General features: G+C 40.0%; 2 protein-coding genes across 3 annotated transcripts; one reads left to right on the plus strand and one right to left on the minus strand.

The window, feature by feature from the left end:
• The first annotated feature begins 17,852 nt into the window (after positions 1 to 17,852).
• UGT8 (UDP glycosyltransferase 8) lies at positions 17,853 to 89,499 on the plus strand. 2 transcript variants are annotated; one of them, XM_073340974.1, is made up of 6 exons: positions 17,853 to 18,441; positions 42,749 to 43,572; positions 72,127 to 72,269; positions 80,181 to 80,257; positions 84,189 to 84,408; positions 87,217 to 89,499. In XM_073340974.1, the coding sequence occupies exons 2-6, from the start codon at positions 42,751 to 42,753 to the stop codon at positions 87,578 to 87,580; spliced, it is 1,626 nt and encodes a 541-aa protein (XP_073197075.1). In that variant the 5' UTR covers positions 17,853 to 18,441; positions 42,749 to 42,750; the 3' UTR covers positions 87,581 to 89,499. The 2 variants fall into 2 exon arrangements, with proteins under 2 accessions (XP_073197075.1, XP_073197076.1); XM_073340975.1 differs by lacking the exon at positions 17,853 to 18,441 and adding an exon at positions 32,946 to 33,031.
• A 4,723-nt stretch (positions 89,500 to 94,222) lies between these two features.
• Positions 94,223 to 117,244, minus strand: LOC140910322 (uncharacterized). Its single transcript, XM_078852410.1, has 7 exons — positions 117,203 to 117,244; positions 117,008 to 117,109; positions 105,224 to 105,313; positions 100,771 to 100,948; positions 99,387 to 99,503; positions 97,237 to 97,413; positions 94,223 to 94,307 (listed from the first exon to the last, which is right to left on the minus strand). Exons 1-7 carry the CDS (start codon positions 117,242 to 117,244, stop codon positions 94,303 to 94,305), a joined length of 711 nt encoding a protein of 236 aa, XP_078708536.1. The 3' UTR covers positions 94,223 to 94,302.
• Positions 117,245 to 144,179: the final 26,935 nt, after the last annotated feature.

A 144,179-nucleotide genomic window follows, 5' to 3' on the forward strand; every position in this document is an offset into this window, starting at 1 on the left:
TGTGTAATTGTGTCATGAAGCAGTTAGCAACCGTCTCACAGATGATGTGTCTCTTCACATATATGAACCAATGAGGAATTTCAGCACAAGCATCATATCTTACTCGAACAACGACAGGATACCTATGTTCATTTCCATGCCATTTCACATCTGCAACCAGCTGTGTCATAGGTATGGCCAATGTAATCTCACAGCACAGATGGGAAAACTCATTGAAGTTCCTTGCGCTAACAATGACTAGCTGTGCTAAAAATGAATAGTTTCCACATCCCATGTCTATATGGACAGAGGAAGGTTTATATATTTTTTCATAATGTGATGCCTTTCCTGAAACAAAAAGCTTTGACACTTGTATCCACAACGACATTTTTTTCTGTACAATGAATGTTTATGACTTCCTCCCTTTTAGATCCTTTATGCATGGCATGATGATCAGACTGACATGTCTGATTACCATTTGGGCAATGGTGACCATTTGGATACAACAAAACAGCCATCACAATCCTTGTCCTGGGTATGCAGTTTAGTGGGATGATTATATAAGCCTTTTATCTGGTCCTCTGACCACTTTTGTCCCCTTTCTTAGTTAATACCCAGCACATAACATCTTCCTCAATTGCTCCTTACTTTCCTACTTCCATGAGCCATCTTCTCCCTGGTCTTTCACTTCTTGCATTTCCCCACTTTCAGCTTCCTGATAGGAATCTTCCTGCTCCTCTCCCTCCTCTGCTTCTATTGTGTTTGTTACTTGTCACCACTAGTCTCTAAGAGCCGCCTTCCCTCTTCCTGCCTTCCTTATCCTCATTTCACCTTCTGCTTCTCTATAGTGTATGCAACAGAAAGTGTTTGTGTCAGTGGGGGATGTCTGTGTTGTACGGAGAGCAGCCTCCTATTGACAGTGTTTCTCTTGTCTTTGCTGACACGCTCTCCTTGTCCAGAATGAGCAAATAAGGTGCATGTCAGAGATCTGTTTCACCCAAAAATATTTTTCTAGGGCACTACGATCTCTGTATGTCCAGGTGGGAAGGGTGACCTTGCCCATCTACCTCTGATACTGTTATTCCTCTAATTCATGGTACCACTGGCTGCTGCAACACCTTGTTACCTAATTACGATGTAACTTTTTTTAAGTAGACTCACTCTTCTCCTTAGCTACTGCTCCTTTTAAGATTATGCACAAGGCAGCAATAATGAAGAACACAGAGGGAAGATGTGAGGCAGCTCTGCTCAATGCAAACATGCATTAGATGTGGAAATGCATCCTGTAAAGCCTTCTTGCACTCCATGAGGGGAATGCAATTCCAAATGGGTATACATAACTCTGTACAGGAATAGATCTAAATGTCCTCCTACTTCTTCCCTCCCCAAAAAGCAAAATTCACATGAGCTATGTCCTTTAGGTCTGTTTCTTTAATAAATAAATCCTTCAGCTGCTGAAAAATAAACATAATATTGCTTTGCAACCTTATGTGCACTTAATTCATGACCTTAAATTGTTCCATAAATTATTCATTAAATAAAACAAAACCCCTCATTATGTCTATTTTAATAAGGAGAAATTGGGGCACAGAGTGAGCAAGGCCCTGATCTACAAAGTGATTTTAAGCATTGCAATGCTGAGTGTTGCGAAGCTTAATTTTTAGAAACTTGGCAAGTCAACAACAATGGGATCCACAACGCCTGAGTTAGGCACATAGGCTTCCTACACAAGGAATGGGGAAAGATGAGTGATGGGGGAATGGGGAAAGATGAGCCTTAACATATGATCCACAAAAGCCAGTGGACTAAAGGTTCTGAGGGTGGTGGCACCAACGTCTCTTTCTCCTCCAAATTTTGAATTGGAGCCTGATCTGGTAGGCAGCTTCTGAGCATGCCTACTGGATCAGACCCCACAGGCAAGGTAGGCAAGTGAGCATGTATCTTCCCCATGTTTGTGGATCATGCTGGGTTTTAGGTGTGAGACAGGTATCTGGATACTTTGAATGAGACAGCAGTGCACATGCCCAGAGGCAGAATGTCAGGCACCCGGGGAACTTTTACAACAAAAATTTAGACACCAAGTGAACTGATGCATCTACAGTTTGGCGGCATCCAAAGTGGGGGTTTTGTGGATTGCAGTGGTCTCTAAAACTGGGAATTAGGTGCCTCAGTACCTCTGTGGAGCTGGGTCTAAGTGACTTGCCCAAGTTCATACAGAGAGAAAGTAGTAGAGCTAGGAACAGAACCCTGCTCCCCTACGTCCCAGAACATTCCAATGACTGAACTTGCTTGTTTTTTTTTTTTAAACAAATTAGAAAAAGAAAAACCCAGCACCTATTTTTGTGGGGATAATCCAAGATCAACTTGCAGCAGCAACAGTTGTCTAATAGCAAAAACTAATTCAGATGTGCGCTGCCCCTATGACATCCAAATGGGGCCGGTGTAAAAAGAAGGAAGTAAAAAACAAAAACTAACATAGAATCTTGTCTTATGCCTGATTAAAAGGATAGAGTCTAATTATCAGTTACACTAAGGAATCTTTACAATTCTGTAGCAGTGAATAGGAGCTTAAAGTGGGCAGAAACAGCCTTCTGTGAATATCCCTTCTCAGAAGGTCTCTACAACTGGTGTATAGCATAGATGACAGACTGGCAGCACATTGGGGCATTGTACTATAGTGCATTGTACTATAGCCTTTCTCTGTATTTTCACCTATTTTTGCTTCTGAGAGCCCAAATGGGGCTATGAGAAGCCAAATGGATGGCCAGGATCCCCTGGGGGACTAACTTGAAGGGGAAAGGAGTCCAGGAGAGCTGGCTGTATTTCAAGGAATCCCTGTTGAGGTTACAGGGACAAACCATCCCGATGAGTCGAAAAAATAGTAAATATGGCAGGCGACCAGCTTGTCTTAATGGTGAAATCCTAGCGGATCTTAAACATAAAAAAGAAGCTTACAAGAAGTGGAAGGTTGGACATATGACCAGGGAAGAGTATAAAAATATTGCTCGGGCATGTAGGAATGAAATCAGGAGGGCCAAATCGCACCTGGAGCTGCAGCTAGCCAGAGATGTCAAGAGTAACAAGAAGGGTTTCTTCAGGTATGTTGGCAACAAGAAGAAAGCCAAGGAATGTGTGGGCCCCTTACTGAATGAGGGAGGCAACCTAGTGACAGAGGATGTGGAAAAAGCTAATGTACTCAATGCTTTTTTTGCCTCTGTTTTCACTAACAAGGTCAGCTCCCAGACTGCTGCGCTGGGCATCACAAAATGCGGAAGAGATGGCCAGCCCTCTGTGGAGATAGAGGCGGTTAGGGACTATTTAGAAAAGCTGGACGTGCACAAGTCCATGGGGCCGGACGAGTTGCATCCGAGAGTGCTGAAGGAATTGGCGGCTGTGATTGCAGAGCCACTGGCCATTATCTTTGAAAACTCGTGGCGAACCGGGGAAGTCCCGGATGACTGGAAAAAGGCTAATGTAGTGCCAATCTTTAAAAAAGGGAAGAAGGAAGATCCTGGGAACTACAGGCCAGTCAGCCTCACCTCAGTCCCTGGAAAAATCATGGAGCAGGTCCTCAAAGAATCAATCCTGAAGCACTTGCATGAGAGGAAAGTGATCAGGAACAGCCAGCATGGATTCACCAAGGGAAGGTCATGCCTGACTAATCTAATCGCCTTTTATGATGAGATTACTGGTTCTGTGGATGAAGGGAAAGCAGTGGATGTATTGTTTCTTGACTTTAGCAAAGCTTTTGACACGGTCTCCCATAGTATTCTTGTCAGCAAGTTAAGGAAGTATGGGCTGGATGAATGCACTATAAGGTGGGTAGAAAGCTGGCTAAATTGTCGGGCTCAACGGGTAGTGATCAATGGCTCCATGTCTAGTTGGCAGCCGGTATCAAGTGGAGTGCCCCAAGGGTCGGTCCTGGGGCCGGTTTTATTCAATATCTTCATAAATGATCTGGAGGATGGTGTGGATTGCACTCTCAGCAAATTTGCGGATGATACTAAACTGGGAGGAGTGGTAGATACGCTGGAGGGGAGGGATAGGATACAGAAGGACCTAGACCAATTGGAAGATTGGGCCAAAAGGAATCTGATGAGGTTCAATAAGGATAAGTGCAGGGTCCTGCACTTAGGACGGAAGAACCCAATGCACAGCTACAGACTAGGGACCGAATGGCTAGGCAGCAGTTCTGCAGAAAAGGACCTAGGGGTGACAGTGGACGAGAAGCTGGATATGAGTCAGCAGTGTGCCCTTGTTGCCAAGAAGGCCAATGGCATTTTGGGATGTATAAGTAGGGGCATAGCGAGCAGATCGAGGGACGTGATCGTTCCCCTCTATTCGACATTGGTGAGGCCTCATCTGGAGTACTGTGTCCAGTTTTGGGCCCCACACTTCAAGAAGGATGTGGATAAATTGGAGAGAGTCCAGCGAAGGGCAACAAAAATGATTAGGGGACTGGAACACATGAGTTATGAGGAGAGGCTGAGGGAGCTGGGATTGTTTAGCCTGCAGAAGAGAAGAATGAGGGGGGATTTGATAGCTGCTTTCAACTACCTGAAAGGGGGTTCCAAAGAGGATGGCTCTAGACTGTTCTCAATGGTAGCAGATGACAGAACGAGGAGTAACGGTCTCAAGTTGCAGTGGGGGAGGTTTAGATTGGATATTAGGAAAAACTTTTTCACTAAGAGGGTGGTGAAACACTGGAATGCGTTACCTAGGGAGGTGGTAGAATCTCCTTCCTTAGAGGTTTTTAAGGTCAGGCTTGACAAAGCCCTGGCTGGGATGATTTAACTGGGAATTGGTCCTGCTTTGAGCAGGGGGTTGGACTAGATGACCTTCTGGGGTCCCTTCCAACCCTGATATTCTATGATTCTATGATTCTATGAAATGTAAATCAGTGCAGCTACAGGCTGGATAGGCACATGAATGGTCCCAGAACATGGAGACTGCAAAGGCGATCTAAATCTACCTTTGGTCCCCACTTTCATGCCTATCCCAAGCATAGGAACTGAGTAAATTATAGTTCGATTCATAGGACAGAAGGAGAAGAGTAGAAACTGATTTTATTTGCCTATGTAAATAGGTAATATCAGGGAAACCATTTTTATTTTTTAAGCTCCCAGGCTATAACAAACAAAAAGGATTTAAACAAAATAGAAAGAAAAAGATTAGCAGTTTCCTTCTCAATGGTGTTTATAAAAATGCATTGTACTTTGTTGTAAAATCTCTTAATGTTGTTGTATACACATATTGATACCAGTCTGGAGAGAAGTTTAAACTGTATACTTTTGGCTTTAGTCAGGTAATGAATAGAACATTGCACAAAAAAAAATATATACATTTTAATTTTCGTCTTTGTATAGTCCCATTGTTTATTTCAGCCTTCCCTACTGAGACTCCTTGCACTACACGCCTCTGGTTGCATTCCACTCGAGACAAAGGCTTATTTTAGGGATTGTACCTCTCACAAAGAGATATTGATGGATCAGGAGTCAGAGTTTGGACAAATGACTATTTTATTATAACACAGCCTAATTGTTTAAGCTTTTCATTATTCATCACTGTGGCTCAGCAGTGAATGACTCCTCCCCCTGCCATCAATAAAAATGCAACTTCAGAGAAATGTAGATTGTGTTTCTACTTTCCTGACTCTCTTCTTGCAATGTTTACTATTCATTTACTTTTACTTTTCAGCTTGCCTCCAAGTAACCAGGAAAAAAAGAAAGAAGAGTCATTCCTGCTCTTCAGAACTTGGTTCATTAGAAGCCTAATTCCAGGGAAAGTCAGCTAGTAGATGGCATGGCCAATTGTCTACCATTCAGTTGGTTTCATGGTCATCTTCTTAACTGCCACACTCTGCCCTGCACTTTACTCCTTTATCATGCCCTGCCCCTCCTTCATAATTAACAAACTCCCTCATTCATACTAACCCTGGCTCTCCTTTCACATCCATTTCCTCATGCCCTGTGAAGGTTGCCTGTTGCATAATCCAGAACAGCTACAAAGAAGAAACAAAAAAGGGCCAGTGCCAGGACACCATCAAACAGTCAAACCTATGAGGAAAGGTTAAAAAAACCTGGGTATGGGGAAGAGGAGACTTGTGAGTGACATAATAACAGTCTTCAAATATGTGAAAGATTGTTACAAAGAGGACAGTGATCAATTGTTCTCCATGACCGCTGAGGGTAGAATGAGAAATAATAAGCTTAATCTGCAGCAAGGGAGATTTAGATTAGATATTAGGAAAAACTTTCTAGCTATAAGGATAGTTAAGTATGAATATAGGTTACAAATGGAGGTTACCTGCCTGACTTTGGAGATTTTTAAGATCAGGTTGGACAAACACCTGTCAAAGATGGTCTAGGTTTACTTGGTCCATTGGGGCTGGACTAGATGACCTCTCAAGGTTCCTTCCAGCCCTACATTTTTATGATTCTGTGCTACTACCTTGCTGAATATGAATGCCCACAAGAAGGATCATTAAGAGAACACCACAGCAGATATAATGAAATATGGAGATCTTGCCCAACATTACTTCATGGTTTGGTAGAATACAGGACTCTGTGGTGATGGGAAAGCTATTATTCAAAACTTGTTTCCATGTCTGGAATCTGAGAATAAGGCTATCTCTAGGTAGATATCCAAACCAGACAAAACATCTCCAAACAACATGGTAATTAAGCTAGACCTAAAGAACATACATTTATAGATTTTAAGGCCAGAAGGGACCATTGTGAACATCTAGTCTGACCTCCTTTAGGCCATAAGACTTCCCTCAATTAATTGTTGCTTCAAGTCCACTAGCTTTGTTTGAATTACAGCATATCTTTGAGGAAAAAGATCCAGTCTCGGTTTAAACATTTCCAGTGATGAAGACAGCCTTTGGTAAGTAGTTCCAGTGATTATTGTTGTCTGTGTTAAAAATGTGCCATATTCCTAGCCTGAATTTGCTAGTTTCAGCTTCCAGCCATTGATCTGGTTATACCTTTGTCTGCTAGACTGAAGAGACCTCTATCATCAAATTTCTGTTCCCCATGTAGGTACTTATAGAGTGTGATCAAGCCACCCATTAACCTTCTGTTTGATCAGATAAAAAGATAGAACTCCTAGAGTCTTTCACTTTAAAGCATAAGGTAGAAGATAAGAAGGAAACCGCTACAGGTCAAAAGAACTCTTAAGTTGAAATGACAACGAAGGAAAAACAGGAACCAAAATTGTTTATCTAAAGCAATGATATAATCCTGAATGGATTTGGGACACAAACAAACACTAGACTAAAGACTAGAGACTAATTTTCTACTTAGGAGAATACATCTGGATAAATACATTTATGAATATATGGGGTGGGGGAATGCAGACAAAGTAATCTGAAAGGGTTAATGCAGGAACCCCAAGAAGGAAGAGAGTGAGAGAGGAAGGATGACATGAGACACCTGAGACCAGAGGCCATACTTCTGACATGATGCCTGTCTAGAAGGTTGAAGAAAAGGGATAATATATATTTGGGTCATGTAAAATACTGGTTATTTTTCTGTATCGACAAAAAAGTGGAACTATCTGGGTTAGCTTATGCAGAGAATCAGACCCTTTGGTACACATGCTATTGATTTTATTTTAATAGGACTGAATCTGCCAGATTTTGAATGAGACTCAAACCAATAGCCTCTAAGAACTGGACTGGGCCCCAATTCTCCCGCCAATCTCACCTATCACCCCCTGATTTATGAATGACACTGCGGCTTAGGCATCTGGATTTTAGGCACATCCAGGGTTAGGTTGCAGCTGAGTAAAGATGTTGTGAATGCAAGTGGTGCCTAAATATTGGATTTAGGTGCCTAATTGCTACTTTAGGTACCAAAGTTCCTTTATGAATCTAGTGCAGAGAGACTGGCCCAAGGTCACACAGTAGGTCAGTGGCAAAGGCAAGAATAGAACCCAGTCTCTTGTGTCCCATTCCAGTCCCCAATCCTATCCACTAGGCAACACTGCCTTACAACTCCTTGATGTGATCTATAAGGAAACCACAACAGCAAAGCTGTGAAGCATTCACCCATCTTGTTGCACTTATTTTTCCTTTTATCTTATTTGTGTTTACATTTTAAACTATGGCTCAATGTGTGGTCCATAAACCAGCTAAAAGAAGTAACTTAGAGCAGTTTGGCTTGGGATTTAATGCTTCCATTTCATGTTTCCAAAAGGACTTCCTTTTTGCTTCTAAGTCTGATTCCTGTCTTTCACAGTAGGATCTTGTGTCCTATTCTTTTTGTGTAAGAGACATAGGATAGTTTGTGTGGTGTATTGAGGACGGTGTTGGAATTGCAAGCTATTGCTTTAAGAGCAGGAGTTGAGGGTTTGGTTCAGGGGTCTCTTAGAAGAGTCTGTTTGAAAAGAACCAGTTTAAAGGAAGGTGGGGTGAGTTGTGACTTCCTGCCTTAGGGAGCAGCCTGTTTTTCTCTTTCCTTTGTAGGTGTTAGGTACTATCATTCCGAATTCCACAAAATAAAGTAGTGTTGCATTGCAACCTTACAGTAAGAATATTTATATTTTTATCTAAAAGTATATGTGTATGTCCAATAAGAACAACAGTTTGCTTGGTGTCATCACTGTCAAAAGGATGACAGAGGAAAGCTGATTGTGCAGCAACAGCCCTAGAGTCCTTGGGAATTCACAATGTAATTGAATATTTGTAAGTGACAAGAGACCACCATCATAATGCAAAAAGATAAACCCATCTCCTGATGTCATATAGCTCTGCATTAGACTGTGAGTTCTGAGCTACAGGGGTGGTTCTTACTTCATCCTAATAACAAAGGTTGCTGGAAGAGTCACTTTGTTGTAAACACTGGAAATTGGTCAGTTGTTTTTGTAAATGATGATCATGATAATTATTATTAAAAACACTTCTACAAAAATAAATTGCATACAAAAATATATCATAAGGCCCCAATGCTGTAATCATGTTCCTTGGAGAAAATCTATTGGCCCATGTGAATCCCCACTGAAATAAAGTCTTGTTTGACGATATGCCTGCACTTGAATTTGTAAGCTTTTGTAGCCTTTTATTTTATTTAAAGTTAATGCAGTGATGTTGTATTACACCACCATGGGTTCCGCTCTCGTTGCTACAGTTTCAGGCTCAACAGAATGAAAGTGCCTCTGGTGCTTTTCTCAAATTGGAGGCTCACACAAAGTCTAAGGACAATGACCACAGACACAATCACAAGTAGAAAGTCTTATCTGCAATGACAAGTTTTATTAAAGCAATAAGTACGGTTACAATTACCCATGCATATAGAAATCCTACAAAAACCTATGTAATAATTTAACTGTGGTCATATTCATATCCTCAAAGATATTTTTGGGTCTGAAGGACTTCTCACCAACTGATCATCATTAGATGGATATTCCTGCTGGTTTTTTTCCCCATGGGTATTCCCGCTTTTAGCCAACCAGGGAACACTTTATATATTGTAATTCTAACTACGCCTAACACCTCATGCATATGGCATGAAGATGTCAGCCCTCTGTCCCCTATCTGTACTTTCATGCTCCATAAATCTTAGGGTGCCCCATTTTTATAGGTTGTTTGTAGTTCCTCCTATTCTCATGAGCATCAACACATGACAGGTACTCTGCAGTCAAGACAGACATTTAAAGATGTCACAAGCAGGTGTCTCGTGGTTTCGGAAAATACATTGCCATCTACTGCAATCACCTATTGGCACATCTTTACAGTAATCTTGTGACCTGTGGGGCATAGGGTTATTCCTAGGTCACCCACTCATGTCAAGCATTTGTAAGCCTATGGCCTAGTATGGCTAAGTTAAAATCTTAAAGGTCTCAGTCTATAGGCCTTGTTTTACAGCCATGCTTTACTTACACACCTAATATACACTCATCACTCCTAAATACTGATCAATTCTATATTTCTATGATCCCACAATTTAAATCTATTTAGCATACATGTATATGAAAGATCATATAAATTGACCATAACATCACATAGTACAATGATAAATGGATGATAAAGTTAATTAATTGGCTACAGTTCCCCCCCACCTTTGACAGGTTGAAAAAAACCCCAAAACCCTTTTACACCAGTTATATAACAAACACTGTAATTCATAACTTAACACTTATATGTACTTGAAACCTATATGTAACTTAAATCTAGGTGTATACATGTAACTTAATTCTATACTTATTAAGGGTTAGCTATTTCTTCAGGTATCACCTCAAGTGGTGGATCTACTGTTCTCCTGGACTTCGGTACAGAAGCATATGGAGATTCTGGAACTTGATGTGGGTTTATGCTATGCATCACTCCATAAATACCTCCTTCTCTAACATCAGCTATAGATGCTACTGGTGAGGTAACAGTAGCTAAAAAGGGAATGGAAATAGTCCTAATTTTCCTTGACTATTCTTGTTTCCTGTTGTTCTGGAACAGTCTGTTGTTATTCTGTTTGAAGTGCAGTGTTAAGGCAATAATATAGAATCTGTGTTGTCAAACATGCATTTTTTTTCCCTGATAAAAATGGCTGGCTGTATCTGGTCCTCCACTTCCTCTTTTGTGGTCAACATCGCTGGTTCCTCTGTTTATGGAGAAATATTTATTTTCTGGTACAGCTTTAAGCAATTGGCAGGGTAGAATTTATCTACCTTTCCTTTTCCTCTAATGCTAATTTTGTAACAGAGGAACTGTATCCATAATATAGTGTGGACCACTCCATCAGTTACATAAATTGTATTCTTGTACCACCTATGTTAGGAGCATAACCTGATCTCCAATTTCCCAAGCATTCTCTCTATGGCCTTTATCAAAATAGGCTTTTACCTTCCATTTAGACTTTCCCAATTCAACAGCTACCTGCAAATGAACTTGGTTAAGATGTTTCTTTAATGCTTGCAGATAGGTCTCTAGTTTGACTCCTTCTTGCTGCATGCCACTGATATGCCACAAAAGGTGTTCTGGCATTCGTCAGTCATCACTTCAAAGGATGTACGATCTGTGAAGGCAGCTGGAGTTGCCCTGAGTGCCATTAAAATGCTTGGAATCATGGTATCCCAACTGCATCCACCAGCGTCCTCAGAATTAATTTGATGGTGCAATTTGTTCACTATACCCTTCCCAATAATTAAGATCTATATGGAAAATGCAATTTTTGTTCCATTCCCAACAACTGTAAACACCTTTGAAACACTTGCCCATTGTCAGTCTGTTCCTCTGTCTAGCGTACCAGGGAGTCCCCAACAAGAGAAGACTTGTTCTACCAAGATCTTTGCTTTGGCTAAAGCAGTGTTTAAAGGGAAATGCTTCCACACATTTAGAGAATAGATCAATAACAACAGGAAGGTATTGGTTTCCCCTGATCATAGTAGCTGGACCAATCTATGAAAAAGCAATATGCTTCTGTGATTTTTATTTGGGGATGCATTAATGTGAAAAACTGGGTCAAAGGTTTCCCTTGATCAACATCTGGGTACACATGATGGTTCCCAGAATACAACAGGGCACCTAATAACAGAGCTAAGGTCTGTACTGGGGACACCGTTATATCCTTGCCCTGCAACAACAAGGTCCAGTGTGCCAGTTGAGCACTAGACACCTGTCCATCATTGATTGGATTAGAGAGCAAAAACTGGAGCTGTGTATGTGTGGAATGCAGCATTATTGGGTTTAAACCAATTAAAAATGCAACATGCTTGATTTCCCAGATGGTGGCCAATAAATATTTTTCACAGATGAAATATTTGAGTTCCACTGGACTCATTTTTCTAGGGGCATAGGCTACTGGCCTGATTTCCCCACGCCTCTCTTGAGAAGCTACTGGCCTGATTTTCCCACGCCTCTCTTGAGAAGCTACTGCTGCAAGTGCAGTTGTACTTGTAGAGATCTCTAAGTGATACCGTTTGTTGGGTTCTGGAGTGATTAGCACAGGTGCTTGCATTACTGCTTGCTGCAGTTCTACAAATGTATTCACATGCTGATCAGTCCAGGCCCAACCAATCCCTTTCTTCAGAAGTTTATACAGTGGACTTGTAATGGAAGCCCTTCTGTTGGACTGGTGTTCTATCCCCTCAAGGCAAGATAATAGCTAAAAAAGAAACTTCTGTGGGGGAAAATTTCCTCCTGTGATTACAATAGTCACTGCCATTCTTCCACACTCATGCTTATGCTTAGCAAAAGCATCTATATGTTTATCCACTAATGGCTTCACATGTGATCTTCCCTCTGCAATGTTTTCCCTTGCCGGGGGGCGAGGAAGGGGGGGGAACCTGAACAGGACCTGTTCGATTCATGCTTTTTGTCCTTGTGGATCCTCATTCTCCTCCCCTTCTTGGCTCCCATGCTCTGAAGTGAAGTCAATGTCCAGGATAATGTACTAGCTACTACAATGGGTTGGTGTGGCTTGGCAATCCAAATTCATAGATTGAAATTCTCTGTCTTTTTCATATCCTGTTACAATCATTCAACATCCAACTCCTTATCTGACCTTTCACTGACACTGCCTGTCTGTTTTCCTTTTTCCCCTTCTTTAGTCCTGACAACCTCTTCAAATCCACCCTGTGCTCCCCTGAAATCATCTGTGCCTAGCTGTTCCTCTTTTTCTGACTCTCCAGAGTGTTCACAAGTCCCTTTCTGTTCTCTTCCTGTCTGTATCTAGTCCTGGACCAGGTAAGTGGGAGTGAGGGTCTATGTCCTAATGCTGGCTGGTCTTTCCAAGGTCCCACCATGGCTCCTGGAGTATAGGAAGTTGGATTGGTACTACATTAACAAAATATACATGGGGGCAGCTGCATATCTGTACACATATCTTCCTCACTCTCCATCTCACTCTCCATCTCTTGGACATCTTGGGCTTCCTTTCCAGTCTCACCATCTATTTTTACTACCTGAAAATATATGCCCTCCAGAGTATCACAGGTTTGTTCTAACTCTTCAATTCTCAGAACTAGTTCTGCAATTTTCACTTCTTGCCCAAACAAACATTCCTGGCCCACTGTTGCTTGATTTCTCCACACTGTAATCTCATAAACAGCTCTTTGTAATTGCTGCTTGCAGCAAGTCAGTTCTTTTGCAAGACCATCTCTCTGATAAATAAGAATAGAATTCTTATTCCATTGTCTGAATAAGCTGCTCTCTCAATGCCTCATTAATCCTTTTCTCCTGGGATAAGGCTTGTTGTGCCCGATTCAACTGGTCTGTTTTCCTTCCTAAAATGTTACATGCAATATGGTCACAACCTATTGATATTCCCTTCACCTTCTGAGGTTTTCTCTTTAATGTTTCTTTCTTAAAAATGGAACAACTTAAGTTCCATGGATCTGGGTGGTCTGTGAGGGTTTGATTATTCAGAATTTTTGCTAACCCTCCACGATAGGTTTCAATGTAGTCCCGCACAGAGGCCTCAAGGGGTGTCTGTGGGGCCACTGCAGCAACTACCTGAACTGGCACCTGACCTTGTTCAATGATTCTCTTAGGAGTTCTCAGTGAGCTGTAGCCCACGAAAGCTCATGCTCAAATAAATTGGTTAGTCTCTAAGGTGCCACAAGTCCTGCTTTTCTTTTTGCGAATACAGACTAACACGGCTGCTACTCTGAAACCTCTATTAGGAAGGCGTCCCTCCCTCCCTTTCTCCATATTATCACTAAATATTCTCTGGCATATTAGCCAGGCTGAGAAGCGCTTGTGGGGCTTTCTTCCCCTTCAGCTGCTAGCAGCCGCAGTACAGAATACACGGAGAGGAGGGGCGGAGATGAAGGTAACCCCACAAAGTTTTCCTTGATCCATCATTGGTGGTGCAATCCAGAGGAGCCTAATGGTTTGGGGAGCTTATTAGGAAATTTTGCGGAGATTACCAGTGGCAACTGACCATCGAACTCACTCTGCCATGCTTGATAAGGCCTTCTTCCCATATGCAAGTGCTGGCTCTCTCACACACAAGAGCTATTTATCTATTTGGTACCACTATATGATAATCTCCCCCTTAAACATTAATCATCAATAAGACAGCTTAATCAATTTCAATAACTGCAGTATCAGTGAGAGGATACTTCCTCTTTACATTTTTCCTTGGGAGCTCAGATTTTACAATATCATATAGACAGATAAACAAAACCACATAATAATGCAATAGATAGCACACAAAACCCAGGAACAAGCAAAACAGTTACTGTGAGCATGACATGATTCTCCTACCTGCATGAAATGATTTTTATCAATTGATTTTCTCAAGTAGGGGTACACAAACCATTCCCCTATTATCAAAGGTGGTCTTTTCTCTCCTTTTTCTTCCCTGTAGTCACTAGAATCTCATCAGGATTACCATTCTGTAGCCTTTTAATTTATTTAAAGTAAATTTAGTGATGTTATATTACACCACTCTAGGTTTGGCTCCGGTTTCTACAGTTTCAAGCTTAACAGAGTGAAACTGCCCTTGGTGCTTTTCTCAAATTTGGAGGTTCTAAGAACACACGAAGTCTAAGGACAATGACGACAGAAACAATCACAAGTACAAAGTCTTATCTGTAATGACAAGTTTTATTAAAGCAGTTGTAAATACAGTTACAATTATCTATACATATAGAAATCCTACAAAAACCTATGCAATAATTATAACTGTGGTCATACTCACATCCTCAAAGATATTCTAGGGTCTGAAGAACCTCTCACCAATTCATCATCTGTAGAAGGACAGTTCCTGCTGGGGTTTTTCCTGTGGGTATTCCCACTTTTACTCAACCAGGGAACCCTTTATATATTGTAATTCTAACTATACCTAACACCTAATGCATATTCAAGGAAGTGTCAACCCTCTGTCCCTTATCTGTACTTTTACATCCCATGAATATTGGGGTGCCCCATTTTTATAGGTTGTGTGTAGTTCCTCTTATTCTCATTAGCATCTATGCATGATAGGTATTCTGCAGTCAAGACAGACGTTCAAAGCTGTTATAATCAGGTGTCTCATGGTCTCAGACAATACATTGTGGTGCATTGCAATCACCTATTGGCACATCTTTACAGTAATCTTATGACTTTTGGTGCATGGAGTTATTCCTAGGTGACCCATGCATGTCAAGCATTCTTAAGCCTATGGCCTAGTAAGACTAAGTTAAAAATCTTACAAGCCTATAGGCCTTGTGTTACAAGGTAATTTTTGGTAATTTTTGTTCTCTTCTGGACCATTATAGAACTTTTATTTAAAACATAAAGGAAAAGAGATCTCGTGAATTAAAAAATTAATATTTTTAAAATCTTGTAATTTTAAAACATTTTGGGTTATGATTTTTATGAGGTTTGCTACAAAAATAGTTTTGAAACAGCATAAACATTTTCAAATGCTGTTGCTGTCTCTGCACTTGCTAATCTAAAACAAATCAAAAAGTATTCACTGCAGATGATTGAGAAGATGTGAGGAACTCTTTACAAAAGGAATGACTAAGTATTTATTTAGACTTTTACTGCTCTACAATTAATGAGCTCCATCCAAAGCTATGGATGTCCCTGAAAATCATTTAGAATACACAAAAATAAAACACATGCTGACAGTTACCCAATATCAAATAACCAGTTAGCAATAGTGTGACGGGTTGGACCCCCTGTCCGGGATGCCATCTGATGTATTGGGATTTCACTGAGCCTGCCTGCTCCACTAGCCTGGGCTCCCTCTCCCTGTTTTGCTGAATTAGGCTATCTAGCCTCTGGCAAAACACACACACAGGTAGGGACGCACCAGCTGTAGAATCACACAGAATCTTCAAACAGCTTTCTATGAGAAGACTCAGCTAGGAAATCACCCAGCACTCAAGTGCAGCTCCCCTCTGGAAAGTACACCTAAAATAGTATTGTCTTGCGCTCTAGAGAAATCTATACAATGTAAGCTCATAAATTCACCCCCTCCCGCAATGCAGAGGAAGATATACAGATTTTAAATGATTATATTTTAAAGTGATTATAAAGGATAGCAAACAGAACAAAGCAGATTACCAAGCAAATAAAACAAAACATGCATACTAAGCTTAAGATCTTAAAGAGACTGGTTTCAAGAAATAATATCTCACCCTAAATATTGTTTTAGGCAAGTTGCAGAGTTCCTGTAGTTTAGAATTCCACTTATTTATCTTTACAGACTAGACTTCTGTCTTAGCCTCAGTTCAGCCCTTGCCTTTCCCACTGCTCAGTTCCTTTGTCTCTTTAGGTACTTTCTTCTTGGGCAGGAAGACAATGGAGAAGAGACCTGTTTGCCTTTCTCCCCAGCCTGAAATAGAATTTATATAAGGTGCAAACCTTTTGTTTCCTAGTCTTGACCTCCCCCACCCCTTTTAGTGGAAAATTACTAAAAGTCCAAGATGGTGTTTAGTACCAGGTGACCTAGTAGTGTCACAGCTACATCCCAGGACGTCTCTCTGGAAGGAGAGAGATTAGTATCTTCAAAGTCTTATTGTTTCTTCCTAATGGCCCATCAAGGCTGATGGCCTGTTGTCTGGTGGGTGTCTCCCAAACACACTCACAGTTTTAATTGTTACATAGTCAATATTCCTAATTTTATATACAGAAACAATACATGTATACACATTGGATAATCACATTCATGCATCCGATGAAGCGAGCTGTAGCTCACGAAAGCTTATGCTCAAATAAATTTGTTAGTCTCTAAGGCGCCACAAGTACTCCTTTTTTTTTTTTTGCAAATTCAGACTAACACGGCTGCTACTCTGAAACCATTCAGTAAACTATAACCTTTCTGATGATACCTTACAAGACCCATACTGCATAAAGTATATCTCAGTTATGCCATATCCATATCATATCTATCCTTCCCATTAGGATAGTTTGGTGTTTCGCCTTTAATATTGTCTCTTTGAGAAACTGCCAACTATCCTGAACTCCTTTTTCCCTTTGATTTTCTTCCCATGGTACCATACCGTACCAGTTCTCTTAGTTTTTTAAAGTCCATTATCCTTATTCTGCTGCGCTCACTTCTTCCTTAGTTAAAGTCCCTCATTACTACCAGGTTTTGTGTTTTGGATATTTCTGTTATTTTTTTCTGGAAATGTCTCATCCACCTCATTATCCTTATCTTGAAAATATCCACAGCTAAATCAGATGTATAAAAATTGAGTCTAATAAATGCTTCAGGACATAAGCCACCCACTAACTCAAGATGCTCTCAAGAAACTTCCTCTACATCCATTCTTCCATGATTGTTCACTATAGGGTTTCTTGCATCTTCTTCTGCAGAATCTGATACTAGCCAAGACAAGTACTGGACTAGATGGACTACTGTTCTGATTCAGAATAGTAATTCCTCTGTTCCTATCTACATTCCTAACTTTTAAAAAATCTTACATGTATAACCATCAGGAGTTTGGAGCACAATGCAACCAGCACAACAGGGACATGAAACACCATGGTCCAGCAGCCAATTGGTTCTGTATCCTAGAATTCAGATAATTCTGGTGCACTAGGACTTGGAATTTTGAGGTGTGGGAGCTGAGGAGGGGAGGATTCAAAAATTGTCTGGCTCCATCAGGATGGAGGTGAAGGAGCCCTGTTTTTTCAGCACTGCTGCACCAGGGGGAATGGGGGGGGGTCTAGGTTTTTTTGATACACTAATTGGTTAGGCTTGTTCATTTAAGAAGTGGAATTTTGGGGACTGGACTTTATCCTAGAGTAGCAACAGAAAGTCCAGCAGCAATTCTACTCTCCCTTTCAAATCTTGTTTTCCTAACATAGAAGTTTCCTCCATGTACCTGATACCTACCTCTTTTCTCTCCAGAGGGCTGCTGGGGGAACGGGACAGGCTGATTGGAGAGCAGGAGAGACGGTCCCGCCTGCTGGAGGCGGAGATAAGGGGCTGCCCCGTTGAGAGATCCCTGCTGTAGTGGGAGTCTGGGCAGTGTATGGAACTAGAAGGCGCTTGATTTGGAGAGCAGATCTCAGAGTGGGGGGGAGGGTAAAACATACTCGATTTGGCTGACAGACCGACCTGGAAGCTGCATCAGCACCGTGGAGAGTGTGGACATAGGCTCTGGACATATGTGAATATCAGTCCATGTGCACAGCGTGTGTTAGGGTGTCTGGGGCACAGCGCTGAAGGGAGAGGCGTGGAGGAGGTAGAAGGACGTGATGAGGCGTTGAGGGGTGGCTGAGTTTGTGTCCCCTTGCCGATCCCCAGATTTCAGAGACAGCAGAGTCCCGCAGGAGACTGAGAGGAGGCGGGCAGCCGGGCTCTGCCTGTCCTGGCGAGCAGCAACGGGCTTTTGCAAGAAGTCCCCCATTTGTATCAGACACGGAAGTGGCCTGGGAAGAGTCACACAACCTACCTCCCCGAGCCCGTTGTTTCTCCGTGTGACAACAGCGGCCAGTGAAACCTGGGCAGCAGGGAACAAAGCCCCGCTGTCTCCCGCCCAGTCCAGCGGCAGCGGCCAGAGGAACAGTCCTGAAGCAAGGTGAGGGACGGAGAGGCAGGGCTGCAAAAAGACCTGGATTATGCTGGACATCCATTCGGAGGGGAGGGGTTTGCGGGGTGTCAGCGGGGCATGGTGGGCTGGAGAGGAGCAGAAGGGGGGATACGGGAGGGAATAGGGGGTGGGGTTGGGACGTGCCGGGAATGGCTCGGACGGGGTGTGGGTGGGCCTGAGGGACAGGTACGAGGTGGGGAAGGGGTAGACCAGGGGAGCTTCTTCTGATGCTTCTCCACAGCCCGCACAACTTCGCTCCAAAGTCCAGCCCTAGCAATGGAGCAGGGGTGTCCTCCGTGCGTAAGTGCGCGCCGGTGTTGCGCTCGGCCTTGCAGCCGCGGCCGGTCACCAAGGTGCGGCGATTTACTGCAGGTTCAGCGCCGGGTATTGGTCCCGAAGCGGGCTGGGGAGGGGGGGGGGGGAGGCTCTTATCCCTCCTTGTGGAAGTGTGACCACCCTCAGGGATCATATGCTACCGGAGGGGGGCCAGGGGCACGGGAAGAAGGTGACTGGGCTGGGGCCAGTGCCCAAGTGGCCCATTGGCGCTGGCAGGCAGAGGAGAGGGGCACAGTGGCTGGGGGAGGCATGCAAGTCTGAAATGGGGATTGTCCTGCTGCTGGGTGACTTGTCTCAGCAGAATAAGCAGGATGGGGGTAGGAAGGAAATTGAAACTGACTTTATTGGCACCAGTGGAATCCCCACTGGAGGACAGGGGGCTGCACTGGGTGTCTGCCCTGGACTCTTCTGTAGATGGACTAGATGCTGGTGGATGCATCTGTGCTGGTCTGGAGGAACCCTCGGCAGTGTTAATACAAAGGCAGGTGCCCGCTTGCTCCATTTCTCAGCCAAGGGTGGCTAGGCCTGGAGAGCTTGGGGAATAAATCCCGGGCTAGAAGTAGCTGAGGGGAAAGAAAGTTTTTGGGTCTGTCCCTGACTATCCCTGTTCTATGGCTGCCTTCATCCTAGCTTTACTCACTAAGGAACAATGTGCATTAGATGAGATTGTGCAGTAGGTCTAGGTTTATAGGCGCTTCAGTTTTATATGATAAAATGTCCCTGAATGAGACAATCATGCTCGGTTGGAATTTTAAATTAACATTTGCAGGGGTGGTTTGGCCAGTTGCTTTGACAGTACTAAATATTCCAGCTTGATTACATAAAATTAGGCAGCTAAATCCTTGTTTGGGGGCCTACCACAAATATTTAAATGCCTAAACAGATTTAGGTGCCTTTAAGTACTTACAGTTGAACATTTGGCCCTCAGAGAACATCTCCTATGTGTGCTGCACTTTCACTGAATGATAAATTCAATTTAATCAAAAATGCCTTGCTATGTAATAGAGATGGAAATGGCTTGTCTCGTTTTTGTAAAGTCCAGCCACATGGAAGGTGGAAGGTTGGTTTTGTATGAGAGTCTCCAGTTTTGAGAGCTCATTCTTGATATTCTCCTGTCTCCTGTACAGGATGCTGATCAGGTGGTTCCTCAGTTTCTTTGAGAGTGTGTGGCACAGTCTCTCACCATAGTCAGAGTAGTATGTCGATTGCAATGGATTTTTTACCTTCAGTCCATTTGGTATGATGTCCATCTGTTTGCACTTGGAGAGGAAGATGATGTCTGTCTGTATCCGTGCGAGGCCACTGTGCGAAGCTTGCACAGGCCACTCCAGCAGGCTGTAGCCAGGAGTTTGGAATTGGGACTGAAATGGCAGTAAAATATTGGGTGGTCATCGCCAATCTGCTTCAGAAATTATTCAAGGACCTCAGGGATTTGTGCAGTTCTTGCTTCTGGGATGTCCTGTTCGCCTCTGGAATCTCTTTGTACAGATTTGAAAGTAGCTATACTCGAAGAGAAAAACTTCAGAAACAGACTTCAAAGAGAAACAGCAGAACTAAAATTCATTTGCAAATTTAACACCATTAATTTGGGCTTGAATAGGGACTGGGAGTGGCTGGCTCATTACAAAAGCAGCTTTGCCTCTCCTGGAATTGACACCTCCTCATTTATTATTGGGAGTGGACTACATCCACCCTGATCGAATTGGCCCTGTTAGCACTGGTTCTCCACTTGTGAGGTAACTCCCTTCTCCTCATGTGTCAGTATATTTATGGCTGCATCTGTAATTTTCACTCCATGCATCTGAAGAAGTGGGGTTTTTACCCACAAAAGCTTATGCTCAAATAAATCTGTTATTCTTTAAGGTGCCACCGGACTCCTTGTTGTTTTTGTGGATACAGACTAACACGGCTACCCCCTGATACTTGAGTGCGTCATTAGTTTTCAGAAAAGACATCACTCTGTATACCCATATAATACGGTAATATTATATATGATCAGTTGATTCAATTGCTTATCACCTGAGGTTCAACTTCCTGTATTTATAGACTGGTAAACCTTTGAAAGGGATTCTTTTGAAAAGTAAACCCAGACCAAGCTTCTCTCTGCTGCTGGGTGTAACCTTGCTGTTTCTTCCCCGCACCTGTTAGCTTGATAGCTTTATTTATCTCTCTGGCATGCCAATATGCCTTCATTGTCTTTACCTGATGACAAAGCTGGTCCAGACAAGCCACCTATCTCTGCTTCCAGTCCATCCATTTCCTAGATATGTCCCTGTTGAAGAGTGGCACATGCCCTCTCATGGCTGGGCATGTGAGCAGATGTTTTCTTATCTAGTAGCATATGCTGAGGGCTCCTCCAGCAGTCTCTCTTCTCATGGTTCAGACAAGTCCCTTGAAAGTCTCTCCCCTACTGAGGTATCAGTGTCTCAAACAGACAGCAACCTACATGACTCTAGTCACTAATATGATGCCTTCTGCCCCTCCAGGGCTCCTTTTCTGGCAGAATTGTGGCCCAAGGGCTTTCCCTGGAAGTTTTTTAATGAGTTTCAAAAGTGAAACTGGAACTACTACAAAAACAACTTTGTTCTCCTTCCTCAGGCTTAAACCTTTAATCTATCCAGGGCCCTCCATTTCTGTAGTCTTCTACAGGGTTAACTTGTTGGAGTCTTGCCTCTACTCTATCTATTCTAAGGCTGTTGGTTGGCTTTTTCTCAGGGCTACTCCAGGAGTTTCCTTCACTTCTGCTGAACTATCTTATCAGGGCCCATCCCAAGATGTAAACTCCCTCCTAAAGCTCCTCTTCAGTTGATAGCCTGACTGGGCTTCTTTCCATGAGGCCCAGGTCCTGGCCTTTTATCAGGCTCATCCCTGGAGCATGTTCCACCCCAGTAGCTTCTTTGTATGTCTCTGGCTTCCCATTGCTATACTCTGAGTACAATTAGTGAGTTCTTCCTTCTTTCTGCAGCTCCCTTCTACTTTGGGCTTCCTCTCTTTACAGGAACCACTCAGCTGCTTCCCCAGCGGACTCCTCTTTAATTAGGCCTTCCCCACCTTCCAGGTCCAGTCAGGTTTATTAATGGACCTCCGGCCCACGCTAACCTTTTCACCACCAGTGCAGGGTAAACACACCAGGACAGTCCCCTTCTGTGCTCCTCATATCATTCCCATTTTCCCACTTGTTTCTCTTGAATTCACTTCCCATCCACACAAGCATACCACGCATAGTCCCCACTGTGGACCTGGAGCACTGGGAGGGTAGACGGTTCTGATACGGCCATTTGGTTACCATGTGATCCCCATTTTCTCTTCTTTCCTCTTATGAATTCACTTACCCTCTTAGTCTCTTGTCATTGTTAAAAGGAAAGGGGGAAGCCAGCATGAGGGAAAATTCTTCCTGTACCAGAGAAGAAATGATCAGGAGACTCCCTGATGGGATATCTTCTCTCTCAGCATGTGCGGCTGTTCATCTGTCTACTGTTGGGAAGGCATGGCACCCACCCACTTCAGATTCTCCTGCCTGATGAGGCCTCATTTAAATCGGCCATGGTGGAGAGAGAAGGAACTCTGGAGAAGCACAGTACCCTCACCCTCGAAGAAAAAAGAAGAAAAGATGGGGGCTGAGGCAGTGGTGAGCTGGAGCCGGTGCGAACCAGTTATTAAATGTTGAAGCCGGTTTAGAACCGGTTGTTAAAGGGGTGGGCAAACTCCGGCCCACGGGCCACATTCGGCCTGCCTGAGCTCTCGACTGGGGAGGCTGATGTGCAATCTGTATTTCAGAAGGGTACTGTTGGGGCTCCTACTTTATATGTCATTCTGATGTGGGAGCTGAGTCTCCTGGACCAAGTGCCCATGGGGTTTACAGTTGCTTAGTCTAGAATGGGTGAGCAGTAATTAGTAATATTACTGTGGCACCCAGTAATTGTCTATACTAATTGTATAGGCCAACTATGAACATGAGTTCAATACTAAAATTTGCAAGACAAGGACCCAGGTTCAAAATGACATGTTAACAACAAAAGTCTTCAATTTTTTGAAAACAATATGCTTCTGTGCTCACTAATTTTTTCCAGAACCCAATTGTCCTTTCAGAAAAGAAATATTTCAAAAGTCACACAGCCTTAGTCAGCACTGCATCAATATAGATGTCTCTAAAGTCTGCTCTCTTGTCATGAAAACCTACTCAAGCTTGATATTTCTATATTACTGTTTGCACATTCATGTTAATTATTATAAACCATAACATGTTATATATTTCAGATAACAAGTACTAACTTTTAGGTACTTCATGCCCATTCGTTTTCATATTTAAAAAATAAGTATTTTTAAATATGGAAGGCTTAGTTGAAAAATAATGGACATAGTGTACCTTAAAGTTAGTACTTGTTATATGAAATATATAAAACACTGAGAAGCAATATTTAAAAAGGCAGGAAAGCAAGTTTATTCTGAGAAAGGGGCAGTTTCAAATCCAAGCTCTGATAATCTGAAGTAAAACTGATGGGAGTCATTCTAATTACTTTTACTTTGTCATAGGAAAGTGAGAAGGAGTATGGTACTAAACTAGTTCTGCTGATTTTTATCCTTCATGCTAAGAAAAATACCTTTAAGGGTATAAATTCTAAAACAAAGACAAATCAAGTATGACCAAGCTATAAGAGACATCATTTTGAAATGACCTACAGGATCAGTGATTTAAGGGTTGTGTAAACCAATGCATTTCAAAAATGGTCTTCTGGAAAAAAGTAACCTACGCAGCATATCTTAAGAAATAAAGTTACTTTAATTGATCTGAATTGAACAAGCTTGCCAGCAAGCGTAATTAAAACATGTATTTTAATATAGTTTTATTTCCACTGCACTATTTGACATACTTGATATATCTTACTTTGCAATTTTAATAATATGATTTATTACAGTTGGTCACTTGTAGGATGAAGCAGAACAAAAGAATTCTTTATTGCCCTTTTAATCCTTCTAGATGCTTGGCTGTCATACGATGGCGTGGCGTGAAATGGGGATAGCTTGTACAATGCTGGAGCTAGCTATATTAGAAGCAAAATATCAGGGCATCACTCTTCCCCCAAATTAAACCCCAGTCTGAGTAAAATAAAATTATTATTGTTTTTTACCAAAACATTGCTTTTTCAAACTCTGACACTGATCCTTTTGGTCAGATTCTGCACTATGGCCTGTAGAATCCTACTGAAGTATCCAGGAGCACATAGCCTGCATTCTTTTCAGCCCTCTCAAAGACATAATCAAGCCTTTTAAAATACATCCACTGTTCATCATACTGCACTGTAACTTCTCTCCTCTGCCACTCCCCACAGAGCAGTGCTGCCGTGGAAAGACCTATCATTGAAGGAAATGTTTTAAATGAACTGCATCTTTTGATACTTAAGAAAAAGTTCCTTGTTTTATACTGTCTTCTTATGCTAGTCTACAGGCATGAGACATGTTTCCTCCCTCCCTCCAGAGGGAGACAAAACACTGAGGCTTCAATATGGTATCATCTTCATTACATGTGCCACTTTGGTTGTCAGCCTCCGGCGGATGAAGGTCCGTTTAATGCCTGTGACCCTTGGGAGCTGAGGTAGGCCTTGTACCCTCTAAGGCTCTGGGGTTTGCCATCTACCCTTGGATGTCCCTATGCTCCCCTTGCGCCTACAGCACAGGCTGCTGGTTCTTTACTTCGCTCCGTGTTTCTGCCTGCGTGGGCCAGGAGTGACAGGGAGTGAGCTGGTTCTGTGTACCCCCCCCGCCCCTGCCCCCCGGCCCCCGCCCACACCCCCACGCCAGGAGTGGCTCAGAGATCTTTGGCGAGAAGTCTCTTCTCTCACCGTCTCCTGATACGGTACCGAGCGCAATACACTCTCTCTCTCTCCCTGCAGGTAAAAGGCTTTCCTCTCGTCCCCCTCACTTACTCTCATTCCTCCACTTTACCCTGGTGTCTGATAAGCAAATGGTGGTTAATGGTGACTGACTTGTGTGCTCTGTTCGGTTGTTAAATTATATTGGTTGTATTTTTGGTGGAAGTGCAGTATAGCAATGGGAGCAGGGCCACTATTCTCAAGTGTTTGTTATTAAACACGGATAGTGCTGTAGACTATGTGCCTATCCATATTTTATATCTTTTTTTCCCCCTTGTGTTTGATAGGACAAGATTATAGCTTGGGGTTACTTTTGTGCAAGATGGCTGAGCAGTGTGAGAAATGTAGCCGGTAGCTTTGTCAAGAAGCTTCCCCAGAAGGGGAATGGGCACTGCCAAGATATAACATAAGAGTGTGTGATATCCTCCATTCCCTACATGATTTTTATGACTCCACAGTACATTGAAGTAAGAATTGTTCAGTTTGCAAACATTCTCATGTTTTATATGGTGAAGACTCCAATATGTTACAACACCTTATATCAAGATTTCCTATCTCAGTTACCAAACTATGTAGCAAAACTTAACAGGAGTCTCTCCCTTCTCTGCGATACCACATCTGCACATTGTTGGTGTGATTACAGTTGAATTCTTCAGTTATTTTGAATCATTCTGAGTAACTTTTGCTGGCAGGCTCTGTGAGAATGCAGCTTTCCTGTCAATATTTCATTTAGGTTGTACACCTTTGCTTGAATCCCTATTTTGACCCAACCTCTTAGACTGTACCTTGATACTTAACGGTGTTTAAATTTAGTAAAAGAAAGTCCAATTTAAACGGAAGATAAGTTGTATTTGTTTGGTAGTAGTGAAGCTTCACAAGAAAAATATTTTGAATGAAGGTGAATATGTTTTGGCATTATTAAGACATTGGACACCTGATGTTATAATAAACTCATTAGCCTGAACCCCTGAACCTGTGATCCTCAGTTTCATAAATCTTCCATTGACTTGATTATTAGTTTTACCGTGTGTGTACAGATCCACTGAAACTATAGCAGAACACACCTTTAATCTTTTTGATAGCAGTAGTAGCCCACTTAGGCTGTTCCAACATTGTCTTCAGTCCCTATAATTCTAGAGCATGAAGTCTCATTTTAAGCATCTGTTTCGGAGAGTCATTGGTGTAATGATAGCAGAAATTATGTATCTCAATTACTATTAAACATTTATATATTAGGACTATCTCATGCTTCAGAAAATTTTGATTCTAAAGTATGTTTAAGAACTTTTCTTAAAACAGTGTTTTAGATAATACCAGCACTTTTGGATGCAGTTATCCAAGAGGGTTGCATGTTACAAGTAAGCCTGACAGTTTTGGAAGAGAAAGATAAATTTGTTCTCTAAGAAGAGTAATGTCACCACTGGCATGCCCCATCATGGCTGGACATGTTTTAACAGGCTCTCCTTGACTACAGCACCCTGTTGCAGCTGCTCTAGTCCTTCAGTGATCTGCTTCATCTCATGACTTGGCCCTCCAGCCAATCCACTTTTTACCCATTGCAAGATAATAGAGTCCAATGCCATTGCATCAGGTCTTCAGCCACAGCTCTAAGCCCCAACATCTTTACACTCATGCATCTCAGGGTTTTCTAGTGTCCTTATCCCTATCTGTGTGTGCGGGGGGTGGAAAAGGGGGGGCCTCACGCCATCTTCTCACAAGGCTGATAGAGAAACCTAGGTTTTCCCACTATATTGTATCCCAGCCTAAGGACCCTTTGGTAGGCAAGTAAGGTCTATCTACTCAGACCTGCTCCCTGTCACTTATACCTGTTATCAGGCATCCCCCACAGCCTCTCTATATTCACCCCTCTGTCAGGGGTGGGATTCGTGTTTCTCCCTTGGACTCCCTCAACAAATCCCAAACCCAAAATACAAACAAATGAACTCTGCCCTCCTTGAGGTTGACCTTTCATCTCTGTTAAGTGTTCCCTGTTCTGTTCCAGGTCTCTGTCTCTTTAGAAGTCCAGATTCTTTCCTTTTACCTAGGCTCCCATTCTCAAGGGACTACAGAGTTTCTTCCTATTGTCCATTTATTCTGTGCTTCGTCTCTTTATTCTACCCACACACCTCCTTACCCAGCTGGGACTCCTCTTTATTTGGCTCTGGCCCACCTCCCAGGTGCAATCAGGTGCCTGAATTGACTCTCCAGTTCCAGTTAACCTTTTAATTACCTATGAATGCCACATACTCCATTACAGCCCCTTTTAAGAAAGGTGCATTTAATACTGATTCTTCTTCATTATTTTCTTCTTGAATGTAAAAGGTTGTTTAATCTACCTCTAAATTTGTACTAGATGAAGTCAGGTAAAATCGGTTATATAAACAACTGTCTACCCCCCAAAACTGCCATAAATTGTCCTGCAGGCATCTCAAATCCTTATACAAAATCAACTGACTCCCTTAGTAAACCCCCTTGGCAGTCAGAACAAACCACTCAGTGCTTTGACTGAAGCCATCAGATCTGTTCTCCACTTCCCACCCAGCAGATGTAATATTTTTTATATCATGCTCTCAAATGCAGTATGCTGCTTCCATGGATGGATTTGGGGTGCAGCTGTTATTATTAAAAATGAGACGAATAAAGAGTAAATGCAATATTCTGTCTTCAGCTGTACGTGCAGGGCTCCCATTGACTTCATAAAAGGCTCATTCAGTGACTTGAATAGGAACCCATAGCTGCAGTCAAGGCCAAAGTTTGTACCTATTCATTTTCGTACCTAAAAAATTACAAGACGGAATAATACACTGTTTCAATAATCCCAAACAAGATACATGAAATGAAAACCTTAATATAAATCCAGATGTCTGCTGTAGTTGCTTTAGGATCTTCCTCCCCCACACTGGACAGTGTATTATTTCTACACACCGAGGTTTTGTGGGTCTGTAGACCTTTGGTACCGTCATCCCTGTTAGAACTTCACTGGCTGCTGTAGAATGACACCAGGCATGAGTGTGACCCATTTTCTTTACACTTCTGTAGCAAGTTTGTTTCTTACCCCAAACTGCGGATTTAAAACTTTCTCTTTAAAGCCTACTCTCAGTGATTCTGACTGAATTTAGTGCTCACAAAAAATACTGGAGTGACTAAAGTGATTTACCTATAGAACATGTAGAACACAGACAACATCATTACAGGCATAGGTTCCAAACCTGCAGATGGTAGCTTGCAGGTGCAGCAGTCCAGCTGCACTTATTCAGTTGCAATATCAGAACCTTCCCAGGCCTTTCCTCATATCTGACCTGGTGGGACCACCTGTAATGGCAGGACAGTACGTCATTCTCCCTGTTCATTCAGTCATTTTCCTTTCTTCTAAGACTGGTGATATATGGTCTAATTAATGCTAATTTGGTGGCTTTGTGGCATTGCCTTGTAACACTCCCAATATGAATGCTGCATGACTGACATTGAAACTAACCCTCCCACCCAAACATACTTTACAATTCTTTGATTTTTTTTCAAAGGTATTTTGTTTGGAATCAAAATGGAGAGTAAGTCTTTTCTTTCTTTTCCGTTCATTTCCCCCTTTTTGATGTCCTCTGCATGAGGTATATGACTTGTAACCTTTTGAATTGTCACCTGCTTTCTGTTTGACTGCTGCACCTAACCTTTGGGTTGGAATGTAGGCATATGATTCCCTTAAGTGCCTCTATAAAGCTATTCTACCAGTAACATAGCAGAGAATTAAGCGTGTGTCAGAATCATTGTCCAATAAAATATACACCATACAAACTCTTTAGATCAGATTCAAGCCAGGCTATAAGTGGGTGCACTTCTGCTGAAGTCAGTGGAATTGGGCCAAGTCTAAACTTGGCTCCTCACCCACAATTCTAAGGTATTTGAGGTACGATAAAATGACTGGCATCCTGCCCTTACTTCAGTTCAGCAGTTTTAACTACAGTAATGACCTTCATTAGTGACCTTCAAGTTGTTTCTGATGTTTAAAAATATGAAAAGAAAACACATTTTTAAAACATGTAAGTCCATAAAGACCTGACCTGTATTTCCTTAATAAAGTGGTGCTTAATGAGAGTTTAGCCTAATTTGCTTTATTCAGCCAAAATTCCTCTTGACCTCTCTGAGAGTTTGACCAGAGTAGAGAGAGTACAGTATTGGGCCTTTGACAAAACTTGTGATATTGAAATCCATTTCAGCTTTTTAATCTTTTTTTTGTTCTACTGCTCTGTTTAAAACTGATTTCTGTTTTCACCTCCCTGTTTCTCTGTCATTTATGAATTCATTGATAGGTCCTACCTCTGTTTTGTTTCCATTTCTTTTTCTGTGAGTCTTTTTCAAATATAAACTCTAGCAGTATAAATATTTTTAGTAGTAGTCACAATAACGAGAATAATACCTAGCTCTTATATAGCACTTTTCATCAGTAGATCTCACAGTGCTTTACAAAAGAGGTCAATAGCATTATCATCAACATTATTAGCAACTTTCTGAACATTTTACCTATGATCTGTTTTACAGAGTGATGTGTATATCCTCTAGTACAGGGGTCGGCAACCTATGGCATGCGTGCCAAAGATGGCACGCGAGCCCATTTTTAATGGCACGCTGCTGCCTGCTGGGGCAGCAGCAGCGTGCCATTAAAAATCCTGTCCTGCCCATCCTGGCCCGGCCCAGCCTGCTCTTCTCTGCCCCCCGCCCCACCTGCGGGGACAGGGGGCAGAAGTTTGGTCCTGCTGGCTCCCCTGCCACTTCCTGCAGTGTCCTGGGTTCCTGCCCCTCCTCCTCCTCTCCGTCCCTCCCTGCTGGCCGATCAGCTGATGGCCCTTGCCAAGGGGTGCGGGAGGAGCCGGGTCAGCGTGCTCGCTGCTCTCGGCGGAGGCAGAGAAGAAGCAGGGGCAGGGCCTTGGAGGGGGGTGGTGGAAGCGGGGCATAACCCCTCCAGCCCCCTGCCGTGAGCACCCCACGACCGCAGCCAACACCCCCAGCCCTCTGCCCTGACCCCCCCTCACACACACCCAGCCCTCTGCCCTGAGCCCTGCAGTCCCGCACACCCCCCAGGCCCCTGCCCTGAGCCCTGTAGCCCCCTCACACACACCCAGCCCCCGCCCTGACTCTTGCACCGCCCCCCCACACCCCATGCACCCTCCACATCCCCACCCCCACACTGAGCACCAAACGGGAGCGCCTGCACCCCCCACCCCACATTCCCACCTGCACCCCTCCCACCAAATGGGAGCTGCCCAGCTAAGCTCTCCACACCCAAACCTCCTGCCCCAACCCTGAGCCCCCTCCCTCATTCTAGCTCCTGGCCACCCTACACCCCAATCCCCAGCCTGCTCCTTCATCCCCAGCCCTGTGCTCAGTGCACTCCCACCCTCAGCTCAGTGCAGAGAGGAAGAGAATGGGCCAGAACCAATGAGAAGGTAGGTACCCACTGTATGTGGGCAGGGCTGGGACCCCAGACCGGCAGGGGGCTGAGCGGGTCCAGCAGTCGGGATCCCGGCTGGCAGGAGCCGGAGGATGGAACCTCTGAGTGGCAGCGGCCTGAGCCGCTCAGCCCACTGCCGGTCTGGGGTCCCGGCTGCCGGCCCCACACAGCCTGCTGCCGGTCTGGGCTGAGCAGGCTGGTGGCATAAGATCAACATTTTAATTTAATTTTAAATGAAGCTTCTTAAACATTTTGAAAACCTTGTTTATTTTACAGTACAACAATAGTTTAGTTATATAATATATAGACTTTTATAGAGAGAGAGACCTTCTAAAAAACATTAAAATGTATTACCGGCACGTGAAACCTTAAATTAAAGTGAATAAATGAAGACTCGGCACACCACTTCTGAAAGGTTGCCAACCCCTGCTCTAGTATATAGTACTTCCCTAAGCAGCATTTGCGGTCACTGGCCATAGAAAGTGTGTCTACCAGCAGGGATGACATTGTACTGCTTACAGTTTTGTTTTTTGTAGCATGAAGGGTGACCTCTGATGGCAGCACTAGCAGACATATTTACTGATGTTGATTCTGATTGTGTGTGCCCATTGGGTAATACAAAACAGTCTGATCTGCAGTACTCCAGCCCTGGGCCAGTCTTAAGCAAATGTTATAACACACACCAAATGATATGATGAAGATCCACTCTCCATGTTTGGAAATTACAGATTTACAGTCTTGTAATGATATGTATATATGTGGCTGAGAAAAACATAAGTCTAATAAACACATTAATGATTTCCCCAGTTGCCCATCAATACTATTTCCCCCTTCTGATCTGCTGCAAATCAGGGAATATAATTTGATTTCATTCCAATTTAATATTTTAAATAAAAAATACCCAAAAGATTTTAACAGCTCCACAAACACAATTTATATTTCTCGTTCTGAAGTTTTGATTTTATTTAGGCGATTATAGGGTAATGAGAAAAAACAACATTGCGGGTGGGTGGAAAGATTCAAATAGTTAATCTCAGTGGCTGTAATTTGCAACCTACCTAAATCTCAATTTTTTCTGTTTTGTAATTGAATAGTATCTTGTGATACATGTCCAGTAGCTTTAAGAAGAGCCTAATAAATTCATTGTTAATTAGGATTTGAATCCAGATCTCTAGAGGTGAAAATCTAGTTTATTAATCTGCTGCTTTGCTGAGCTCCCTTATGTGCTCTGGTATTTGTTAAGTTGTAGCAAGTAACTCAATATCTCTTTGTAGGTTGACAAGACATCTCTGGCTAGAAAGATCGCTCTTTTGCTGCCATTGCATCCCTACTGCTTAATATGAAGGGCACCTTTTTATCCATGGTTTCACTTCTTACTGACTAGATTTAAGAAATAAACAAAAAAATTAATGTGTTTGAAGAGTGAATATGCGTGGATAGAAGGTAATAGTATTAATATTAACAATGCTTTCCCTGGTTTGCCTGCTGGTAATATTTACAAGTAGGCCACTTTTAGTTCATGAAAGACACTTCTTTTTTTGCCCTATCGATTTCTCTGGGGGGTTTTACCTGAAGTGTAAGAACAGGATCTAAAGTCCAGATTTTGCAAGATGGTCTACAGAGCTGGACCTCTGTGATATGTAAAGCCGCACTGATTTCAGTGGGGCTCTATACAGGTGAAAGGGGCCTGTGTGGATCAAGCTGTAAGTCTGGAGGTTGAGTTTGATTTCAAGTGGATTGAAGAACAGTGAAATTGTTATTGCAATTCTAGCTCTTGCTTTATCAGTTTGGGGAGGGGGAGAGGTGTGGAGTAATGTTTTTGTTTGTTTGTTTGTTTTTTATAATTTCAAAAAGTCATTGTTTTTAGCATGTTGTTATAAAGGAAATGTATTCAGAAATCCAGGAATTCTTCTGGTCTACAGAAAAAATGTGTTCATCTACAGGTCATCTATGCTTGTGCTTAGTTTGCTTTAGCAGATCATTAAGATCTTCACATTTTCTTCCATTTAAAAGTCCGCATGTAGTTCATTTACTTTATGTGCAGTTGTTAGAACGGGTTTAATGTTTAACCTTTTGATTTTTGCAATATTTAACTTTCTCTTTCCGCACCCCCTTATGCAAGCCACTTAATTATAAGTACTACTCCAAGTTTAAAAAAACCTATTGGTTTCTTGCTTCCTTTTGGCTGCGGGCAGTAAGCGTTTAAATTCAATGCTAGGTTTCTGAATAACTTTAATTTAAAAAAAACCTATCAATCTTCTGGTTTACAGGGATATTGACAATCTGTTTAGGCTCACAAATTTTCCTTATTTTATTGAAGGGAAATTCTCGACAAAATCTTGGAAAGAAATCTTTTATTTTAAATAATTATAAAAATTAATTTGAAGAAAAATGTGTGTGCTTTCATGGAGTCTTTTAATTAAGAGCAGAAATATCGGTGACTTGTTTGCGGTTTTTTGTTTTGCCTATTTTCTGCTGTATTCAGCAACCTGGCATAACAGCCTGTTGACATTTAGATCAAATCTGCTTTGTTGATTAGATAAATTATCTTTTGAGAAAGAGGCATAGGCTGATGGCCTGAGGATGATAGGGTTGCCAGGCATCTGGTTTTTGACTGGAATGCCTGGTCGAAAAGGAATCCTGGTAGTTCCAGTCACCACAGCTAACCGAGCCACTAAAAATCTGATTGGCTACAGTGGCTGGTATCGTGTGGCTCCTGGAAGTGACCAGCCTGTCCCTCCAGCTCCTAGGTGCTGGTCAGCCCACAGCACAGGCACCACACTGAACGCCAGCTCTACAGCTCGCATTGGCTGGGAACCGGAGCCAATGGGAGCTGTGGGAGTGGCACCTGTGGATGGGGACAGCTTGCGGAGCCCCCTGCGCCTAGGAAATAGAGGGAAATGCCATCCACTTCCGGGAGCCACCTGAGGTAAGTGCCGACTGGAGCCCGCACCCCAACCCCGCACTCTAAACCCCTCTGCCCAAGCCAAGAGCCACCTCCTGCACCCCAAACCCCTCATTCCTGGCCCTACCCCAGAGCTCACACTCCAGCTGGAGCCCTCATACCCCCGCACCCCACCCGCTTGCCCCAGCCCAGAGCCACACTCCAAACTCCTTGGCCCGACCCCCCCCAGTCCAGAGCCCCCTCCTGCACCCCAAACCAGTCATCCCCACCCCAGAGCCTGCACCCTCAGCTGGAACCCTCACCCCCTACTGCACCTCAACCCCCTGCTCCAGCCCGGTGAAAATGAGTGAGTGAGCGAAGGTAGGGAGAGAGCGTGCGTCGGAGGGAGGGGAAATGGAGTGAGTGGGGGTGGGGCCTCAGAGAACGGGCAGGGAAAGAGTGTTTGGTTTTCTGAAATCAGAAAGTTGGCAACCCTAGAGTTGGCGCTAGAAGCTCCTAGATTCTGTTTCTAATTCTACTACTGACTAGCTAACTTTGAACATGTCCTGATGGAACCTCTGCAGCAAACACAACTACGATTAGCCTTTGGGCTACTGTAAGTTACATCAGAGGATAGAATTCTGCCTTCATGTACACCTGTGGAAACCCAGTGTCTATCCTTAGGTCCTGGCCCTGGCAGATACCGAACATCTCCTGTTAGGTGCTGAAACCCCTCAAAGACTCCCATCAAAGTCAACGAGTATTGAGGGCTCTGTGGAACTTGCTGGAAATGCCCAGCATGTTCCAAAACTGGTTTCTCACGGAACACTAATGATACAAGTAGCTTGAAGAGAAGCAGCATGATCTAATGGATTAAGCATGGGACAAAAAGCTGGGTTTAACTCAGTCTTATCAATGGTTTGTTTTGTTGCCTTAAATAAATCACTTAACCCCCTCTGTCTCAATTTCTCCCATCTGTAAAATGGGAATAATAATATTTAATAGTGATGTTGTGAGGATTGATTAGTATGCAAACTGCTAAGTGTTATTACATGTCTTGGGGCAGCTCCTTAGCTGTGCCAGAGTGTAATCCTTTCAAGTCCCCTAATCCTGAGCTGGCTATGGACTGAAATGGCCTCTACTGTAATTTAGGGAAGCCAAGAGCTGATATTAGTAGTGTTTGCTGTAACAGTCTTCTTGGGACATCTATGCTCTCAGAGGATCAGGCAGAACCCTTTGTGATCTGACATGGTTCTGGTACACTCTGTGCTCTGTGCTACCTGATAATTCCCCTCTGTTGGGGGAAATCATCACCAACCTCAGTAAGGCATCTCTCTGAGATCAAGACTATAGCCCTTTATGTATAATATTAATGTTTCTGTTAGGGATTATGTATGTATTGTTGTTAGCATACAAAACTCATCAATTGCAACGGGAGTTTTTGTAATACATTTTGAAACATTGTATAGGTGCTGAAAAGAAGCATTACACTAATAGTAAAAGTATTGTGTTTCTTCTGCATTTGTATTGACTGGATTATGGTTTCAAAGGAGGAATATCATGTCATTGCTGCAATATTAATGTGTATTGCTCAAAAATGTGAATGAGCAACCTGTGGACATTTATTACGTTTTATTTTATTTTTCATTGATTCTTTTTATGCTGCAAAAGAAATATAACACTATTTGTAGTAAACAAAACATTATAAGAATTAAGGTACTCTACACTGCATATATTAATACTGCAGTTTAATTGAGGAGTTCTGGTGACATTGTGTTACCATAACCCTCAGATGGAATTACAGCCTTAATTTATGTAGCTTTTGGGGGTAAAGTAATACAATGAAAAATATTCCCTTTGGCTACGTAGTATACTTACCTCTTCACTGAGATTAGAGGGGATCTCTTTAGAACACTCCTACCTTGTACCAGCCCTTCAGCTTTTGTTACATTTCTTTTGTATTGATGTTAAGAATGTAAATACCGTTTATTTCTCAACAAGAATAGTATGCTGTCATGTATTATGTGTAATATCATATTTGTTAACCGAGGTTGTAATTTATTACTATAAGAATGTTTATAGCCTGAGGAGATGTAGTTGCTAAATGTTTATAATAATTTTATTAGATGCAGTTCAGTTAATCACTGATTTTATTATTGGCTATTTTATGGAAGAATTGATTAACAGATTTCTAGATTCCAAGACCAGAAGGGACCATTGTGATCATCTAGTCTGACCTCCTGTATATCACAGGCCACAGAACTTCCCCTCCCACCCAAAATTCCTAGAGCAGATATTTTTAGAAAAAAACATCCAATCTTGATTTTAAAATCATCAGTGATGGAGAATCCACCATGACCCTTGGTAAATTGTTCCAAGGGTTAATTATTCTCACCGTTAAAATTTTTAGCCCTATTTCCTATCTGAATTTGTCTGTGTTCAACTTCCAGCCCTAGCATCATGTTAAACCTTTCTCTGCTAGACTGAAGACTCTATTATTAAATATTTGTACTTACAGACTGTAATCAAGTTACCCCTTAATCTTCTCTTTGTTAAACTATATAGATTGATCTCCTTGAGTCCATCCCTATAAGACAGGTGTTCTAATCCTTTATTCATTCTTGTGGCCCTTCTCTGAATCCGCTCTAATTTATCAGCATCCTTTTTGAATTGTGGACAACAGACCTGGACACAGTGCAATTGCAAGACCAGGGTAGGCACATGTACCCATTCCTAAACTACATCTTTGTCCTGGATTGCACCTGAGCAGCCACAAAAGTTTTGACATATCTGTCTGTTCACACTGCAATTACATAGGTTTATCATCAGCACTGACAAACACAACCTCTCTTATACAGTCATATGCTGATCTTGCAGTTAACAGAGGACACAGTAACCCTGTCAGCAGAGTGATTTTTTGAGATTCAGTCAGTGATCTCCCAAGTGATATCCAGTACCTTCTGCAGACCTTGGTATTATTTTTAGTCAAGATTGGGGCTCCAGAGAAAGTGAAATAATTCATAGTGTGATAAGCAGAGAAACTGAGGTTGAAAGAAGAGATTCCTCTACCTGTAGCCCAAAATATTGCAGATTTATTCACAAGCAGAATTTGTGTGCAGCTGTTTATAGAAGATCAGCTAATGATATGTTTAACAACTCAGTTTGTGCAGGCAAATTCACATTTGCAAGCATATGTAAAGGTGCTGTATGTCAGCTTTTAACAAAAACAAATAGTTTCTTTCAGTTTATGTATATTATTCATTTTGAAAAATGTTATCTGTTTATCTCCAGAGGAACAAAAAGGCAATGTGCATGACATTTGAATTAGATTGACTTTGACTCACCTTTGTGTGTGTAGCTTATTTAGTTAGTTTTATTGTGTTTGCATAAAATTGGAAGAAAAAGCTGAAATATAAGACAACATCCAAAAACATTTTAAAATACCTGAATTGTTCTTCTTTTCAGCACCAGCAGTCATAATACTTGTGTGTAAATAGCTGCTGGTATATCTGATTTCAAAGTCATACTCTGAAGTATTTTTAAAGTTTTTAAATAAAATACTTACATTGTTTAGAAGCTTGCAAATATAACTGTAGTCTTTGCTGATTTTGATGTGTATAGTGGGATTTAAAGGTACTCTCTGAGACCAAAGGAAGCTAATGGAGCTTTTTCAAAACATGGATTAAAAATGATCCAGTTTAAATGGATTTTAAAAAGTTTGCCTGGACATTATGGATTTGGGCAGATCTAGTTTCAAATTTTGTTTTAAAAATTGTTCTTGACTATAGACATGGGGCGAGCTAACTAGCTGGTGTAACTTGGTGTAGTTCTATAAAGTCAGTGAAATTACACCAATGTACACCAGCTGATCAAAAGGCAAACTGTATTTAATACGGGTTAGCAGGAACTGTTGACAAATCTTTTTGTAAAGTGGTTCCACTAATTCAGTTTAAAACCCAGTGCAGATGGAACTTTCACTTTTTCCATGAAGCATAAAACTACATCTAAACAATTTTTTGCAGAATTCAGTCATTTATTCACTTTGTTGCTTCTATACCAGAACCAATGATATTTTAAACAGTGCTGGGAATAGGTTTTTCTAGTAAATTTCTATTTGTTGTTCTAGCTGGAAGGTGGTGTAGCAGCAATGTGCAAAATGTTCTAGACCTCATAGTACATAAACAGAGTTTAAAATTTCTAGATGACAGATTGGTGGACAGTTCAAATCAAATGGGAACATTTTAAAAAGAGCTCAAACTTAAGGCATAAAACTGACAATCGTCTGTGTATCACTGTCTTCCTGGGAAGCAGAGAGCAGGTCTCAGTATTTATTTAATCTGTGGAGCCAAGGTCCCATAGGAAGGAAGAATGCTAACAAGCTGCTTGTTATGGTTTATATTACTAGATGGTGTGGAAAGTGTATTTGTTTCTTCAAGCTAAAAGCAAACAAGAGGAAAAGATAAGTGCCTTAAATTTCCATTCTAGAAGCAGTTACTGCAATTTACTCACTTTTTTTTACATTTGTTTCTGTAATTGAATATTAGAAAAAAATTCTTGTGTTTTTTGCTGGTGATAAATATTGTGCGAGGCTCTTTTCCTCTCAAGGAAAACCTAAATCAATGGCAGATGCATCCATGAGGTAATATTGGACACAAAGGCTACATGGGTAGCAGTACAAAGCTTAGATTCCACCTAAATCTTCAAGGCAGTGTTTAAATCGGAATTAAGTAGTGCATAGGCCTTGTGCTAGTCTTCTGACTTTGTTGGAAGTTACTTGGTGCTCACAACTTTTGAAAATCAGGCCACTTATTTAGGTGTGAGAAGGGACAACTGGGGTACCTTTCTTGATGCACAACATCATATTTTAGTGACCCAAAGGTATTTGAGGACCTGTATAACATTAAAAAACAAATTAGCCTAATTTAAGGGAATTATAAGAACATAAGAATGGCCCTACTGGGTCAGACGAAAGGTCCATCTAGCCCCGTATCCTGTCTTCTGACAATGGCCAATGCCAGGTGCCCCAGAGGAAATGAACAGAACAGGTAATCATCAAGTGATACATCTGTCACCTATTCCCAGCTTCTGGCAAACAGAGGCTAGGGACACCATCCCTGCCCATCTTGGCTAATAGCCATTGATGGACCTATCCTCCATGAACTTATGTAGTTCTTTTTTGAAGCCTGTTATTGTCTTTCCCTTCACAATATCCTTTGGCAAGGAGTTCCACAGGTTGACTGTGTGTTGTGTGAAAAAATACTTCCTTTTGTTTGTTTTAAACCTGCTGCCTATTAATTTCATATGGTGACCCCTAGTTCTTGTGTTATGAGAAGGAGTAAATAACACTTCCTTATTTATTTTCGCCACACCACTCATAATTTTATAGACCTCTATCATATCCCCCCTTCGGTTTCTCTTTTCCAAGTTGAAAACTCCCAGTCTTATTAATCTCTGTTTATGACAGCCATTCCATACCCTTAATCATTGTGTTGCCCTTTTCTGAACCTTTTCCAATTCCAATATATCTTTTCTGAGATGGGGTAACCACATCTGCATGCAGTATTCAAGATGTGGGCAGACCGTGGATTTATATAGAGGCAATATGATATTTTCTGTCTTATTATCTATCCCTTTCTTCATGATTCCCGACATTCTGTTCGCTTTTTTGGCCGCCACTGCACATTGAGTGGATGTTTTCAGAGAACTACTCACAATGACTCCAAGATCTCTTTTTTGAGTAGTAACTGCCAATTTAGATCTCATCATTTTATATGTATAGTTGGGATTATGTTTTCCAATGTGCATTACTTTGCTTTTATCAACATTGAATTTCATCTGCCATTTTGTTGCCCAGTCACCAAGTTTTGTGAGATCCTTTTTGTAGTTCTTCACAGTTTGCTTGGGTCTTAACTATCTTGAATAGTTGTGTATCATCTGCAAATTTTGCCACCTCACTGTTAACCCCTTTTCCAGATCATTTATGAATATGTTGAATAGGACTGGTCCGAGTACAGACCTCTGCGGGACACCAGTATTTATCTCTCTCCATTCTGAAAACTGACCATTTATTCCTACCCTTTGTTTCTTATCTTTTAACCAGTTACCAATCCATAAGAGGACCTTCCGTCTTATCCCATGACAGCTTACTTTGCTTAAGAGCTTTTGTGACGGACCATGTCAAAGGCTTTCTGAACATCTAAGTACACTATATCCACTGGATCCCACTTGTTCACATGCTTGTTGACCCCCTCAAAGAATTCTAGTAGATTGATGAGGCATGATTTCCCTTTAGAGAAACCATGTTGATCCTTCCCCAACAAAGTACGGTCATCTGTGTGTCTAACAATTTTGTTGTTTACTGTCATTTCAAGCAGTTTACCTGGTACTGAAGTCAGGCTTATTGGCCCGTAATTGCTGAGATCATCTCTAGAGCAGTTTTAAAACTTGGCGTCACATTAGCTGTCCTCCAGTCATTTGGTACAAAAGCTAATTTAAATGATAGGTTACAGACTACAGTTGTTAGTTCTTCAATTTCACATTTGAGTTTCTTCAGAACTCTAGGTGAATAACATCTGGTCCTGGTGACTTATTACTGTTTAGTTTATCAATTTGTTCCAAAACCTCCTCTAATGACACTCAATCTGGGACAGTTCTTCCGATTTGTCACCTAAAAAGAATGGCTCAGGTTTGGGAATCTCCCTTACATCCTCAGACGTGAAGACCGATGCAAAGAATTCATTTAGTTTCTCTACAATGGCCTTATGGTCCTTGAGTGCGCATTTGGCATCTCGATCGTCCAGTGAGTAATATTACTCACTGTTAAGCATTCAAAAGCCTTCTGCTAATAGAGGATCAAATGAGTGGAGTGGCACTCTCTCTGTCCTTCCCCATTTGTGACACCTTCTCTCTCCAGGACCGGATTAACTTTTTGTGGGCCCGGCGCCAAACATATTTGTGGGAATTAAGGGGCCAGGGGCAAGAGCAAAGTGGGAAGGGTGGATTTGATTTAAATCATGATTTAAATCACCAGTCAGGAAGACTCGATTTAATCATGGCTTTCTACATAAAAGTGCATTCTTGTTGGTTGTTATAACCTTAATACATATTCTTCACAACTCAGAGATGATGTAGGTTTCATTTTTAGAATGTACACACACTATATATTTAAACAGTGATTTATTTGGAAAACTTCTCAGATGAGTTTGTTTGGTTATTTCATTTACCAAAGGTAATTAAAGCAGATATTTATGAAGTTATGGGGAGGTGAACTATTCAACTATTCAACTATCCAATTCAACAGGTTAATCATTAATATTTGGAGAATTTTTGTGCCATGCTGTATTAGGAGGAGAACATCACCAAACAGACATTTAAATTGTTTTATTTAACTAAAACAACAACATTAAGTATTCTGGATTTTTTTCTTCAACAGCAAACATATAATATTTTAACAAAAAAGCCTATGTGAAAAGCTTCTCACATTTATCTCCAGACTTCTTCTCCTTGTCCAGATCTATTCCACCCCCAAAATCTTCTATTCATTGAATTTTTTGAAACTTTTCACTTTTAGAGAGAGGTAAGGGATTGACAAATTTGCAGAGGGACAATAGAGTTGAGGTCTGTTATTTCTCACCTCTATATATTATTTATTTATGTTAAAACATTTTTGCTGTTAACAAGCATGTTACCTCTGGAGACACAAATCCACAGTGTCAGAACTATAAAATGAAGCATCTCTGATGGTATCTTCTGGACTGAGCACTGAGTCCCATTGGGTAGATAGAAAGATTAACCTAAATAATCTACACAGAAGCCTGTGGAACCCCATAAAATTGGGTCCCTAATCCATGAACTATTAGAACTCATTTACAAAACTTTTCTTAAACATTACATGAATATATTGTCTCATTCTATAGAATTAGAATTTATAATCCCTATTGCATGATGAGATATAATGTATCTTAATTAAAACTATCTTTAGATAGGTTTTTTCCCCTCAAAAAGCATTTTATAAAAAAAAATCTGATTTTTTTTTAAATCCCTGATTTTTATCCACCCTGACAGTGGGGCATGGTGGGGGGGAAGGATTGGTCCCCAGCTGGAGCGAGGCTGGGGTCAGGGGCAAGATGAGCACAGTGGGGCATCGGGGGAGGATTAGTCCCTGCTGACTGGAGCAAGGCAGGGGCTGGGGGCAAAAGCACAGCGGGCCGGGAGCTAGGGTTGGTCCCTGGAGCAGGGAGGGGCTGGGGCTAAACTGCAAGCACAGCAGGGCTGGGGAGGGGGTAAATAAGATCCCCCCCCAAGCCCATGCCCACACAGCGGGTACCTACCTTCTCCCTGGTTCTAGCCCATTCTTTTTGTCTCTCTCTGCACTGAGCTGCCCCTCCTCCAGTGTGACGAAGTGGGACTCTTCTTAATGTGTTCTCTGAATACTGTGTGAGTGCCTCAGTTTCCTCTATGCATTTCTTAAGTATGTAGCTGGTGGGATAAGGATGTGTGATTGCTGCAGAGCCCTAGGCAGGTGTGATGCTGTCTGCACAGAGAATGGCTGATAGGGGTGGAGGGTCTGGCCAGGAGTTAGGGTGAAGTAACATGGGGAGTTGAGATGTGTTGAATCAAGGACTAAATTAGCAATGCAAACTTGTACATATCAACTTCCTATGTTACTGCAAATTTCAAACAAGCATAACAATTGTATTCATGCAAAGTATAACTTTCAAAGGCTCAGAATTCAGTCATATCATAATCAGTTTTGATTTGCAACACTCACAGGTACTTCTGTTTCAGAGAGGGCTATTGTTTGGACTATAACATTGTTAAAAGATAACATTAATATATGTATGGAAAGTTTGTATGTGAGTTTTCATATTCTCCACCTACTGAGAAAAGCTTGAACCATTTTTGTCTCAAACTTAAAAACTAAAAAATATAAAGTCAGCTTCAGCAGAGGTCAGGCCTGGAAAATGCAGGAGAAAGTTTTTGAAGGCTACAGGCAACTGTGACACCAAGAGCTTACAATGGAAATACACAAAAGGCATTGTTGCTCTCATGGTAATGAGTGCGCATCTCAAAATCTGCCATCCCAATTGTTGGAATTCTCAACTGGGAGAGTCAGGAGTGCATTGGCAGAGATGGTGCTTCTAGATACAGGGTTGAGGCACGTTGGTGGGGAAGGCTGTAGTGCTACTACACAAGCTGTGCCTGTTATGTAGATAAACAGAGGAGTTTAGCCTCTAGGTCTTTGAATCCTTTATGAATATTAAATTCACCCAAAATACTGAAATGAACTGGCTGCAGGCATGCTAGTGCTCCAAAGCCTCAGACAATCTGGGTTACAGAGGACACTAAGTTCTTGTTTCCCCTTGCTGTTGGATACCATGTATAATTCAGAAGCCATGCACACAGTATCTTGCAGGAGGGTACCAGCTGCATTGTCCTCATCAGCATTCCTGCCATATAATACAGGAGCTGTATCAATATCAGAAGAAATTGCTTGCTCACCTGTATAACCAGATGGAAGGGGAAAAGAGAGAGAGAAAAAAATTAAAGCCTAACAAGAAACTAAACACAATACCTGAATCTTTTAAACTAAGTAGCTATCTTGTTCCCAGTGAATGCTACTAAAAAGACTTTGGGATAAAATGATACTAAAGGTTATCATGGCAAACCCTTGAAAATGTAATCATGTAATGTTTGTTTATCAAACTCTAAACAAGTAGGATTGAAATCTGTTGAAATAATTTTTTTCTTTTATCATTTCAGCTATGAAGTCTTACACTCCAGTTTTCATTCTCCTGTGGGGCGCTGTCGGGATAGCAAGGGCTGCCAAAATCGTTGTTGTGCCGCCAATTATGTTCGAAAGCCATCTATATATTTTCAAGGCCCTGGCCTCAGCCTTGCATGAGCAAGGTCACCAGACAGTGTTCCTCCTCTCTGAGGGCAGACACATCCCTCCATCTGATCACTATAGACTCCAACGTTACCCAGGGATCTTTAATAGCAGCACCTCGGATGATTTTCTTCAGTCCAAAATGAGGCGTATTTTCTCTGGAAGACTGACAGCCCTGGAACTGTTTGACATCCTGGATCATTATTCTAAAAACTGTGACATGATTGTGGGCAACCAGAACCTAATGCATGTCTTGAAACAGGAAAAATTTGACTTGTTGCTGGTGGATCCTAATGAGATGTGTGGGTTTGTTATAGCTCACCTTTTAGGTGTTAAATATGCTGTTTTTTCCACTGGCCTTTGGTATCCAGCAGAAGTAGGTGCTCCGGCTCCTTTATCTTACGTTCCAGAATTTAACTCACTTCTCACAGATCGTATGAACCTTCTAGAGAGGATTAAAAACACTGTTATTTATCTGGTTTCAAGATTTGGAGTCAATTTTTTGGTTCTGCCGAAATATGAAAGGATAATGCAGAAACACAAGGTGGTGCCAGAGCGGTCGATGTATGATTTGGTTCATGAGTCCAGCCTGTGGATGCTGTGTACAGATATAGCACTAGAGTTTCCAAGACCCACGCTACCAAATGTTGTTTATGTGGGAGGTATCCTCACCAAACCGGCCAGTCCTCTACCAGAAGTAAGGTTTGCTGAGCTTTATGGTCATTTTTGTAATATCTGGATTAGTCTTATTTCTTAATGAATTTGAAATGTATTTAAGTTAAATGGTGACCTAATATCTTAAAAATTTAAAACTTGTTTTTGATGTTGTGTTAAATACACAATAACAGTAAATGAAAATACTTTGTAGCTAGAAACTCTGAGCATAAAAGCTGTTCTTTCATGTAGATGTTCTCCACTTCTCTTATGCTTGTTCCTGCTTTGAAGTAGATGTTTCATGATCCAGCAGAGGGACCACAATGTGTGATAGCTTGGCTGCTAGAAACTGAAGTCCTAACTGAGTGAAATGAATGTAGCAGAGAGATAAATGTGATCAGATGGACAATTTTACATACAGAGATTTCATTAATATCCTACCTCATCTTATTCCCAATTTCATGATGCTGGTATGTCATCTATTATACATTATTCTGTTAGCTAGGGGAATAGAGGATGTCCTGTTTTTTTTTTTTAATATATATATATATATAAGTATGAATCAGAAAAGTTGGTAACATGACAGAACAGCTAACCAAACAAGTGAGAACTAGTGACAGAGTAAAAGTTTGAAGTCTGAATAAAATAAAATACAGCCACAAAACACAGTAAAACTAAACTTCGTACAGAAACAGTGCCAGTGCTACAGCCAATATCATTTTTAGCAAACTGGCCGCAGAGACCTGAGAGTTCGCAATTAAATGTAATTACTTGAGTGCATCATGTGCTCTTGACACATGATATCTAGGAATGTCCCTGTTTAGTAACACCAGGATGACTGAAAGGCAGAACAAAACTTTTCAACAAGCTGTTGTTTATATAATGATTTACATATGCATTGTCACCATTGTCATGCATTGTCATTGTGGTTCAGTTAATGGATTCTGCTGGCTAGCCTGGAGAGAATATTGGATATCTGGAAGGATACAGAATTGCGGTAGAGGAATTTAATGTTCCTGTTACCACCCTCAGTTGCTTCTCCCATGGAACTAGTATATGGAAAGATGGGACTACAGCACAGGAAACTTGTTCAGGATTTCTAGATTGAAAACAGAGCCTTATATAATCGTTTCTGTTGATAAGATTCTGTGTAATAGCCCTGCATAAAACAAACTATAATTTATGGATATTGTGAAAACTAATGAAATAATCCTTTATGTTTTTAATATTGCTTTGAAGTTCATATATGTAAACTATTTTAACATTTCACATGATTGATTTAAAGAGTTATTTTGAACTCCATTAGTAATTATTAATGTATTCAAAGATTGAGAGAGTGAGAGAAAAAGACTCCAGCACCTCTTTGGATTCACAAGAAAGGCAACCAACTGAAAATAGGGAAAGTCTCTTTGATGCCTCGGCATACATTTTTGCAAAACATCTATAATATATAGTCCATCTTAAGAACTTGGATACCTAAATTAGAGATCTAGATCCTCTGTTGCAACTGAGATACATTCAGAGCAAAAACATAAGGCCGGGGGCAGAGGTAGCTCTACTCCAGTGACGAGGCTGATTTCTAGCATAATTTACAGTAGCTTCAAAGCTTCTGTAAAGTATGCACAGATGCCCATAACTCCAAGGAACCGGGCACGCACCTGCGGAGTTATTGGATATAGGAACTTCCTGGCAATTTCTTCTAGAATGAACTTTTACGTGGGATGTTGGGAGGGTAGTGGTGTAGAGCTGCTACTTTGGATTTGTGCCACCTGTGATTCCTGAGGAATCCTCCAGGAGTCACTTATCATATATCAGCTTCTCAGTGGCTCTGAGGCATTAGAGTGGCCCTGAGAGTTGGAGTCAGGATCCCAATAAGGGCAGTCCGGGGCAAGGGCAAACCTGAGGCTGGAAGTAGCAGTGGAGTTCATTGTCAGGTCCAGGCCAGGGCCAATACTAAGGGTCTGACTCTGAGTCAGGTTTCAGGGTCCAAGTCAGGAGGTGAAGTCCAAATCAAGCCAGGAATTCAAGAGCAAGGAACTGTTATGGAAGCCCCAGAGATCCACACTGTAGCCTGGACAGTTCCTGGGATGCTCCTTAGGTTTATATCTGGCAGGGAGCCAATCAGGAGCCATGGGGCTGCTGTCTGTCAAATTATTGAGGTAGAACTGCCCATGGATTGTGTCCTCAGTGGATCATGGGAAGTGGCATGCAAACTAGTTACAGCTGCTGCTGGGTGGTAGGCTAGAGATGTCAGCTGCTTGGTAGCACTACAGGTGTGGCTTCTAGACCTGTGGGCCTTATAGTTGGGTCCAGTGTCCAAATCTGTGTTCTTAAAATAGGCACTTATTTACCCCCTCAAATACCACTTTTAATGTTCAAGTGTAGATCCCAATTTAGACATATACATTTTAACATTAGTTGCACAGCTGTAGGAAATTCAGTTGACAAGGTTTGTTTTATTAATGGTGGAAAGGTTGTATAGTGAAACCAACTCATTTGTGATCTGTTATATTGGGGAGCACTAAATTGTGAGCTCGGAACTTCATGCAGCAAAGAATAATACATGTGCATTACAGTCCTGATCATGTTATCTCACAGCCTCTGTGCTGCTCAGAGATATAGGAGGCCTACAGGAACAGACCATTACCTGGATGTTACAGAATTCAGCTGTCTGATGTTGAACCAGTCGTCAGTTAGAAAAATGGGCATGTTTGCATGCAATATTGGAAGGGAGGGAAAAGGAGAGTTGTGAAGCTTATTTAATTTGGCCAGAATTTTGAGATTTGTGTGCCTAAAGGCAGCTATAGGCTTAATGTTGCCACATAAGTAATGTGGGCTTCATTGGCATATTTAATAGACCTAGGATAATCCTCTTGCCCCCTACAGGATTGTCTAAGTCAATACAATTGAGTTGCTCCTATCCCACTGTGTGCAATAATGGTTTAAAACTGAATGAATGGCCAGCTTGCAACATGTAAAAAGGTGACTCAGTGCCCAAAATTGGGTATGTAAAAACAGCTCTACAAACAGTGAAAACTGAGGGTGATTGCTAATCGCATATAGAACATCTTAAATGTAGGTCTGGATCTATTTGGTTCTAAAACCAAAGAAAAATATTAAGTTTATGCCGTGTGCAGTACTTCATTTGCTTGTAAATGTTGCAATTGAATTTATTCACCTTGAACTTTTTTTGGGGGGGAGGGGGGCATTAGTTATCAGGTTTCGTTAACGTGATTTTAATTTCTTTTCCAAAATCAGTTGCTGTGCTAAAAGGCATCTTTTGAGTTTGAATTAAATTTGTAATAAAGTCCTAAAGTGTAAGGTTAGAAAGGCCCCTTATGGTCACCTAGTTTGACCTCCAGCACAACACAGGTCATAGAGTTTCATCCAGTAATTCCTGGAGTGAAGGAAACTATTCTTCTCTTCTACGTAAGTGAACTCTATTGATTAAGTGAACACTATTGAGTCTAATAACTTGTGGTTGAATTAAATATTTTCTTTTAGAAAGACATCCAGTTTCAGTCTTAAGACTCCAAGTGATGATGAATTCTCATGAGTAATTTGTTATGAGTTATGACCCTCATTGTTAAAAATTGCATCTTATTTCAAATTTGAATTTTTCTAGTTTCAACTTCAAGCCATTTCATTTGTTAATGCCTCTCTCAGCTGGCTTAATAATATCAGCTATCTTCTGGCTGAGTAGGTACTTACAGACTATGATCAAGTTTGCCTCCTTATTTCCTTAGATAAACTGAATAGATTATCGTATTCTATTGTGAGGTATATTTTTCAGTCCTCAAATAATTTTTGTAGCTCTTCTCTAAAACACGCTCCAGTTTTTAACATGCTTTTCCAAGTGTGGACACCAGAGTTATACACAGTATTTTACTAGTGATAATCTTTTAATACGTACGTTAAATGCTTTCCACAAGGCCTGTTGGGATTCTTTCCTCATTTTCATATATCTACATGGATTAAACAAATGCTTTCTTTTTAAAAAAATCTCTAGGTAGGTACAGTATCTAGTCTTTTACATCCCACACTTCTGGCCAGAGAAACACAAGTGCACTAATCTGAGACAAACATAACCCTACCTTAGAACAGAAATGTTTTAGAATTGTTTCAGCCTTAATGAAAATAAAACATAATCTAGATGAGGAGGCATTTTGGCATTTACAATGTGGGTTTAGCAGACTCCAAAAAACAGCTAAATTTTGTTCAATGAGGATAAAATTGAAGCTTTAGAAATTTTTTTCTTTGGAAAGTGAGGTGAGATTTTTTTCCAATTTGGATTTTCAGACAGAAGTAAAGATTTCCCCAAGAAATAATTTGTTATTTATAAGATGTGATTGATTGGTAGATAATACGATGGGAAACTGAGAAATTCATGAGGAAGAGCATATATATATTACCAGACACACTAGAAATCAAGAGATAATGTGCTTTCTGATCTGCAGTGACTGAAGTAACCACAAAGCATAAATATGATATTGCCAACCTAAAATGTTCAAAAACCATGAGTCGGACTCCTCAAAATCATGAAACTAGCTTAAAATAATGAGGGGGGTCATTTTAATGGTACATTTGAGGTTCTTTTTGATTGTCTTCTGGTACACTTGGGTCACATTTTCAAGTTTTATTCTGCAACCATAAGGACTAAAAAATTACTATTTTTTAAAAGAAAGCTGGTATTCCATGACTTCAGGAACAGGAGCATTAAGGCAAACATCAAATATGACAAAACTGATAATAAAATAGTGAGAGTTGGAAACACTATAATAAATCTATGAGTAGTATAGGATGTAGCAAATACTTATTGTATTCATATATATTTAGTTTTGTGAACTAAAGCAATATTCATCTTCTCTTTCTTGAGTTTTGTTGGGCAGTTAATATTTCATGTATAGAATATTAAAGAATGCAAAAGCAACACAAAGTTGGGAGGTTGCGTTTTCCTTAATGTGCGTGTTTAATATTCTCTTATCTAAATAGATTCTTCTCCACATAATGCTACTGCCTAGAATATGGGCCACAAGTAAATTATTGGTTGATCAATATGCTGCCATTTAATAGTTAGAAAAAAACTAATAAATGTAACAGTGCTTTTAAACTCACAAAAACAATTTACAACAACCTGTGGAGGGGAAAAGGAGTAGACTATTTTTTAAATAGTGAGGGCTAAAGAAAGAACAAAGGTCTAGTCATTAAAGTAATCACAGAAGCATTATTCTTAACTCCACGTGATCTAGTAGTTCATTTTGCACTTGGTCAGGAATTAATATAAACCTTCATTACTTTGGTTCATGTAATTACAGTCCTTGATTTAATGCCAGTGCAATTATCATCTACTAAAAAAATGGCTTTCAAGATAACAAACAAAACAAAAAAAGTTGCATGGAAATCAGAAGTACCAAATGTTTATGAGGTAGCTGAAGTAAAGGAAAAAGCTATATTACATTGTGACTTTGCTAGTTGCTACAAGCCCCATTTGTGGGGCAGCATGTCACTGTATAACCCACACACCTCCAGGATGTGGTGTCTTGTCCCATCTAGTGGCGCTGTGACCACTTAGAGAGAGAGTTAAATGAATCTGCTTTACAGCCATAGCTAACAGCCACTTGTCTTTTAGGTCATGCGGTAGAGGCTCATGCACTAAGCTCTAGAGGCCCCCGGTTCAATCCTGCCCGCTGCTGACCGGGATCTGTCTGTGTTACAACTGCACTATCCCAAGAGTAACACTGTAAGCCGAGTGTAACTCCAAATCACAATCTACTATCTGATTTTCCCCTTCTTTGTAGCTGGGGGAGTAGAATCATTGAGGTGTAGAACGGAAAGGAGAACCTCAATAGGTCATCTAGTCCAGTCCCATGCACTCAAGGTAGGACTAAGTAATAACTTGACCATTCCTGAAGGTGTCTGTCTAACCTGTTCTTAAAAACCTCCAATGATGGAGATTCCACAACCTCCCTAGGCAATTTGTACCGGTGCTTAACTACACTGACAGTTAGGAAGTTTTTCCTAAAGTATAACCTAAACCTCCCATGCTATAATTTAAGCCCATTGATTCTTGTCCTGTCCTCAGTGGTTAATGAGAACAATTTCCCACCCTTCTCCTTGTAACAACCTTTTATGTACTTGAAATCTGTTATGTCCCCACTCAGTTTTCTCTTCTCCAGACTAAACAAATCCATTTTTTTCAATCTTTCCTCTGTACCTTGATTTAACCCCCTATCTATCACCATGTCTGTCTCCCCAGGTTTTGTCCAGTTTCCATGGGAAATGAGTAGTAGCTCTGTAGAGGCTGCTTTTCCCCCTCAGCATTACTACCTGCCATGCCTTATACTACATTATTGCCCCGTGCAGGAAAGGCCAGTTTGGCCCTCACTGTGCTTAATTTGGTCTTTCATTTTACAAATTATTAATATTAAAGATAGTAATTAAAAATCAATTTGCTGCAATGAAGCTGTGCTCGATTTTACTAGCTAGGGATGTTGGCCAGCATGTATAATAAAGGGTTAAACACTGAGGGCTAGATCTTTCAATCCTCCTTCATGTTGGGGAGCACTTACTGATACAGCAGTCCCATGGAAGTCAGTGAGACTGCTCATGTAAGTGACTGTTCACCTAGGTCAGTGATTTTTCAACCTGTGGTGCGTGGACCCCTGGGGATCCGCAGACTGTTTCTAAAATTCCCAAAGGGGTACACACCTCTACTGGACATTTTTTTAGGGGTCCACAAATGCAAAAAGATTGAAAACCACTGACCTAGGTGAGTGAAAGTTATATGGTCCACCTGTGTGAATTACTATCTTAGAACATATAAGGTGGATCAATGCCCAGTGCATGTATTGACAGCTCCATAAGTAATGCTGAGAGAGTCTGATTAATAGTGGCATTTAAACTGTCTTAAATATCGATCTGGATTAATTTGGCTGAAAACAGAAAAATCTATGTTGCACAAAGTATTTCTTTGTAATTGTTGCAAATAGACACTTCAAAGGATTTTCAAATACTTTTCGTCAATTATTATCCGTACAAGGAATTTTAATATCTGGAGTCCAGAATATAGACTAAAGAAGATGTGCAATAGAGATAGAGTATTATCTGGGTTATACATTCTAATTGGTTCTTCTCCACTTGTGTTGTGTCTTCTTTTAAGTATGTCTAGGAAATATCTAATTTGTAGCTACGTACAGAATACCTTTGCTGCTTTGCAATGTGGAGCGGTTGATTTGAATTTCTGTAAAATATAACCGGTTCTAAACATATTGAATTACAGATGCCCATTTATAAAACCTCCAGTTTGGAGGTTAACCCTTATGTTGTCTATCTTAGGAGTCTCAACAAGCTGATTCTTGATCTCATTCTGTACCATATAAAATTGCTTCATATGCTATTCTTTTTTTTTATAATAAACAGGTTGTATAGTGGGAAGAGTCGTTCATAAACTTACATTATCACACGTACAGTAGAGTATCCTGTTGAGGGCAATGTGAGTAGATTCATTCTTAAATCATCACAGCTAAAGACAGAAAAAAAAGTCCAGTCATTAAAGACATCACTGAATCAACAGGATCTCTACAGTAATACTCATATAGTGATTCCATGCTGATAATGGTAATACAGTGTGGCAAACTAATAGATAACCTTTTCCCTTCCCCTTTTCTCACTCTCATTCTACTTCTTTCAGGGGGAACTTCTTAAGTTCAATGACATTGGTTAATATTAAATAAAATAAACAATGGAAAATTCTGAATTATGACATTCTTTTAAAACAGACTGTGTTAGTTATCCATTAATCAGTAAGATAAGAGATGTCCTTGAATGAATGTAGGAGTCTAAGTTTACTCCTCTTTAGTATTCTTAGTCAGGTATAAGGACCACTAATTAGAAGTATCAAATTCATACTGAAAGAAAAGGACATTGAGAATGGTCAGGGAGCCTATCTACAGCTAAAGGATCATAATGGATTTCATATATGCTCACTTAAGTGTACAGAGACTGTAGATTATATGGAGAGTGCAGGCTTCTCTCAAGCAGTCCCCAAATTTAGGTTTTCATATTATTAACATTATGAGATGATCTCTATTAACTAACATATAATCACAAACTACAGTCATATATATCAATATACATCAAAAAAGAAAAAATGAATTATTTAAATATATTTCATTTAACACATAAATTTGCCATTTAATTATATAGCAGCATTAATTTAACACAAAATAATATTTTTAATCTGAGTTTAAATTTTAGAGCTTCAAAGATCCTGAAGGTTCCTGAATCTAAAGTAATATATATAAAACTAGCTGATTTTGAAGTAGCTTTCTTGTTGGGTTGAATGCAGTTATGTGCTGCTGTGAGAGGGAGGAAAAATCCTAGAAAAATGACAAGCTTTTATCTGAGTAAGTAAGATCTCTCATTTCTATTGTAGCTTATAAAACTGAGTGCCTATCTTTACATTTCTGAAGGAGGATCACTACATATCAAGGATGAAGGATGTTTTGTGCCTAATAAGCTCTGTTATTTTAACATTCTTTTTACCTGTAGATCAGTAGTTTTGGAATCCATTCAGAAAAACACTTTCCAATACTTAATCCTTATAGTCAGAAACCGCAGCCACTGGGAGCTGCGAGTGACCGTACCTGCAGACGTTCAGGTAAACAAAGCGTCTCGCAGTCTGCCAGGAGCTTACCCTGAACAAGCCACGAACCAAGTTTGGGAACCCCTGGTCTGTGGTTTAACAAGATGTATATGTGATTTTCATTAATTGAGGGGGCGGGGGGAATTAGTACTTGAAATAAGGATTTTATAAGAATTCTGATGGAAGCTTATGGAGACATTGTAGGTGCTGTACTGCATGATGTGCCCCCCCCCATTACCTCCTCTTAAAATAAATTTCCATATAAAATATCTCCCCACCAATTGCCCCATTCTGATCTGCTGCACTCACTGGTTCTGGTTGTTGGTTTAATCTTAGAACCCAGAACCTTAATACGATCACTTCCTTGCTGTCATAATTTCCATGTCTCCAGATACTCCTTTCTCACTTGTCATTTGAAAATAGAGTTCTCAAGTTTATGGATTTTGTGGGAAATCTGCATTTCAGCTAAATTTGCTGTGGGAAATCTGCATTTCAGCTGATATCTGCATTTCAGCTGTCTGTTCCACTGCTCTGCTAAGTCAGGCAATGTTCCATAGATGACCAGTCCAACACCTGTCCAAATAACCTGTGGCCTAAAGAAAAAGTACCCTGAGTTAGGCACCAGAAGTCTACCCAATCTGATATCAAATCTACTGACTGTTGTTTATATTTCAGTGCACTACAGATACATTATTATTGACAAGGCCTCAAGCCTTACCTGCAGAAGCACTCAAATATCATTCCTCTCTTTTACAGATAAATTGACAGAGGTTGCACAAGGTTACTGCAAGCAAAGCTGACACTAGATCCTGTATCTCTAATATGTCAGACTAATCTCTTGTCCTCTCAGCCACATTGCATCTCCAAGTGAATGCGTGTAATATGGGCTTGGCTATGATGGCTGCAGCTAATGACCTAACCAATAGACCACAATCCTCTGTGAAACCCTGGAACAGAATTTAAGATTCCTAATTTCTAGTACTCTACTGCTGTCTAGCAAATAGTCATGTGAGCCACTGGCAAATTTGTTCATAAAGTATCCCTGTGGCAGCTGGTCCATATGTAGTAGCATAAAATAGGTACTCCGTTAGCTCAAGAAGTAGAGATCTGTGCTGAGACCTGAAAATTCAGGGTTCAAACTTGCAGATGCTCAATGTGGGTCAAATTCATTATGGTTACACATGACAGAATTTGTTTTTCCATTTTTATTTTTTGTTTAAAAATGGTTTATTTAATTTTGCAGTGAAAAACCATTTTTATAAAAGGTCTAGAGATTAAAAAAGTAAAATTAGATTTAAAAAAAGTCTTTTTTTTACATTTTCAATATAACAGATATACAAATAAGAATGCATATTAAATAGTGATACATCTAAGATTAATATAGTGCAGTGGTTCTCAAACTTATTTGATCAGGCCCCTCCTTCTTTGTGTCAGTAGTTGTTTACTCTCCTCCCCCAAGTACATATACTGCCACACAGCTCTGAAGGCAGAGCCGAGAGCAGGGGCTGCTAGCCAGGCGCCCAGCTCTGAAGGTAGCGTTACGCTAGCAGCAGTGCAGAAGTATGGGAGACAATGTGAAAACTGGTATTTGTCATCACTTTTCACAGCAGACTTAGTGCCACATTTGCTACCCTTAACTTCTGCTCTGCTGCTGCCACACCGGGGCTACCAGAGCCCCACCACCTCCCTTGGGGGCCGGGGGAAGGAGAGCCTGAGCCTGAGCTGCCTCCTGGTGAGGGAATGGCGTGCGGGAGGGGAAGGAGAGCCTGAACCTGGGTGGCAGGGCTCTAGCTGTCCCCTTTATTCCCTGCCTCCGGGCTGTGCATGGCCCTTCTGCATGAGCCCCAGCCACCCAGGGCTAACAGCCAGAGCTCTTTAAAAAAAAAAAATGTAAAAAGCACACAGCCCTCCCTTGACACATTCCTGCGCCACTCTTGGAAGTCCTGCCCCATAGTTTGAGAAACGCTGATAATATAGTGGGTGACATCCTGGCCACATTACAATTGATGGGAATTTTCCTATTGTCTTCAGTGAGTCCAGGATTTCACCCAGCATTTCTAAAGAAGTACTTCACCTCCAACTTCATTATTAGATAAAATATAAGTACTCACAGAAGTCCTTACAAATAACATTTTCTTTGAACATCTAACGTTTGTTTCAAACCATTTTCAGTTACTCCATACAAATGAATGTCAGCATAATACTACATATGAGTTGTCTTAGATTTGTAAAAGACAAGAGGACTCCAATCTGGTGCTCACTGAATGTGTGCCTAATGAATGGCTTTCAGAACAGTGACTTGTTACACCTCACATGAACTACAATGAACAACTGTTAAGGGTACTGTAAAAGTTTTAGCTGAGTTCTTTTCTGTGTCAAGTTGGATGTTTAATGTCATTTTAACATTATTTTTTGAATTTAATTATAAATTCCACTGATAGGATAGGAATTAATGACATCTTAATGGTGTCTCCTTTCTTGTCCAAGAGTAGCACCAAACCCTGCAGGGTAGTAGGTCATATGAGATTCTTGGTTGAGAGAAACACATTCAATGATATTGTAAAAACATAAATTCTTTTGGTCCTTGATTTTATTTTTAGGAGCTGCAAAGGCTGGGTGAAGGCAGTGAGGTGCTTGTGAGAAAAGGGAACGGGAAGAGGGATGAAAAAAGGAAAAACTGGTGCAAATCAAGGTCCAAACAAGTTAGTACTGAGTAATCACTGAAGAATAGCATCCAAGTGTAGGGCCTTGTTGGTTTCTGCACCTGGACTTATAAACTAGAAAGTACACCCAGAAAAGTGGTTTCAGCTTTTGTTTAAGACTGATTAAATATCTGTGGGAAAAGATGAAAGGTTCCAGAGTTTAACTTACTTTATGAAATTAATTGGGACAAGAGTATATCCTCCTGGGAAATAGGGTGTCCCGGAGGGACCTGACTGGCAAGAATTAAATAAAAAAAGAAAGCAGACTGTATTAATTTCACTGATACTTAAAAATTAAGTAGCACATGGGAACAAGAGGCAGAACAGCAGATGTTGTTGTACTCCTCTACTGCTGTATTTTGTGTGCTTCTATAGTGGGATGGAAGTGCCCAAAATGCTAGCCTCTGAAGATGTCTGGTGGGAGACATCATCAAAACAGGATAGAAGGATATGGATGTGGAGAGAAATTCATACGTTGACCACAGGTACCATATACACACACCATCTTCTCCTGACCTTTTCTTCTTTCCACATCCTGCCTCACAATAACAAAATAATGGAATAATGCCCCTCTTTCTCTGCATAGTCAAATGATATACCACCTCTGAGTATGTAATGTGCTTGAAATCATAACACTTTCCTGAACACTTAGATACCCCAAACTCTGGACCCTTAGCCACTATTCTTTTTGTAGCTCATGCTTATTTTGAATCAGGAATGGTTTCCTCTTTTGGCTTACACGATAGGGCCCAGTTTTGTTCAGCAACACCCAGGCAACCAGTGGAAAAACTTGCATTTCACAGTGCCGCATTTAAACAAATGCAAGCTTCACTGATTTAGAATACACCAGGAAAGTTAGGACACTAGGAAAAACTTAAAAAAAAATACAGCCATCTATATACTTCTTTATTATTGTTTCTTATTTGTATTATTGTAGCCCCTCCTCCTCCATTGTGCTACTTGTTCTTTGCTTAGGAATTGATAAAAATAAAATAACTATAGATTAACTGACAACTTGTTACTGAAAATTACTTTAATTGTACTTTCTAAATTAAATCTGTTTTTTTCCTCTGCTGTAAACAATATTTTAGCATTTTAAAATTATATAAAATATCACATAGTGTGTATGTGTTTCCGTTAAAGAATGATTGTCCACAGCCGTATTCAGAGAGCAGACATTGTTGCTACTACACATTTGAATCTACGAGCTGAATAGGGAAAGCTTCTGATATTTAAACTCAGTTATGTTTTTATATGTGAACTTTGTTTATTTGAAACAAAGCTCAGTATTAGGCACCACTGGTTACTGCCAGCTGGGACCTCACCCCATAGTCACAGCTGTGCATTTAACATTTAAACCAGCTAAGAATAGCTAATTAGAAAATCAAACTGAACAAAGCTCACACAGTAGTGTCAGCACAATACCATTTTTGTCTGTGAAGGATAAAAAAGATTTTTTTTCCATATAATAATAATGGTTGGAGCCATAAGTGCTTATTCCAAGTGTACAGATAGAACTTTAGTAAAGGATTATTACACACTTAAACTCCTCACTCTTCAATAATATAGTCTTGTGTAGAAACCAGGAACATCGACAAATATAAAAAAGAGCAAAGCAAGGTCATAATATCTGCTTCTTTGTGAAATGCTGGCTATAATAAATACTACTCATATAGGGAAAGGAGAGGACTGCCTTGACAGTCTCTATGAACAGAATATATGTGAACCTTGAGGAAATGAGTTAAAAAAACATATCTGGCTTCTGCTGGAGCTAATATTTCCTTTGAAACATGGGAGACCAGGATACATCACTGATTTTAGTCAGCAAGCAGGAAACCTTTATTTAAATAATTGATTTTTAATCTTGTTTTGCATTTGTAATTTTTAATTATTTTTCTAAATAAAGGTTCAGTCTCATTAGCTGATAACCATAAAACATGTTGATATGCAATCAAATATAACATTTATACTAAATTTGATATTTCTTTTTGCTAAATAGGATATACTATATAGGTATTTATTTAGGCATTTCTAGAGTTTAACTTATATGTATGTACATTCTTAATTTTTACATCTGTTAGGTTAGAATGCATTTCTTACTTAGTAGAAAATAATATTTACTTAAGATTTGCGTCAAGCTGCATTTAGACAGAGTGTAAAATTCAATTAAAAATGTACAAACCCAGCATTTTAAAATTGTTTTTATTAGTTAAAAAAAACGACTTAAATGTGCTGGAAAACATAAGAAAAAAATAAGTTTATCAAAACATGTTTTTGTATTTAAACCTAACTCATGTATTATACTAAGGAAGTATTTACTGAAGTTAGTCAAGTGAAGGTATGGGAAAGCCACCATCCCATGCCCAGGAATATGTGAGACACTGTACATCAGGTAAAAAGAAAAGGAGTACTTGTGGCACCTTGGAGACTAACAAATTTATCTGAGCATGAGCTTTCGTGAGCTACAGCTCACTTCATCAGATGCATTCAGTGGAAAATACAGTGGGGAGATTTATATACATAGAGAACATGAAACAATGGGTGTTACCATACATACTGTAACCAGAGTGATCACTTAAGGTGAGCTATTACCAGCAGGAGAGCGGGGAGGGGGCTGCGGGGGGCGGGGGAGGGAACCTTTTGCAGTGATAATCAAGGTGGGCCATTTCCAGCAGTTGACAAGAACGTCTGAGGAACAGTGCGGAGGAGGGGGGGAATAAACATGGGGAAATAGTTTTACTTTGTGTAATGACCCATCCACTCCCAGTCTCTATTCAAGCCTAAGTTAATTGTATCCAGTTTGCAAATTAATTCCAATTCATCAGTCTCTTGTTGGAGTCTGTTTTTGAAGTTTTTTTGTTGAAGAATTGCAACTTTTAGGTCTGTAATCAAGTGACCAGAGAGATTGAAGTGTTCTCCAATTGGTTTTTGAATGTTATAATTCTTGACGTCTGATTTGTGTCCATTGATTCTTTTACGTAGAGATTGTCTAGTTTGGCCAATGTACATGGCAGAGGGGCATTGCTGGCACATGATGGCATATATCACATTGGTAGATGTGCAGGTGAATGAGCTTCTGATAGTGTGGCTGATGTGATTAGGCCCTATGGTGGTGTCCCTTGAATAGATATGTGGATACAGTTGGCAATGTGCTTTGTTGCAAGGTTAGGTTCCTGGGTTAGTGATTCTGTTGTGTGGTGTGTGGTTGCTGGTGAGTATTTGCTTCAGGTTGGGGGGCTGTCTGTAAGCAAGAACTGGCCTGTCTCCCAAGATCTGTGATAGTGATGGGTCGTCCTTCAGGATAGGTTGTAGATCCTTGATGATGCGTTGGAGGGGTTTTAGTTGGGGGCTGAAGGTGATGGCTAGTGGCGTTCCGTTATTTTCTTTGTTGGGCCTGTCCTGTAGTAGGTGACTTCTGGGTACTCTTCTGGCTCTGTCAATCTGTTTCTTCACTTCAGCAGGTGGGTACTGTAGTTGTAAGAATGCTTGATAGAGATCTTGTAGGTGTTTGTCTCTGTCTGAGGGGTTGGAGCAAATGCGGTTGTATCGTAGAGCTTGGCTGTAGATGATGGATTGTGTGGTATAGTCTGGATGAAAGCTGGAGGCATGTAGGTTGGAATAGCGGTCAGTAGATTTCCGGTCTAGGGTGGTGTGACCATTGCTTATTAGCACTGTAGTGTCCAGGAAGTGGATCTCTTGTGTGGACTGGTCCAGCCTGAGGTTGATGGTGGGATGGATATAGTTGAAATTGTGGTGGAATTCCTCAAGGACTTCTTTTCCATGGGTTCAGATGATGAAGATGTCATCAATGTAGCACAAGTAGAGTAGGGGCATTAGGGGACGAGAGCTGAGGAAGCGTTGTTCTAAGTCAGCCATAAAAATGTTGGCATACTGTGCGGCCATGCGGGTACTCATAGCAGTGCCGCTGATTTGAAGATATACATTGTCCCCAAATGTGAAATAGTTATGGGTGAGGACAAAATCACAAAGTTCAGCTACCAGGTTTGCTGTGACATTATCGGGGATACTGTTCCTGACGGCTTGTAGTCCATCTTTGTGTGGAATGTTGGTGTAGAGGGCTTCTACATCCATAGTGGCCAGGATGGTGTTTTCAGGAAGATCACCGATGGATTGTAGTTTCCTCAGGAAGTCAGTGGTGTCTCGAAGATAGCTAGGAGAGCTGGTAGTGTAGGGCCTGAGGAGGGAGTCTACATAGCCAGACAATCCTGCTGTCAAGGTGCCAATGCTTGAGATGATGGGGCGTCCAGGATTTCCAGGTTTATGGATCTTGGGTAGCAAATAGAATATCCCAGGTCGGGGTTCCAGGGGTGTGTCTGTGCGGATTTGTTCTTGTGTTTTTTCAGGGAGTTTCTTGAGCAGATGGTGTAGTTTCTTTTGGCAACCCTCAGTGGGATCAGAGGGTAATGGCTTGTAGAAAGTGGTGTTGGAGAGCTGCCCAGGTCGGACGACTGATTTGCACATCAGGACCGCTACGGACCTCCACCAAAGTTTCCTCTGGCTTCGCCCTGCCCAGGCATAGTTCACCATCTTTCGGGTCCTAGCACGTACGCTCATGCTCCACCTCCCCAACGGGGCGGGTGAGATGGGCCGGTGGTGCGCCCTCCACGAATCAGTGGCCTCAGGTGTTACAGACAACGTCGGACCTTGGTGTGGAAGAGGAATCTCATAATGGCTGGCAGAGCATTGTTGACATCATCCTAGTGTCCAAGACTGATGGAATGACTCGGTTTTGTATTGACTTTAGGAAGGTAAATGTGATATCCACATTTGTTGCCTCCCCCATTGACATTTGATGCATATCCCCATGCTCCGAGGCAATTAGTTATTAGAGTGATTGGCAGCCTCCACAATAGATCTCAACCCTAGATCTGATCAAAGGCTACCAGTAGATCCCTCTAACAAGGAGTCTCAAGTGACAGTGTCCTTTGCAACACCTTTTGGCCTGTAACACTTCAAGACTATGCCCTTCAGCCTTCACAGGGCTGCATCCACCTTCCAAAAAGTGAGGGACACAATCCTGTGACTGCACAGCCAGTATGCAGCAGCCTACGTAGATGATATAGTCATTTACAGTGGTTATTGGGAGACATACCTTGAGCATACAGTGACAGTCTTACAGGCTCTGGAGGTTGTCAGCCTCATGGCAAACCCAGACAAGTGCCGATTGGGTTTTCATGAGTTCATGTGTCTGGGACCACCATTGAAAGGCACACTTAGGCCTTTAATCAGGAAGCTCCAGGCCTTGACAGAGTGCCCTATCCCATCAACAAAGAGGCAAGTTAGACAATTTCTGGATCTGTCTGGCTACTATAGATGATTCATACCCAGCTTCACCATGATAGCCACACCTGTCACTGACCTGGTGAAGAACTGTAGGCCCAAGAAAGTTGTCTAGTCTGAAGCCGGCAACTGAGTCTTCAGGACCTTGAAAGACCGCCTGAGAAGTGAACCATTCTTCTTCCACCCTGATTTCACACGATGGTTCATAACCTACACCAATGGCTTCCAGCGTAGGGCTAGGGGTAGTATTAAGGTATTACCTACTGGGAAACACCTTCCTCTTGATTACAGATCACACACCCCTCTGCTGACTCAATTCCAGATCACCACGGACAACTACCAGCCATGACATGCCCTAAGGAGAGGAATAGAGCAGTAGGAAGAGGCCCGGATTGCAGGTAGTGAAAGAGGGTCCATGGGTCAAAAACGAATGGAATGGGAGGGCTTGCATTTCCCTACCACATTACCACTAGGTGGTGCTGCAGACTGTAGCCACTAGGCAGGGAAGGTCATCTCCACTCACAGAAAGACAGAGAGGACGCGGTTGTGGTAATGGACCAGGTCATGAACAAGTGTTTAGTTTCCAGGACAGAGAAGAATGGATGAATTTTTGATCTGTTGTCAGGGAAAGAACTGCAAGATTTGGAGGTGATGGCATAAAGTCAGGGAGCAGTCAAAGATTTCCTTCAAGTTGCAAGACTGGGTAAGTGAGTGGTGATGAGAATTGTGTTAAAGAAGTGGGGTAAATGAGAGAGTTGAGGAAGGTAAATGAGTAATTTGTATTTAGCTTAATTTGTCTGTGAGACATCCAGGAGAAAATGCCAGAAAGTTAGGCGGCTAATAGTCTTCCTCATTGTTCAGGGAGAGGTAATATGTGATCTACATGTCAGTTCTGGAGAGAGATAATTACTCCATGAAGGATTTAACCCCAACTGATTGTAATTGTGGAATGTCTTGGTGGATGGAGCTTCCAGAATGTTGAAATCTTGGTGGATGGAGAGGTGACTGGAACCAAAGCCAGGGAAAGAAAGAGTCCTCTGGATAAGATATGTATGAACTGAAGAAAGGGGTTTTCATTGTTCATTATTACTGTGTAATCTAAGTGTAACTGAATGCTTGCTTTTCTACATGGCATAGTCTAGTATATGATCTTACAGTAGCATTGTGTAAAGTGTTTGGTGTGTAGAATGTGTACTTTAGTAGTACAAGAGATATGGTTTTATATATACTGGAATGGGATGTGAAGAACTTGAAAAATCATTGTGTGCACACCAGAGAAAACATGAGTTTCAGTTGTTCATACTTTTCACATGATGCTATGAGAAGATTCTTTTTTTAGAATACTACTGAACTTGCACAGTACCATCAGGCAAAATAGCAAAAAGTGTTTGCTTTTTTGTTATTGAGGACCTTTTCCAAGCCCCAGTGAAGTCAGTAGGAGTCTTTCTGTTGATTTTAGTGGGCTGTGGATCAGTCCTCGACTGCCCGTGCTCTTTAAAATATTTGTTCCATCCATTTTATGCTTCTGCATGACAGATGTCATGATTTCAAAAGTTAGTGGCATACAGTTTTCAAATAGCTGCCAATATGCTCTTCGCACTTGTTTTCTGTTTCTTTCCAGTACCATAGAGTACCAGATCTATTCAGTCCCTGCATATGCCAGACAAACAGATTGAGAAAGGAACAAACATTTCCTTCCCAACACACTTTTGCTTTCATCTTGTAAAACTTAGATAGATTCTACAATAAATAATAAGAAAACACAAGCATAATTGCCAAGAACAAAATATGAATCTCTATGGAGACACATGGATACCTCTTCCCTGTCCCTGTCAGCTTCCTCCACTAACCTAACTTTACAAAGCTTGTTTTAACAGCACTCTGTGGGACTAGAGCTATTGTAGCTGTTACTGCAGATGTCTATCTTGATGTAAAAAAATCATGTGCTTTGCAGCCTAGCTCTAAGACTCTTTGTGTGGGAGAAGTAGGAATAAGCGAGTGCTGAAAAGAGTTAGAGTATGTGTGTGATGAATAGGGAATGCTGGGAATGCAGTCCTAATAACTGATGCCTGTTTGTAGCGTACTGCTCTTTTCCTCCACCTCAGCCTCCTGGAACAGTCTTTGCTCATGTCGGGAGGAAAATGTGGAAAGGAAGAGAGTGAGAGAATAACTAGAATTAGGATCCTGGCATGTCCATTCTCTATGTAGCTCTCTCTGTGTGTCTATCGTACAAGGTGCCCATTACTTTAGTGTCTGTGTGCTTTTATGTGCATGTAAAATGTGTTATATGTTATACCATAAACAGGAAATAACGATCATGATTCTGCCATAAAGATGCTGAGAAAACACCAACTGCACAAATAGCTCTGTCTGTTTGTCTGTTTTCCCAAGAATGAGAAATCATTTGATAGCGATGACAATCAAGACCTTTTTAAATACGTTGATGGGATTTTTTGTTTGTTTGTTTTGTTCTTTGAAAAGCAATCAAGTGCACCCAAAGGGCATGTTCCATTTGGGATGTACCGCACTTGTTAATGAAAGCAACAGTCTTTAGAGTTCTTCTTAAGAAGATGTTGATATATTTAATGCATTAGGAAATCTCAAGTTAAAATAAATATAAACTATACGAATAGCTGATAGTACATTGCAGATGTGGACAAAAAGTCACCACTGTTATTATTGCACTATCACACAGTGGGGGGCAGGTGAATCACAATGAAATAATATCTTTCTCTATCTGTCTTCTATGTCAAATCACAAAAGTGATGAAAATTTGAGTATTACTTTATGATACACTGCGCCCATAACTTGTAGGGCTTGATAAACCAGTGGACATAATAATAAAATGAAAGAAGTTGACGTTTATTAGAGTTGGTTGAATAATTCATTGGGATTTGTGTGTATATGCATGTTTTGGCTTTTTTATTGCATACTAAACTTTATTTCATTATTTGACTATCTGTAATATATATAAACTTAAAACGCAGTAAAAAGATACTGCGCTGAAAATCTCAAAAGGTATTGCAGAGGCTTTTTTGTTACAAATTGAATGGGATGAGGGTTTCTGGAAGCAGATTTGTATGTAAAACAATTTCTGCTGACTGGATATCATCATGATCTCATGCCCATAAAACTCTCACTGGAGTAAAGAGGACTGTACACAGGACCCTTCAAGAATGTTACTGAGTTAAATTAAAGCAGACAAAGGAATGCAGTGTGTTTGAAGGATGTCTGAACTGATATTGAAGAAACCTGAAGAGTGCAGAGAAGAAAATGCATCACATTCTCCTGAGCTAAAATAGTTCCTGCACTACCTAGATTAAGCACTCAGATCACTGAATTTATGATAGTTCAGGACAACATGAATACCATTTAAATGGGATAAGAGGGGGAAAAAAGTATGCTGATCCACCCTAAATGGATTTTGAATGCCAGGAACTAAAGACATGTCTACACTACAAAATTAAGTCATCCTAACTTACATCAGCGTACAGCTGCCATAGTAATTACATCACTTGTACATGTATACACTTTGTTCCTTGTGTTGGCGGTGCATGTCCTCACCCGGAGTGCTTGCACCGATTGAATTGTCAGTGTGGGGAATTGTGGGATGGCTTCTGAAATCCAGCAACAGTCAACATTGTCTACACTGGCACTGCATCGACCTCAATACATCCACACTGACGCTATGCCTCTTGTGGAGGTGGAGTTATTAAGTCAATGTAGCAGGTGAGTTATGTCGGCGGGCGTGAAATTTTAGTGTAGACACTTAGAGTTAGGTCGACATAAGCTGCCTTGCATTGACCTAACTCTGTAGTGTAGATCAGGGCTAAGTGTTTGCAGAAACACTGGTCCAGTGACTCACGCTGGCTGAGTGTCTGCAATTTAAGACTCTTAGGCCAGGTTTACACTATAAACTTACGTCGGTATATCTACGTCATTCATGGGTGTGAAAAATCCAGTTATACTGACCTAACTCCCAGTGTAGACAGTGCTATGTTGATGAGAATGCTTCTCTCATCAACATAGCTACTGCCTCTTGTGGGAAGTGGATTGACTATGCCGATGGGAGATACTGCACCACTGTAGACCTGCTCTTAGACTGCCTGCAACCTCACAAAATTAGAAAGAAACTTGGAGAGCAGCAACTGAGACCTGCAGGCTGTACTGACACAGGAGGGGAGTCACTGCCAATTAAAAGGTGTTGGGACCCGTGCACGTACCGAAAAAACAATAAAAAAAAATGATGGCGCTAGATAGAAAAGTAGTTGAGACATCCTGGAAGTGCTGGTGGTGTTAGTGGAAAGAAGCAAAGAGAAGGAGCTGTAAGCCACCAGAAAATACCTCCCAGTGGAAAAGCTTTGCCAAAAGCCAAAGAACGTTTTTCTCTGTAATGGCTTAGGATTTATTAGGTAAAAGGCATATACAGGCCTTTACGGTGTGCTCTTGGGGTTGGTGATCTGAGTTTCCTCTTAGAGAATGCCAGAAAGAGTTTTATCATGTATCATCTCTTTACCAGACAAGACTGTTTAGTGAAATGTGGAGAAACTGCAGCTGGAGAGAGAGGGGACTCAGGGATAGTGCAGGGAAATTGGCTTTACTTTACTGGTTTCTGTCCAGTTGCGTAAGGCCCATTTGAAACTGACATTTGTCCCTTTTCTGGAAAGCACTTGAATAAAGGAACTTTAAAATGCCCAAAATGAGATCAAGGTAAAAATGGTTGCAGACTTTAATGGCAGACAAGCCAGGTCAGGGATCAGGCAGACCTAACTGAACTTGGAAACAGGGTGAAATCATGGCTGCCCTGAAGACAATGGGAATTTTGCCATTGACTTCAGTGGGGTCTGGTTTTCATTCAGGGCATTTCTCTCTCTGGTTGCAGGGTGAAAAGCAAGAAAACACTTTGAAAAATAATGTTTACATCTTAGGAGAAGAAACACTGGTTTTGTAAGAGTGAATTTTCCTGTTTGGTAACATGTCATTACTGTTTAATGTTCACAAATATTTCTGTTTTTATTAAACAAACATATAGGATTATGGAAGGAAAGACACACAGTAGAGGCATTTCTGTGTCCAAGTCTATAACCAGCCCCACAAAGCATATTTGTAAGTGCATAGATATGGGACTGCAAGTTTACATTAATGACAAAAGTGGGTGTATCAATAAAATAGTGGCACTGATGCTGCAGTCTTAAGTATGCAAGTTATTCAACTGGGATTACTTGTGTGACCAAGGTTTGACAAGATCCAGCTCAGTATTTTGTATTTTACACTTGTAATCTTGCACGAGACTTGTGTTAGGGGTGCAAGATCAAGAACTCAAAAGAGAAAATTTCTAAAGATGAGGCGGTGACTGCAGAGCCACAGTAATTATGTTGGTAAAGCACTGATTTTCACGTTCTAAGGGCTCATTTCATATTCTGTTTTTTCAAATTCTAAAAGTGTCAAGTTGCACATCTTATATATTTTATATAATATGCATTAATAACAGAGTACTAGAAAATATGACATTTGTGCAGAGTGGCTCTGTTAATGTTTAGAAAACACCCTGATTTGCATGCTTCATTTTGCAACCTTAATGGTGTGTTAACACTAATTGTTTAGATTTAATTTCCTACTTTTTAAATAAAAATACTAAAGAGATAATGGGAAAAATTATATATAAAAAAAGAAAATCTAGGGGAAAGCTATTACAATTTATAAACTTCTCAAGGAGAGTGTGTAAATTCTGGTTGTGCACTTCTTCAGCCCATAGTCTGATTATTATTTTTACATAATATTTATATTACAATAGTGCCCAGAGGCCCCTGTGAAGGTTAAGGCCCCATAGTGCTATGCGCTGTACAAACAAATTCAGGGACATAGTCCCTGCACTCAACAGTTTACTATCTATTTTATTATCTGCAACCCATGCACAGTACTTCTAATTTTCAGCACCAGCTTGGGCATATGGGCAGTTCAGGAAAGTAGGAGAGCAATACCCCTGAGTATGTTCCTTAGCTAGAGGCCTATGTAAGCCTTAAGCAAATGGTATTAAGGTAAATCTGAATTCAGAGACCAGGATTCAGGCTCACCGGATTCAGGGTCACCTGGACTTCTCCTGGGCTGCCACAGGTAAGAGCAGCCCCTTAGAGCTATGCCTAAAAGAATAAGATGGTTCTTTATAATTTGGCATCTTCGGGGACCAACCAAGTTTCCAATGAAATCAGTGGGAAGCTTTTTATTGCATTAACTAGTAGTTGGATCAGGCCTTAAACAGAGTAAAAGGCAAAGCAGCCATATAATGAGTTAGGTACAAACAAAATTTATCATTTGTCTTGTCTACTTGGGCTTTAAGCAATTCAGCACAGGGACTGTCTTTCTAAAATTTTGTACAGCATCTAACACCACTTGTATTATCCGTCTTGTCTCATTGGACTTACCTTTGGTTTACCTTGTAACAAACACCGTAGCTGTTAACTGCTATTCACATATTGGAAGTCATGCATCCTATCCAATAGGAGCCAGCTGTTTAATTCAGCCTAGCATAGATACTGCTACTGTTAATGTTTCTTTTATTTACCTTGAAGCTGCTTAATTACAGAAGATAAACTCTTCAGGATTTCCCTCAAGGATATTTTCACTTCCTGTTGCTGGAAGTGAAAAATAAGTGAACAGTAGTGCCAGCTAAGGTGTGTGTTGTCTTTGTTACAAGGGGAGCATGCCATGTTTGGAATTCTGTTGCGTGAGAACAGTTAAAGTACACTCAGTGCCAGTGTCTGTGTCCCACACCATCCTCTTCTGTTTGTGTAATGGCATTGGATTGAAGGGGAGAAGCACAAGGGTGCCTAGTTGTAACACCTAAATCAAAGACTATGGAGATATGGTTGACACTGTGTACTGCAGTTAAGTAGGGCCCTACCAAATTAACGGCCAGGAAATCTGGTCTTTTGTGTGTTTTTACCCTATGCTATGTAGATTTCACAGGGGAGACCAGTGCTTCTCAGAGCTGGGCAGCCAGAGATTGGCAGCTGTTGGCTGGGTGACTCACTCTGAAGGCAGTGCCCTACCTGCAGCCACGCAGAAGTAAGGGTGGCAATACCATACCATGCCATCCTTCTGCGCTGCTGCCTTCAGAGCTGGGTGGCCAGGGAGCAGCGGCTGCTGATGGAGCATTCAGCTCTGAAGGCAGCAGTGCAGAAGGGTGGCAATACCATACCATCCTTACCTCTGCACTGCTGCTGGCAGCCGCTCTGCCTTCAGAGCTGGGGTACCAGCCGGCCTCACAGAAGTAGGGGTAGCAGTACGGCCACTCCTCTATCCCCCCCCAACAATGACCTTGTGACCTCCCCACAACTCCTTTTTGTTACAACACCCTGAAATTTTCATTTAAACATCTGAAATCATGAAATTTACCATTTTTAAAATCCAATGACCGTGAAATTGACCAAAATGGGCTGTGACTTCTATAGGGCCCTTAGAATAAGCAATGCAAAGTTCCTATGGTCTCTCTTTCTCTCTAGTTCTGAACATAATACTTTGCATTTCTCTAGGGCCTTTCATAAGATCTCAAAGTGCTTTTCAGATGTTAATTAATTCTTTAATAAAGCCTCAAAAATCTTTGTAAGGTTGGTATTCTAATGTCCATTTTCTCTGTGGTGAAACTGAGGCATAAAGAGTTTAAATTACCAGCTGAGGTAAAAATAGAACAGAGATCCTCTGACATGCTGTCTTGTACTTTGGGTACTTAGAAAAATCCCAATTATAAGAATACATATATACTAATAGAGTTATATCACTGGCCTCCTGATCAGAAAAAGGCCATCTGAGTGCACAATCTCAAGGGAAGTCAAAAAGGCCTCTAAGTCTTATAAAACAATAACAATGGATGACTTCAACTAACAATATAGGAACTGGTCATGTGTCACAATTGGCCAGGTTTAAAGATGCACCTTACACAACACCTCACATTACTGTTTCTGGAACAGCTTGTTGTAGAGCACACACAAAGGAGAGGCTATTCTCAATTTAGCCCTAAACAACACACAGGAAATGGTTAAGTTGAGCCATTATATAAAAATTACCACAATTTGATTAAGTTCAACATTTTCAAGGGAAGAATTATACCAAAAATGAGCTCTGCAACACTAAAATTTAAAAAGGATGGCTTCCAAAAATGAGGAAAGTAGTCAAAAAGATCAAAGTATAGAAATTAAAAGTGTTAGAGTCAGCGTGGAGGCTAATGGATACAGTAACAGTCGCGGAAGGAATGCAGACCCCCCCCAAACAAAAATGAATCAGGACGGCAAGGGAAAAAATATGGTTAAGTGGCAAGATGTGACTCAAAGAGGCGTTCTTCAGAAAATTGAAATAATTTTTGTATTGTGTAGCAGGAGGCAGTTCACTGGCCACTGGTACACATTTTGTATTTTATTAGATATTAGTTTTTGTGGTCTTGTGTCCTAATATGAAAATAAATTATATTTATACCGTTTGGGCTGCTGTTGACAGAACAAGCTGCAGAGTGTAAACAGCCCACTTGATTTTCCTTTTACTCAATTCTCATGCCCATTTCCTATTGCTGTGTGGGAATTGTAATTGTGGATCTTATAATAAGTCTGTATGAAAATAGCAATGAATCATGGTTCCAAGAAATCAAATAGCATTCTGAAGACTAGGATCTGTAGCTCACGAAAGCTCATGCTCAAATAAATTGGTTAGTCTCTAAGGTGCCACAAGTACTCCTTTTCTTTTTGCGAATACAGACTAACATGGCTGTTACTCTGAAACCTGTAAGGCATTGGTATCAGTTTATAGCACTGCCTGACATCAGTTAGGCACTGCCTGACATCAGTTAGGATCTCAATAGGATTTGAGTTCGTGTTTCCAAAAGCAAAAGGCAAGTCTATTTAGCACACTGGCCTCCTGGTCTTTCTTTTCTTGATATCCTGATGACATTGTTCTCAAGTTTGTTTTGGATTTCTGTTTAGCTAGCAACTCTTCTTTTTCTGATCTACAGAGATGTTTTTACTCTGACTGTGCAGGGCTTTGCTATCACAGTGTTCTTGGGAAGTTTTATCTGCTGGCTTGGGGTTATATAAACTTTATTTCAACAACGTCAACTGAGGGGTTCAAATTTTGCTGTCTCTTTTTTTGTAGTTTAACTGTTACAGTAAATAGGCAGATGACCTGTAATGGAAGAAAAAAGAATTCCAGTGAAAACTAATACTGTACATTTCATTTGATTATTTTACACCGTGCATCAAAAACCGGGATCAATCAATAAGGAATTTTCCTGTGCTTCCTTCGTTTTGTTTATACAAACACCAGCTTGACCTTATAAGTTTTTTGCTGACTATAACAAGACCAGGACAAATTACTTAATATCTCTTTTGTGTTCTTCTCGGGAGGAGTGTGTCCTATTCTGAACTCTGGAAGACTTTCTGCACAAAATTCCATCCAAAAAAATCTGACAGTTTCTGTGACTCCACACACCAGCTATATTTTAAAATTACTTTTTTAATATTAATTATCTGAAGCTGCTAACAGGTTTTTGCTTATTGTATTAAAAACAAAGAGTGCAATCCTGACTCTATTGAAGCCAATGACAAACCTCGCACTGAATTCAGTAGAGCAATGATTTCACCTTACCTGCTGGTGAAAATAAACATTAATACTGTTGCTGTTTTTCTTATGACTAAATTCTTTCCAGCAAGTGACTGATGTGTTGTGGAACCATTCTGATATCCATTATGATGAGTTGTTTGGGGAACATTCTATTGCAGGCTCTTCTTTAATATCAGTAGTATTTTCTGTCACATGCTTCTATGGTAATATATTATATTTGAAAAGTAGCAGTTAACATTTCATGTAGCATCCAATACAATTATTAGCCATTGAAATATTATCTTTCATAAAAGTTTTGATACTGCTTTGTAAATATAACCATTGAAAGTTCCAGCCAGTGCCATAAAGTTCTGCTGATTGTGGAAGAAGTACTGTCACCGTCACCTCCTTACACAGTAGATTACAGATGGACTGCTACTTGCAATGCACTGGAAAGTGAAAATGACCTTGTCTTAATAAAAAGTAGCATGTGCTGTATTGTTCATTCTCTCCTCACCTTCTAATTGCCTCTAGTGATCAGCAAATTAAATTTATTTGATACAACTAGTGGAGACTGGCTTCTCCATTGACTGAGAATGTGACAGTGTTATTACCTAAAACATTTTCAAAATGTAAATATCTCTCTCCGTAGGCAGATGAATGTCCCACAGTAAAACAAGCATGTCTAATGCCTAGTGGGCACAGATTACCTCACTGGTTTTTGAGCTACTGCCATGCCTAGGGGAGGGCTTGTTTAACTTGGGTTCATTAATGGAGGTACTGAATCATTCCCTTAGGCAACTGGGCCATGCCCTCTTCCCTGCCAGTGCCACCTGTTTGGGGGGATGGGCAGATTATCTGTGCATCCCTTGGTGGAGAGGTGTTGTGTGGAGACATGGACATACTTTCCATTATTGGAAGCCCTGTGCCCTGAAATTCTGAGGGGCAGAATCTGGCTTAACCTGGAGATGAATGGGTGCTTGTGCAGTAATTACAAGTCTTTAATTGTGCTATGTACTAGAGAAGGCATCCCAGTCTGTGCTACTGTTCTTTCAGTAGGTAATGTTAGGATAATTCATTTTTTTTAATCTGACAGCATATTTCCTCATGTAATTCATTGCAGATACACAACTTTTATTAGCTTACACTGCAGGGTGAATCTGAAAACCCGTTAAATTCCTAAGCGATAAAAGTTATGTGCACTTTCACCTCTTCCACTGTTACATTGCTTATTAGAGGTGTATATAGTTTTTGCATGAAGGAGTTCTGCAGAAGTGCATTACAAGCGGCTTGCTGTTTAGAGAACATTAGAGGAACTAAAGAAACAGTGGTAAAACATATGAGTACAGTGTAAGAAAACTGACTATTTACATATTATATATCTTGTATCCTATATGTACTTTAGTGACAGAACTGAAGAAATTTGCCTTTGGTATATTTGTATATTTTAATATAGTCTTCATAGTGAAATTCTGATTTAATTGCAGTCAGTGCGGGGTTTGCCTTTGACTTCAGTGGTGTCAAGATTTCAGCTTCGGTTTTTAACTTGTGTAGAAGGTTTTGTTTGTTTGTTTTGGGGCAGTGTTATTTTATAATATTGTTATTTTATGTCTTTGGAATGCTGCGCATGGCTATCTAAATAAACTAAAGAGGCGTTCAGTGAAGTTCAAAGGTAAAGAAGTATCTAAGCCTAGGATCTGGCTATTCCTAGTGATTACCAAAAATAAAATGGCTTGTGAAGTGAACATTTTGTTGTTCAGTACTGTTAACGCCAGTTTTATAAGAAGAAATTATCTGTTTCGCCAAATCCCTAGTTCTCTACTCTTTTGTACTTATAGCAACCTAATAAAATATCTTTTCCCTTTAAAAACCCCCTCTATTTACAGTTCCTTCCCTTCTTTGATTAAGGCCAAACCTCGTATTCTGGAGTTTTGTTTAGGGCTTTATTCATATGTTGCATATATCTTATTCTTATGCATTTGCATGCACCTGAGCTGATTTTTCAAAATACGCAGCTAGGTGTACCTGTCTATCTGAGATCAGATGCAAGTCTGCTTCTATATGTAAACGATATTTGTTACCTTAACAAATTAGGAAAGAATCTCTTGACCTGTGATATTGGCTGTTAATATGAAGGCTTTAATTAAACCCAGACTGGGGAGAAATTTAATATTAATAACTTTCAAAATATCAGTTATGTAGTCTGAATCACTCGGTTATTATACCACCTAATTTCCAAAATTCAAATGCCTCGTGAAGCACTGCTAAGCTGTTCAGTGACTGACAGACAAATTTCCAGTATGCAACGGTAATTTTATTCTGATGCTTGTTTTACGATGCTTAGTGCAAATTTTTGTTTCAACAGGATCTTCAAACATGGGTGAATGGTGCTAATGAAAATGGCTTTGTCCTTGTCTCATTTGGAGCGGGAGTGAAATATTTGTCAGAAGACATAGCAAATAAATTAGCATATGCCCTGGCAAGACTTCCTCAGAGGGTTATCTGGAGGTAAGAACTACAGTATAATATGTGTTTGAGGTAGATTTGAAGGTTTCTTACCGCATATTTAACTGGGAATTGGTCCTGCTTTGAGCAGGGGGTTGGACTAGATGACCTTCTGGGGTCCCTTCCAACCCTGATATTCTATGATTCTATGATTCTATTTGGGCTGTCCTGGTTTGGAGGCAAATTGAATTTGGGACACACAATGTAGATAGGCAGGATAGCAGGAGGCAATTAATTCTTTCATGAAAGGTGATATTTATTGTCCTTTCTTAACCTCCCTCCCCACTTTCTCACAGAAGCAGAATTTGCAGCACTGTCCTTGTAGTCAGAAACACAGCAGTCTCCTAGCAGAGTGTAGTTCAGGTTATATTCAAGCACTGGGATGTAAGCTAGAAAAAAGATAGAGCAATATGAGGAACTTTGTGAGGGTATGTATAACATTTGAGGCTTTTAAACATCACTGCTAGCTAAAGACCTCATATTAGGAATTGGGAATGACATTATCCTATTGACTTCATGTTGGGGATGGGGCCAGGGAAACAAACATGACAGGAAGGAAGGAGAAAGGGGGGCTGTGTGTGAACAAGAATCTTTGTTAAGGTAGGAAATTCCTGTTCTCTGAACTCTCTCTCTCTCTCTCTCTCTCTCTCTCTCTCTCTCTCTCTCTCTCTCTCTCCTTTGTCTCCATTTGTTTCAATCTGTCTGTCTTCCTTGCCTGCAGGTCCCTGTTGTTTGTATTGCTCCATATCCTTGTCTTTATCTTGCCTGTTAAACACAAAGAAGGAAAGAGAAATATCTCTCCCTTTGCTTGACTGGAGTGATTAGGAGATCCCATGGATGTGGAGATTCCTCTGTCTAAGCATAAGGCATTCTCACCATCTCCCCCAGATCTCAGACTTACCCATAGGTACTTGAATTCCTTAGCTTGCTGTGTAACAATAGTTAGGTAGGAGTGGGTGAGAAATTCTGCATTTCTAGCATCTCCTGGTTTGAGCTAGAGAGCCACTCCTTTACTATCCGTGACAGCACTTTTGTTGAATGCAAAAGTTTAACAGCTCACAGCAATGCAACACAACAATTTAGAACAGGAAATTAATAATAATAATCCTGAATCTCCTTTCTGGAGTCTGCTCAGGATGAGGGAGCAGCACTTTATTTCAAATATATCAAATTGCCCTTCTCTAGGAGTGGAACATTTCATTGTCTTCTGGTAGCTGTTGTTCCTGCTGTCATTTTTAATGAACATTTGTAGTTATGTATGCTTTATGTATTATGTATTATTAATTATTATTATTATTACTAAACAGCATTGAACACAGTGATCCAGTGTTCTGGCCCCTCCCCGTCCCTTTCTTTATGTTGAAGTTTTATTTTTGTCTCAAAAGTGACAGACTGCACGGTATTCTAAAACATAATTGCCCGTAAGAGACAAGACACCAAGAGGGCACAGATTATTTAGAAAACAACAAACAGCCGGAGCATAATGCTTATCACTCTAACTCACCCTTCCCTTTGGGAACTGTTGGTGTTCAAGAAGGCTGGAGGTTCCTGCAGCAGTCAATTTCAGCTTGAGCTGGTGAAAATGGACAAGGACACAGAATAGACCAGCTCTGCCCTTTCTCCCAGGGCAGAAACCTCCCAGTCTCCTATGTCAGGAGACTCCCTGATCAGCCTCCTTAGGTGATCACAGACCCCTACCAGCTGACTTGTTGCCAGGTGACCTCTTTCCTGACAAATTAGTTCTCCTGGGCAGGGGCCAGAATTTTGTGTAGGGTTCTTCTGTTTGTATAAAGAACCATCAAGATTTAATAATCCTCTATTGTTAGCCCTGAGCCACTGCCCTTGGAATTTCAGCCCAACATGGAGATAAAACCCCACATTCAAAATGGATTTTTCAGCTTGATAAAGATACATAGAGAGCGTACCCAACAGCAAACAGAATTCATCAGCTGTACATAAACAGATTCTGCAAGTCATCACACACACACACATCTGTAATTACAGAATAATCAAAGAGTAAAGCACGGTAAAAATAGTATAGTATGTGAAGTGTGGTTGCAGGATTCTGCATATCTTACTACTCACCATTATTCAAAACACTATTTTGGCCCTAGTCCTGCAAAAAGGATATTTATGCTCCCACTGGCCCACTGTTAATCATGGGAGGAAAGTATTTATGATGTTGTCCACCTGGCTCAAGGGAACCAGAGACTGCAGTGTAGTGAAGATATTTCTTAAAAAAACAAAAGTATATATTTTTGATACTGTCCTTTCAAAAGGCTTCATCTGAGTCCAGTGTATTTCAGCAAGGGCCATCCTTATTCTCCTCCAAAAATGTTCTTATCAATTGTTTATATGACGATACGAATTGGTGTTTTGAAAGGTAACATTTTGGTCATATCCCGGGGAGCAATCATAGTAGCAGCTACTGTTATCCTCATAAAACATTTTGTTGTTCAGAACATACAAACACCAGCCCTTAGAATCAAGGCAGATATTATCATGCATTTTTGAACATGCATATCTGATTGCCATTCATCTTAATGAGGGAAGGTCGGAGGCAAATGAATTGTCAGTCAAGGCTGCTATCACTGAACTAGACAACTCTCTTCTTCCTCATTCTTTTTTGCCTGCAAGCATAAAGATCCACTGTCACCCATCTCACCTGTCCTCTCTCTCTTTATGTCTTTGTTTCTAGACCTCATGGATAAAAACTAGAAGAAAGAAAAGAGAGAAGTGAGAAGGGAAAACCCAGCAGGCATAAGAATCTATAGCAGAGTATCTTATCCATGGAAGGGAGAGTGCCTCAAGCCAGGGCTTCCCCTAAATTGGCTTTACAGGGCTTGGATCATGGCTTGATTCACTGTATGTGGATCGTAGCTGCCTAACATATATTACAGAACCACTAGGATTCTGATTCTACTGAGTGGTTGCAAAACCCTCTTGGCCTTTAACATAACCTGCCCCCTATCTCTTAGGAATGATTGCTACTTGTCCTGACAGCAGATCCAGAACTTAAATTGCTGTAGTACTTACCTTGTCAGTCTTTCACTCATCTTTTTCCATCTCTCATCCCCATTTGCATCTTTTGGAGTCCACAGAGTTGGGACAGCGAACCCATTTTATCTGAAGTCAGCATTGTGGTCAGGGCAATCCAATTTCTGAAGGACAACTTCTTGCAAGAAGTTACAGATGGAAGATTCTCTTTGAGCCTTGCCAGACAATGTTTTATTGGGTAGTCTTAACAAGGGATTCAACTATTGTTCTTTCAGGGTAGCAAGATACCGGTACCGAATATTTAATAGTGTTGAAATCCGTACAAAATCTGTGATGTTGGTTGAACTGTCTTCTTATATTTACCTTTTTTCAACAGATATGCTTTTCTTGTTTTGCCTCCTGCCTCCTCCTTTCATCCTTTACATTCACATTTTCTCATTAACCACCAGTAGCTTTTGGTTTTATTGCTCTTTCCTGGGAATTTTATTGTAGAGGAGTTAACACTCTCCAAATACAATTTTTATAGATTAAAAAAACTGAAAACCAAATACAAGCTTTTGCTTGTTATTTTCAACAGTCAGATGAGTCCATAATAAAAATACTAAAGTTTACACAGTATCATTCAGACAGAAGGATAGATTAAATGTTTTAGAAATTGGAATCACTCCTCCGGCCAAAGAAATGCATCAGCTCTTGGAGTGAAATATGACAACTTAACACTATGCAATAGTTTAGGACAGGAGGTGAACAAGTAAACCTTAACCAACTGACACTGAAGGGGAATTTTTTGGTAGTCTGAATATAATTACCTTTATTATGGGTTCACAGTTGCATAGATTAGGGTGAATATGGTTGCTTTAGGTGTTTCCAAATAGGAACATTGTCTTTTCATTATGGATAGGGTATCCTCTCCTGGGAAGAGAAGGACTGGGTCCTCTTAGCAGAAAATTTTCAGGGCTACTAACTGGGTATCATCATTATCCTTTCACAAGCTTTACAAGTAGAGCTGATAGAGAACTTTCTGTCAAAAAAATTTTTCAACAGAAAACTGGGTTTTCAATTACACTCATGTGTGTATGTAAGGTGCCTGCATTCCATGTCAAATATTTAGTTTTCACTAGAAGATGAAGAAAAAATAGGTCAAAAACTGAAATTCTTTTGGTTTTAATTTTTTTAATGAAAAGTTGAAATTTTCAGTTGAAAAGGTCTGTAAAAATGATTTTGCTGCTATTTTTCATCAACATTTTTGCAGGGTGAAAAAAAAGACTATTTTGACCAAATCTTTTTACAAGCTAATCTCTACTAAATGGCTTTTGGTGCAATATTACAAGTGTGCTGGTCCAGTAATTTTTTTTCTTTTGTGGGATGGGTGAAAAAGAGATGAATAGCAAGAGAAATTATTTACTGTTTTCTTGTTTGTCATGGTCTCCACTTGAGTTTTTAACACTCAAGTAAGTAAACTGATTTCAGAAGAGCTGAACATCCAGGTGCTCCCACTGGCTTTACTGGGAGCTGCTAAGTCCTCAGCACTTTAGAAAATCAGGCTACTTAATTAATTATGTGCCTAAATACAAATTGAGGAATTTTACTTTACATACCCATGTTCTTCTGATCATTCACCTATGGAAATCTCTTCTTGAGTTTGAAATGGGTGTGCTGTGCAGAGGGCAGTGGAAGCGTTTCAAAGACGTACTGAAAGTACATCTTAAAAATGGGGGCATCAACCCAACAAACTGGGAGGACTTGGTGCGGAACAGAACACAATGGCACCACACCTTACACCAAGCCACAGCTCACTTTGAGGATAACAGACATGCTCATGAGACAGAGAAGTGACAAAGGAGGAAAGAAAGGGCACAACAGTCCAGCCAACAACTATGTCTCCTCCAAGATTACATCTGTCACTCCTGTGGGAAAATCTGCAGGGCAAGAATTGGGCTCCTCATCCACTTAAAAATTCACCAATGAACCCCCTCGGCAGATATCATCTTCACATCAAGGGATAGCCGAAGAAGAAGCTGTGTCTTGTATAACTGAGCTTTTTAATTCCTGTTAAGTGGAAACATACTTCTGCTTGTCATTATTCTTTTCTGTGTTAAATGGGAAAAGAGAAGAAGCATGATAAATGAAATTACTGTTAGGTAAATCTCTTTTATTGCTTCCCTATATTCCCCATCAAATTGTAGCCAAAGACCATGACATAGTTTATTTTTTACTTTATATATATTTTGGTAAATAGCATAGTTTTTTAAGAAATGCACAGAATGTGCAGCCTAAATAGTGTAAGCCATAAAATGATGTATTATTTATTTAACTGATAACATGAGGCTGTTCCTTCTTTTCCAACTAATAACTATATTCTGGGTGAAATAAACTCTGAAATCAAAGGTCCTTAATCCAAGACGTGGCTGAGCAAACGTGGAGCTTCCCCAAGTAGTTCTTATGCTGTGCTTTCTCTCTTCCCTCTATTAAATGTGTTATGATTGACTGCTATAAATCCCTAAGCACCTTCATAATTCCCAATCCATATTCCTACAGGTTGGGATTTGCAAATCAGTTTAAGGGAGTTAAGACACCCAACTGCCATTGAAAGTCTTAGCCACAGTAAATATGGCTCCCTCTAGTTCTGATTCCCTGTATGCGCCACAAGTCTTTGTATTAGATTTTTGCCCCGGGGGGAAGACTTAGCCCTCTCTCCCCTCTTACCACTGATAGTAATTCCTTTTAAATAGTTTTTATTGTCAGGACCTAGGGGAGGTTGCATGACTGCAAAGGGAAGTCACACATTGAGCTGTGTTTGTTGTGGATATGTTGATGGGGAGTTCTGAGTAGAGGGATTTATATAGTAGTAGCCAGTCCATATAGCTTTATTAATATTTTCTTATTCAACAAAATGTCCATAGAGAGATTATACAAACCTTCTGCTCTATTTAATAATAGACTTCAGCTAATCAGAGTATTAGGGATACAGCGTGGCTCAGTGGGTCACACCTGAGAATACCAGATTCAGGACAAATTGCTGAGAAATAATGCAGACTCACCCCCAAAACTGGTGGTTATTCTATCATTAGATTATACCAATCCATTAAAAAAAGTAAACTTCTGTCTCCAGTTAACACCAGTTAACAAGAAGTCAAAAATGCAGTCTCCTTAGGCATTCCAGCACTTATTCACCACCCAGACACTAAATTTTATGATGAGTGACTATTGATAACCAGTTTAATCAAACAAAGGGTTTTTTTGATCCCAAGAGATCAACCACATACCCAGGTCAATATATAACTCAGATCTTACCCAATAATCATGCTGTTGCCAATCCTTTAGTAATTAAAATCCAAAGGTTTATTTGTAAAGAAAGAAGAGGAGAATTAAAATGGTGATGGAAATCATACACACAAGTGAGTGCAAAGTTCTTATATCAGATTTGAAGCAGTGATGGAATAAAGTGCTTGTTTGCAAAAGTCTCTCTGGAAATTACTCAAATGGCTTGGGAGTCATCAAATCCTTGTTTAGAGCTTCCTTGTTAGATAGAAATCCAGTTCAGAGAAATGAAGCAGGAAACGAAGACAAAATGGAGATGTTTCCAGGGTCTTATATACCCTATCCCTTGTGACTGGAATTTTACTATCTCAACAAAGCTCACAGTCTCAGTTCGCCGAAAATTACAGGCAAAAGATGGAGTCCAAGGTCACATGTCAAGTCACATACTCTTACATTGCTTTGATGGCTCACAGGAGCAGCCATTGCCCACTTGGAGGCTAAGGCATCCACAGGAAGATTTGCTGGGTTGGATGAGCTTCTCCTATGCACCTTGTGAGAGTCAATTGCTTTTGAATGGCTATCAACACAAAGCTGTCTGGCTTCAATGAAGATTTTACCTGGTGGGTCTTCCCCCTGGAACAAACACATATGGGATATAGATCTATAGCCAATATTCATAACTTCAGATACAGAGAAGATATATGGATTTGAACAGGTCATCTTTAGCAGATCATAGCTTTTCTATTGACACCTTACATGACGTACTTTGTACAAGATTTGTTGCAACTGTCTAACAGTGGCAAGATCAATTATATAAATGGACATGTTTCAGTCATACAGCATCACACAGGGATTTGTCGATTGTATGGGTATTAAATAAAAAACTATACTGCCATTACGCAAATCAGACATACATATCTATCTGGCAGCCAGAGTGTAGGAAAACTAAATAACTGAAGGTTTCAGAGGAACAGCCGTGTTAGTCTGTATTCGCAAAAAGAAAAGGAGTACTTGTGGCACCTTAGAGACTAACCAATTTATTTGAGCATGAGCTTTCGTGAGCTACAGCTCACTTCATCAGATGTTTACCGTGGAAACTGCAGCAGACTTTATATACACACAGAAATCATGAAACAATACCTCCTCCCACCCCACTGTCCTGCTGGTAATAGCTTATCTAAAGTGATCAACAGGTGGGCCATTTCCAGCACAAATCCAGGTTTTCTCACCCTCCACCCCCCCACACTGAAATTACTCTTTTCAGAGTAACAGTCGTGTTAGTCTGTATTCGCAAAAAGAAAAGGAGTACTTGTGGCACCTTAGAGACTAACCAATTTATTTGAGCATAAGCTTAAAGCCAATAATAAAGCTTATGCTCAAATAAATTGGTTAGTCTCTAAGGTGCCACAAGTACTCCTTTTCTTTTTGTGAAATTACTCTGTAGTTATTGATCATTACTTTGTACCATTGGAACTATCTGACCTGCTGACACAACTCCAATTCCATGTAATGGTACATAAATAAATCCTTTCCCCATGTGACTGACTTTTTTGTAATATTCAGGGATCATTTGGTTTGGATGTGTGTTTCAAGTCTATCAATTTCAGAACTTTTGAGAATTTATTTTGAAAGATTGCTGTCTGCTGTGCATTTTAGGTTTTCAGGAAGCAAGCCAAGGAATTTAGGAAACAATACAAAACTCAGAGAATGGTTACCACAAAATGACCTCCTTGGTGAGTACACAATGTGGTGAAAGCCTGTTTTTTAAAAAAATAAAAAAATAAAAAAAAGGTATATGCAGTTGACAGTGTTGTAACATTTGTTATTTTAAAGCAATAAACTTCTGTACCAGAAATAGTGCTGCAAGAATGTAGAACTCAGAATAATCTGAAGGTAATTAAGCCACTTTTTATGCTCTGAGTGCAAAAGAAAAGTAATAATCCTGGCTAATTAGTGAAGTTTGTCATGTATTAAGAACATAACTGAAGACTTCCATTTTCAGTTGCTTACAACTTTCTGAAAAATTCTCCATTCCAGCTGTAAATTTTCCATGGTGGTTTGTTTGCTTGTTTTACATGTTTGCTTGCTTTTTGGGTGGGGGAGTTTCAACAAAATCCAAATCTTTAAAATTTGAAAATTTAAATATGCCACTTATCTGGAGGACTTCTCGTGCTAATAATTTACAACAAACCAAAACCTAATTGATTTCAGTGTTTAAAATCTCAAGGAAATCTTTTTCAGAACACTATGACACTAAAGACAAGGTCCTGCTATCTTTCCTCAGATTCCCCATCACTAAAGTGGTAATTGATTCGTTAATGTTTGTACAGCTCTTTGAGTATATAAAGTGCTAACTAAGGTAAATTGGTTATTATTATAATTTGGTTGTCATAATAGTTGAAAGGCTTATTCATTTTTGGTTAAATAATCAAATTATTTGAAATTAGGGACTCCAAAGGAACCAAAGACTGTGTCATCTTTAGTTAAGCACTTACAACATCTGTGGTGTCTGACAGTTGGATTGCTGCAAAGATAGTAATGATGTTCCCAATGAACAGGTCAACAACTGAAAAAAGTCATGGCTTTGACTCAGTCAGTGACTTTTATTGGCCAAAATTCTGCAAGAGAATTTGTACCACTTGGAAAACCACCCAGGAATACCCAAACACAAAATTTGATGAATTCATTAAATTCATCCTTTCAGTCAGCTGGCAGTTTCTCTTACATAAAACATTCCCCATCTCCTATGTTTTTTAACTCCTCCCCAAATGCATGTGCCTGGACTCTTGTATAAAGTCACCACCCTTTACGTGGCCATGGCTGTTCCTCAAAATTAAACAATTATTTTTCTTAAATACAAGGGCTAAACTAAGTCAGGTGTATCTACAGTGGCTGTTCACTGTCTTCCCTAGTCAGATAAAGTGAAAATCAATAAATTATTATAATTTTATTTATGCATTTATTATTTGTATTGTGGTAGTGAGTAGTGGCTAGAGGTGGGCTCTATATAAGCACAAAACCAAATTATATTCTTTGCCCCAAAGAGCTTATAATATGTTACTTGCTTTATTCCTTTTAGCTCAGTATAAATCCCTTTATCATTCCAACGAAACATAGTCCTGATCCAAAGCCTTTGAAATTGGTAGAAAAACTCCTATTGAATTCAATGGGCTGTGGATCAGGCCACATCTGAGCAAGGGGAAACCTATATGTACATAATATAACAGAGAAGACACAGATTCCTTCCTTAAGTTGGGATGAAAGAGAACCCCAGTGGAGTCTGCTTTAAAGCTTCTGTCTTGAGTCCAGACCATCCTCTTGGTCAGAGTCGCTGAGGTCTTTAAGATCATTGTCCTTCTCTCCTTCCCCAATCTCAGCTCTATTTCTTTCCCTAATGGTTGGTTCTATTAAAACTAAGATGGCCAACTATAGATCATTCATAGAACTTCATTAGTCCACCTCCAAGAGGGCTGAGAGAGAGAGGATTTATTTCACATTTCTTTTAGTTTCATAGCTGATTTTAAAAAAATCAATACTTTGTGGCCTTCATAAATGGGACAACTGCACTGAAGAAAGCTTTATAACTGCAAAAGCTATGCAATCATGAGATAATATTTTAAAAAAAGAAGTTACTTATGTAGAAATTTGCTACAATCATGCTATCTTGGAACACTGCTGACCCATAACTATTAGTAAGTTGAGTACTATATGATATTTGCTTTACCAGCAAACACTTCAAATATGCAGTCTTTGCTGATGTTTTCAGTGAAAATTCAGAAACACACACACACACACACACTTGATTGAAACCTCAGGAATGTGTATGTGTGGCAATATAGTTATATATTTGCTGCTTGTTCCTACAGAAGCATTTTCAGGCATAGGATGTGGATTACAAATGGATAACCTCTCTCAGTTTATTTATCAGGATATTAAACCATTGCTGGGTTATCTAAGCACCTGAGAAATAAGAAGTCAAACAACTGTATCTCAGACATAATAGTTTATTTGTAAAGAATGTTTTAGATTTATTCCCATGAGCTTTTTCACTTTGTGTCAACAGTGTATGAAACCCTGGTGAGCTTAGGACCCAGTCAAAGCTTATGGTTGCTTCTAGGTTATCTAGAAGCTGTTTTCAAAACAATGCCAGTCTAAAGATTCATTCTGAGGAGTAACTTATTAAAAAGCAAGTAAGTAAGTGTGTGTGGGTGGGTGAGAGAGAGAGAGAGAGAGAGTATTAATTATAATGCAGTGATGAGGCAAATGAGTTTTAACTAAAGTAGTTCTATTGTGGTAACCACATTGCACTGAGTGAGTCAAATTCTTTTATTTAATACAATAATATATTGTTACTGTTACAGTCAGACCATTTTACCCCAAAGAAATTAATTATTCTGACACTAAAGACTCCTATTTTTTATGAATGGAGCTCGGCTGTTCTCAGTGGTGGCAGATGACAGAACAAGAAGCAATGGTCTCAAGTTGCAGTGGGGAAGGTCTAGGTTGGATATTAGGAAACTCTATTTCACTAGGAGTGTGGTGAAGCACTGGAATGGGTTACCTAGGGAGGTGGTAGAATCTCCATCCTTAGAGGTTTTTAAGGCCCGCTTGACAAAGCCTTGGCTGAGACGATTTAGTGGGTGTTGGGCCTGATTTGAGCAGGGGATTAGATTAGATGACATCCGGAGGTCTCTTGCAACCCTAATATTCTATGATTCTATGAATTCTTGGGAATAAGGGTTCTCTCCTTGTTTCGGTTATAATGCTAAGTTAGTATGTACCAATGGTAATAATCAACAACAGTCAGTTAAAAGTAATCAGCTTTGGTCCCTCATGAAACTGATGTTTTATTTAGTTAAAAATAAACACAAGGCTTTACAGGATGCTCCAATTCAATCCTATTATTCCTTCAACTTTTCCAACAAATCAATGTAACCTGAAACCACTCAGTAATACTTTCCACTCTAAACAGAAATCTGAGGAAAGGATACCTGGAATGTGCATCTTTGTGCTGCTCTGCGGTTACCATGTGAACATAACTTCAGGGTCTGCTGGAGTTGACTTAGTCAGAATTCCTCAATATCACACTTACCATTTATATTAGTTATTTAAAACCATGTTATGAAATGAGATTTTCATTTTATTGAATATACCCCATCTTGTATGTTGGACTATAAGGAATGAGAAAACATCGATTGCAAAATTTCTAAGGCCTAAATGCAAGAAGTTACTTGAACACACATGTAACTTCAAGCAATTGCGTGCGCTTTCCTGAACTGAAGTCATAGAAACTTGAAAAGAGCTGCAATATACTCAGATTTATTAAACCATTTTATACTGTGCCTCACAAAATCTTGTTTGAAAAAATCGTTCAAATTGGTTTAGACAAAAACAGAGGCTTGGAAACAAAGGATAATGATAAATGGCAATATATTAATTTGGCAGAGAGAGGCATCTAACAGGGAGCTGGTTTTGTGTACTCATTTCACCAATGAACTGGGAAAGGGTTTAAAACAGCACACTATTCAAATAATACTTGATTGGGAAGAGTTGCTGAATGTGGTAATTGGTCTTTTCTATTTCTAATTTCAGTAATTTTATGATACATAATATACATGTTTGTAAAGCATTTTCTTTCCTTTACTTCACTTCTCTTCTCTGTAGGTCATGCTAACATTAAAGCCTTCCTTAGCCATGGTGGTTTGAACAGTATTTTTGAAACCATGTACCATGGAGTGCCTGTGGTGGGAATTCCCCTCTTTGGAGACCACTATGATACTATGACCCGAGTACAGGCGAAAGGCATGGGAATATTATTAAACTGGAAGACAATTACTGAGGATGAACTATATGAAGCACTGGTGAAAGTCATTAATGATCCCAGGTAAGGAAATGTTTTTTTTCTGAATTGTCATTGTAGGTTAAATCTTTATGTAGATGAGGATTTGAATGCACAAATATTTATGCAAATAGAGATTTCTGCACACAGCTGTGTTCCTGCCTGGTTGTCCAGTATGCACAAAGAAATGTAGGCATCATGGATACACAAAAAGTCAATCCTTTAAAACGTGGCCCTATACATAATGCAGACAAATCTTTCAAATAATTAGTACTCTATCTGCCATATTAAAAATCATTATCCTCATTTACTTTTCTTGTTAGCACGTTCAGTCACCAGGTGAAGATCCATGACCATTAATCCTATATTTCTCAGGGACAACAACAGGCCCTTTCCCCACACACTTTATCCTTCTCTGTAAAGCAAAACATCTGTATATCTGTCTTGATGGAATCACTATGAATCAGTAGTAACATGTAGAATGGTCATTTTTTGCTGTGTTGACAGAAAGATTTAAATATATTTTATGCATATACGTGGCTCCAGCAGCTGGAATATTTAAATTGTAGCTGATCCAAAATTGTTGTCTGGGTCCTATGGTATAACGGATACAAAAGAGTAACCTTGTCTTGTCTGCTCGGTTTAGAATAAACACAAAGTTCTCTTTTCTCATCCCAGAAGCAGATTTATCTTGGTGCAGAGGTGTGTCATTCAGGCTGATCAGTAAAATATTATCATCTCTACAAAGGATTATGAATCTGAGGTCTTGAGTTTCTCTCATAATTCACCTGGACTCAATAATAGCCTGGGTTCATAAGCTGGCTTCTATGTTGGCATGTCTGGAACTACAATTGTCATGTTTTCATCTGCAGACACTTTAATTTGGCACATGTATTAGTCACTTCAGTCTGATTCTGTTTGCTTACCATTACTCTTATATCTGAAGTCCTCTCTCACTGCGTGGCTAGAGGACAAGTCTTTATGGCTGAATTTGCTCTTGGATGTCCCCTTAATTTGTCATGACAGACACTTTGGATGAAGTGTCCACTAGTCTTGTAGCAGAGAGAGCTTTCTCTTTTGACAGGCTGGAGACTGGATGGTCTGGCATGTTATTACTATTCAGTGGCAGGATGAAGGGCATGATATTAAGGATCCAAAGACATAATAGCACCACAGAGGCACACTGTAAACAGAGTGGCATGAAGAACATTGATGGGGCAGCCAAAGACTACCCTGTCTCTTGTGCACAGAAGGAATTAACTGTTCCTATTGACCTTTTATATTGAGTGAGTCTTGTTGCATTCTAAGACACACTGACTGATTCAGAGTCACTGCCAGTCAGGAGGACGGGAATATCATCAGTTCACATCCGTGATGATTTGTCAAAAATGTGGAATCTGTGAAAGGGCCCTAATGGCTTCCCAAACAAACAGGAAGGGAGAGGTATTCTTTTCCAGATTTTAGAGACCTTTATATCTGGGGGTTCCACCAAGCATATGGCTTCTATTCTGTCTCCATCTGCAGGGTAGAAGAAGTTACACCCACTCTGGGCTTGCAGAAAGGAACCTGGAGAAGTCACATTAACAGATAATAAATTACTATAAGCTGTTAGCAACCTGTGGTGAACAAAAGCATGTTGGTTTTATAGCATATGGTTGTGTGAGAGATTTCACTTAGTCTTGTTATAGTGACAAATTCATGCTGTCATCAGGACTATTGCCATTGGTGACAGCACACATTCTCATGGAGTGTGTCTGGGTTCACACTGTAGCGAATGTAAGAAAATCAACTGCTAAACCCAGTGATTAGTGTATTTAATCATGGTACTTAAGAGGAGGAATATTTATGTATTAAATCCTTAATCCAAATGCATGTTATCCTTTGTAGCACATAGACTATTCCTAAATTAAATAAGTCAATGTTCTAGCTAGTTGTCTAGTGGATTACACTGTTGGAGATTTGGACACAACTTATCGGGTTGATAGGGACAGTGTCTGTGGGTGACACTTTTATTGGCTTAGGGCAGGATAATGCTATGAGTAAATGAAACAGTCAGTAGGAGTAGGATGTTAATGAAGGAAAAATACCTATGTAGGAAGTTGCAAAGGAAATCTCATGAACCCCACTTACATCAGACTTCCACTGTACAATTATCTGATATGAGGAGGGGAGGTCCGCTTTAGTAATCTGTTTGTCGTGAAATAAAGGGAAGAAGGAATCCCCATGATCAGGGCATTCTGATATTAAAAAATAAATTTAAAAAATGCATCCCAAACACGAAAGATCTAGTGTCAAACAATATAAAAATCTGTTCAGACTATATTAGAAACAGGGCATATCACTTTATTCTACACCTCTCTGATAATAGGCAACATTATTTTCCATATTTCGTTGGACAGGAGTATAAATGAACAATATGTTGGACAGAGAATGTGCCTAGTTTAGTGGGAGGGGAAAATGTCTCTAATTTGTTATGTTTAATTTTCAGTGTTCACCCCATGCAGAAGGCCAACAGAAGAGCAATGCATCACTAAAGTCCCATTTAAACCCTTCTGCTGGCTCTCTGCATGGGGTGAATTTTACCCCATATTAACATATGTACAGATATAAATGTAGGTACAACTATTGTCAATATTTATTTTTCTCTGAATACTTTTACTATTGCATTGAAGAGGACTCACCTGTCCTATAGTGCATCTCAAACACCTGCCAGCTGCTGTTCTTTGTCATTTTCCTACCAAAATACCCCACTCAGTATGGAGAAATTCAAGTACATTTCTGTGTTCACATGGATACTTGTCATTTGAGAGCAAGATAATATTCCTAATTTGTCACATTGTTTCTTTCCTGCAGCTACAGGCAACGGGCCCGAAAGCTGTCTGAAATTCACAAGGACCAACCCGGACATCCTGTTAATCGGACAGTGTACTGGATTAATTATATCCTCCGACACAACGGAGCACAACATCTACGTGCTGCTGTTTACACCATCTCTTTTTATCAGTATTTCTTATTGGATATTGTCTTTGTTGTACTACTTGGTGCTGCCTTATTTTATTACATTTTGGCCAGGATAGCAAAGTTTATCCACAAACAAAGCAAACGTCTTTGGTCAAATGATGAACATAGCACCATTAATGGACATTACCACAACGGGATACCAAATGGCAAATATAGAAGAAATGGTCATATTAAACATGAAAAAAAGGTGAAATGAGCCAACTACCCCATGTACAGTAATGAATCAGATCAATAATTGAATTTTATCGCTGTAACTTAATCTAACAACTACTTAAAGTAAAACATCAGTAAACAGTTCTAACACTCCCCTACAGTATGTAACCTTATATGATGAGATTCTACAGAACTAAGAAACATCTTTAAAAACAAAACAAAAAACACAACCTAAAATGCAAAATGTATTTTATTCTTAATACTGATGCAGAGAGGGTATTTTGGCACTGACATTTTTAGAAGCCTTAATTCTCTGAAGTAATTAAATGACCGTATTTATGATTTTCCAGTTTTTAAACCTGAATGTGTGCGTCCCAGATAAGGAAAGGTTTCCTTTAACTTGCAAAGATTTTCTTTTTTTATTTTATATATATACCCCTCTTTTAGCTGAGAGTATTTTAGAGCTAGCTCTGTGTTCTATTTGTTAAAGGTTTGACATGTTGCTTAAGAATGATGTTTCAATAAAGTCATCTTTCCCAGTGTTTGACACGCAGCAATTAAGTTGCAGATTGAGAATGCAGCCATAAAAAAGAACTTTCTCAAAACTGAACATTGAAGAAAAAAGGTAAAAATATGTACTGCTTTCCCCCCCAATAGGCTACATAATTCTTCTGTTCTTTGCCGTTGCTTTAGAGAAAGGGATTTTGATCAATCTGGGATAAGTTGTAAATTTTATATTTATGTATGTTTTATTTTTATTTTATTTTGTGGGGTTATTTGCCTTTCCCTACATAAATAATTTATTCCACTGGAAGAAATGTAGGGGAGTTTTAATTAAATGAATAAAATGGCTGTGTGTGTAGAATGCATAATTAAGAAAAATAAATGAAACTCAGAAAAAAAATGTTTTGGCCCTGAGCTCAGTGTAGAAGGTTTGCTATGGCCCTTGAGCAATGCAGAATCAAACCACTATGTAGGGTTTGTTTAAGAAAAGTTGAATGTCTTTCCTAATAATTATTATTATATTATTAAGTTTTTTCTAAATCACAGTGTTGTAGATGTTCTCTTTAAACAGTTCTATCTGGAAAAAATATTAACTTATATTGGTCTGGACCACACCGTTCCTGACATAGTTGCCAACACTAAAGTCTCTGAACATGGGATGGGTTCTCTGGGTGGTAACCAATGCATGTTTAGAGGTTTTATGTCATGTATGACATTAAACCTAGCAAACCAAACACAGTTCATAGAGATTGTCTCTTCTGCTCCCCACTATGGCCCCACCCCTCAGCAGTCTCTGTCAATCATCGAGCTGACATGCGACTTCTCTGTCTTTTGAATGAAGAGTGGGGATGCAGGGCACTGGTCATGAAATTAGAGCTGTCTTGCTGAACCACAGTTGGCAACTATGTCTTATTTCCATGTCATTCTGTTTACTTGGAATTTGTACTACACATGTTGTGAGTGTATGCATTGTTTATTTATAGTTTGAAATCCCATGAATGACAGAGGAAGGAAAGAAGCCCATTTATCTTGTGTTGTTCACTAACATGGGAAGAACTGTGAAAATGACAGAATGCTGAGATCATCTTCATACACAGTGACATTATATTTCATTATCATTCCATCAGGAGCCTCTCTTCTATAGCAATAAATAACATTACAAAAATGTTTCTAATATATGGTACAGTCATTTGTACTGCTTTCCGAATACTTGAAGAAAATGGTGTTATAAATAAGCCAATTACATATATCTTTTTACAATCTTATCAGTACATGGCAACTAAAGGAACACATCGAGGCGATGAATGGTGGGATGGTAACAGGATTTTGAGTGTATGATGAGTTGCTTTTACTGTTTTTGGTTTAGTGAAAGTACAAAAGCACTTACTGGATGATTAAGCATAATTTAATCTTCACTGTGATAAAACTTATGTAATAAACATGGATTTAATAGAGAAATACTGTTGTTGGAAGTACATTTTTAATCAGATGATTCATATTTGTCTGGTTTTGTGTATATGCATTAACTCACTCAATGTGTGTATGTATAACTGTATATATGTATATTAAAATACATATATACTGCACTGGTCAGTATGTACACTCAAGGGCATGGTATGTATGTGAAACTCCAAACATAAATGTTTTGTGAGCATTATTCTGTTTCCTCATAGTAAAAAGCCCATACTGACAAAGATTATAGCATTGATTTTAACTGAATCCCCTGCCAGATTAAAAATGCAGTAGCCTAAGAATTTCCAACATTTATACTAAACTCTCCAATAATGTAGAGTTTGCAAGAAAGAGGTGTTTTTTTTTTTCTGAAGCATATTTTATTTGTAAATAACTTGGTTTTATTTGGCCATCTGTAGGGGAGGGCAAACCAAAAAAGAGTGATAATAATATATAAAATCAGATATTGATTTTCTAAATAACAAAGTCTTCATATATCAACACATTTAATTTATTATTGTAGTGTAGACATTCATTTAATACTGACTTTTATACCAAACCACTGCTAATGTGTTCCTTTGAACTAGTCTTTTGCACTGAGTAGGACTGACTATGTTAAATTATAAAGTTTAACAAGATATAGGGGGAAATATATTTGTTTTACAGAGGTGTTTATTAAAATGTATAGGGGTTGCTCTCTGATTAACTAAACAGTGTTTCAGTGTGGAGTCTACATTTGGTCTGAGGCTGAAGGTATTTTGCATTTCCTCATACACCCATCTTCCCCCATTACAAGCTTTCCTATCAGACAAACTCTTAGTGGTTGATTGCACCAGTTGTACTATTCTTCCAGAAAGCAGCTCTGGCAATAGTAACAGTGTGAAACTGGTGTGAGTCTAATCAGTTTTCTTCTCAGCTCTTGCTGGCACAGGGTAGTAAAAAGGGTCTGGCCCTCCCTGGCCTTGCATACTGTGTAGTATTTACAGCTATACAAAGTGAGTACAAAGTGGGTTTAAACCGCTACAATCCATGTAATTAAGGAGATTTCTTATTTGGAGCCCTTTACATTCACTTTGCATAGGTATAAATAATTACATGAGCTCTCAGGTTGTGGACAATCAGAACCAAACTCATTACGCAGAAATAACATGGTATTATCTAGAGGGAAGTTGAGAAAAGAGGCAAATGTCTATATATAATGAAGGATATATAGGGGATGCAGAAGTTGGAAGCTTTCAGAAGGAAGGGGAAGGAGGGAAATCTTAAAAAGGAAGTAGAGAGATTGAAAGACAAATAAATAGCTAATTATTCAATCTTTGGATGGAAACTGTATTTGAGTTTCTTTTGGCTACTATGCTAACCAGTGGTGATATTTGCATAGGCTGACAAAAGAAATTGAGGAATTAAATCTCTTTCCAAAGTGTTTGATTGCCTCCTACCATAACTTGGCAGAATATGTGGGAAGGAGATCCTACAGGCAAAAAATAAATGAAAGAAATACCACCTGAGCTAATGAAGGACAGGGACTGACATACTGCCATCTGTAGAGTTTGCTCCTTACTTCCCTTCCCGCTCCTCGAGAGAATATGAACACATACCATACTTGAGAGGTTCTGAGGATGTCAGAAAAAACTGCAGATCCTCCAAGAATGAGTTCAGCCCTGAAATTGCTGTGATGTGTTCCCCCTGTTTATTTCTGACATGTACTTTGCTTATGTGCAAGCAACTCTCGTTGACTTCTGTAGTGATCACACACATGTTTTGAAGGGCAGACTTTGGTCATTAGGTTGTAAGTGGCCTCAACTGCCATATATGTCACAGCTGAGTTGAGGGGGCTCAGTACCTGCTGTAGATAGAGGGCGCACTTGAAATTTCACTTTAATTTTAGAGGCATTCCTGGCATCAGCAGAATTTTCAATTTTAAATACAGGGTATATGTATGCTGAACTTTATATGCTTCTGTGTTTGTTGATATTTTATGTGCCCTAAGAAGTGCATGTTTTGCCTATTTTTTAATTAAAATGTTTCATACTGGCTTTCATGGGGGGGAACTCCTCCCACATTTGAGCACCTTCTAAATACTTGTATAGGGTAAAAGGTACCTTGCACTTTGTGGCCAAGGTGGGAAACCCACTACAAATTCTCCATTGGTAGAATTAGCAACAGTCATGGTAGGCACTGTGACAGCAGCACATGGTATTCACGTGGGCTGGGATTTTCAAGGAAGCCTAGGAGAATTAGTTATCCAAATCCTACTGAAAAGGGATTTGAGCAACCAGTTCTCTTAGGTGCCTTAAAAAATCCCAGTGATACTTGGTTATAAATAAATAAAACAGTCAGAGGCTAAATTGCTTGCCTAAAATGTGGCTGTTTGATCAATTAAAAAATAAACCTGTAAGTGATTTTCTTTCCAGTAAGATCTCCCATAGAAGTAGCTTTGGAAGATGGATATTAAAATATATTAACTTTGAGGAAATAGAAAATAACTGTACTGCCCATTTCCCCCCCACAAAATTTATTTTAGAAAATTAAAAGTGCACCATATTGTTTCTCTCATCTATTCCTGTTCATGACATTTTTTGACATACAAGTTACAAGGATTTGGAATTCCATGAACTATTGTCTATTTATTTTTCTGATTTGAGTTTATATATTTAAACAAGTGTAAGGTATTAATTATTATTAGTCAAATCTGCACATCTAAAATGAAGAGAACATTAAAATGGGTAAGTATGTGTATCCAGATTTGGTAGATATGCTGAGTACTCACCATTCAATATATACAGTGGCCTCACTTTTTTGCCAGTTTTCAAAATACTATAGATTGTGGCGATATTCTCTTTGCTTAACAAGGAGAATACGTCTCAAACTAGTAATACCTCCAGAACAAGCATGAACTTTTCAAGTGTACCCACTGTAGATGGCAGGTATTGCACACACTGAGAACCTTCTAGGAAGTGTTCAGTACCTCGAAGGATTGGGCATTCCTGCCCCAATCCTGCAATTGCGTCTGCCTGTTTAGAGTCCCGCTGACTACATTAGGGTTCTGCCCTCAAATCCTCCACTGATTTCCTGGGGGTTGCAAGGCACATAAATCAGGGCCAAATTTGGTCAAATGTATTCAGTAATAGTACAGGTACAATAAAATCACAATAGTACAATAAAATCACAATGCAGTACCCTGCACTTAGAAAGTAAAGGACTGACTATTCTCAGTGGTAGAAGAGGACAGGACAAGGAGTAATGGTCTCAAGTTGCAGTGGGGGAGGTTTAGGTTGGATATTAGGAAAAACTTTTTCACTAGGAGGGTGGTGAAACACTGGAATGCGCTACCTAGGGAGGTGGTAGAATCTCCTTCCTTAGAAGTTTTTAAAGTCAGGCTTGACAAAGCCCTGGCTGGGATGATTTAGTTGGGGATTGGTCCTGCTTTGAGCAGGGGGTTGGACTAGATGACCTTCTGGGGTCCCTTCCAACCTGATATTCTATGATTCTATGATTTGGTACATACTATGATGTTCTTCCAATATTTTAACAAGAGGATCCCCAGAATTTCCTGTATATATTAGGGTGTATGGGTGCATTGCGGTGGATGGACTGACGAATATTCATTCATTTCTCATTGAAATGCAAATGCTCTCTCATAACTAAGGAAGAAGGCAACATCTCAACAAAGGGCCCAGCAGCGAAAACATATCAGAAGTCCCACTGAAGTTAATGCAACCGTTTTTGTGAGTCAAGTCAGGTATGGACATTTTTGTAGACACACTACCAGGCCCAAACCTACTATACTGCACTTGGCTGAAATATTTGTATTTTGTTTCTGAAAAATATACTGTGGAAGCTGATAGTAAAGCACAGAGTTCAATTTGTAGCTGTTGTATTAAAGAACTCATAGGAGTAATGCAGTCTGTAGGTATCTACCCCAGGAAAAGACTTTAAAATGCTAATTATATTTGGTGCAATCTGGTCCATTCCAAAGGAAAAGAAACATGCTGACTGAAACAACATTACAAGCATATAGATAAGCAGTCTCTAGCAGGAGTAATGTAGCTGTATACAGAAAGAGGGTGAATGCATCAGAGGCAAATAAATCATTCCACAACTCCTTTCAATTTGATAATGACAGAATTTGAACCCGGAGTCGCAAGGACTCTCTGAGAGTCCTCTCTAGCACATCACTGGGTGTTGGTAAATCACCATTTGGAACATGCAAACATCCGAAGAAGCCACACCTGACACATTGTGATCAAAATATGTAGTAATTTCTGTTCCATATCCCAGATCTATTATGTGGATGATGGAAGGATTTCACTCTTTGATATGCCAAGTAAATAGTATTACGGTGTTAACTGATGGTGGTGGGGGGGTGTAAACGAGTAATCATCGACTATCTGTTAGAGCACTTAAGGAAGAATAAAGTAGAAGTTATATACTGAAGTAAATAAAACTTTAAAAAGACATGCTTAAGTTGCATAACAATTTTTAATACTAAATCCATGGTTTTAAAACATTTTGATCAATAATATTTCCTTTGTCTTCCTTTTTTGTCTATGTACTTACAATTACAAAGTGAGTTAAACATTTTGAGAAGTCTCCTTCTCTAGCTATTCTGCAATACATGGCATCTATGGTAAATATGGTGTGCATATTGGAATAAGGGGCATTTTATCATTATATAATTGATATTTTGCTGTTCCAAAAGAATGACCAATTAAAAAATAAACCTGTAAGTGATTTTCTTTCCTGTAAAATAAAATAAAGATCCAGAACATTGCATGCATCTCTCAGCCTTGTAATTAGTCTTCTTAATTACTCTGTAATACAAAAAGATTCACTATTAGATGGGGTCATATCTTAAGCACATTGAAACACAGAAGTTTGAATTATAAGTTTTTCTTATGGTGAATTCAGCTTAATGTAGCTATTCTGAATCAGAGAAATGTAGGACTGGAAGGGACCTTGATAGGTCATCTAATCCAGTCCCCTGCATTGAGGCAGGACTAAGTATTATCTAGACCATCCCTCTGTAACCAGTTCTTAAAAACCTCCAGTGAGGGACATACCACAATGTCCTAGGTAATTTTTTTTCCAGTGCTTAACTACCCTTAAAATTAGGAAGTTTTTCCTAATGTCTAACCTAAATCTCCCTTGTTGCAATTTAAGCCCATTACTTCTTGTCCGGGCCTCCGTAGTTAAGGTGAACAATTTATCCTCTTCTTTATAAGAGCTTTTTATGTTCTTGAAGACTTTTCTCATGTCCCCCCTCAGTCTTCTCTTCTCCAGACTAAACAAACCCAGTTTTTTTTCCCAATCTTTCTTTGTAGGTCATGTTTTTTAGACCTTTGATCATTTTTGTTGCTGTCCTCTGGAGTTTCTCCACTTGTCCACATCTTTCCTGACCTGTGGGGCCCAGAACTGGATACAGTACTCCAGCTGAGGCCTTATCAGTGCTGAGTAGAGCAGAAGAATTACTTCTTGTGTTTTGCTTACAACACTCCTGCTCATAGAATCCAAAATGATGTTTACTTTTTTTGTAACAGTATTACACTGTGGACTCAGATTTAGTTTGTGATACACTATAGCCCTGTCACAGGGCCAGTATCCTGGGGTGGGGCGAGGGCATGATAGCCCCACAGTACAGCCACTAGGGTTGCACCCTGTCTCAGGGTCACGTGGCCCAGTGGCCAGAGTCAGTGGGACTCCCCTTGTCTTCAGGGAAGCACAGCCCAATGGCCAGAGTGAGGAGGGCTCCCATTGTCTGCAGGGAAGCACTGTCCAATGGCCAGAGGCAGTAGAAGGAGGGCGGGGGGGGGGAGAGTTGGTGGGCCACTCCCCAGAACCGGGGGGTGCAGGGCAGCCAGGTAGGGGGACCCAGGCCTTCTCTGCTCCACCAGGTCCCAGCCCAGGACCCTGGTAGTGGCTATAGGTTTTGCCACATAGTCATCAGATTTCAGAGTAACATCTGTGTTAGTCTGTATTCGCAAAAAGAAAAGGAGTACTTGTGGCACCTTAGAGACTAACCAATTTATTTGAGCATAAGCTTTCGTGAGCTACAGCTCACTTCATCAGAGAATCCACCCATAACACACCGACTACTGCAGGGAAACTGGCTGGTCCCTCCCTGGGCTTCCTATCTTGATTCCTGTAGCTGAGTCTGGGTGTCTTCAGGGTCTCAGGGTGCTGCAGATACCTATAATCTCTCTGGGGACTCTATGGGTGCCTGCCTGGGTTGCAGCATCTCCTGCTCCCTTGGTCTGGGCTCCTGGTTGCTCCTCATCTGGAGCCAGAAAGGTGCATCTTCCCTCCTTAGTGGTCAGCCCTGACAGAGCTGTGCAACTCCCTTTTATACTGCAGCAGCAGTTGGAGCATGCCCAGCAGAGGTGAGGGGGCAGGGTTTCTGCTGCTCAGAGTGTTGCCTTAACCCCTTTCTCTCCAGTGTGGGGCCAGTACATCCCATCACAAAGCCCCAGATCCTTTTCTCCTTTCTAGGCAGTCATCTCCCATTTTCTATTTGTGCAGTTGATTAGTTCTTCATAAGTTCAATACTTTGCAGTTGTCCTTCTTGAATTTCATCCTATTTATTTTAGACCATTTCTCCAGTTTCTGATTTTGACATGATTTTGAAGTCTGATCCTGTCCTCCAGAGAACTTGCATCTCCTCCCTGCTTACTATCATCTGCAAACTTTGTAAGCGTTCTCTCTATGCCATTATCTAAATCATTTAGGAAGGTACTGAGTAGAATTGAACCTATGACAGATCCCTGGGGGACCCCACTTGCCCTTCCAACTTGACTATGAATCATTGATAGCTACCATCTGGGAATGGTTTTCCAACCTGTCGTGCATCTACCTTATACTAGGTTCATCTGGGCTATCTTTCCCTGATTTCTTCATGAGATGGTCATGTGAGACAGTTATCATAACAGACATTATTATTAGAACAATGTAGACAAATTTGTAGTACTATATATCATTTTGTAATAAACAGAAACTAGCAACATTGAGAGAATAGGAAACCTTTGTGTTTTAGGATGGCCTTAGAGCATCATTATGGCCCAACTCCTCAATTCCTACTTACATAAATAGCCCTACTGACGTCAGTGGGAATTTGGAACATTTTGGATGGAGGATCACTTGACTAAGAGTTGGAGTAGTCCATATGTATCATAAATGGCAACAGAATTGTAATATTCACATGACTAAGATACCAATGTGTTGTGAAAAAGAAGGCCAAAGGCAGCAAGCTATACATGTAGGTCTGAGGTATAATGGCACTACCTGCAGCGTGTTATTGGTTTTATTTAATATCCTTATTATTATATGTCAGTTAACAAAATAATTAAATGCTTATAGCAGTAAGAACTGGAGGGGAGAATCTTAAAGCAAAAACTATAGTAAGGATCCTATTATCTTTGCCCCCTGATGAGCATAATGATTTTTGGAGGGCAAATTATCTAAGGAGTTCTGTTATTCACATAGCTGAAGTTGCATAACTTAGATTGATCCCCCCTCACAGTGTAGACCAGGCCTATAATAGCTATTCTGCAATGATTATTCCAGAATAAAAGTGTCCTCATGAGGGCTAATTTTGAAGTAATTATTGGAGAATAGCTATTTCAGCAAATTCTGAACTGTAGACAAGCCCTAATTCCATCTTTCAGAAAGAGGAAGAAGTGTTTGGATGGAAGGGAGAAAAAAGTTTAGTTAAGAAATAAACCTCATTGTTTTTTAAAAAATACTTACCTGTCAGCTCAAGGGCTTTTCTCAATTCAAGGTAGGAGTACATCTTATTGTTATCATCATCAAATTCTTCCAATTCCTCTTTCTGAGGTGCATCTTCTCCCAGGACCTTTTCTATCTCAGTTAATGTCAGGTATCCATTTGCATTTTTGTCAGCACCATAGAAAAAGACTTGGAGGTCTATTTGAATCAAAACAGTATGTCAAAATGTGCAATCTTTTACATTTTCACCTAGAATTTACACCAGAATAATCCATTCAAAATCAAGGATGGAGCCTCAAAGGATTCCTAGCCAATCACTCTTTTCAGTTATCATTATGCAATAGATAACCATGTTGCTAAGGTTAGGGTTTTATAGCCACAGTCCAGGCTGTTGATAGGGCACATTTATTTGACCAAAATTCCTTGCAGGGCTCCAGTGGAGCAAATACTATTGCAGCAGCTCTTCTACCCTTGCAGTAGGTGGATTGTGCATTTCTACCCATGTCGAGTGGAGTCCACTGGCTGGTGGTAACTCCATGCATGATGAGTTAAAAGAACCCGAGTAAACACACTAGCCATTTACACCATCCATATGGCTTCTGATCCATCTTTATCATATCCCTCTTTTGTTTCATTCTCCTAATAAATATCCTCTCCATTCTACAAACCAGTCACCAGGTAGTTTACTGAATTAGATAAAAGAACAATCAACAAAAATAAAACAAAGCTGTCAGGTTTTCTCCTGCAAATGACTGATTGCAACTGGTTGATGCAGCCCCCAAAAGAACATAAATGAATCTGTTCTACTTTCTAGTGTCCTTATGAGAGAGGATAAATTACTATATGATGAAATAAAGCCACTTCAGGATCATGTACATTATCTTAATTATAGAATGATGAGTTCTATAGACATATGCATGGTATTAACACATTTTTCCTGTCAACATAAACAGCGAGGTGGTAAAAGGTACAGATGACATTACATTATTTATGTTATTTAAGACTAGAGATGACTGTGGGGAACTACAGCAAATAATAACAAAGCTAGGACTTTGGTCAACAAGATGGCAGGTGATATTCAATATACCACATGGCAAGTACAAGGCAATGTACATTAGAATGGAAAGTTTGAACCACTGATGATTTCCACATTAACTATGACTAGTCAGGAAAAAGACCCTGGCATCACTGTGGACTGCTCAATGGAAATATCTGCTCAGTGCACAGCAGTAATCAAGAACCAAATAAAATCAGTGGTATGAGCTCACTTTGATTTCTCTATTAATCTCTGGCCACCCCCAAATGATACAGCAGAAACAGAATAGGCCCTTAAAAGAACAAATAAAAGGTTTAGAAGCATGGAGGGAATTCTATCTGAGGAAAGATTTTTAAAAATAGTATTTTAGTATTAGAATTGAAGAAATCACATTACACCAGTGTAAAACTGACCTGATATCAGAATCAGGAATATCTAATAAATATAGAAAGGAGATAACAAAGAGTTGACATGATAAAAGAAATCTGAAAATATGAATGGTGTAGGGAAGCAAAAGTGAACTTGCCCATGTTCCCTTTCTCATAATACAAGAACAAAGAAACAACCAAGAAAATTAAAAAGCCACAAATTTAAAATTTAAAAATCTAAAAATAAATAAAATATTTTGCACAACATATAATTGACCTGTGGAATTTATTGGAACTAATATCCTGGATCCAACACAGCTACAACAACATTCTCACAATATACAATATTCTTACACCAGTATGTTAGTCCAGTAAAAGATATGACCTCACCAACATTTTCATTGTTGTTCAAGGTCATTTATACCATCTACAGGAATACTCTAAGCACTGTCTTGCATTGAAACTCATTAACTCATTGAAACTCAAATACATAGATCTTCAAAATAAAATTGCATTGTGCAGAGCTGCTGGGGATGTAACTCACCCAGACACTACCTCCTTATCTGGAATGAAATTCACGCTTGTTGAGGTAGGGCCTACACAAGATCTATGCACCACGTAAATCCTATTTTGAGGTGTTTTTGTGCCTTTTGTCCGGGTGAACTTCAGCCCTGGTGAATACCTTCCAGGTGGGATCCCTGTAGGCTCCTGACATTTTTTCTTTCTGCTTGATTGCAAATAATGTCTTCCAACAACAAGGATCTCACCTGTAAGTTTCTTTATGAAAGGGATGTTTATTTTGTGCTTCTCTTCCACTGTCTCTGGCTCCATGACTTGTGTCTGATGATCCAGAAGAACTGGGTGTGTTGGGTCTTTCACTGGTGCTACAGTGGACATAATAGCAAATTCTTTCATTACATCAAAACTCATGTGAAATTATTACTTATTACTTATTATCACTAATGGCAGAAAGACAACTGTTGCATAATTTATTTTAAATGACATAATTCTGATACTGAAAAACAACTATACCCAGTGTACACTCTCACCAGCTTCTTTTTGTTTTCTGAAGTTATTCAATCATTGTTTAGGGACATTGACCCTACTATGTTCTTTTATTCTTCATCCAACATGGTATGTGGCTATTGCTAATAGCTGTCAGTAAGCATTAAAACAGTAGGGCCAGATTCTCAGCAGATATGAATAATCTTTGATTCAGTGAAGTCCACAGAGCTCTGCCCATTTACAATGGCTGAGGATCTGGCCTGTAATTCATAATAATGACATGCAGATTGATGTGAAACTAATGGCAATTCAGATGATTGGCATGCTGGTCAAAATATGAAACATAGTTTCCATTCAGTGGCTTGTAACTTTCTTGATCAGTATTTTGAAAGATATTAGTAGTAACTATGGATCCAGCTGGCATGTTGGAACAGACCAAGGCGGGTTACTCTTTTCTTTACTGTTTGTGTTGACTACTCATTTATGCTGAAATAAAAGCATAGGGCTCATGAAGAAAAGTTATTGAGTATCTTTATGTCTCTTTCAAGCAATTGTGTGTGTATGTGTGTGGGGTTGTATTTTGTATATTTCTTACTTGGAGGATATTAATTAGCTACTGTATAGCTTCTGCAAGACAAGTCTCCACATTGAATTAGAGGTTTAGGTGAGTAATAGAAGAACAGAAAGGGAAGTAAAGTTAGAATCAGTAAAAGAAAACATCCCTTGACACAATGTATAGTTAACCAGTTAGAGTCACTAACACAAATACTGTGAAATACTTTTAAAGGGCTGAACAACAAACTGTATTTTGTAGCTATGAAGTTAAAATAATGTAATGGGTAATTTAACTTCAAGTTTCAAGTCATAAACCAATTACAATTGGAAATCAAAGAGTTTTTTCTCCCCCATGTACAGCAAAGCAAAATTACACTGGTACGTTCTATAGTGTTGTTGTCTTCCTTCAAAACACCAAGTGCATTCCTCTGTTAAAGATTGTATCAGCATGTACAATAACTCAATACAAGGTTGCCTGAAATTCATCCAATTCCTGTCAATCTGCTTTATCTTTATCTTTCCAAATGTATCTCTATAGTGAGTATAAATAATGGGTTTAAATGTTAGTCTGGACTGAGGTATATGACCCACCATAATTTTGGGAAGATGGAGACAGAGTTGAAAGTGTATCTTCTTCTGTTTCTTTTAAGAGTTCAGATGTGGACACATAAGACTTTGAGTTTCCCATATCTGTGTGGTTCAAGAAGTTTTCAATAAAATAGAAATCATCTTTAAGCTGAGAGATCTGAAGGAACACTGAATCCAATCCCTGTCAAATAAAGGACCGTTAATAGATAGGCCATGTATTATGTCCATGAAATACTTTACCAACTCTAAAACAACATATCATGCAAAGGCTTCTTTTATGCATATGCAAAATTATTTGGACTGTGCCCTGCAAAAGTGAAAAAAAATCAGGAAAACTTTGCCTCTCAGAATTAAATATTATATTTTCCCCAAACTATTCCTTATTATTCCATCAAATACAAATAGAATGTTGTGGTCAAATTTGTAATGTAAGTACATTGATTTCAATAGACTTTCACTAGAGATTAATATTAAAGTGGTGTTGCACTCTACTGTACTTCTTTTACAGTTTGACAATTGCCATTTTTGTTTGGTTTACCTCTTCCTGAATGGGCTTGACTCAGTGTAGACCCCAGGATCATTGCTTGCCCACAGGGTTCTTAGCAAGTTCAAAGAAGTTTAGCAGACACAAAATTTAGTCCCCATTTTCATTCAATAGAATAATTAACCTCTTGCAGTGTTTGAATTCAGGCAGTCGAGCTAGGTTGTAACTACTGAGTGAAAGGTACTGAGACTCTTTCATCAACTACTAGGGCATACTTCTATTTCCTTGTGTAATTCTAACAAGCCTGATGGTGAAACCTGTTTAATAGGATGAAGAAACTCACTGCACTTATAGTAACTTTATTTGGGATTTTTCTGTTGAGCAGTTTTGGAGTGACTATAAAGCAGACCCTACTTCTGCACAAACTATTTAGAAATCAAACCGTAGTGAGTCTAGAGAGCTGGAATCATGGCTCTTTTTATTTTGAAAAATGAATTACCCAAAAGTAGACTTTAAACATCTTTATATCATGAGTTCAATGCTCACAGAAGGTGCTGGGTTAAAGTTCTGGAGACTTTGAGCCCAATTCTCATTTACACTAAGGCCTCTTAAACTGCCTGAGTGATGACCTGAATGCCTTGACTTAATTTATCAACAGAACGAATACAGCATGGCTAACAGAAGTTCCTTACATAGCCAGGCGTATTCCTCAATCCTGACCACCTCTGCAAGTGACAGTCATCATGCCCATTCAGTCCTTAACCTCTTGGTTCAGACTGCCAACAGGGGAGACAACTGTGATGTGGTTCCATTCAGTGAAGTATGGCTAATTTATACCCGCTAATGATCTGTCCCCGTTTGTTTACAGTGGGCATGATGCAACAACTGGACTGAGCCTTTTCCTGCAGACAATATGTTATAGTACTAGTTTATTTGCTGCTTCTGAATGCAAATGATTGAAACATTCACTGTCTTGAATTTGTATTTTGAGCACAACTAATTTCAATGACTAAAGGGCTACAAGTCCCAAGTTCTGAAAAATCTTTAGGGCTTCAGTGACATCTAGTGGTGAAGGTAATTCTTTGCCTTTTCATTAAATTTGCACTGGATTTCATTAAACTGCAAAGGAGAACATCTTCCAAATCCTTTTGTTTGATTGGAAATTAAGTACAATCAGGCACAGGCTCCAAGTGAGCTGGTTGTCAGGCCCATGTGGGTCTATTTAATCGATTGTTTTTGTGGCAAGAAACTCCCCCTCTCCATATGTTTTATGTAAACTTAACAACATAAGGGAACAGAATCTGAGCCAACAAATTCACTCACGTACCTCATCCGCAGAACAAGCTAATTCTGCAAAGCTCGGTCTGCTTATGATAAATACTCTGGGAACCAGCTGTGACTATTCTTCTTCACCTTCTGTCCTTTTCCTACTCCCTTCCCAACTCCAATGAAAACATAAACTACAATCCATGGAACTAACAGAGTTGTGTTAATTCTCTACCGTACTCATTGGCTTTATGTTGTATCCACATCCCCTGGATTTCATCTGTGTGTCTAGACATTCTAATCCCTTCAGGGCAAGGATTGTGTATTTTCTGTGCATATACAGCACTGATCTGCTCCACGTTGTATTTAGCTAAAACACTCTAAGGTCTGGTCTACACTACCGAGGTATATCGATATAACTACATCGATGAGTGACCCAGTTATACCAACCTAAACCCACCTGTAGAAAGCGCTATGTCAGCGGAAGAGCTTTTTCTACTCTTTGCTCCATGTGTTGGCAGTGTGTGGCCTCACCAGGAGTGCTTGTATTGATTGTATTATCAGTGTGGGGCCCTGTGGGATAGCTCCCGAAAGCCAGTAACAGTCAACATAACAGTATCTACGCTGACACTGCGTCAGCATAATGACATCAGCCTTGACTCTGCACTGCTCGTGGGGGTGGAGTCATTAAGTCGGTGCAGTGGAGCAGGTGCAAAATTTAAGTGTAGACATTTCCATAGTAAGGTCGCTGTAAGCTGCCTTTCGTCGACCTAACTCCATAGTGTAGACCAGACCTTAGGAATTACTAATCTGAAATTAATCCCTTCTGATACCTCCATCAGCCAGGCCAGGCTGCCCAAGTCATTGCTATTCATTGCACTGCTGCGTACTCTGACTCTTCTGACAGTAGGACAGAGTACTCAGCAAGAGCTTTAAGCAACTTTAACTTTACTATCATTTTCTGCTTAGCACATGCTCTTTGTCCAGGGGAACATGTTGCTATGTTCTAGGGAAACAGCTCCTTTTCTATGTATACCATCACTCATGTGGACATTTTACAGAAAGTACCATAGCTGGAACATGGGGGGGGGGGGGGGGGGGAGAGGGAGGGAGGGGGCTACTGCCTGTTTAGCCACTGTCCCTCTTGATGAAATTTCCCTATAGGTTTGTCTTCCTTTCATAATGTGAAGTACTGGGAACAGGGAACTGTGTGTGTGTGTGAGCAATTTCCCTACCCAAAATAAATCGCCACCTGAATATCCAGTATTTATTTCTATATCCTCTGCCTCTGTCATGAGTATCCATTCACAATATCCACATTTCCTTCTCTTGGCATCCAAAATGTGAAACACTATGGTGCTGCGGTATATTGGAAAAACAAGCCCCCATCCTAGGCAGAACACAAGGGCTACAATTTCAGCCCAGAGATTCAGCTGCTCTACTTGAATTGGGCTTTTGTGCTTTATGACATCCACAGAAGCATTTCACTGAATTGCTGCCTTGTGTTCAGTCACAGACAGTGCTCAGTATTACCCTGCATTTTACATAAAAGCATCTTTGAACATATCCCCAGTGTATTCTAAGAAAAGACTGGCTGGGACTGGATAGAGAGCAATGGTATTTTCTTTTCCTGGGTTCAGAATCCATGCCATTTCATTTGAAAGTTTTCATGCAAGTAGTCACACTCTTTTGCTAGGTCAAAATCATGCATATCCAAACCTATACTGCTAATAGTCCAGGCCCCTGAAGCTTGAGGGTACATCTGTACTGCAAGGGGGGAAAAAAAAAGAAAAAGAAAACAACGAGTGGCCTTGAAACGTAGACCCTGGGTCACATGCCTTTGGTTTGCAGGGCTTTCAGTATGGGGCTAAAAATAGCATTTCCGCTTGGTCTATAGCTGAGGCTCTCTCCTTCACTGGGTTTAAGAGCCAGGGCTCCAGCCAGAGCCGGAATGTCTACTACTGTTTTTAGTCCCATAGCAAGAGCCCTGCAAGCCCAAGTCATTTGACCCAGGCTCTGACTCAATGCCACAGGGTTTGTTTTGTTCTTTTTTTTTTTCCTTCAGTGTAGACATATCCTCACGTTTCAGTGTCCTAGGCTATTAGTAGTACAGTTTTGGGTTCTTTCTTAAGGAAATGTTGACCAGAAATACATACAGATTCAATTAAAGTTATAATTCCTCATCCATAGACAAAAAACATATAACCGCTAAAATATATCTAAGCATTATTATTAATGAATATTTATGTTCTGGTAACACCCCAGGGTCCAAATCTTACTTTCCTCACTATAACTGGAGTGGTATTAATGGGTCACTTCAGCTTGAATGGTCCCTTAGAATATGTATTAACTACTTATGCTAAACAATCTGTTCCACCTTGTACTTAGCTGTGACACTCTGATTAAGTTTCCCAGACCTGAAGAAGAACTCTGCATAAGCTCAAAAGTTTGTCTCTCTCACCAACAGAAGTTGGTCCAATAAAAGATATTACCTCCCCCACCTCCTTCTCTCTAATATCCTGGAACATGGCTACAACAACACTGCATACATAAATATTTGATGACAGTTGCTGTGTTGAGACTTTCGTATATATTCCTGCCCCACACTCCACTCCTAAATAGCAATGTTACAAATAAATCATTGGGTAGAGGAAGTTATTGTCTGCTGCAAATGATATTTTATTTCTGAAAAATTAACAAACTAACCTCTTCAAGGCGGTTTTGAAGGCTGTTCAAAGCCTCAGTGGCATAGTTAAATTGTTTTTCCATAACATTCATCTTAGACTCAGAAAGATTCTGCAAGAGTTAAAGAAAAAAAACCTTTAAGCAATATTTTAAAAGTTACAGGTAAGGAAAAATCCATTGGATTAAGCATTCCCAATCATTCAGAAAGTTCTTGTAAAGGTTATATATATCTCTGAGGTATTCTTGTAAGGTGCAGCTTCTTTATATCACAAGAAAAGCAACTGTAATAGCATTGGAACAATACTGACATCTAATGGGCAGCCAAATTAAATTTTTAGAGGTACATTCCAAGTTTGCTTCTTCTTTAAAGATGACATGCTGAATAAAATTGTATGGGTGAAACAAGGGCTCCATTGAAATCAATGGAAGTTTTGCCATTGACTTCACTGGGACCAAGATTTCACCCAATTCGCAGTGTTTAGATCCAGAGTAGAATTAAGCTAGAGGTCTGAGGTTCAGCTCTGGACTTGAATTACCAAAATCCGTGAGACCTTCGTGTGAGTTTTTAACCAAAAATGGAGGAAGTCTCATGAGATCAGTCATTCTTTTGAGATTTCAGACACATTCAAGCCAGCACTATACAAGTAGCCAGTTCAGGTGTTGGATCCAACCTGGGTTAGGTTTGAATCAGGGGAGTTGAATTCTGAATTCCACACAATTCAAATGGATTTTTTATTCAAAGTTCTTATTTTGGTTCATCTGTAACAGTAACCACCTGGAAAGTCATATTACAATGAACTGTGCAATTGAGACACAATTTTGCAGCAATTCACATCACAGACAGGATCTCCCAGTACAATTGTCTCTGCATTTTTGGTGGTAAATGCAGTTATACTATAATTGTTCTCTATATCAGATGTTTGTTAGTACAATGGGGTTGTGATGGGGTGTGCATACTCCTCACCAGGCCGGAAGGGGTTAACCCCACAGTATCGGTGGAGGAAGTTCCGCCCCTCAGACCATAATGGGCATGCTCCAAGTGCTATGCTTGTATGAAAGGGAGCAGCCCTGCTCAGTCAGGGCTGACCGTTGGAGAGAAAGGACCTTTGGTGGAGGGTCCAGATAAGGAGCTGTCACAGCCCTTGCCTGTGGGAGCCAGAGATCCCGAGTTCCAGACTGGAGGTCTGTGGCCAAAGGAGTCCCAGGGAATTACCTGCACTGAGGAGCACAGAGACCCTGATGCCCCATGGACTCCAGCTTCAGGAAGTGCAGTAGGAAGTGACCCAGGGAGGGTGAGCAAGTGGTATCTCCCACCAGTGTGAGGTCAGTGCGTTTCAGTGGGATTCCCCACTGACTCAGTGGATGACCACTGTCAGGGCCCTGGGTTGGGACCTGGTGGAGTTGGGTGGTACTGGGAGCTTTACCTGGGCCACCACCCCAAGTGGTGGCCCCTTGGGTATTGGACACTAGGCCACACTGCCTTATATGTGAGGGCTGCTATATTGACTCTGGCCACTGGGCTATGCTGCCCTGAACTCAGAGGCTGTAGTATTGACTCTGGTCACTAGCTATGCTGCCCTGAACTCAAGGGTCCCCATGTTGACTCCGGCCATTAGTCTATGGAGACCAGAACCCAAGGGCCTCTGCTTTGACTCTGACCCTTGAACTTCATCATGGTGAGGCCCAAGACAGTCTGGTAGACAGTATACCCACTGTCCACCCCAACACAAGATGGGGTGTGCATATGTAATGCTGACAGACCCTTGTCATCGGTGAGTGGGATCGTACCTGGTGCCTTTGGAGCTTAGTGCATGAGCCTCTACCGCATGAGCTAAAAGCCAACTGGCTGTTAGCTAAGGCCGTAGAGCAGACTCATTTTATCTCTCTCTCTCTAAGTGGTCTTGGTGCCACTAGATGGGACAGACCACCACACCCAGAAGGTGTATGGGTTACATATACACCGCCACAGGGGTATTTACAAAAACTAGAAAAATACGACATTATTTAAATTAGAGTCATGGTCTCAAATAAACCGAAACACCCCCAATTATAGCATAATAGCATTAACATATAGATAAATAAATACATATATCATATAAGATTAGATATTAAGAAAAACTTTCTAACTAGAAGGATAGTTAAGCACTGGAATATCAATGGAGGTTGTGGACTCCCTCTCACTGGAGGTTTTTAAGAACAGGGTTCATAAACACCCATCAGGGATAGTCTAGAAGTTTTTCATCATGCATCAGCACAGGGCACTGGACTAGATGACCTCTTAAGTTCCCTTCCAGCCCTACATTTCTATAATTCTGAGATTGTATAATGGCGTCCACACAGGGTGAAAACAAAGACAACCTGATGGAAAGGCAAGCCTGAGCAAAGGCAAAAGGTGTGAGAGTAGGAGAATTTACCATTCCAATCAATGTGATCAGAGAATAGAACAAATAGAAAACAATGTTTCCTGAGCATGCTCCATTACCCGGATTACACTCGGGGGGGAAAATATCAAGGTTAGAAAAGACAAAGGACCTGATTCTCCGCTCATATAATTCTATTTACTTCAGGGGAGTTATTTCTGAATACACTGGTGTGAGATGAGACTTAGGGGTAAAATCCTGGCCCCATTGAAGTCAATGGGAATTCCCTGCTGAGTCTGTTAGTTACAGATTCTTAAATTATTATTGTAACTTTGGGTTAGCAATTTTCAGCTCTCTGTGGTGTCATGGTACAGGATAAGGCAATGATCACATTGCTCCTTTGAGCGGCCGGGGGGTGGGGTGGGTGGGAATTTGTCTGGGTGGCTGAATGGAGAGAACAGTGCTTTATGGCTGGGGGGAGAGTTTAAAAGGGATAGCCCATGCAGTGAAGACCCCTTTCGCATGGAGCAAGCTGAGGTAGCATCTACCTTCCCTCCCCTTTAGGTGGTGAAATACCAGGTTTAGTCTAGACCTGTTGTGGGCATTGCGCTCACCACCCCTTTTAGGGGGGCTGGGAAGGAATTTTTCCCTTACCACCAGATTGGTCTAGGTGGAGTTGGGGTTTATTCCCCCTCCCCACAGTGGGTTTAGAGAGGGCTTTGTTGACATGTGGCATAAAGGGAGTTAGGCGGTATGTCACAACTCATTATGTAAGTGTGGGGCAGATGTCAAGTGTGGGTATCCCACAGGAAAGGGATACAGTGACCAGATAAATGGCTTGGTAAAGAACTTAAAAAGGAGGTGTTGGTTAAAGGAATGGAACCCGGGGGGAGGGAGATTTGGGGTTCCTATGACTGGTATGGCAGGCAATCAACTCATCTATCTTATAGCCCACCTTAGCCCTCCTACGAGTGGGGGTGGATGGGTCCCAGCAATGGATTGGCTAGGGGTCCTGGATGGAAAAAGAGGAGGAGCTGCTAGAAGCGTCCTGAGAAGTTATTGAATGAACATGGGGTTACTGCACTGTAGACTTTTATCTGCCAGGTAGTCCCAGACATCTAATAATAAAGTTGTGGCCTGATTAAAACCTTACCAAATGTCTCCCGTCCTCCTTTCATGTAGCCGGACAATGACAGGGTACAAGGTAAACCACAATTTACATTTACAAAATCAATAATAAATTTTGCACTGTCAGTGTGGAATTTAAATATCTTCCAAGCTGGAAAAGGGTTTAACATTATACTGCAAAAATGTTTGTCAAATTCTTCAAGCATACATTCCTAAACAATACAGACCTGTGAGTTTAGAGAATGCATCAGAGAATCATCTCTTCCCTCCATATTGAGGAACTGGCCTGTGAAATTAAGCATGTGGTTTTGCAGCTGCGTTATTCTGCCTTTCATTTCTTGGAACTCCATTGCTGTAGACATATTCAATTTACGAACACACTCAAGTAGATAAGAAGTCTCCTGTGACCAAAAAAAGGGGGAGGAGGAAAGAAGGAGGTTAAATGAAAGAATATGGAATTCTATCATTAATTTAGGAAATCCTTTGAGAAATACAGATGTTACCCAATTGCCCTATGAAGCATTGGATCCACTTTATCTTCTTGGTTGCTAAATATCAGAGATATTCTCTTCTCAAGCACAAGATGGAAATTGTTATTCAGCATTTGAATCCAACAGCTAAGTATCTCACTTCATATAATCCTGCTCTTGCTGTACAAGAAATGCTTACACCATTTTCTCACGTTCTCATGGCAGTTTTGTACTTTAAGGCTCAGTTCTTGGTTCATTGTGTATCACGGTATCTTTTTGCCGAATCTTGTATTTTTATATTATCTAAAAATTAACAACATTTTCTAAACAGAAAAATAAATAGGAATTTCACTTCATTTCATGCTGAAAATGATAGAATGATTGGAGATGAGCCATTTAAACTAAGCATTGCCTCAGTACAACACCAGTCTGCAGCAAAATGGCATTGTGTGAACTCAGGCACTCTTTATGGCCCAAAGTTTCGTTCCCTCTTGTACCTTCCACTCAAGGGCCAGATACAATCACAGTCTCCGCATAACCCCTAGCATATTGTGGATGCAAATCACAGAGTATCATGGCCCAGTCCCCATCTGTACCATCCCATTCAAACTGGACAGACATGCTAGTACAAGCATGCTATGCCTTTCAATGGAATGCTGGAGAATATGCACTTCCTCTGTATGCTGGGATGTTGAGGGAGGAATTTTGCCTTCTCATGCATAGTCATTCCTACAGCTCCCTCTCAGGTGGTCATTCTCTTCACAGCCCCATACTCAAGACAGTGCTGATTCCTTAGACTGCACTGTGTTGCTCAGTCACTAATAAAGCATAGCACAACTGGAGAACTCCTTTCCCCCCTTTTATAAATGTTTCAATTATTTTTGTTTATTATTATTACTACCTATACTGTAGTAATGTCTAAGCACCCCAAACAGGTATTGGAACCCCATTTTACTACCAGCTGTACACACAAATAACACAAAAATAGTTCCTGCCCCCGAGAGCTCACCATCTATGATTTAGACAGTAAACAAGATATGAATCAAGAGATAAATGGTATGGTTGATGGAGGGCAGTGTAACAGTCAAGATGGGAAGAAAAAGTGCATTTGCAAAAGTTAGATATTCACTGTGCTTAGCAGTCAGTCAAGTATATTAAACTAATGCAACTTTGGTATCTTCTGTGGCTTTGGTATTTGTAGACGTTCACAGCCACCAACCAGCTGGAATTGGACAGGGGCTAAACTGTGCCCTGGGGTACACCACAATGGGTGCAAGATGAGAGCTCCTTGTGCAGTCCCCAAAGATCATCAGGGCACAATCTGTTCCAATGAGAAATATTTCATACTCTATGTACTTTCAGACTGTTGAGATGAAATAGGAATATTTAGAGGATCTACCTATGTGACACTGGTTTGAGTGCACCCTCTGTGGATTTAGTCAAATTAATTCCAGCGGTCAAAACCTTTTCAGAAATATTTTGTTGTATTCCTGATTAAAACAAATCTAGCATATTCCCTGACATGTTCACTTCTCAGTTCCATTAGTAATTTACATCATGCTCCTTTCTGAAGAAGTCATCAGGAAGACTGCTGATAATAACAGGCTATAAATGGCAAACAGATATCTTAATTCTCAAGAAATGGGACACATTGGCATTCACATCAGATACAATCAAGAGGGAATGCAAAAGTTCCAACATAATAAGATGTTTTCAGTAATATCATCATTTACAAGGTGTACTTTCATGTCTACAAGATGAACCAAATAGATTACAAAGAAATTGTTCATTTACTCTGGATAGATAGCACTTTCTAGAATAAAATGTCATCAGATAGATTTCATTTTTACATAGATGCCACCTTGTAGAGAAAAACTCCAAGCTGGATGAATCCATACTTCTCTACCTGAAGGTCTTGACAGGTCTTTCAAGATGACAGAAATCTCATGTGTTGTAGCTAGTTTATCTGTACCTTTAACACTCATCACCTCATACAAATGTTTGAAAAGTATCTCCCTGGCATACAATGTCTCAACGTTCATTTGGTTTGGGCTTGTTATTAGTGGAGGTGGGCTCAAATGGAATGGTGGAAACACACACAAATCCTGGGAAAGTTTAGACTCAGATCCCAGTCCAGATCCATACTCTGCCACTGAGGCTTATAGCCAGTTCTTACCATGAAAGAAGTTGTGGTGTTCCCCTTTAAATCCATCATAAGTATGTAATCTTACTGGTTGATTCAGTCCGTAGTGCAAAAAGCTCTCCCAAAATTTAAAGCCTCAGGTTGTACCTTTGGCAGCAAAATAGATTTGCACCAGATCTTGGGTATCTGCATCTGAATATGCTACCCTAAAGACAGTAGAGAAGATGGCACCATTTTGACACTCAGTCCTAAAAGGTGCTGAGCCCCATTTCAACAAACATTTAAGCAAGTGCTTAACTTTGAACATGTGAGTTGCTACATTGTCTTTACTGGGAACACTCACACACTTAAACACAAGCTTACACCTTTTTCTGGCCTGGGCCAGAATGCTGAGCGCTTGTAGGATCAAGCCCTAAGTCAATAAGATTTTAGCATTGTATTTATCAAAGTGTATATGGCAGGTACTGCAATGATAATTTCCCATTGTCATGGATGAGATCCGTAGGGGCTTTTGGCACTAATGTACTAAATGGGGCATTGCTATGTAGTATGGGCCTCAGAGAAATATCTGTAAGATGGCACTTACTAGATATTTTCTCTTTTGAAAAGCAACAAAATTAACTGAAACAATTTATTTCTTTTCAGTATTACAGTATAACTTTGTAGGTATCCCAAGTTGCCAGCGTGGACCCCATGAAAATGTGGGGGAAAGCATTAAAGTGAATGGAAATGTGAATTGAACCAATGGGTTTGTTAGATGTCTTGGGGAAAACACCCATCTGCTTGAAAAGAATAACGAGGATTAGACCCAAATGCACAAAAGCAAAGCTCAGCTAGGGCTGCCAATGTCCATTATGTAGGTTCTTGAACCTTCCTCTGAAGCTTCTAGTACTGGCCACTGTCAGAGACTGGGTTCCAGACTAGAGATTTTCAATAGAAACTTTTTTTTGGTGAAAAATGTGCCACCAAAACAGTTTGTGAATTCATGTTTATTTTGCTTTATTGTTTCAGTCAAAACCCCCCAAACTCTAAAATAAAAATTAAAAAAAAAATTGTCAGTACGTCAATAGTTCTGCAATGAAATGTTTAAACTTTCTGATTCAGAACTACGTTTTGTTTTGAAATTTCCTTTAATTTTTTTTATTAAAATGTTAAAAATTATCAGAAATGAAATGAAATTTCAAAGTTATGTTTCAGTCTGAACTAATTGTTTCATTTGACCCCAAACAACAAACAAACAAACTATGTTCAGCTCCTAGATCTGCCACTATCTTCTTTTGTGATCTTATATAAGCCACTTATTCTCCTTCTCTCTGCATTCATCTGTAAAAATGGAGACAATACTACTTCTGATATAGATAACAGAACCCACATGGCAGTTCTGGAGAGAACATACTGGGTAGTGCCAGATGTACTTTCTATCAGACATCAGTTTCCTCATATCTGAAATGACAGTTCCAAGAATGGTGACAAGAAGATGACACTGCCTGCCTGTTATTACACTGAGCCTGCCACTACTCAACATGCCAAGAAAATGAAAAATGCTAAGTGAGGTGACAGCAGAACAAGGGCTACAATCTTCCTACTGTTTTCACTTTGTAGTATATTTACTTGTCAAGAGCCCCACAGATGGTATAAAGGAACTGTGTTGAATTCGTCTTCCATAATAAACTGGGGATATGTAAGGAATACTATTCTAATTGCAAAAATCACTGCAGATGGCAAATGCCTAATGTCTGCAGAGGTGCGCTGAACTACTCTATGAATACCAAACACTCACAATATTATCAGTGCTCCTGCAATGAATGCCTAATGACAGCTTACAGAAAATAAATATTCTTCTACCTACTAACATTTTGTGCTCATTAGCCAAAGACTTCCATCTGCGTTAGTTAAGGACACTGACAAACATCTGAACTAATTCCTTAATGCCTTTCCTCCTGAAAATAGCAAAATGGAACATATGTTTCTAAATGTAGATTTTTGACATCTTGTGTGTTTTTTAGATAACTGGGAACAGTGTGGCTCTCTATGAAATTAGAAGATGTAGAATGCTATCACACTTGAATGGAACTAGACTTAACTAAAACGATGATGAATAAATATAATTCAAGCAGAAAAAGGCGTACACTCTCAATTGCTACCTAAATTGTTTTGAGTCCGGAAAAAATTATAATCTTCTCTTAAAAAAAGAGTTAATGTGAAAATAGGGGAAAGTAACATAAATGGAAATGGGTGTTTTGTTGCAATGGATGGCCAGCTTGATATTTCAGCAAATAATTGTTTGCAGAGAAATAAGTATCCACTGTTTGCTAGTGTGACAAATGTTTACATTACAAATTCCTGCAATATGTGTCTACCCTTCATTGCCCCCTACAGCCACCTGCTGCAGGAAGTAAAATAATCAACTATTAAGAATTCAGAGAAGGGTGCTCTCTGTGATGGTCTTAAGATTTCAGATTCAAGGGAAAATATATAAAGTGGCAGCACTAAAAGTTGTGCATTTATCACCAGATATAGTTAAGTTTCACATAATAATTCCCATTCTAAGTATAGGCAATATTGTAAATATCATGGGAAAGGTAAATATTTCAGGGAAAACACACTTTAAAAATCATGTTCATTGTATAGGGACTGCACCTGTTTCCACTGATTTCATCTTGAGCAGAATGAATCCCACACGGTACTTCAGGAGGAGGAACAGTGATATCTGTGTTAAATCTGCATGGCACTTTCCATTCTAAAAACTCTTGAAGCACTCTAAAGACTCCATGTTTTATGTGGGACTTCAAAATCAGGCAGGGGGATAAACCTGGGCAAGGGAGGTACTTTTTGCGAGTCTCATGTAAATCTATTCAGATTTTGCCAAGTCAAAAGCTGTCAACAATCACAATTTCCTCTCTCAAGTTTGCATAGCACAGCTTGCTTTTAGTACAGCACATACACCCCCTGGTGTCTTGCTTCAAAATTTCATACAGCACAGATTCCAGACAGAACATAGACAAAATGGAGGGAAAAAGGAGGGAAATGCTTATCTCCTCCCTGCTGAATTTCCCTCATTAGACTGTCTTTTGGCTTAGTGGAAATGCCCTGTGCTGGGAGGCAGGAGATAGTGAATTCTAGACTCCTATCTTCTATTTAGAATGAGGATTCATGCTCCACTGAGAGATTACATAAACTGGGACTAGACCCCACATCAACCCTCATGATTAGCCTGTCTTGTCTCTGAGAGTGGCCAGTACCAGCTGCTTTAGAAGAATATTCTGGAATCCTTCCATCAGCATTTCTAGGATAATCTACCCACAGGGAAATTTTCTTCTTCATTACTTACACTTTGGTTTATGCTCCGAAGCAAGAGGGTTTTATAACATTTGCAATTTTTTTTGGTTAATCCTGAGTCTTGTAATACTATAAGTTCTTGTTATCCATATACATGTCCATTCCTTTCTTGAACCCTGCTAAGCCTTTGGCTTCAATGGTATCTTATGCCAATGAATTCCACATATGCAAAAAAGCTTTTCCTTTTATTGGTTTTACATTTTCTCCCTTTCAGTTTAATTGAATCTATACTTGTTCTAGTATTATGAGAAAGTGAATAGAAGTTCCCTACCTAACTACTTTATACTATTCATTTGTATCATATCCCTTCCTACCTACTTCCTCCATAGAGTTAACAGTTCATCTTTTCATTCTCTTCTTATATGCAAGTTTTTCCATACCACTAAATCATTCTTGTCCCTCATCTTTGAACTGCTTCCATTTTTTTGGTGTCATTCACATACATAAGAGGTAAGTATTATAAGTACATCATATATAAGAGCTAGGTATTATTGTAATTAATATTATTATTAATAATAATTAAGTTTATTTACTTCATTAATTTTATATAACACATTCAAATGTTATGATAAGGAGAGCATATGACCTTGTTTTCTGAATTAGTCTGTGTACTTAAAGGTTAGAGGTTACAATAAAGAAGAAAGCTTTTAACTCAACAATGAATATGCAGTGCTGAACAGACTTAGATGTATTGCTGATAATGTACTTGTTACCATCCATTTGAAACAAATTGTCAAACTTGCTCTGATGGCTCAGAAAACAACCTTGTGTATTCCCTTTCCAAAAGAATTCACACATGCAAAGTTTTGTTCATAAAAAAATGTAGCTAGAGAGTTTTGTGACTATTCCTTCAAATATGTGTTCACATAACTTTCTCTTGGAAGCTTTTGCACTACCATCTAGAAAACTAGGAGTCATCTAAGTTAGGAAGTAGAAATAATAGTATGTGACTAAAGTGACCAATCACACAGCACAAATAATGAATATGCAAACTAAAAGTCAGGGAAAGACGTTTGTGAACAATCTGTAAGGCTGTCAGAGCAGTAAATTAGTGGCTACAGTAAGGAACTTTCCCTCTAGAGTAAAGGGGAACAAGAGAAAACTGTAACTCACTGAGTCACAATTTCTTCTCAGGGCTGCTCCTGCCCCTTTTATAAGGCTAGAAATTAGGTTTCAAACTAGCCCTGAATGTGTTAATCTGTTTTCAAGAAAGAGCACTCCTGTTTCTTGGGGTCTGTGGATCCTGAAGCCCACTTTGAGGAATAATTATTAAACCAGTCATTGAATAATTCAGAGTAACAAAGAAATTCATAAAAATCCAAGTCTGTTTGCAGATAATTTACAAACAGAAAAAGGACTAAATAAGTTAAATAAATTATTTACTGCAAATTATTCACCCAGCTCCAGCCCTAAAGAGCTGTGAGCTGGGGAGAGACCTGATCTTTGTTACATAAGGTACACATACAGGCTGGCAACCCAAAGGCATCTTTCATTTTATATAAACAAAGCAGTAATCCAATAGCCAAAGAAGGTCACCAGTCTGCTGCCAGAGCCTATTTGTGCCTTGGCAGCAGTAACAAAGCACATCCAAACAAATGGAACATCATCGGGACATCATGTACCAGGGATGTTGCTATAATAGCATCCTACACTCACTGGCCCCAATTCTGAAGCCTGGTCGAGTTGCACTTGACTCAGAATTGTAGGGAGAAGGCAACTAAAGTGTTGTATACTTTATCTGTAGTGCCCTGATCTGATCCTAGGGCCATCTTGGGGGGCCAATTTGGTCCCCTACACATCTTGAGCTGGCTCAAAGTTACACTGGTTAACCATGGCTCCCAAGGAGCAGCACCCTGGCTTGAACTGTCAATAAGGTATGGGGCTAAGAGAACAGGCTACACCACGTGTAGTTTTCCTCATGCCAGGAGACCCCACAGTTAGCCTTTTAGGCCAGTTTTATGGTCCATTATCCTGTTGGAATGGCATTGAAGGCCTGGAGTGAGGTCCAGGACCTGGCTCACTCAGCATAGGTATAAATGACTCTAGGGTACAAGGCAGAGAAGAATCAGTTCCCAGGTGAGGCTTATTTTCCTACACTCTGCACTTTGTATGATGTATTTTTTAATTTTTCTAAATGTAACCAGACATCTCATTAATACCATTAATGTGAAGCTATTGGCCAGCACTTTTTAATCAAGGTCCTTGCTCTGAGAATAAATGATGGGCAAATAATAGGCCGTGTAACGATTGAGAAGCCAGAGATCCTGCAGGAGCTATGTGCCTGTTTAGGATTAACCTACATCATTCACTTTGTTGAAATCCCAATTCCCCTAATGAAGGAATCAGTATGGATGCCAAGAAATACCTGGATTTCTTCCTCAGAGCTATTTTCACTGTTTTGCTGAGCCAGCATTAATTTCATTTCTTCAGGTTTTTGGGAAACAATCATCTCTATGGATTTCATACCCTAAAAACATGAAGGAAAAAAAAATCAGCAACATTGCTCATAACTATGGAAATTTCTTGATATAATTTCCAGTCAGTTCAGCTACTCCATCACCAGTTCACTACAATCAACAAACACTGACTGTGAGACTGTCATTCGCCCTTAGGCAGTTATGCTGGAATATGAAGACATGTGCCCCAAACTCTGCCCTAGTGCACAGCCTGCCTGGATCAGTTCTCTGAAAACAGAGGAAAGAGAAAGCTCCACAGGGTTTCTGATCTCCCCATGGCCTTGGATCTATTCTCCTCCCCTAAGATACTGGTCAGAAAAGCAGAAAATGAATGGCTGCAGTATGGAACTTTCTCTCTGGAGCAAGGGGAAACAAGAGAAACAACTGTAACTCCCTGATTTATAATTCCTTCCCAGGGCTGTTCCTGCTCCTTCTATAAAGCTAGAAATTAGGTCTCAAACTGGCCCTTAATTTTTAAATCTGTTTTCAAGAAAGAGAACTCCTGTTGCTTGGTGCCTCTGTATCCTGAAGCCCACTTTGAGGAATAATTCAAATGAAGACTAGATTTCCCGGGGATCAAAATTACAGTAATAGAATAATAGAATATCAGGGTTGGAAGGGACCTCAGGAGGCCATCTAGTCCAACTCCCTACTCAAAGCATGACAAATCCCCCACTAAACCATCCCAGCCAGGGCTTTGTCAAGCCTGACCTTAAAAACCTCTAAGGAAGGAGATTCCACCACCTCCTTAGGTAACCCATTCCAGTGCTTCACCACCCTCCTAGTGAAAAAGTTTTTCCTAATATCCAACCTAAACCTCCCCCACTACAACTTGAGACCATTACTCCTTGTTCTATCATCTGGTACCACTGAGAACAGTCTAGATCCATCCTCTTTAGAACCCCCTTTCAGGTAGTTGAAAGCAGCTATCAAATCCCCCCTTATTCTTCTCTTCTGCAGATTAAATAATCCCAGTTCTCTCAGCCTCTCCTCAAAATCATGTGCTCCAGCCCCCTAATCATTTTTGTTGCCTTCCGCTGGACTCTTTCCAATTTTTCCACATCCATCTTGTAGGGTGGAGCCTTAAACTGTACACAGTACTCCAGATGAGGCCTCACCAATGCTGAATAGAGGGGAATGATCACGTCCCTCGATCTGCTGGCAATGCTCCTACTTATACATCCCAAAATGCCATTGGCCTTCTTCGCAACAAGGGCACACTGCTGACTCATATCCAGCTGCTCATCCACTGTAACTCCTAGGTCCTTTTCTGCAGAACTGCTGCCTAGCCACTCGGTCCCTAGTCTGTAGCAGTGCATGGGATTCTTCTGTCCTTTGAGAGGAAATCATCAGCTAACCTCTGGAGTCACTTACCATTTCTAACACATCAACTCTTTGTCTCAGAGAGACAGTGTCCTCAAGAGAAATGTCACTTCTGGGGTCTTTGGCTTCAGGAGTGGATGGTGATGGTTTCAATTCATCAACCTAATTGACAACAACATTTACCAGCCATTATTTCCCTGTTATGAAACATCAAAGCGGGCTAACGGCTCTGATGTCCCTCTCAATGAGGCAGTTGTGCTTTTCTCAATTTTAGAGATGGATTCATCAACACACAAGTTGTTGCACAGTGCCAGCAGTAGACAGGGTCACAGATTCTGAGATTGCATGGAGGCCTTCTCAGTGGAAACAGAGATCATCATGGGTGTGTTTTCACAGTTTTGCAGAGTGTGTGAGAGCTCCTATTCTGATGTTCAGAGAGTTCTGTGTTAAACTCTCTTTGGGAGCGGGAATGTGTATGTGTGATGGTCCATTTTCCCATAGACTCACAGAATTTACATGGTCGAGTAGCTTCCATTAACGATAGGAATTTCATGAACAATGCCCTGTGTATCAATAAGAAAAAACAGAACCCTTTTTGTTTACCCTCCCTGAAAGTAAATTTAATTCAGATGAATCCAGAGGATGCTCCTGATGCTCCTTGGATCTCCAACATCTGTGCACTGGCCTGTAGAGACAGACACCCACTCAAGGCTGCACCCAGTGAAGGGTATAGCAGGAGAGCATTGCCTTTACATACCTATCACTCTGAATGCCCACTAGTGCTTCCCTTAAGGCTTCTTGATGCTGCACCAAGATCGGCCTGGCCTATAGATATAATTAAACCCTTAATCTGCAAGCTTCTAAGAAACAATGAAAAGTAGAACCAACAGTAAGAATGAAAGAAGCAAAGTACTATACACTATCCCTTGAAAATATCTTCAAATTATGTTTTAATCACCAGTGCAACTACAGCAAGGCCTTATTCTCCTCCATTCATCAGAGGCAGCTGTATTGACTTTACTCATTTGACTTTGATTTACCCTGATTTATGTGAGACTGAAGATCTTTTTGAAGATTATTTTTACCAGCATAGTGATTCAAGCCCTTTACATTAATTAAATACATTCACACTTCCCACCCATCTATTATGTCTTCTGTGCAACCAACTATTCCCCAGTAGAAATCTAGAATCGAAAACCATGAATTCATCTTTACCTTCTGGCTCAAGTCTTTTTGTTTGGATTCTCCTCTGCTGTTTGTTTCCATCTCCTTCTGCTCAGCTGAAATGTTGTTTAGAGGGGATATTTTATTTAAGAAAGGAAAATAATATGTTTCAAATAATTTTCATAAAATTGGATGCTGCATGAGCTAGAAATGTTTTCTCAAAGCCATACAAGATGGATATAAACATGTGGAATTATTTAAGCCTTTTAATCTTTATCTATAGCTAGAACGATATGAGATAAACCAGAGAGAACAGCTTAATATGTTCCAAGTGTTCACATCCAAAGAAGGGTGCTTTTACAATTTCATGTGCATATGTGTAACAGAGACTATATCTATTTTTCTTTCATTCATATGGAAATTTCTCCTTGAATAAACAGAACATCCAACACATCAGAAACTTTTTCCGACCAAAGTAATTTAATTCCCACAATAATTTAAAATAGCCTTTGCTACACATTACATTGAATGATGATCATCAATGATCCCGACAGGAAATAATTAGACACAGCAGAAGTCAAAGTCAGATAAACTGGAACTGAGGGTGTGAGAGGACCCTATAGAGTGTGGCTGATTTAAAACAAAAAATCACAAAAAACTGCATAGGACACAAATAACTTATTGGACTGAGATGCATTGACAGAAACATGTAGAGAAAGTTGTGTAGGCCTTGCACAACATTATACCCAGCTCAGAACAGTGTTATTCAACCCTCACTTCACCAAGGAACAACAGCACAAATGCTGCATGGGATAACTTTTCTTCCAGTCAGATTTCAGCATTCCTCAGTGCTAGCATAGTTTCTATGTACTCCTGTGGGCTAACAAAGAGAGAAAGAAAGAGAGGGGGAGAAAAGACAAACGTGGACAGACCCTAAAAGCAGCACATAAATATGAGAGAGAATACTGCATGTTCCCTTATCACATGCTTGAAGGGGCTCCACTGGTTTAGGGAATGTTTATCAACATCTGAGTGGTCTGGCAGGAAACAAGTACTATTTATCTTTCTACCTACTTATTACTAATATACCAATCACTGTAGTATTTAAGACCCTGATTCAGTGAGGTACTTAAGCATATGTCTAAAGTTAGCCTATTTCTAACTTTAATTTTTTAAACCCATTGACTTTTAAATCCCATTGAAATTTAAGTGCATACTTGAAGTTAAGTACATGCTTAAGTGTTTTTCAAATTGGAGTCTAGGTGAATTTGTCCCTGTATGTTAATACATGACTAATGGGGTCAACTGTAAACATGCTTATCATCTGCAATGTTTTAAATATCAGGCAGAGGCAGCAAAAGATAGTTCATTTCAGTATTGGCAGAGACTTCCCCTGGAAAAAAATCTCTCTTTAAGGAGAGTACTTAGATTTAAATCTATCAGGTGTGATAAGTATGGATCAGATCCCAAACCACTGAACACTGACAGCATGGATAAAATTTGGATCCACATCCAAATGCTGTGTCTTGGGTCATTCAGTGTGTGTGTGTGTGTGTGTGTGTGTGTGTGTGTGTTATAAACCTCCTTAACATTGTCCCCAGGATACCACCTACTGTGTAAAACATATGTACTGCTAAAGCTCTAACACATTCTCTTCTATTAAGAGGAAGGCTGTACAGCTGTTTGTCCTTTGTTTTTAACACTTGTGTGCCAGAAATTGTGTAGTGTTCTGATGGCACCGTAAGGAAAGGATAGACAACACTTTCTTTAATGTGAATTTAACCTGTCAGATATTTCAATTCCATGCTGCACTGATACATGCTGGGGATGGGAGGAATATATAACACAGAAAATACATATGGAGAGTACAGTTCTTAGTTGCAAAAAAAATTCTTGATATTTCATATTCGGCCCAAATTCACAAAGGAAGTTAAACATGTGCATAATATTAAGCACATGTGTGTTCCTATTGACATAAAGCAACCACTTGCTTTAAGTTAAGCAGGTACAAAACTACTTTCCTGAACCAGAAGCCTAGTTTGGAAAATGGAGAAAAAACATACAAATTTGCATTTTGAAAAAAGTTACTTTGTAAAGAGGACCAAACTCTCAAGTGTTTATTCTGTGGCTCTTCAAGATAAACCACCTCTGACTTCAAGGGGAATTTTGCTTATTTAAGTAGTAAGGGCAACAAGATTTGGTCGGACAAAATCACCTGGCAAAAGTATAAAGGAGAATGGGTACAATAAGATAAGAAACTGGAACAAACCCAATTATCTCACAAAAGCTCATTATTCTTTCCAAATTAAAGGAAAAATTCTCCCCCTTTTCAATGAAGTCATCTCATTTCAGTGAAGCTTTTCTTTTTCTTTTAAAAGAGTATTAAATACATGCTCAGCCTCTGCTAATTTGCTCCCATGAAGTGCACAGGAAGATTTTATGAAGTTTGAAAGACAAATGTATGAACTCATAGCCTCTGTGAACCACAGCAGGAACAGAGGTAATGGTGGATTTTCCTCATACCCTTTTATCCGCTCTGTAGGTGGCGGTTGCATTGATGGGAATTAATGCAGAGAGTTGCAAGGGATGTGAAACTAATAATTCAGAAAGGCAAAAAAAGGAAAGAAGAAATAATAGCACTGTCCCTTGCTCATGGCAATTTTGCAGACTGCTTCCTAAATTACATTCATTATGCGATTTACTTGGATCTCTCCTTTTTTCTAGGGTCATCAGGATCAAAACAGTAATAAAGCTCTGTTGACAAGAGCCACAAAGCTGACTTTGTTCTAAGAGTCCATCTTGAATTTCTGCTTGGTCATAGTCAGTGAACAATGAGAATCTCGGGAAGCAGGCTTTAGTAGAGAAGGACTGCTGGACCTGTTCACTGCGACTACATCTGAAAGCTGGTACTATTTTGAGTCTTGTGATGATGCAGAAGAATTATACAACCCCTGCCACACTTCACCCCACACTAACGTATTTCCAAATGGCTAACTTCACTGGCAGACTAAAATTATGCTGTAGCTGAAGAAAGCAGAATGAATATGTTTCCAGTGGGTGAACCTATAAACTACACATATTGCAGGCAAAGGGCGGGGTGGGGAAGGTGTCCCACAACGTTTACAGGTTTTCTGAAAACTCATAACAACTTCATGTAGATTGTTCAGAATTTGCATTTGACCAGTTTAAGTATTCAGTTGCTGCTCCCTGGGTCAGGCTCCCACAGGGTGGTTGGCCCTGTACGGTGATCAGATGGAGTTCAAGATGGAAAAGAGCATAGGAATTCTGTCCTCTGTTTTTCTTTTAACTGATCATTGTAGAAGAAACATAATAGGCTTGATTATGCTCTTGCATTAATGTAAATTAGAAGTAACTCCATTCAAGTCAATGAGCCTGGTGTCAATAGCAGTTACTTGTATGTTGAGGGGGTAGAATCGGGTCTATTGGACTTATACTGCTATCAGTAAGAGCAGGATTAGGGCTATCGTGTTTGACAAGTCCTGACACATATGGGTACATAGAGAAAACTGCATTGGGTGGAAGGTTCATCAGATCTCTCTATGAGCCATGAGCTGGTGGGCAGCCTCTCAATATGAAAACCCTCTAACTAGTAGGGCATATTAGTATATAAAAAGTGAAAGCTGGATCTCTCCCTGTCAGTTGACAAGTCTTCTAGTCAATACAACCTAACTCTCTTTATGACATAAGTGAAGCTTATAACATAAGGGAAGCTATCTATCAAAAAAATTTAATTCTGAGTATTCAGAGAAAAAAGGGGTGATTGTGAACTCCAGGGTTCAGATTTTCTGTTGCTCTGTACCTGGACAGTTATTTACGCTCAATGCAAAGTAGGTATCAATTGTTGTCACTCTGATTTAGTAGGTTTCACACACATTAGGCTCATGCGGTACAAGACAATGGGTGATCTGGCTCCATTTGTATTAGCCCAAGGCAGTTTTTCTTGTTTTAAAACCATTTAATAGGAATACAGAGTTCATTATTTATTTGTTGGCATGCAAGTGGTTGGAATTTTACACCAAAATGATACTATGAGCCAGTTGTCAGCGTAAATCAAAAGTAGCTCTAAAGAAGTCAATGCCGTTATATCAGACTTGAGTTAATAAGCTCAGGGTCAGGCCTAGTGAATTTAAGATATTATATGATATTACCAAGTAACTTGGCCTAGTCTGATGTTACCAGGAATAAATTGATGAGCGTTCTGTCCCTGACAGTGATCTGAATGCAGGTAGATTCTTAGCACAGCGACTTCCTGAAAGGTTTTTGGATGGTTCCCAAGAGAACCCCCAGAGTGACCTTGCACAATCTGATTATCAATTAAAATGATCTCCTGACAGTCCTCGGCAATTACAGCACATTCGGTACAGGCAGGGGATCTAGGTTTATGCCTATGGGGCTCTATTATGAGTTGGCATATTAGAACAGGTTAAGCCTAACTTTTTATCTATGCCTTAATGCTGCACCACCATTTTTTTCTTTATGATACTGACTCCTTTGCTCACCGAACAGCCACTCAACTCTATAGGAGCTGATGGGGGGTGGGATGGGGCGCCACCAGCTTCTTCCTGGACAATCATCAACAAGTATCCTGATCCTGATATTTCTCTTCACTTGGAGTCAACTGTTGGGCAGCACATGGTGTAGTTAGCACACCACAGAGCCAGGCCTTCAGCCTGGAAAACCGTATTTTTGATGATATTGTGTGCTGATAATTTCAGGGAATGTGCAGGCACAGATGCTGCACAAACAGGAAAGAGAGAAAGATTGCATGATCAAACTCTTCATTACGTCTCCCAGTCACACACTGCATCTTCATGCTACATGGTTAATGCTCCTAGCATGCCCCGTAAGCCAACATTTTCAAGCGTAGGTACCTAAAGGTGAGCACTTAAATAAATATGTCCCATTTTCAAGTGTCCGGAGAGCTTATAATTCTCATTGACTTCATTGGAAGTATCTTGGAAAACCAAGTTGATTTAGGTGCTTAAATATGAAGTTAAGTGCATGACTTTAGGCACCCACATTTAAAAATGTTGGTCTTAATGATCACTGCACTTCTTCTGAAATACAAGATAAATTTATTCAGCCACAAGATGGCACTGTACAGAATGAAAAGTACAACTAAACTTACAGCACTCAAACAGCAAAGGTATTAAAATTCTTACATCCTTACTATCTATAAAGGGCCAAGACATGACACATCAAACAGAATCCCAGATACTGTCTTTTTTCAGAATCTATTATTGAAGATGTTTTTATATTAATCAACCAAATATAAACCATGGCCATTTACATAAGAATCTCTTTTGTGTGTGTGTGTGTGAATAGTACTTCTTTTGAGACAGAGCTATTGTATTTCTCACCAACCCACATAAAATATGCCACGTGGTCAGACTTTGAGAAAAGATTAATATCCAAGAAGAGTGGATGTTTTGCTCTTCATATCCCTTGGATGTATTACGGTGTGTATATATGGCACTTCCACATCAGTTGTTTATGCATAGAAACTTTATATTTTTATTATTATAATTACCTCTTATGCAAATCTTTCACCGGAGATCTCAAAGCACTTTACAAAGGAGAGCAAGTTTCATCATATTAATTTTACAGATAGGAAAATTAAGGTACAGAGAGATACACAAGGTCACATGGTGAGGCAGTTGCAGAGATAAGAATTAGACCCCATGTCTCTTGACTGCCAGTCTCATGTCTTTATACATTGGACTCTGCTGCCTATTACCTTTGTGCCTGTTCAAGTGGCAGACTACAGAATTATAGGAGTCCTATAAGATTATGATTATACAAATGAATTATGGCCCTTTTTATTATGGTTTGCCATCCCCATTACTCAAGTAAACCCATATGTTTTTTTCCACATGCACAATCTTGTAGAAATCCAGTATCAAACTCAAGGATCACTTTTGAATTGGACTACCTAAGAACATTAGGAATTTTCAAGTATAACATCAGTGTAAAAAATAATCAACATTTCATTTTTTAACACAGTAATGTGGAACTTCCCATGCAAATAAATCCAGAAAAAAATATTCCCATAAACTCTCAAGAGTTATGTTTCTTTTTCAAAAGAGCGGGTCCACAATAATAGCTGAAAATGCCATTGCAACAATTACACAGCAAGATTTTCTTGTTTTATTTGTTAATAATGAGCACTTAGATACATTTGTGGTCCTCAGGATGTGTGTTAGGATTCATTAACAATCTTGCAATTCACTAATTTAGTATCCTATCATCCAGACCTCATCATTAAATAAGTTCCAGATTTTATGGCTTTCAAAGTTGGGGAGAATTTTAAAGGGCATGAAAATTTAAAGGACAGGAGAGTTTTATCCCTGCTAAAAGTTAGCTGTTGCATTTCTCCCGGAAAATTGACCTTACTTCTAAGGTCTCAATCCTTTAATGAGAAGCACATGGGTGCACCCTTAGCACCTCTACAGAGCCTCAAGCCTAGGGAGTCATGTGGGTTTGAGAGCCTGAGCTGTAGCCCGAGCCACAATGTCCACACTATTATTTTTAGCATGCTAGCTCTGGCCCTGTTAGCACAAGTCTGTCTACTCAAGGTGGGAGGCTTGCTCTTAGCTGGAGTGTACACATACCCACTGACTTCAAGGGGTGTGTTCAGTGCAGGCACAGGACCACAGCATAGTTCTTACCCTTTTGGTCATGCTTTATATTAAGGGTATTATAAATTGAACAAGTCAGAGGCTCCAGCCAGCAGGAGTAGCTGCAGAAGCAGCAAAAGCAGGAACTGCTGCACTGTAGGAGAGGGGATATTTAGACTGAAAACTCTTCAGGGCAGGAACTGTCTCTTACTTTGGGTATGTCTGAGTTAACCCAGGCTTTTGCCTGTGTGTTAGCCCAAACTCACCTATCAGCCACACACAGACCCTGTAAATCTGGGTTTATATGTGCTTTGCACCTCAGCTTGCTTGCATGGCTGAGGGTATAGGTTAGAGCCCAGGTTTTTCTGTTAGAAGGATGCAGCTAAAACCTGGGATATGGTGCTCAGATTTTGACAGTCCTCCAAAGCCATCATATAATTTCTGAGGCTGTATTTCCCAGCCATTCTACCTACTCAATTCCCATTCTTCTCCTTTGTGCCAGAAGCCATCTGCTGGTTATATACACTTGGTCGGCATTTTAAACCCCTCATTTCATGCAGCCTGCTCCATTTTTGCTCAGCTTAGTTCATCTGAATAGCATGAGAAGTTGCTGTCCAGGAGGTCCTCCATGTAGCGTGCTCTAGCTGGCTAGAGGGTCGCACTAGGGTACGGGTTGCTGTCTCCTGTGAGTACAGCAAAGAGCATGATTTTAGGAGATGTACCTGAAACCAGCATTTGTACAAGAGCATCTTCAAGAGGCTGGTGACTGTGCAAATGGCTATCTAGTGTCAGGGGAGAATTAAAAATCTCAAGGATACCTACCAAAAGGCAAAGGATGTGAACAGCAAACCTTGCAACTCCCCATCTACCTGTCCCTACTATGAGAAGTTTGACCAGGTGCTCAGAATTACCCTGAATACAGAGTCCACCATCATGCTTGCTGGGCTTTTGAGGTGGAATGATCTTAGTTTAAGACCAAGGAAAGAGAAGACAAGGATGAAATCAGAGTAGACCCTCATAGCAGAGGGAGCAGAAACAGATTAATGAGCTGGAATAGAGCCTAGAACAGACCATGTGGCCAGCTGACCTGGCAGACATATTCCTAGTTCAATGGAGGCTACAAACTTCACTGGGGAGTGCTATAATAATATTAATGAGGTGTTTTGTGGCTTAGGAGATATCATAGATGTTTTGCTGATGTTCACGGTGTTGGGACATTAAGTTGAGAACCCTTGGCTTTGCCATTGGCACTGACAGTTTTTACCATCTGAGGTTTTTTTGGTGGTTCTTATTATTCAGCATACATTGCCTTAAGTGTCACTGTCCTAGAGGAACTTGATTTATTAAGATCTTTGGTTCTTCATCCAGAACGTGCTAGTTAGTTATTTTGTATTTGCTTACAAATTATCAGTCTCTTCTAAATGAATTTGAAGGTGCCAAAGAATCCATAACTATTTAGCACTTTCTGGTGTAATTGGAAGTGTGTCAGACACCTCATAATATACACTTCACATTTATCAATGTTATTTACAGGGGCAAACTAAAAGTCTGCAGCTGTTATTATTTTAAATTTGTGAATTCATTTAGCATGGTGTAAGTGAGAGAACACAATCAGCGCTGGAGATAAGCAAAGTGGAGGATCTGAAGTTTCCTAGCACAGCTCTGATAAATCACCTTAGTCCTGGCCTGCACTGCCTATTCTGTCCATTCCTGGCCTTTCCTTGAGAGAGAGTCCTGCTAATTTTGCAGAATTATGCCAACATGTGTAGTGGTTTGGAAATGTGGATTAAGGGCTGGGATGAGACCACAAAATTATAGGCCATTTATAACAAGAGAAGGTGCTGAAAATACAGCTGGACTCGAATCTTGGAAAACAGAAGTCTTTCTGTAAAAATGAAGCATACTTTTGGAGCTAAGTATGTGCTAATAATTAATGTGCACGGAACTGAATGTAGTGGTATATAAATTATACATAAACATCTATGCTAAAAGAATGTCCAGGTTGTAAAGTCCAATACTCAGAAGTTAAGAAATGCCAGATTTAAGGTTGCCTGTGCAATGTTAGTTCAGATAAGCAGCATGTGTGCATTCTAGTCCAGTCTTTAATTACATGATCACATACTACTTTTTCCACAGGACCCTACCTTAGTCTATGCCCAGGATGGACAGTGCTTATTGAAAGAGAAGCTACTCAATGTTTTGTTTTTTCCTCATTGTTCCATGTGTGATCCCAGTACACCATCCAACCATCCTCTGAAGACACATTATTAATTTCCTCATAGGCTTTCTATGGTACTCATCACGATAGTTTCTGAGTGCTTCACAAGCATTAATTGTTTTATTTTCACAAGACAACTTTGAGGTGAGGTAGTGGTATTGTTACAGATGGGGAACTGAGGCACAGAGACATTAAGGTAAAAAGTGTCCACTCATTTGGGGGGCCTGATCTGAGATGAGCTGGGTCTGACTTTACAGTCCTTAGCTTTATATAGCATGTTATGTATTCAAAGTACAGTTCCCAATGGCTTCAGTTGCAGCTGTGAGTGCTCAGCTCTTCTTCAAATCAGAGACCAGGGTCTCAGGTAGGGTACCCAGAAAATGAGGAGCACACAGTTAGTGGCCACCTGTGAGAAGTTTAATTTAGGTGACTTTCCCAGCATCACATAGGAATTCTGAGCAGAGACAGAATCCAACTCTCCAGGATAGCATTCAACTGCCTTAATCATGAGACCAGCCTTTCGGTTTTAAGATTTTTTTTTTACTGTAGGCAAAACACATATTTCTCTAATTTCATTCTTGGCTCATCCATTTTTGCTGAAACACCCCAAAAATTCAGTCTGTGACAGACACCCAGTATGGGGAATTTTAGTCTGTATAATTACAGTTTGGCAAAATTATCAGCAACTGCAAACAGAGTTTTGAAATGGGAAGTGCTGGGCATCCTTACATATTGGAAGCTCTACCAACTCTGCCTATAATAAATACCGGAAACATCTAATTAATGCTCCTAGCACGTTTGGATGTACTATAGATTGCATCATGATTGGAAAGAATATTCCCATAGTACTAAGGCCTACACACTATATATATATATAGATTGAACATTCTAACAGATACCCTTTTGATTATGCAGCTAAATCAGCTGTTTGTTTCTATCCTTGCAGTAAAAGTAGTGTTCACATTCTCATCAGCTACAAGAGTTGGACTTCCAAGGAGCAACTCATCACATTTTGTAGATTTCCTATAAAACTTAGTCCAATAGCAGTAACATAGATTGAGATTAATAACCTAATAAAAATTGTGTTTACTTCATACCAGCAACTAAAATAATAAATGTATAAGAGAGGCGTCAAATGAAATAGAAAATAAAAATAGGTCCCGTCTCCCAGAGAAACTGATAAAATAGGGGGGTGAAGTGCCTAATCCCACTAATTTTCAGGACCTAACAACAAGCTGGTATCTCAGATCCTAAGCACCTTTTACATTGCATTTGGTTTGTACTACTCTGAGAGGTATTCTGCTAATTCATCAGAAAATTACAGCTGCAGATTCTATGGAATTTATTTTTGCTTAGAACAGAGTGTACAAAGCAATAAGGTATTTCTGAACTATATGACCTTTATAGTAAAAGGATGCATTATTTATAGAATGTACCCCTGAGAAGCAATGTGATCCAATAACAGAACATTGTATGGCTAGGAGCTCCCAGCTTCACCACTGACACATTGTTTGGCTTTGGGCAAGATATTTAATTTCTTTCTCCCAACTTCTAAAAATGCAGTGGCTCACATTATGCATGCAGAAATGCACTTACTGCAATTGGCCATATAAATGTTTAGTTAGATGCCTAAATTGTTTGTGTGTGTGCGTTTTTCTGATTTCTAAGTGTGATAAATGCTCTCACAGATACTGTAAAGTTTCAGAGTAGCAGCCGTGTTAGTCTGTATTCGCAAAAAGAAAAGGAGTACTAGTGGCACCTTAGAGACTAACCAATTTATTTGAGCATAAGCTTTCGTGAGCTACAGCTCACTTCATCGGATGCGTTTGGAATGCACCCGATGAAGTGAGCTGTAGCTCACGAAAGCTTATGCTCAAATAAATTGGTTAGTCTCTAAGGTGCCACTAGTACTCCTTTTCTTTTTACAGATACTGTAACTTTCTCACATATTTTCTTTGCACATGGGCCTCCTACCTCCAGTTTCAAAAATATGTCACTCGATATCTCAGCTTTCCTATCTGAAAAATGTGGATAACATGACTCTTACTTATGACACAGGGGTGCTGCGAGGCTTTATAGTTGAAGTTTGTATTGTGCTTTGATTATGACATGTGTGTACAAGCAATAAAATTTATCAAAAAATTACCCTAAGGGTTTAATTTATTTTCTTAAGCATTGCTAAATATTTTATAGAGGAGTGTTTTTTTCTCCAATGAAAAGCAAGGTGTATTCAAATAGGGGGAAATACACTCACTGATAAAAATGTAAGGGAGAAATATAACATCTCTAGTCTTGAAGACAAAATTCTTGGATAAATATCACATTGACAAGAGGTGCTAAACTGCTATAGAATAGCGTTAGCACCCCAGAATTTGATGGTAATAAGTTGACCTTTTTTGTATTAAGAATTGACTACCTGATTTAGCATGTAAGCTTCTATCTCAGCATTTGACTTCTTCAAATGTTATAAACAAGACTGTGTGATACTCTTGTACTTGTCTGCCCTGTCTGCACAGAGCCATGTGTATGTAATGTGCAGTAGCTAGGAACTTCAAATACCAAACAAAAGATACCCAAAAATACTAAAATACCAAACACACACACATAAACACTTGCTACCTTCTATCCTGTATCTTAAAATAATATTCAGAATGATAAATGCTGCAGAATGCTGCTTTCTGTTTTTTACCATGTCATTTCTGTGGTCTCAATTCAACTGTTAAAAGTTTAACCATAGGCCGGGTTTGTTTCTACCACCTAGTGACCAGACACTACAGAGGACTTTACCAATTAAGTCATCAGAATCCCCTATACAGAGGGCTCCTTCCAGAATCCACTAAATGTATGTCCCACATATTAGCTGTGTCTTACGCTAGAGTGCTTGTGTCTGAAGCTGGGAGAGAAGTACTAGGTCCTTGGGAGTGGACACTGTGCTAAACTTATCATCTGGAAGCCATTCATTGAATATCTTACAGTTTAGCTGGCAGCACGTGGCTGTGCCTGGTAGGAATCAGGTTGTAAATCCAGAGTCAGGTTGTGGCACCCTTAGGGGATGATATTATGCAGAGATGTCTTATCCTGTTGGGTGGTTTATACATACTGCATTGCTCTGTGGCACAGCTTCTGTGGGACTGGTACAGAACCGCCCTGCAACCTTGGAGAAGGTTCTCTGCTCTTGAGCACACAGGCCTTGGCTATAGATCACCCATGGGGAGAGGAAAGTAGTGCATGTTTTAATGGGGAGAAAGAACAGCCCAGATTAAAGGATGAGTGAAAATTGTATCAGACTGGTCCAGAGTGTAAAAGTAAAAGAGCCCCCTGCCTCATAACACAGCAGTAGGGTTTGAAGTTTACATAGGGCTTGATATAATGCCCGAAGAAATCAATGGGAGACTGCTTTGAAGCCCCCTTCAACCTCTGAGTAGAAAATTATACAACCGTCATTTGAAGTGAATCCAAAATATAGCATGATTTTCCTTTCTTACCATCTTTCTGTGTTGTAACTTGCTTCTGTTTTACTGTCTCCAACTTCTGATGCAATTTCAGAACAAAGAGACTCAGAAATACCTGGGAGGTTAGCAGCACTGCGATAAAGAAAACATGACAGAGTCTCTGTGGGTGAAAACGGGCTGGAAACTCCTTACTGTTTTTCAAGCGTGTTTTCCTACAAAAACATACATTGATGTGTTATTTATAAAACTGCCTGAAACATCTGCACTTACATCTAGACAGTAGGCTGTAGTGGTACTTTCTTTCTGTAGGTTCTCAACATCTTCTGAATTAATGATACAAGGCATCAGAGTAATAAAACCAAAGAGATTGAGCTAAATATTCATGTCATCAATATGTGTGCTTACTTGTTTACACCTTGCAAGGTGGAACCATTAGACCAACTCCTGCTCACCATTCCTAAGCAAAATTCCGGTGGCTCCAACTTGGATTACCAGAGGGCTGTATAAAATATTGTAATGATCAGTGCAGACAGTGTCTCCACCAATAGATGTTCCTGTATCTTTAGTGTTAAGTTGTTGTCTTGTTTTGAGATGATGTTGTTGTGTTAGTTTGTGAGGGTGTTAGGAAGAAGTTAAGTATTGCTTATGTGAGCTTGAGTTGGTACTTGCTGCAGTGTCTCACTACATCCCCATGATTTCTAAAAGCAACTATTACAACTGGTGGCTATGGATCCAAGATGGCAAAAGCACTTTTGCCTGAGTAGAAGTTTACTGTTTATGCAGGTGAGACTGGAATCTGTGAGTATTTGACAGACTTTGAGCCGTTGCTCTTTGTAAATAAGTAGCCTCATGAGAAAGCAGCATGGTGCTTAGCACGATACTGGCTGTTTGATGGTGTGAGTCAAGAAGAACCTGCTGCACCAAATCTGGAATTGGCAATGTAGAGTGGGCCTTATACCTAGGGGCAAACTATGACAGAATTCAATGCGAAAAGTCAGTTTATAAATGGTTTAACAGGAAAACTTCAGAAACTGCTGGTGAAGGATGATAACACACTAGAAAAACCTATGAACCAGATTACATGCAGAGTTACAAATGTGAAAGTAGAAATTGGGGTTTCCTTAAAGGAATCATCTGTTAATTCCCAGCCCCCAGTGACTCATTTATACCAGATGCAGCAATTCAAAAAAATGATTGCTAGGGAAGTGGCTAAAAAATTGGAGGAGGCCCAGGTGCAAGCTATTCACAGATATCCCTTGTCAAGACTGTTTCTTGAGTGGGTTGCAGACCAGATGATATTTGCAGGCAGTGTAGAATTGCTGAACCAGAGGGAAGCCTCATCAGAGAAACTAGAAATTGCTGATACAGTAAGGCCACCATCAGCAATTTATACAATAGCTCATGTTAAGAGCTGCCCAGATACCCGTTACTATGTGACAGGAGACATTGACGGCTGGAAAACCACAAAGCTGTTGGACTCCAGGATAAAAAATAAATCTGATCCACGGAGAACATCCAGTGCTGAAATAGAACAATATTTATACTGCAGGAGTTAAATTAGTAACTATTAATCACCAGCCACTGCAGATGACAGGTGAAATTTAGTTCCTACTGAACTTGGGGTCTCTGCATATTAAATGGACTTTTGTTGTGGTGACCAGTATTTCTAGTGCTGATGTATTGGGAGAGGATTTCATCCAAAGGCATCACAAGAATTCATGGAGCGTTAATAGAACAAACTTTTTCCTGAATAATATACAGATATCCCTATTGGATGTGGTAAGTATGGACCATAGGGAGCAACTCTTGGGACCTTGGAGGTCTGCAGCATGACAGAGATGAATTGCTCCTGTGGTGTCTTCAAATAAAGTTGTGGTGAAACCAGGTCAATGTTCAATAATACCCCAGGATAGAAGACTTCTGCATTGAACCTGTAGGAGTGTTTGATGCTATGAGTATCCAGCCTAGATTACTTTTTATCAACATTCTATTTCAAATGGAACCACAGGGGGAATTTTGGGTAAGAGTAATTTATGTGACTGACCAGGAGATGCAGCAGCTAGTGGAAAAATCAGACCAGAGGGACAATGTCCAATGCAGCTGGTGTCTCAAAGCCTCTCATGGGGCAAAAGTCAAGAGCTATGAAGCAGCAGAGCCAGTAAAAAAGCTAGGAATTGACCTAACAGAAGCATCTGCAAAAAGGCAACGAAAGAAATTGATTATAACAGCTGCTCTTACAATGTGCCACTGTGTCCCCCAGAAATAAGGAAGACCTTGGGAGATATGTTTCCGTGCAATATCCAAATGTGCTTAAGCCCGGGAGTGTTCCTGTGAGACAGCCCCCACATTAGATTCCCCTGGTGTTTCCAGTAGGAGTGAAAGAGAAGCTAAATAACATTCAGGAGGATGGTCTGACTGAGAAATCGCCATCACCTTGGGCATCTCCAATTGTAACTGTGAAAAATTCCAAGGGACTTAAGGATATATGTTGACTAGAGTAGACATAATTCACAGACAGGTCAAGATAGCTATCAGCCACTTTCCCATATAGCAGAGACACTGGAGAAAATGTAATTAGCAAAATATTATAGTTGTTTTGATCTGGTATCTGGATACCATCAGATTACATTGGCAACTGAAGATCAAGAAAAAACTGCCTTTGTGACAGTTTATGAACAGTTCAATTCTGCATAATGCCTTTTGGACTCATGACTGCACCAGGGATGTTTTAGAGGGTAGTAAATAATCTAACCAAAGTTTTGAGAACTAGATAAATCCTCATCTATGTAGATGACTTCATGTGTTTTCATAAACCGTGAGAGGAGTATTTGGTAGGAATGGAAAGGATTGTAAAGCTTTTTGAGGAGTCAGGGTTTAAACTTGCAGGAAACAAAAGTCGGTTTGCAAATAATTGCATCACCTTCCTGAGAGATGTAGTCAGTGATGATGGGTTGGTGCATTAACCCCAGACACGGACTGTTATAAAGGACTGGAAGGCTCCTACGAACCTAGAGGAGGCCCAGCTGTTCGTAGGTCTCTGAAGATTCTAGAGGAGATTTTTACCAAATTTCATAGCATGGTGAGTGCTGTTATACTAGCTGACTAAGAGCAACACTGTCTGTATAGAGGAATACCCAACCCTCCCCAATCCCTCCCCCCCACCACTGCCAACCCCTCTTGGGTCACTGAAGGAAGGACTCCTAAACCTTGCTGTGCTTATATTCCTGGACCCATCCCAACCATTCCTGGTATACTGTGATGTCTCAAAGATTGTTGTTGGATTTGCATTTTGCACTTGAACAAATTGGATAAGCTTGGTAGTCACAAATTAAATGAGAGGGAAAACAAGTATTCAGCTACAGGACTGGAATACTGGTTATTGTGAAGTCCTATCATCCATCTTTATGAAATACAGAATTCACCTTGTAGACAGACCAACCACAGTGTCCTGAAGTGGCTCCCTATGAGGTACAGCCAGAAAGTGACCCGTGGAAATGGATTCACAAACTGTGAATACACATTCACAGTTCACTATAAACCTGGAAAGCAAATGCTCTAAGCCAGCTGAGGGCGGTGAGAATAGACTCAGTCTGGTCTTATGATGACATTTAGCCAGAATAGTCCAAGACTCTGATTTATGTTTGGTGTGCCAGCAGCTCTGCTGAAGGAAACCAAGCCTGGAGATGTTCAATGCAATTCAGGAACAATTATCTATTGATCCAGCTACCAACTTGCTGGTGTATGAATATAACAGAATTGTCTTGCCAGCAAGCTTACCGTACTGGAGTGCTTTCATGATAATGAAGCAGCCGGTCACCCAGGGTATGAAAGGACACTGAGATGGGTATCCAATAGATTTTTATCTGGGCATGGCTGAAGATGTTAAGGACTGAGCACTTTCCTGTCTTATCTGTCACGAAAGGAAAGCAGCAGCAAGGAGCGCCAGAACTCCTTTAGGAGAAATGCCCCAATCTTCATAGATTGACTTGAAAGTCCGACTACTAGAAACACCAGCTGGAAATTGGAATTTGCTGGTAGCTCATGATATCTTTTCAAAGTATATGGTGATCCAAACATGCCAGGCACAGTATTCCAGGGAAAGGAAACTTACATTCCCATCTGGGAAGGAGAGAAGCTGTTTGGGATGTTTTTTCCTGACACCTTTTTACAACTAGAAAAAGGTGTCAGGAAAAAACATCCCAAACATACTCCCTTTTGGAGGGGACCTCACACAGTACTTAAAAAACTGAACAATGACTCCTTGCTGATACAAAAAGCAAGAGCTTGTCCCTTTACAGTTCACCAAGAACTAGTGTACAGGTTTACTGAAAGAAAGGGGAGGGTAAATGTGGAGCATTCATAGATTCACAGACTAGAAAGGACCACTTTGATTATCTAGTCTGACCTCCTGCAGAACTTCCCTGAAATAATTCCTGTTTGAAGAAGACCATCTCTTTTAGAAATGCATCAATCTTGAATTAAAAAAAATGTTGGTGACGGAGAATCCACCACAACCCATGTTAAAGTTTTCCAATGGTTAATTAGCCTCACAGTTAAAATTTATGCCTTATTTTCAGTCTGAATTTGTCTAGCTTCAACTTCCAGCCACTGGATCTTGGTATACCTTTCTCTGCTAGATCCAAGATCCAATTATTTGTTTCCAGTGTAGATGCTTCTTGAGTGTGATCAAGTCACTCCTTAATCTTTTCTTTGTTGACCTAAATAGATTGATCTCCTGAGTCTATCAATTTAAGGCATGTTTAATCAATCTTTTAATCATTCTCATGGCTCTTCTCTGAACCCTCACCAATTTATCAATATCCTTCTTGAATGGTGGATACCAGAATGATGCAGTATTCCAGCAGCAGTTGCACCAGTGCCAAATATAGCTGTAAAATAACCTCTCTATTCCTACTCAAGATAACCCTGTTTATGCATCCAAGAATCACAATGGCCCATTTGACCACAGAGTTGCATTGGAAGCTTGTGCTCAGCTGATTATCCACCAAGACCCCCAAGTCTTTTTCAGAGTCACTGCTTCCCAGGACAGAGTCTCCCATCTTGTAAATATGACCAACATTCTTTGTTCCTAAATGTAAAGGGAATATTGTTTAGCTTGTGCCCCATTTACCAAGTGATCCAGATGGACCTGTATTAGTGACCTAGCCGCTTCTTTATTTACCACTTGCCAAATCTTTGTATCCTCTGAAAATTTTATCAGTGATAATTTTATATTTTATTTTAGGTCATTGATAAAAATATTTAATAGCTTAGGGCCAAGAACTGAGCTCTGTGGGACCCCACTAGCAACACAGACACTCAATGAGGATTCACCATTTACAATTCTATTTTGAGACCTGTTAGCAAGTTTTTAATCCACATAATGTGTGCCAGGTTAATTTTGCATCATTTTAGTTTTTGAATCAAAATGTTGTGTGGTTCCATGTCAAATGCCTTATGGAAGTCTGAGTATATTACAACAACTCTATTATCTTTATCCACCATATTTATAATCTCATAAAAATCAAGTTAGTTAGACAGGCTCTATTTTACATAACCTCATGTTAATTAGTATTACATATATTCTATTATTCTTTATGAATTGATTCCTATATCAGGTGCTCCATTATCTTGCCTAGGATCAATTTTAGACTGATTGACATCAGTTCATCTCATCATTATCCTTTTGAAATATTGGCACAACATTACATTTCTTTCAATCTTTTGGAATTTCTTTAATCTTCCAAGAGCTATTGAAAATCAACATTAATTGTCTAGTTGGCTCCTTATCCAGCTCTTTTAAAACACTTAGAAGTCATCTGGACACGTTGATTTAAAAATGTCTAACTTTAATAGCTGCAGGTTAGCATCCTCCTCGGTTACTATTTGAATGGAAAGCATTTAATCATTGTATGATATAACGAACTCACCGTTCGTTTTCCCAAATACTGTACAGAAATATTTATTGAACATGTTGCCTTTTTTTGTATTTTAATTGGCAGTGCTAGCATTTCCCTCTTGTAATGGACAAATACTATCAGTAGGATTCTTTTTGTTCTATATTTTTAAAATTTCCCTCCTATTATCCTTAACTCTGATGGGCATACATTTTCCCTTCCTTCCTTATCATATTCTAGAATTCATAGCTTATGATTTATATTCACAACTATCAGTTTCCCTTTTCTTATATTTTTATCTATGCATTTTAATTTTTTTAGCTGCTTTCACTTCCCCCTAAACCAGATTGGGTTTTTTAACCAGTATGGCCTTCTTTCTCAATTATGGCTTTTGGGGCATCTGGTTAAATGTTCTTAAACCATTCCCAATTATCATTTATATTTTTCAGTTTAAATTCTTCCTCCCTGCTGAATTGGCTCATTATTGTGTTTAGCTTTATGAAATTAGCCCTTTTAGAGCACCTAGTACATATATTACTGGTATCGACTTTATTCTGTTTTCACATAAGAAAAGTCATGATGACTTGTACTTAAGCTAACATTACTTTTTAGTTCTGTTTAGCTCTCTTTATCTGTCAAGACATGGTCTAATATATACTTCCCACATGTTGGATGTAACACTTTTTGAATTAGGAAATTGTCAGTTAGGATATTCAACAAGCATCTCGGGCATGCAGAAGAGGATTTGGAAATATCCCATCATGTTCCTATAGCTGAGAATAGGAGCCAGGTTGTGGAAATTTTTTTGCCAGTACATCCTTGGAATCTCACCACATTGCAGTCTTCAACAGACAGTTGACCCATACAGATAAGCCTAGCTCGGAACACATGTACCCTGTACTTGTTGAGAATCTAGATCCAGCTATGAGTGATGTCATCATGACAGTATACAAGACTCTGACAGGCAGACCAACAGGGAAACTGAAGTGGATGGTAGACTGTCTGGATTCCTAGGAGCTACAATGATAATAAAAATGTGTTATTTTCAAATACTCAGTAAACTAAGGGGGTGTGTGTGTGTGTAATGATCAGTGCAGACAGCATCTCCACTAACATATAGCCTTTATCTTAGTGTTTAGTTATTGACTTGATATTAAGTTGTTGGCTTGGTAGTGGGAGTGCAGGCAACCGGGAAGTTAAGACCTGCCTGTGTGTGCAGGAGTTGTAGCTTTCACCCTCCCAATAAATCCTTGGATTTCTGTAAGACAGTATTACAATATATCTCACAGATTGCTCACAGGAAAAGCACCATCTACTGGCAGCTAAGATTATGCAGTGTCTGCCTGAGAAGGAAAAAGTCGCTGATGACTCATTTTTGTTAGGACTGCTGCTGCAGCGGCACCTGAGAGGTTTTATAGTCTTGCAAGAACATCCCAGCAGGTTAATTTCCTGTGGGGGTGGCGAGAGGTTTTCCCTCAGTTACTGGGCTCAATAAAGTTGTATTGTTATGTACATCACTCCATACGGCTTCATGACTAAGCTGCTCTTGCCACCCATGTTACTCTTTTTCTTTTGCACTGCTCTGAATGTGGTTGACACAATCTTCCACATCTCTGGATTGTCCAAAATCCATGACAGACAATTCTGGTAACTTCATATGTAAATACTGGATTGAAATAGTCCCTGGAAGTTCTATATAACACCAGGAAATTGAATAAATGCACCACTCAACAATTCCAATCCCCAGTGCTACTTCTGCCTATAAATGCTATACTTGGAATGCTGCTGAATTATCTATCCCTGGTTATACCTGCTGTATTGGGAAGTCCACTAATGTTTCCCCTTTAAGAAAAGCCTTGTATACTTGACAGCAAACTGCACCTAAATTCTGTGGGACTGCATTGTGGCAGGATAGAAATTCTGTAGCAGCTTATGGTTTTGAATGCATTAATTACCAAAAATGAAGAATGCAATCAGTACTGTTTTCAATAATAAATAATAATAATGCCTAGCTCTTACACAGCTTATTTAGTAGCAATTACTTCGTAAAGTAGTGGTAGCTGGATATTACATTCGGTTTACTTTATTCTTCCCTTATTCTTTACCTATACCACAATTTTTTGTATTGACACCACATAACTGCACTGAAGAATTTTTCAAGGAGGAATGAGTAGGTTTTTCACAGCTAGCGAGGAGACAGATTCTGTAGCAAAATTCAAAAGGTAGATTCTATATCAGATGCCATAACCGTAGACTACATGGGGCCTTGCTTATAATAAGATTTCAGCACATAAAATGCCCCCTGTAAAGCTCCCCTGGAACGAGGATGTATACAAATGCTGTACTCAAGTCACTCTGAGACCCCCCCAGTGTATTTTTTCCCTTTCAATGGTCAACATGGCTGAAATGAAATGTGTGTCTGTCCGAGAAGGAAAAACTCACTGATGACTCATTTTGTTAGGACTGCTGCTGCAGCAGCACCTGAGAGGCTTAATAGTCTTGCAGGAACAGCCCAGCAGGTTAATTTCCTGTGGGGGTGGCGAGAGGTTTTCTCTTCTGTGGGATTTGTAGTTTTAAATGGTGGAAAGGCGTCCTCTTTCTCTGTAGGTAAGAAGTTTATAGGGGAGCTATTGATTAAAAACATTCATAAAGAATGGAATGTGGTAGATATATGATAAGTACTTCCAGGACAACCTGGAGAGGACCAAGTCAAATTAACCTCCCCCCCCAGCTGTGTGATGCTTTGTTGTGATTAAAAAGTGGTTGGTTTGGTTATTGATTGTTGGAAGGGTGTGTACTGTGTTGTAGTGGGACTAAAGCAGATCACCTGGGAGAGTGCAATGGGGTTTAAAAAAAAAAATCTAGCCACAAGAGAACCAAGCCTTAGCTCTTCTTCTGTAAGTGTGGAATAACTTTATTACCATGAATGGGGTTAGCTTGCATTTATGCTAATGTAAATCTGGCTCTATAAGCTTAGATGGCAAATGCATAAATGATTTCCTGCAACATAATCACCATGGCTCTGCTGCAGAGAGAAGAGAAGCAGGCTGTATGGAGCCTATGCAGGACTATGTTAGCTCTGTATGCAGTGAAATGAAAGCTTAGTGTGGGCTGCCTGGATGCTGCTGTGCACTCGGGCTTCTTGGGCTGGGCTGGGCTGGGCTGGTAGAGCAGCTACTGTGGATCACCAACCATTTTTCCTCAGTGAGGTGAGTAGGTATGCATGAGGAGTAGTGTGAGAAAGTCTGAAGCTGGATTCCTCTTTCCTTCAGCTGCTGAGTATACCACCTTGCTGCTCAAATTGTGCAGGGAGAGCGTGGGGACTTTAGGGCTAATTCTAAAGCACTTCTCAGTGGATACCTTAATGAAATCATTTGGTAGAAGGTAGTGTAGTAGTTCACTGGTAGTACAGAGAATGGAACCAAGGTTTCACTCAGTCCAGTTTCCTAACCACTGTACCACGCCGGTTCTTATATAGTTCCTTTTGGGCTGTTAATCTTGTTCATTCACTAGAAGTAAGTAACTTCAGAGTGTAGCTCAGCAAATAATTTTTTTTCTCTGCTTATTAAGAGTACATGTATGTGTGTATGAGAGTGTCTCTCTCTCTCTCTCTCTTATCCCAGCTCAATAAGCTGGCAGGATAGCCCATATATTATCTATTTGTCCCTGAAGGACAAAAATCTCATGAACAGCTTATTCACTTAACTGTTTTATTACTCTGGTCAAAATATATTTATTTCTACTATCCAAGGAATTGTCTCCAACAAGAATTTAATATGAATGTTTTACTGGGCTTGGGAATAAAGGGTATGATATTTTTTTTTAATACCTTTGTGAAGTCACTTCTGCTGCTGCAAAATGAGTATAAGATGCTTCCGAAAGTATTTTACCCCAACTTTGGGCCAGAGTTCATGACTGCACAAGACAGTGGAGAATAAGGCCAAAGAGCTACACTTCTGCTCTTTACTGAACATGAGGTCTGTCATGAAATGATAACTTCATTAAACAAATTCACAAAGGAAGAGACTTTAAAATCAGACAAATTCAAATGCGAAATGAGGCAGGATGAGGGAGATAAAACATTGAAACAAACTACCAAAGGAAGTGGTGAATTCTCCATTTCTTGATGTCTTTAGGTCAAGACTGGACACATCTCTGGAAGATAGGCTTTCATTCAGCACAAGTTACTTGGCTCAATAAAGGGCTAACTGGGTGAAATTCTTTGGCCTGTGTTATGCAGGTGATCAGACTAGATCTGATCTTTTGGCCTTAGAAGCTATAAATCTATGCCACAAAAGGAAGTGAGGTGCCCAATATTTACTGAAAGTCTTTGCACCTTTGAAAATCTCCCCCCCCCCCCCAGTGATAACTGCTAGCTCTCTTGAGCAGTAGTTCTGCAAGGGCAGTCAGAATCATCATCCCCATTTTACAGAGGAGGGGAAACTGAGGCAGACAAAGGTGAAGTGACTTACCTAAGGTCACCCAGCAGCCCAGTGGCAGAGCCAAGAATAGACCCAAGGTGTCCTGAGTCTTAGTCTGGTGGTGTTTTCTAGGCCAGACTGGCTCTTGTGGGATTGTGACATCGGCTCAGAGTGCAGTGTCACTCATGAATGTCTTTAAACATTTTGTAATATTCATTTTATTATGCCATCATTATGTTTACTGTATTTTACTTCCTGTTCTGTGAGGGATAGCTCAGTGGTTTGAGCATTGGCCTGTTGAACCAAGGGTTGTGAGTTCAATCCTTGAGGGGGCCATTTAGGGATCTGGGGCAAAAATTGGGGATTAGTCCTGCTTTGAGCAGGGGGTTGGACGAGATGACCTCCTGAGGTCCCTTCCAACCCTGATATTGTATGACTGTAAATGTTCACTGTCAGAAACAATACGTAAGTATTTTAAAGAGGTAGGACTTGGATACAACAGCTCCAGTATAAAACTTTGCAACCTAAGTTTGTTTTTAAGCAGTCTGATTTCTAAATAAACATATACTTGTTTGACACACTACTTATTTTTTAAAATGAAATTGAAATGAGATCTACAATAAGTATACATATATTTAAGGACCCCTATCTAAAAGTTAACGTATTGTATCTGTGTGGTATACTACGTGTACAGTGCTTCAATTCAGAAAGACACAAAAATCCAGTTCCAGTTTTTCTTTGTCCCTGTCTTTCCCAAATGGATAGAACCCTCTATCTATTTGACCCTACTTGCAGAATTTCTTACATAACACTTGTCACCTGTGATAGTCACTGGTAGGTTGCTGCTGGGTTTGCCAAACCTCGTGGGAAGGGGCTCTGGCTATCACTGTGAAGGAATAGTTTTAAAATAGCTTAATTGTAGGATGATTTGTGGACACTCAGAGCAACAGGCTGAATTATAATCCAAGATGCCACAGTTGGCTTCAATTCCTGCAGGACAGTCAATGGATGAATATTTTAAAGCACAGCTGTAACTTCCACAATCTTGGAGAATATAAAGGCTTCTTTTTTGATGCTCACAAGGGGCTTAAATGTGACCTTGATCCAGCCTCATTCCTGTGTCACTTGTGAATATCCATTGCATGCATTGGTGCTCACAAATCCAACAGCAGATTTTGTGAGCTATCTCATTGTAAACCTGTATGTCTCAGACTGCAGTAATATAGTATGTTAAGTTGTCTGCCAGTCATGTTCAATCTTTTCCCTACAAATCTAAGCGTCTGCATAATTAACCCCTGTATGAATCCATGGTCTTGGTTCTGTATTTATTTTAACATGGATATAGAGCAGCTGTTCCCAAACTCGTTCCGCCTCTTGTGCAGGGAAAGTCCCTAGTGGGCTGGCCAGTTTGTTTACCTGCCGTGTCCGCCGGTTTGGCCGATCGCAGCTCCCAGTGGCCGCAGTTCGCTGCTTCAGGCCAATGGGAGCTGCTGGAAGCAGCGCGGGCCGAGGGACATACTGGCCGCTGCTTCCGGTAGCTCCCATTGGCCTGGAGCAGTGAACCGTGGCCAGTGGGAGCCGCGATCGGCTGAACCTGCGGACGCGGCCGGTAAACAAACCGGCCGGTCCGCCAGGGGCTTTCCCTGCACAAGCAGAGGAACAAGTTTGAGAACCACTGATTTAGAGAAAGATTGCTGAAATGTTAACATTTCAGCAGTTTGGATGTATCACAACAAAGATATGACCTCTATGCTCTGTTATAATCCTCTAAAAAGATTAGGGCTTAGTTCACCAATCTGAATTTTTGCTCTGTAAGTCTGAACAAATATTTTCACAAAACCATATTCAATGTTGAATCACATGTGCCGCATGGCTAGAACCCTTAGACATTATTTATCAGGAAGACACTCAAAGGAAAAGATGACATCTTTTAGCTGCATTTGGGCATGGGGTTTTTATACAAATAAT

This window comes from Lepidochelys kempii, chromosome 4 (genome assembly GCF_965140285.1).
Source record: "Lepidochelys kempii isolate rLepKem1 chromosome 4, rLepKem1.hap1, whole genome shotgun sequence".
Taxonomy (NCBI): domain Eukaryota; kingdom Metazoa; phylum Chordata; order Testudines; family Cheloniidae; genus Lepidochelys; species Lepidochelys kempii.

Coding starts and splice junctions, on each gene's coding strand:
- UGT8 (XM_073340974.1), top strand. CDS start 42,751: ATGAAGTCTTACACTCCAGTTTTCATTCTCCTGTGGGGCGCTGTCGGG. Junction 72,270..80,180: donor CCTCAGAGGGTTATCTGGAG/GTAAGAACTACA, acceptor TGTGCATTTTAG/GTTTTCAGGAAGCAAGCCAA. Junction 80,258..84,188: donor ACCACAAAATGACCTCCTTG/GTGAGTACACAA, acceptor TCTTCTCTGTAG/GTCATGCTAACATTAAAGCC.
- LOC140910322 (XM_078852410.1), bottom strand. CDS start 117,244: ATGACAGTCTCACAGTCAGTGTTTGTTGATTGTAGTGAACTG. Junction 117,110..117,202: donor TTGTTGATTGTAGTGAACTG/GTGATGGAGTAG, acceptor TCATGTTTTTAG/GGTATGAAATCCATAGAGAT. Junction 100,949..105,223: donor TTCAAAACCGCCTTGAAGAG/GTTAGTTTGTTA, acceptor TTTATTTGACAG/GGATTGGATTCAGTGTTCCT.